This window comes from Cimex lectularius, unplaced genomic scaffold (genome assembly GCF_000648675.2).
Source record: "Cimex lectularius strain Harlan isolate CLEC.00 unplaced genomic scaffold, Clec_2.1 scaffold89, whole genome shotgun sequence".
NCBI classification, from domain to species: Eukaryota; Metazoa; Arthropoda; class Insecta; order Hemiptera; family Cimicidae; genus Cimex; species Cimex lectularius.
In genome coordinates this window covers 681,382-825,560 of record NW_019392722.1, presented here as the reverse complement: position 1 = coordinate 825,560, position 144,179 = coordinate 681,382, and the positions used below count along the sequence as shown (strand labels likewise).

Genomic DNA, 144,179 nt, shown 5'->3' with positions numbered 1-144,179 from the left:
AAAGTGTTATGGTGCCTTGCCTTGATGAACTTGTAATTCGCCATTCCTTATCATTCGTCTTTTATGTATATGCTGTTTATGTATATAAACGAAAACATCATATTGAAACAATTCCTTTAAAGCAAATTAAAAACCACCCAGGAGCGGAGAAATAATTTTATGAAATAAAAACGTATTAAAAAGACATCTCAGCTTTAGAGTGATGCCAAACTTGAACGAATCATTATTTTTCATAATCTTCGGGTAAGATGTAAGATGACATGATTTTTCTACAAATGCCCATTTAGTCAGTCTGCAGTGTCCTGGATATGAAGTTTTTTCCTGCTTTCTTTAATGCATTTTGTTACTTCTTTCTTTTCCAAACTTACTGGAAGGTGCTTGGATTGTTGTACAATGTGTGAATTCCATTGCTTCCTCATTTTCTTCTTTTCATATATTTTTCAGATGTAAGATGTAATATTCGGGGTGAGTAATGTATCGCGCCCTTGAGAGCTAGGTGTTGTACTTATGGCACACAAGTTAGTCCAACTTCTTCAAGAAATTGGATTATTTGGCCCGGTTTCAGAGGTCGAATTTTTCTACGGTACGTCGCCCCTTACACTTCCTACTGCGGGGAAATGTAGCGCGACAGGTTTTTGGTAGGTGCGTTGGTGCCTCCTCTGGTGACCTGTTGAATTACACCAATCTTCTTCAAATGCCTCTTCAGTCAGTCTGCAATGTCCTGGATGTGAAGTTTTATCCTGCTTCCTTTAATGCATTTTGTGCTTCTTTCCTTTCCAAACTTGCTAGAAAGTTCTTGGATTGTTGTTCAATGTATGAATTCCACTGCTTTCTAATTTTCATTTTGTCTTAGATATCCATTGATATTTGCCACTTAAGGGCTCAGGACATATCAGAAGTATAGCAGCCCCATTCTTTGCAAGGGCGTCCGTTTTCTCGTTTCTCTCTACTTCTACATGTCCTGTGGTGGATAGTGACTTTTTTTTACGGGGGTATTTCAACTACAAGGTTGTATGAATCCTCGGGGTGCCGATATTTAAAACAAAAAGCCCATTTGTAAGATGTTGGGTTCGAATGCAAGGCGGTTGGATTATAAACCTCCACACAAATAAAAACACCAAGTTGATGAAGAATGCTATTTATTTCTTTATATACTTATTTAAGGGCAAAATGTATTGCTAGAAAGTTTATGAGTTTAAAATATTTTTAAAAAGCCATTTTTGGTCCAAAAATGGTCGCTACCCCTTAAGGGTAGTATTCATAAAATGAGATAAAACTGTGATCAGACAACGAACGTATTCAAGCAGCAACTTTTAACTTTTATGTCAACTCTTAAAAGGATTAGCTATACTTATATTAATTATACTATTAAACCTTCGACAATAAAGGACATTACCAATAATCAGCTGAAATGATTTTTCAATCGTTTAGTATACAGTTGGATTTTGAATTGTATTCTAGGGCCTGTGGAATGCCTAATCAATTTAATAGCCTATTTATCAAAATTTATTACAGAATTTATGAAAAATTAGCCAAGATAATGAGGTAAAACTGACACGTTAGATAAGCAACGGATTACTGTAGTTCTTCTTCATCTAAGTTTCACCTTCAATCAGCAGCTTTTTGATAGATAAATAATATTTATTTTTATATTTGTAGTAATTTGCAGATTTAAATTGTATATAAAAAATTAATTGATTTTTTAGCCGTTTGTATCGATTGATTTTTTTTCTAAGGTAAAGTCAACGACAAATGAACCGTAGTCGTGACGAGGCTCTTATTTACCATTTCGGCCTAAAATGTGATTCATGTGAAATTAATTCGTTAATTGCTCAGCGGGGTTTCAATTTTTCGAATTTACTTAAGTCATAGCACGTTTGAACTGATAGCACTCGGTTAAAAGTTATGCAGAATGGCAATCATCCGCGTGTCCGTCTCGATGATAATGAAGATCGTCCTTGGAAGTGAAGAAGGCCGAGGTAGGCGGCACTGGTTGACTTCATACTCCCTCAGGCCCTCGGATAACTCAAACCGTCGGCAAAATGGAAAAAAGAAACTCGGCTTTTCCTATGGCAATTCGAAATTGTAAGGAAAGGGTTGATGAGCTAACTTTGAACATGCTTTTGCTTCACTAGTGTCAGATTGACTTCCTCCAGTTGATTACAGTGCCAGAAATGATAAACCGCTCTAATTGGATATTCCATTAGGTCAAAAATTGAGTGGGTGAAGGTAATTCCCAATTTTTTTCAGCCTTTCATCAAACAAATGTCATTTTCATTCATTATTTGTCGACTTATAACTTTGAAATTGACCACATGGAAAAATAATTAATATTTAACAATATATCATGGGAAATTAATTACCAGTAAATCATACCCTAGGGTAAGGCGACCAGTTTGTCATTTTGAGCTATGTAGGAGATGTCGCAAAAAAAGAAAAAGGCACCGACCCAAATAGCTAATTTTCTATCATAAACAAGGTAGAAATCGAGATCAGCACGTGGGTTCAAATCGCCCATTTTTTCATATGCTTCTTTTTTCTTTTTCTTCAAGCGCTCATGTGCTCCCACGTTTGTACGACGTCACACTACCATTATACCCAATGCCCTCGAGCGACCAAAGCAAAATGAAGACAGCAATGTAAAAACACTCGTGTTTAGAGTCCTTGGAATGTTACAGTTATTATTTTTTATATAAATATAATAATTAACTGTTTGGATTTTTGAAAGGATAAATGGTGTAAGCGGAATCCGACAGAGAAGATTAGTTATTGGGGAGGTATAATCAGAATTGCAGAAGGTTAAATAAAGTGGTAATATTGGCCGTTAGGAAACAAATGGGCTTCTCTAAACTGTAATCCCATTTAAAGACAAATTTCAAGTCTGATCATAATCGACTACTAATTTAAACTAAGAAGTTCTTTTGTTTTACCGTCCTGGTATGACAGTCGTTTTTACCTGACGAACTTCAGCACGTCTTCATTGGAGGGTCTGTGTGTTGTTCTGGATAGTCGTGTCCCTCCCCTTACCATCCTTAACATTTATTATATACTCAATTTTTTTTCCGTGTATTTGAAAGACACCTTTAATCATACAGATTTTTCGTTTATAACAGTCTTTATTAACTCGATCAGTTCATCTACTGTTTTATTTTACGCGAGAATATCTCTAAGAAGCTTTTGTTAATATTAGGCTTTTTAGATAAACCAAAGCGTTCGAAAACCTGGCATCCGGGAATCCTTTACAAACAAAACAGTTTTGACGTAATCCTGAAATCCTTCAGAGTCAGAGTGATGTGGAGCAATAAGTTCTCGGAGATAGAGATCCAAGCCGGCGTTCCTCAAGGGAGGCATCCTTACCTATTTATACTGCTAGCCTGCGAATCCACCTATCGCTAATCCTACCCAAGCCACATCTAATCTCCAGGAGGATTTTGTCCCATCGGAAAAAAAACAGCCGTGCCAGGATAGTCAACTATACCTAGACAGCAGGCTGACATTCGGGCATACAGTTTGTGACCCCCCACATTTAAGCGACAAGAACTGAACAGAAGACTTAAAAATCTAAGAAGTCCACAAGGACCAAAATCAAACATCTCTATAATAACAACCACTACAAAACTAAAATTCGACTTATTTGGACATTCGAAACAGAGAAACGAACAGCAAGATCCAATTAATCTAAGTCTTCCAGCCAAACATCCTCAGACGAATTCTACCAGCTCTAATAAAATCTATAACCTCACATCCCTGAAACATTCCCTTGTTCATGATTTCATCCGTTTCAGCTTCTTGAAGTTCCACACCAATTTCTCGTCTCATCCTAATAAGGATTTATATTTTAACGAAAGGTCGCTGAAGTCTTTCCTACTATCTACTAACCTCAGAATCCTCCATTTAAGAAAAAAGACCTACATCCGTCAGCAGTGAGAGTGCTAGTCTAAGCTGGTTTTGTAGATACTTCTGACCGCACAGACCGGGTGAAAATAATCGAGGACAAATTTCTGAGATGTATAAAATGTATTTCCAAATCATACAAATATTTTCTTTTATTGAATGTTTGATGAAAAAGAAATTTAGTTCGTTTGACATCCATCAATTAGAATTATACCATAAAATTTTATTAGCCTGTAAACATTTTGAACTAGTTTATTTGTTTTAATATATATATATATATTACACGGTGAAACCATATTTCCATACACAAACCGAAAATTATAAGAATTAAAAATGCGTTATGAACTGATTTACACTTTTCGTGCTGGGAGAAGAAAGTCCTTCGGGCTTTATGACGCAACACAACACAGCTTCCGATGTTTGACAACAAAATCAAACTTTTCGCCACTTTCGCCAGAATTGAATGTTTAAACGGTTATGTCATAAAATGTCTTCAGGGCCGAAATTCCCCAGATGCTCCAGCAGAGGCAGGCAAAATTAAATTTATCTTAATGAACCACAATCCCGACAGGATGTGTTTTATCTGATTTGAATCAGGTATAAAATAAAAAACCGTACATAAAACCCGGAATCCACGTGCAATAAGCAACATTTAGAACGGTCAGTCCATTGCGTGTATAAAGGAAAAAGGACTTACTTATCCCTCGCACGCCATTTTTCTTTCCAGCTGAACTTATCGTTATTTCCATCCTCGAAAAATTATCGGAAAGGTCTTCTCGCAATAAGTTTATTTTATGGCTGGGAAGGAAGTTAAAATTTTACTTACCGTCCTCACTTTAGCTTTACAACAGGGAAAATAGTGAAACAAGGATTTAAACACAAAAGAGCCCTTGTAAGCTTAGCCTATTACATCGTTAATACCAGCCATAACTTGTCCTTAACTTGATTCATTACTCTAAGTCCTACTATGGTCATGATTTCAAATTGCTGGGAAATTCGTGGCTATACTACGCCGGATCGCCTCGGATAATCCCTCGGTAATTTTTTTTCTGACTAGTTATATCTCAGAAACCCTAATGGTTTGTACTACGCCCAAAGCAAGTCTAGGTGGGCCATAATTGTATCAATAACTGTGAGAAGCTCATACGATTAAAGATCCATACAAGCAATCTTTTCCCGGCAAGAACGTTTTCTATAAAATTTGCAATCAATCAGATTCAACCAATTAAATAAACTCAATGTAATTTATACATGCTAATCCCGATACGATGAAAACTATAAATACACAGTTTCTAATGTTCAGATAAAATCGAAAAACGTTTTTTCCCACGCATTTTGCGTTTAAATTAGCGAGACTAAGCTGGCCCAAATATAGTGAATTAGTCCATCGAGGAAAAGTGTCAACAAGACTACTTATTTTTAACTTTATAAGGATTGTTTTGAATAAATATCTGTTATCAATATTATCAATCTATTTTATTTCACCAGCCGGCCAATTTTCCTCGTTGTATTTGACAATAAAACTTGTCTTTTTTAAAACATTTGAAACATGTTATTTAGTTGTATTAAAATGTGATGTCACAAAATAAAATTTTAAAGTACAAAGTGTAATTTAAAATCAATAAACCTTTGCAGGAGCCTAGGAGAATGTAAATAAGTTGTAAAGGTGTTTCCTATATTTGGTACCAGCTCTACCGACTTGATTGAAACTTTAATAAAATTAATGATAAAATTCCCAAGGATATTTAAATGATCAAAAGCTTTGAGGAAAAGTACGAGGATTCTTTAAGCTTGCAATGTAATAAAATAATCAACAAACAACCGTTCGTTCGTTTGATGATGAAGAAATGTTTGAATTGAATATTACAGGTTAATAAAGAGTTCAAATTAATTAATTATCAACTTATGATATAGTAAGTAAGATGTATAATCGGTCAAGTTTTAAATCGAGTCAGAAAAAATGGCGTAAACAACGTCTACACGGTAGAAAATTCGGCGCTACGATTTTTGGGTGTTGTTTGTTTTAAAATAATTATTTGGATATTTCGCAAGGTTATTTAAGAATTCAAAGGGTTAAAAAGTTAGAAGTAGACTTCTTCGGAGTGTTGAAATTTAATTAACAATAACAAATATTTTAAGCATTTTTGAAAATATTTCTACATTATAATTAAGAACTATTTCGAAAGGTAATAACCAAAGAACAATTAATCTACAATTAAAACGTTCAGTATAAAATGTGTATATATACACGTGTTTGTGTGTTTCTAATTCATTTTGAACATCGATCATCACTTAATAATTTTCCCTAATTCGTCTCACAGATCAGAATTTCCCTATTTGCATCCTATAACGAGAATAAAATTACGCGTTGTCCATGTTATTTAGAAAACAATTTTACTTACATTTGTCGTTTGAATATGAGGGATCGGCAATCACAAGTAGACTGAACAGTCTGATAGCGAACTGCTTCTTCTCCCTCCACGAGACACCCACTGGCGTCCCTTCCAGGCCGAATCCAATGTCAACTTGTCTTCTTGCGGATGGCAAAAGCGGAGATTTGAACGCATCCGAGATTTTGCAACCGGAGAAAAATTTCAGCATAGCTGAAAATGCTGAATAAGCGTGAGTGTTGATTAGTAACTATTTACAACACTGCAGTTTCATGAACAGTTGGTTTTGTCTGTTGCATCATTAATTTCTTGCTTAAGTCGCCCTAGCTAAAATTAGTTTGATTTATACGGCAATTTTGGTTATATTTCTATGAATATTCATTAGGCGTGTGTTCAGTTTTATATATAATTCAATTAATTAAGGTTTTTAAATTGAGATAAAAAAGTCAGTGTCACGAGCGGGATTCGAACCCACGACCTTCGGCCTGATACGCCGCTACTCTACCACTTGAGCTATCGTGACTTCGATACCCTCGGGCACTAACTTCCCATCTCAACCCCACCTTTTGAATTTTCCCTCCTTTTTGCCTTTTTTCAAATGTCGTGTAATCGGATTGGATTCTCGGCGACAAATGAGATGGCCATGGAGAGCTTTAGTGATCTGTACTTCATTTTAATCAATTAAATTCACTATTTTTCGTGGTCCGCTTACCAATTAATAACATTCAATTAATTAAGGTTTTTAAGTTGAGATAAAAAAGTCAGTGTCACGAGCGGTATTCGAATTCGAGGTTTCGAGGGAAAATTCAAAAGGTGGGGTTGAGATGGGAAGTTAGTGCCCGAGGGGATCGAAGTCACGATAGCTCAAGTGGTAGACTAGCGGCGTATCAAGCCGAAGGTCGTGGGTTCGAATTCCGCTCGTGACACTGACTTTTTTATCTCAACTTAAAAACCTTAATTAATTGAATGTTATTAATTGGTCAAGCTGACCACAAAATATAGTGAATTTATATATAATATTAAATATAAATTCTTTTCCAAAATTTTACTCATATCAGACCTAAGGACAACCTAAAACCTCGGAATATACATGGTTTTAACCTGAACGCGTACCATGTCATTTCCTCACTATCCAAGAAGAATTTAGAAATCCCCCGAAAGAACTACCTCTGAAATACAGAAAAATTGAGGTGGTGAGTATGTCGATTCCCTTTTCATAAAAGATGTTAAATTGATTGCTAGGAAATACTTGAAGTCAGTAGAATTAGGTCGCGGACGGGCTCTCTTCGACCTCTCTTTTCACTTAAACGAGAGAGAGAGAGAGAGAGAGAGAGAGAGAGAGAGAGAGAGAGAGAAAGTAAAACAGGTTGCTAGTACATTGAAAATAGAAAACTGAAAGATTACAAGTAAGATAGTATAAGAGTGACTGTGAAGAAGGAAGATATAAAATAAACTGCTCAAATATAAAAAGGGATATTTGTCATTTATTCTTATTCTATTAATTTAAGACATCATCTTGAACCAGAAGTTGGCAATATTACTGTGAGAATGACTCATCGATAGATCGAGTCATCGAGCAAGTGGATATCACAGAGGCAGTTGGCGTTTCTCAGTGATCTTCCGGGCTTTAGCCCGATTCCAAGATACTGGAAGTGTCAAAGGAGGCCCGGTAGTGGATCTCAGCGAACACGATGCTAAGGGAGGACAGATATATTGTTATTGCTGCAAGACGGAACCCTTTTTCATAGTGCCCGTCAAGTCCTAAACGAAGGAAAAGATGTTTGGCAAGGCCTTTATGAACATTTGTGTGAGAAGTTGGCTTCACATCGTAGCCCCTTGAGACGACCTGCAGCAACAGCCCACCACCAGCAACTCAGGAGAATATGGTGCAGCGAGCACCTCACCAGTTGGAATACTCGCGTTTCTGTATAGTGATAGCAGGCGCCGAAGAGTCTACTGAGAACAGAGGGGCGTACAATGCCCCAGTTCGTGCTCCCTTCAGTGCAGTTTGGAGAAGGCGGTGAAATGGCCTCCGCTGGAATTTACACTGGAGGACGAAATGGACTCCATATTGTTGAAGGCAACCTTACCGCGGTCCGTTATGTCCAAGAAATTATATGCATCAGGGATCTTATTTAGCAGGGATTTTCGATTTCTGGTTGACAATGCCGGACTTCATAGAGGCAGAGTTGTTCATCGACGTTTACAAAACCTGGGAATTTTCCATCTGCCCATTCCTCAATTGCCTCCACACCTCAATCCCATTGAGCACATGCGGGATGCGTTGCAGAGAAGGCTTTTCGATCACCATCCGCGGCCAGTTGACCTGCAACAACTGACAACTGCAGGATCTATGGAGTGAAATTCCTTATGAAATTAGTGACAACAGGTGCATAGAGGTTTTAGCTAAAAGAAGACATTATTTACAGTATTGTTTTCAAAAATTATTGTGCCCAATAAACGAAATTATGGAATTAAAACCTCTTATTTTGTTATTTTTCGAAATCCCTTAATTAAATTTTCCTTCAATAAAACCATATTAATTTCTAATAAATTTTAATAGGGGCCTCGGTGGCCCCAACGGTTTAGGCGTTGACAAGGCGCTCATCACTGTAAGGTAAAGGTCCCGGGTTCGAATCCAGGTGGCCCTGCATTCAACCCGAAATACTTGGGATTTTTTTCAAAAACACCGGCACCCCGAGGGTTTATATGACCTCGTAGTTGAAATATAATAAAAGAGAATGAGAGAGAGTGTGTGTATTTAAAGTGATTAATCGTTAAAGTTATAAAGTAAAATTTATATACAAGTGCATAGAATTTTGGGGACGGGCTTTCCATACATTTATTAATAAAACTTGGCATAATTCTTCCTTCTATTCTGTATTATGGTAATATCGACAACAAACACCAAAAAAAATAATTTAAAAAAATTTTTAATCCAATTTATAATAAAATGAAATAAAAATGCTAGGGGAAGTAAATAGTACAAAAATGCCAATAGCTCTTTTTATTTTTGAGCAGTTCAGATAGATATGTAGCTACGTAAATAAAAATAGAAAAGGAGAGAGACAACAATTATGCAGTGATCCTCTATTTTCTTAGAAATAAATTAAGGAACATTTTCCACCTAAGGACGATTATTATTTAATTTCAAATCGGGCCAACCAGGTCCTCTTCTGGTCGATAAATGCTCCAGACTGACGAGTGACGATTTCAAATTGATGGCACGGCTTTCAGAAAGATCATCCAGTTGATGACATAAGAGTATCCTCCAGTATTACGTACAATTCTGCTTGCTATTATTAACTATCCGTGTTAATTTTAGTTAAGTTTAACTTGTTTGACCATTATTTATTACTTACCAGTTGGTTCGTCTCTGGTCATCCTTGTCCGCCTGTTCTCGTCGATTTGTTCTGACTGACAAATTACAAAGTGGTAAAAGGAAAAACTTCAAGCAGTCCTTGTGGTCGATCAATTTACAACAAACCGTTTTAATGTTAAGCTGTTTGGTCATTAATGCACAATTACGTGATTTCCTCTCATCTCCTTTATTTTAATTATTTAAGCCAAACTTTGATTGTAATATTGCTTAGGTCTTAGAAAAGATGCGCCATACAAAGTTTTTTTTTACCCAAAAATTAATATAAAATATAGAACTGTTATGGAAGAGGACAAGAGGAGGGAAAAGAGGCGCCCCTCCGAAACATTAGAAGAGAACCGGCGGCAACACTGGGACGGTTGGCAACGCTGAGGGGTTGGTGTTGACGAGAGGGAAGAACAAAGAAACGGGACTAACGGTAGTACGCACGGAGAACTGCGCAGTTGTGGTTGTTTGGGACAACGGCGTTTTGTATTCTAGCGACTTTAATTAAATTACTTTATATCAAATTCTATTTATTTTTAATAATCCTTACAGAACATTTACACTGCGTGTTTGAACCGATTTTGATGTTCACTTCAACTCAAATTCGTTTCGGCTTTGCGCCATCTTCAGTGAAGAAATCGTAACTAAATCAATACCCACCATTAACATTTGCAATTCTTGTAACCCACAAAATATTGGACTCTCAGCCAACATTTTCATGACAAACTCTTTCATCAACTGGAAACTAGGTAATGCAACATCAGGGATATAAAAAGGGCGAGACTCTTTTCGTTGCTGGAATTTCAACTTGTGTCAAATTCTATATATAGGGGGACTTCCCTCACTGCACATAACTAATTGTTCAAAGAGTGCTATTCGTCTATCGTTCAATTCTAATTTATCAAACAAATAATTTTCTAGTTTAACCAAATCAAAATTAGACATTTTAGGTTTGTCCACTATAAAGTTTAGTAAACATGAAAAAGAAACAATCCAAAAAGTGTTCCTTGTGAGACTCCTTCATCGTGATACCAAGCCATACTCATCAAATTGTTTCCCTGCTTTCAACCCTGACTTCCCATCAGTCATTAGTAGGTTACGTAATTAAATACAAATTTCACAGATCTTTCAGACCATGAGGTGAGAGAGTAGCCAGCTAGTGCTGTTATTTAGTGTTGGAACTATGATAGGGTCAGGATAGGAGGTCGCAAGCCCATCGTCGTTTTAGGCACTTAGCTAAAGGATTATTAAGGAGGAAGTATAGCTTGGAGTGGAAAATGTGGTAACATTCTGATCAGATCCTCCATGAAAGAGATGTCTAGGACTTTGTGAATCCTTAGATTTGTGATGTAGAAGGAGCATTCAGCAAGTTGCTTTGTATTAAAAGGTTTGGATTTGTTGGATGTCGGAGGATTTGGCCAGCCCGACTCGCCTCCAAATCAGTCTTAATTGTAAGTGTTTGGTAAGCAGTTAGTTTGGTATGTCTAAATTGTCCTTATCTTTGGTTAAGTTCTTGTCTTTTTAGTATAATATGTGGGTGGGGGCATAGGTTGTGTACAATACTTTTATTTTATAAAGGATTGGTCCTAGGATACCTCCTTGCAGAACACCAGCTTTGATTGGCATGATGCCTGAAAAATCAATCCAATTCTCATTTTAATCCTGTGATTCAAGATGATATCAATTGTTAAAACAATTTAATAAACATTTAAAGCTTGTGGGAAAGGAGCTGAGAGAAATATGGTTTATTAAATTATTAACTCTCTTTTTTTTTATGTTGCAATAACACCAAGGTTGTTTACTATGATAACAGCCTTTGAAACTTCTACACTCCAACTCATTCCAATCTAGTCTTATTATCATTAATTATGTGTTGCTGTCGGTGAAGAGTAACTCATCAACAGACGATAATGAAATTCTATCTAATTGGATATTGAATCGATCACTGTTCCTAATTGGTAAACTGGTTTGGATGAAAACAGGTGGAAAATTCTTACTGACATCACATTCAATAACACCCATACATTTGTTTACATTAATGTTTTATTTATCCATAGTCATAAAAAAATTGCACGTAGGAAATAAATAAATTTAAAATTAAAACAAAATTTTTATTCAATGGATCCAGTTGTGTAAATAAATAATACAATGTAATAAAAAGTACAATGTGTAGAAAATATAATTAATTTGTTAGAACATATACCCTTGGAACTTGACAAATAAATATCTTATATAATTTTTTTTTTAATATATTATATATTATATGACTACATTTGCCTTTTGTGAAAAATAGTTTTCAAGTTTTATAAAATTATGCTATTTATGAGTATAAGATTTGACTAGTTAATATCACTGTCAGACAATAGATGGAATGCAACTAAATAACCATGCCAAAAATAGCATGTCATTTCAAAAATTTGAATTTTTTTATAATCCAAGTCATCACAACCATTACACACATTGCTTTATACTACATTGTCAAAATTATACTTTAAGTACAGTCTATATTCAAAATACATATTAATCGCCTGAAGTATACTTTTCAACGACTTTCAATTAAGCAACAGAACAGTCTCCTATATTTTATTGATTTTTTCTATCGTGCTCATGTGACAGGGATATAAGGTGATGATACTTTTTGTATGCTGCGACTACAAGGACAAAGTTGATAACATACGTTGAAACGCATATTACGCAGAAATCCTTTAAAATAAATATGAGTATGTATCCAAGGTAGACTGACATCACGTTGCACATGACTGTTACATTGAGAAAGACCCTGCTCATCTTGATTCTGTCAGTAAGAGCTGCCAAAGAAAAAACAAAACAAGCACATATTCAATGAAGGCTAAATGGAAAAGGACAAATCTTATAATTAAACATATAAAAAATAAGGAAATTAAACTGCTAGAAAAATAATTGTTATTTAAATAATTTCACTCTCTTAAAATTTCATTAAATACTTTATAGACAATATAATTTCAATGTAATGTTACCCTATTTGTATGTCTTATTTTATGTATGTTTTATTTACATATTACGTTGTATTAAACCAACTGTCTTAATTGTCTAGAACAGAGTAATAAATATGTAAATAAAAAATGAAATTTGAGAGAATATGTTTATTACCATGAACATTATGGTGTGTTTGTTTTGGAATATCAAGTACCCATAAACACACCAAAGTAGTCTAGATTATTAAGATTTATATACAATTACAGTGTGATTTGGGGGAGGGGGTTAACCATAGCATAACCCAATTGTGTGAATGAATTTATTTGTGTAAGTGGTTAAGTGTGTATGGACACTTTGTGGAATATCAAGTACCCACAGACCTGTTGAACCAATTAGGTTAATGAAGGGAGATCGTCAAGATGAAAATCATTTTGCCAGGCTCCAACCATAGGTTTAGGTTCATAATTTTAGCATAGTTGTAGGGGTGGGGTCTCAGCTCTATATCAAGAAGAAGAGACCCATCAAACTTAGGTTAGATAATAATTTAAATAGAATAAATGTGTATTTGAATTGACTTGGGACAATTTAATCACATATGGAAGGGTTAAAAAATTAAAAAATCAGTTTGTTAAGGGGCCAAATAACATTAAACATGGACAGTTGCTGTAATAAGCTGAACAAGAAAAATGTAGACTGTTCCATATCCAACTGAGACTTGTACTTCTTGTAAAATTGTCTCTGTGTCAACATTCAAGCTTACAAATCAAGACGGGCTGTCCTCGATGATAATCGTTCATGAATTATTAATGACAAATGCAACAATACAATGTGCAGAGAGACAAAAATCAACACATTGTACATTTACAATTTGGCAACTATATATTTATTGCAAAATCCTTTTTCCAGTAAAATAATACAAGGAGAATTTCCAATTGTTTTCCAAATTGCTAATGCTCCTGATGATTTCAAACTAGATAAACAAAAATTTCATATTACAAATATTTTAGAGGCTTAACGATTAAGAAAGAATAATGGAGAAACCAATTAAACCCAGGTGAATCTGTTGTGCCACAGTGTACCTAGTAAAATATAATTTTATTCTAGTCAAATTACACAAAGTATACCTGCACATCTACTAATATAGGACATAAAACCACTTTTAAGCAAGTCTCAACACCTAAAAATGGAAAATAAATAATAGTAGAGTGATTTAGCAATATTGATGTGTCATGTGCAATATGTCTAAGTGCATACAATTTACAATTTTAAACATATTTTCACAGTACATATCTCAATGAAGATCTTCCCGCTGTCAAAACTTTCAATAAAAGTGCCTTAACTAATCTGAATCAGTGTAAAAATATTATTATTTTTGAGGGCAGCTTGAACAATCCAGCTTTCAAGTTGTAATGTTAAATCAAAAATCATACCAAGGAGGAACATTCCAAAATAAGCGAACATCCCGTACAAGCTGTTCGGCTGGTCTAAAATCGAACCCTCTCCAAAAATATCGTTCAGGATGCCGAAACCACGACCGTAACTGTAAATAAAAACATTTTTTATATCTTTTCCACTTTTTAATCTCATAGATTCAGGCAAATACATACTGGGAATTGAATGCCTTGGAACAGCTAATATGTTCACTGATGTCGCACAAAGCGATGTAGTTCTTGTCGTGTTCCACTTTCATTTCAACATAGTACGAATAGAGTGAGACCAGGAAGCCCAAAACGCTGAACAATTTGATGGTGAAGTTCTGCAGCTTCAGCTTGTTGATTGGCATTGTGTTCTTGTTGATTGTGTCAGGTTCTTCAAAAATGTGGCTCAGTTTCTTAGAGCTGTCACATAGAAATGGTTTCTGTTTCTGTTGTCATGTCCTTATCACTGTAAGATAGCAGCATCAGCTGGAACCATTTTCAGAGCTACCTGTTGAGAATGATAGCCAACTATTTGATCCAATAGCTTTTCCACATGATTAACAGAAACATTATAATAATAATAATAATTACAATAAATGCATTTTATTAATATTCATAATACAAAACATCTTTTTTTGGTACAAAGTATTACAAATACGAACTACATGGACTTATGTCCATCCATATGAATGTTGACTCAATTATGTAGGAAAAACAAAATTTAAAATATAAGTTGTATTATCATATTATAATAATATTATATGTACATATTATATGTAAAATAAAAAATAAGATATAAATAGGCTGGTACTGGGTGGTGATTTTTTGATGCACTAGAAATACAAGGCACCACTTGCTTAAATGGACTCTGATGAAATTTTCCTAATTTTCTAATTAAAACTATTTCTTACTAAACACTAAAGAAAGGAATGTTGACAACAAAAACAAAACTTAAAATATATGTTATATTATCATATTATAATCATATTATTTTTGTATAATATATCTAATATAATATTAATATTCGAGTGATTTACAGGAGTTACTGGGTCCCCAGTGTTTCTTTCGAAGAGCACTTTTCCGCTTTCTCAAATTTATTGGAATTTATAATGAGATTTAGGCCTTTTCCCAAATTGTTATACCATTGAATGCCTGCTAATATTTGAATGAGAGTTGTGCGTGCAAGATTTCTTTTTTTCAGAAGTTTTTGAGGCTGCCGGAGCGGAAAAATGAAATGGAAGAAAATACAAATTGCGGGGTAATAAACTGTAATGCCCAAAAAAAAAGTGTTATTGTGTTTTGTTTCTTATTATTGTTGTGTAGAATTAGTTTATGTATCATATTTGAATGGAAGAATAAAAGGATAAGGATGAGCCTATACTCATGCTGAGACTGTTGCTAGTCTGACTCCATTGTTATTATTATTATTATTATTATTATTATTATTATTATTAGCCATACAAGCCTATAGGAAATGTTTAAATTGTGGAACAAAAATTCACAATTCTAATTAAAAAAGAAACAGAAATAAATTTTATATGTAATTTAAAATGGGATTTTTGCATACATTTGGCCTTCCAAATTAAGAATTTTAAAAAGAAAAATTAAAGCTTGGATGGCAATAGGACAAATTAGTTTACGAGTGAATGTTTGGAGTCAGAGCTTTATAGCACTCAGAAGGGATATAGCTAACCTAAGGTAGAAGGTTTGGATGTTATGGATGTGCCTATTTTGGCAGCCCCAATAGGTCTCCAGCAGACAGTTTGAACTCTGAATATGGCTAGATAGAAATCTGGCTGGCAAAGCAAAGCAAAAAAATAATGCTTATTTGGAGATCGTGAGGTGCGGTCTGGTCTGACATAGGTTTTAGAAAAACATTTTCTTTATCAGGCCAACGTTTCGATTGTTTTGAGATCATCTTCAGGGCCTGGGATTTATAAACATTGTTTCAATTTTACAAATACATGTAGGATGTGAAAAAAATGAATTTATACAATGCTAGAAAATTTTAGAATAAAAAAGAATGAATTTATACAATGCTAGAAAATTTTAGATTGAAAAAAAATTCTAGCATTGTATAAATTCATTTTCTTTAATCTAAAATTTTCTAGCATTGTATAAATTCTCTTTCTTTCTTTTTTTTTAATATAAAATTTTCTAGCATTGTATAAATTCATTTTTTTATCTAAAATTTTCTAGCATTGTATAAATTCATTTTTTTTAATCTAAAATTTTCTAGCATTGTATAAATTCTTTTTCTTTCTTTTTTTTAATCTAAAATTTTCTAGCATTGTATAAATTCTTTTTCTTTCTTTTTTTAATATAAAATTTTCTAGCATTGTATAAATTCATTTTTTTATCTAAAATTTTCTAGCATTGTATAAATTCTTTTTCTTTCTTTTTTTTAATATAAAATTTTCTAGCATTGTATAAATTCATTTTTTTTATCTAAAATTTTCTAGCATTGTATAAATTGATTTTTTATCTAAAATTTTCTAGCATTGTATAAATTGATTTTTTATCTAAAATTTTCTAGCATTGTATAAATTCATTTTTTTTAATCTGAAATTTTCTAGCATCGTATAAATTCTTTTTCTTTCTTTTTTTAATCTAAAATTTTCTAGCGTTTTATAAATTCTTTTTTTTAATCTAAAATTTTGTAGCATTGTATAAATTCATTTTTTTCACATCTTACATGTATTTGTAAAATTTAAACAATGTTTATAAATCCCAGGCCCTGAAGATGATCTCAATAAAGATTGAAACGTTGGCATGGTAAAGAAAATGTTTTTCTAAAACCTACATCACACCAGACTGCACCTCACAATCTCCAAATAATCATTGGTTAATGGTCTCTAAACACCACACAACAAAATAATAATAAAAATTTAAATTAAAAAAAACGTCGCTTGGTGGTTCATTTAAGGAGGTGGTGCATTGTCACATTGTTTTTTCCATGTTGAGTCAAAAATCATACCATCCTGTATGTAAAATAAAAACTTAAAATGATCTAACATGTTTTCATTCAATTTTTTTTTTCTAAAACTCATTTTTTACAAATAAAATTCATAGTTCACTGAATTATTATGTAATATGCAAGAAACATGTGCTATTCGTAACTTGCATGAACAGGAGACTACTGTAGCCAAGTTTTTAGGGCATCTGATTCCTTTTTTGCCTGCTGGCAGTTCTGAGTTTGAATCCTGGCACAGCTCATGACTTTTCAGTCGAGGATAGTATAAAAAAGTAGTGTAAAATGGTTTGACCCCTCGTCAACAACACCACAGGGGCAGTTTAGCCTTCCTGTATGATAGCAATTACTTTATTTAACTTTTAGCTTGTATTTTTAATATTGAAATAGGGACCACACATTTTTTTTCTATTAAAAGGAATTCAAATTGATCTACTCAATAATTTAATTAATGCATAAATCAAACTAACAGTTTTATTTATCACCCTGCTTTTTACCTATTCTTGCCAAATTTCTTAAAATCATCATCTGAGGATTATTGCATACAATTCTTTGTATTGTATTTATATCCTTCTATAGTATAATTGAATTAGAATCCAAGGTTTGATACTCCAAAATCTCTTTTTTGGTTCCTATTTTTTATTATTTTTTAATAATTTTTTATAATTCATTTTTTTAACAGTACATTTCAATCTATTTAAATGAGACACAGCAATCAAAATGTCGAAACATTGAAACGTGTCTGACAGACCAAAACATCATCAATAGGCAGACCCAATGACAAACGATCCAGCTATAAGAAGATAACTGTTCTTTGTCTCATTCATGAATATTACACACACAGAAAGATAGAATTTTTGAACCAACTGTAATTTTCTAAAATAATTAAAAATCATAAAAAGAAAACTCTGATGCAGCCTTACTGCTAAATCACCTCCTCAATTGTCTTTTTAGAAAAATAAATCGTTTAAAATTTTAGTCTATGTAATAAGAGTTCATTTTTGAGAAAACAGCGAGAACGGATGGACCTGAGATGAAAAGTCATGAGCAAGGTGCACTTTCGTTGCGTAATTAGTAATTTTCCGCTTCCATACACCTGGATTGACGAATGGACGAACAGCCATCCAAGAAATCTGACCTAGTAGAAAGAGAAGCATTGCAGTTCGATAAATGTTGCAGTCTTTTTGTTAAAAAACTTCAAGATGGAGTACAAAAAGTGAAAAGACTTTAACGGTGTGAATTGGGCAGTTGTTTTGTGTTAATTATCATTTTGTTGTTTAGAAAGTGCTTTTACATACAAAAGTTTTCTCAGAGACGTTTCTAAGATGTTCTTACTGCACCTTAATCACATGCAACTCGAGAAACTTTTACGTGCCGGTTTTAATACTCGGCTGGAGTAAAGTTAACTATTTCCGTGACCAAGGACGGTTCAAAGCTGAAGAAGTTTCCGGAAAGGTAGCTGTAGCATGGAAATAGGACGGAGGTGCATCGGACCGGCAGGAACGATTTGAATGATTGATCAATTTTTCTCAAGCCCGTTCCGATGCAGATCCACTTTCGCCCAAGTGCAAGAGATCAGAGAGGCCGAAATAGTCTGTTTATCAGAAGTGTTTTCCCGTGTTTCTTTGCAAGGAATGATCGGAATTGGTATTGTCGGCAAGCATTCTCACTCGGTAGTATGTCAGCATCTTGTGCTGATTTTTACAAGAAAACAAAAACTTTTTCAACCCAAGAACTTTTTATATCAGAAGAGATCGTCCAGTATGTTTATATTGTTAGGTGAGAATGAATTATGTCAGTTCTCAAATTATACTTTCATAAAGTAAAAGTACAACTTTTCTATTACTTTCAACACCGCCAGTTTGTTTTAATGGTACATTCTCTGAAATGGGACGCGCTTCTTACAAAAAAAAAAAAAAAAAAAAAACAATATTTTTCGAGTATTTTGTTGATAAGCCTTCATGTTTCAGATAATTTTAGTCTATTAATCACTTCTTATGTGTTAAAACGACAGACTGAATAATTCTTGATAAGATTAACTTCATCCTGTTGCTGACTAATGTTCCTACCGGGCACCTTACACATTTTCAATTAACAATGACTACATGCTGTTATACAAATTGTGGAATAATTACACTGGTAGATCATAACTATCGAAGCGAAATTATTAATGACCACTAGCTGTTATTTGTAATATAAACCTAAAACTATTAGCATAAATAATAATAATAATACAACCCAACTCACATCTTACAATAATATAGCTGAAATTTGGTCGTTACCGGTCTTTTGGTATGGCCATCTTCACTGGGTTGGTCTGTCGGGTGCGTTTCGGCATTTCGCCATCTTCAGGGTGTCCGTAAAATAACTGAGAACTCTCTTTCTCTGCAGGGTGATGGACCTGTCGACTATTGTCGACTAATACTTACACAATTATTGGAATACTACTACTACAGGTACAAACGTTACCATTAACTACTAACAAGGACGTGGAACCACAGATTTGAATTAAATTTTTTTGTTATACTAGGTCGAAAAAATCGCTCTTGTCCCAGCGTTCTTGTCTATGGACCCTAGGAGCCGAGAAAAAAATTAATGTATCAGTCGATTTGTTCTTTTAAGTAAGATAAATTGGAAAAACCAAAAATGTTTCAAGTAAAGTAGCCCAAAAAACATTTTTGATGAAAAAGTCAATTGTAAATTCAGATTCATTTTAAACACCCTTTAAAGCCCTTAAATACGAATTTTTATATAAAATAAAAAATAGACATTTTTGGGATAGATCAGCGGAGGACAATTTTTTTTCGATGCTCCACTTAAAAATTCGTAACACCTTCATTAACTCCTACACATACACCTCTGTATTTATCCAATTCGATTCCAACCGTTGTAAAGCTAAGGTTTAAGCTTCTGATATAGTTTCAGCTTTTGTCAACAAAGTTCAAATTTTATGTCATTATAACTGAGAATAATATGGTTGAAATCAACAGAAACTCCTCAAAGTTTTACTTTATAATTACAATTTTAATTTATTTACATAGGCGAGATTTATGCTACTCCGTGTAGTTTATAAGGTTCTAACCCCTATAAATTATTACATGGACCAGTGGAGTCATTTGAAAGTTGTCACACTTTTGTAGGAAATCAAAAAACAATTTGAGACATTTGAAAGGGAGCTTGAGGGAAAAATGTATTTTCCTAAAAATTGTTCTGAGTGGGGGTGCAGAAAACGAATATTAACTCTGTTTCTTGCAACAAAAAAAATCCAACCAATTTTGAAAAAATAATAAAAGGATTCATCTGTGGGATGATAATTCGATCTATTCATTAAAATACAACACACATCTAATTATTTTGTGACCGAACCACTTAGGAAAATAAGTTAAAATATTTTTTTAGCACGTAACAATGCCGATAGTCATTTTTTGCACCCCAAAAATCTCTGAATACATTATTTTTGAAATGATTCCACCGATCCCCAAGAAACCTTTCAGTGGTTTAAAACCACTGCATAATTATTCAGAAATCGTGAGATGCGGTCTGGTGTGATGTAGGTTTCAAAAAAACATTTTCTTTATCGTACCACGTTTCGATCTTTATTGAGATCATCTTCAGGGCTCAAAGTGTTTGTTTTCTGTGTAATTGTGCCATTCTTGCGTGTAGTGTTGAGAGTGCCCTCTCGGGGCACAATTACACAGAAAACAAACTCTTTGAGCACTGAAGATGATCTCAATAAAGATCGAAACGTTGATACGATAAAGAAAATGTTTTTCTGAAACCTACATCACACCACACCGCATCTCACGATTTCCGAATAACGGTCACTAATCACCACACACCTATGCATAATGGCACAAACCTGGCCTCTGTAAATAAATCATGACCGGAGATGTAAAATAAAATGTTTGAGGTGGTTTTGTTGATTTCCTTTTTTTTTAATTATAATGACATAAACTCTACGCGGTATTTTGGCTCAAAAGAAGGGATATGCAGCATTTTAACAGTTGTAATCCAATGGACTTTGGATAAAATCAAATTTCCTTTTTTTTTATCTTTCCACCTTACCAATCCGTCAACCACGGTTTTTTCCTTTCCTCCAACAATTTCTTCATCTTTGAAAAAAGTAATTAAAAAAGCAATTACACCAGTAAAAAGGATATTAAATGGAGTAGGTATTCTGAAATTTGCTGGTCTCTAGGTCTGTAAATAATAGTTTAGAATCACCACAGTAAATTTTTCAACTTGGAACAAATAATTATTTTTCAATGTTCTAGCTACTAAAACGCTTATTTCAATAACGTTTTCTACTGATCACACCTTATTGGAAATTTAAGGTAGTTTTCTATGGTATCGACGGATTTGTCCAAAACCCTTTAGTTTTGGAGTTATCATTGTTTTTGTTTTGTTTTTTTGAAGCAAGGTCGTGAAATCTGAAAAAATCAGAAAAAGAGGAATAACTCCGAAACTGTTGAGACTCGGACCATAGTTAATTAGGACTTTTTGGTTCCATTTTGATTGTACATTCTGCTGGAAAAGTTGTAACACGACTAGCCGAACACCCTGTATATACCCTACAACCACTGTAAAACTGAACAAAACACCAACAAAATAGAAATAATCCTATTTGGTAATTTAAGAAATAATTTGTGCTCACGTCGTGTCAATTGTATTTTGTTTTCAACACACTTGGCACATTTGTTTTCCTCGGGTTTTAATGCTTACCGGCTTTGACCCAGGACTTGTTCACGCGTAAATGCTTACAGAAGCCGAACGTACTTGGATGGAAAAAAAAATCTTTTTATAAGTTTCCGAACAATGCTAATGATCACGCATACAATAAGCTTTCTCATCAGCCCGATCGATCCAAGTGGGAAAGAAAACTAATTGAAAATATCCTTCGAACAGATATGAATTGGCCGGAAACAGGGGTAAATTTTGGCTTTTTTTGGCCTCCTTGAACGAAATAGAATTCTATTAGATATTAAGATAACTTAAATTAACGTGTTATTGTGAAGATGTTCATTTAATCAACCGAAATATTTATACTGCCGTGATGTGTCATTCATTACTGGCTTTTTCGTGTTTCGTTAATTTCTTGAAACTACTTTTCTCCATTCTTTACAACGTTAAAACGGGACAAAACATTTGTTTGCACATTCGCTACATTCAATGTTATTTCCTATTGTTTTTATTTGTTTATCTGTTCCGTTTATATTGTTCGGGATATTAATAGATCGGTTTGACTTTAATGGCTTGTGGGTAAATAGTAAACATTTATCGGCTTAAATTTAAAACTGTGAATACTAGACAAAGGACGAACAGGAAGGATAAACAGTTTATAAGAATAATGGATAATCGCTTGGTGGGGAGTTGGTATTTAGGCTGATTTAGCATCAAAATTTAACGAGAAAATTAAAAATAACAGGAAACATTAAGGAAGAAATCCCCGTAATAAAAGTAAAATTATTTTTTTATGACTTATTAATATGATTTTCTCTACGTTATATTAAAATTATTCTAAACCAAAATTAAAAATAGACTATGATTTAATAATTATTTTCCCTTGATATCTAATTAATAACGAAATATAGGGACGTCGGTGGCCGCATCGGTTTAGGCGTTGACACGGCGTTCATCACTGCAAGGTAAAGGTCCCGGGTTCGAATCCAGCGGCCCTGCTTTCAAACCCGCCATATTTACAAATGGGCTTCTTTTCAATAACACCATGAGGGTTGATATCTGGTCAGATTTATTTTTTCTGTTGTGTTTAGTTAGAGTTTCTGTGATTCTTCATTTTTAATGTATTGAAAACTTCTAAAATTAATTTTAATCAATCTAACCGGATGACGACGTTCATAAGGAGTTGGATGCGTACGAGAATTAAAAATACAAATAAATGAGACAGGCTAAAAAAATAGAAGCAAGCATAAAAATAACAACAAGAAACGTAAATAACAAAAAGAAAGATTTACGAGTAGATTAAAAAAATAATAAAATAAACAGCGAGAAGAAAACCAAGTTACAATAAAAGATAATGTACAAGCAACCAAACAATGAATATGCCTAATAATCAAAGGCAATAAGATATGATGCACAAATGCATAATAACAAAGAAAGCAATAGAAAAAGGAAGAAGCATAATAAAAAAAACAATAAACACAAAATAGAAGTAGCAACAAGTAGGCATGTAAACAATATAAACAGGGGAAAAGAAATAAACTTCAACTCCGGCAACAAAAAAAACATCAATGAAAGCTACACGAAGAAAAAACACAAGATGAAGTACAAATAATAACATAAATAATGTTAATAAGCAACAATAGCAAAAAATCCAATCTGAAGAAGGTGCTCGAGCACTGCAGCGGGTTTCAGGGTCCCCTGTTCCGATTTTTACGGGAAATTGGGGTTTTTTATTGTATATAGTATGTCTCATGTGTTGTGTGTCTATATGTTTGTCTGAGTGCATGTATTTATTAGCGTGAATGGCGAGGGGTGAGGGTGAAATATAACATNAAAAAAAAAAAAAAAAAAAAACTTAATAAAAGCTAAAAGAAGAAGAAATAGCAATTCCTAGTTCATTCTTTTTACAAGAAAAGAAATAATAATGAAAAGCACAAAATTGATAACACTCAATGAAACTGCACAAAGAGGAGCTTATAAAAATAACAAAAAGGCTAATATCCCAAAAATAAAAACAAATAAGGAAGACAAATATAAAAGAAATTAATAACACCAAAATAATCAAGATGTGATAACACCTCGAGATGGTAAAAAAGTAATAAAATCAGAAATGAATAAGAAGAGACAAATAACAATGAAAAAGAAAAGAAAAATGAACAATAATAGCACCACATAAATAAATAACAAGCATTAAAATCAACAAGATTGCACAATGTACACGTATCTGATGCAACAACAGTATAAATAAAGCCACAAAATGTTATAAACATTACAACAAAAAACGCGCTAGTCAATAACCAAAAGTGGATAAAAAAAATTAAAATGATCAACGAGGAGGGAAAAAAGCTTCAATCATACACAAGCACTCAGAACCAAAATAACAGAAACAAAATGACCAACTAGCCAACAAGCAATGAACGCTCCACAAAAAAAAAGATGAAGCACAAAAACTAGAAAACTAATGATAGAAATGCATTCAAAGAAAAGCTGAGAAATGGGATAAAATCTTTAAAAGAAGGATACTAACAAAAGCATCAATAAGATAAAGAATAATGCAATTAATAAAATAAGACGCAACCTACAAAAGTAATAAGTAGATACATAGACAACAGAAACAGGGACCAGAAAGAAGATGTAACGCAGCAACAAGAAAAACAAACAACAATGAAAACTAGAGGAAGTAGAAAAACAAACAATTTAAAGCAAAATTCAAAAGTTAATTATAAAAACGGGCGTCAACAGACTTCAAGTTAAAAAGAGAACACAAAATACAGCTAAAAGAAGAATGAAACTAGCAATAGATTCAAGAAAATAAATAATTAATCTTTAAGTAAGATGTTGGTTGAGAAAAAAAAGTCATTGTCACGAGCGGGAGTCGAACCCACGACCTCCGGCTAAATACGGCCTGCTCTACCACTTGAGCTATCGAAGGTCGTGGGTTCGCATCCCGCTCGTGACACTGACTATTTTATCTCAACCAATACCTTACGTAAAGATTAATTAATTGAAAAGAATTTATTTGGTCAATCGGATCACGAAACCTATTCGATTTAAAAGAAATAATTTTGGAAATGAAAAAGGTGATGACACTCAATTAAAACAACAGCAAGGAGGAGCATTTAAAACCAATCAAAAGATAAATTAACAACGAAATAACCAAGAAGATGAGATAATAACAATGAGAAGATAAACAAGTGACTAATGCAACATAAAGATAATTAACAACAAAAGAACCAAGAAAACTAGCAAAGAACAAAACCTCCTATAAAAGAATAAACAACAAAACCCCAAAAAATCAACCTAACTGCAACAAGACGCGGCAAAAGCAGCGAATGATCAAGAAAAGAACGAAAGAGTCAAAAAATATCAAAGACAATGAGACACGAACAACAAAAACTAAATAAATAACACAACGAGAAGAAAAGAGACAAGCGGGAAGAAGAGTATCAAGAAAAATTGACGTAACGTAGAAAAAGACAAACATATAACAATATCATGTAAAACTGTAATAAAAAAACCAAACAAAAAATAACCAAGAATCTAAATAAATAAATAAATAAATATTTGGAGTTAAACAGGCAACAATAATAAGGAAACAAGCAACAAGCATCGTCGTAAAAACTAAAATAAATAAACATTAAATTGTCAAAAATCCAAATTCAAATACAGGCACTCAAAGAAACAATAATATAATTATTGATGAACTCGAACTTTATTGACCTTTATTGATGATTTGTATTGAAGTATTTATGAAATTGAGAAAATTCCTTTTGTTTTTGACAAATAAAACGAAAACAATATTAGCAGGAATAGGTCAAACTGGGGGGGGGGCATCGGTGGCCGCAACGGTTTAAGCGTTGACACGGCGCTCATCACTGTAAGGTGAAGGTCCCGGGTTCGAATACAGCAGCCCTGCATTCGAACCCGACATATTTACAAATGGGCTTTTTTTTTTTCAAAAACACCGGCTCCCCGAGGGTTGATACGACTTCCGCTGTTGCGAACTCGCGTTAAAAAAATAAAAATAAAAAATAATAAAAAAATAGGTGAAACTATGCCAGCAGAAGTGTCGTGTACGGGAAAAACCTAAACAGTTGACATCCTCATTCATCGAAATATTACGGTTTACTATTGACATTTTCTGGATAATTTTCATTTTCTGGATTCCATTGGACGTGGGAAGAACATTAAAATCCATTGAAATTCTGAGAACAATCACCATACCTTAACATAATTTTAACAATATGCTCGTCGTTGGCAGTGGATCAAAATTAGTAATTTGTTATTTGAGTTACATTGCATGCTGAAAATGTCTCTTTTAACCTCAAATCGTGAAAACGAGCAAAATTGCTAACTGTAAGTCATCACCAAATAATACCCCTCGGTGTACATTCACCACGAGAACTCCAACCGTTCCATGTCTGTCCTTAATTAAACCAAAGACTAATGGTGAAAAAACATAAATAGTTTTCGCGTTGTTTTATTGTGTTTGAAGAGAATGCGAATATCTGGTGGGGAGGGGCGGATATAAAATGAGAAAGTGGGGTGGCACCGGCTGCAGTCGAGTTGGTCGCTTGAGCGGACAGGAGCCATGCACTCCCTCGTTTCATTATTACACGTGCTCGTACTATGTAAGCATGTTTCTCTTTTTTCATTATTTTTTTCTCTTCTTTCGATCATCAATGGTTTGGCTCAAAATAAGATGTAAAACATAAAATAAACGATCTACTGTGGACAATTTTCCGACCAAGGGAAGTCTTAACCAGGGGAGAATTTAAATCCCCTGAAGATCGTTCGCAATTTACCAACATTAATATTAAAAGCACTTCAAATCCTAATTTTAACGAGTTGTACATAGAAATATTGTTAACAACAAATAAATCAAACAGAAAAACGTCTCCTTCGATTTTGATCATCGAAAATCAAAAACAAAGAGGCCAAGGTACAAAGAATACAAAGAAAAACAAGTCAATTTATTGACCCTTTTTTAAAGATTATTTAGATTAAAATATAATATAACATTTCAATCAAACAACATTCATTTGTTTCACAGCCTTACAAGCGAAAATATACTCACTAAGGGTAAAATTTCAAAGTTCACGTAATGAAAAGTTGTTAAAATAAAAGCTGAACATCAATAACAAAATTTATTTAAATGGTTTTATATGGTTAAAACAATATAAAATTTATTTCCAGAAAACACAAAACAACTACAAACACAATAAAAACAAATATTTCTCCAGTTCCGGACAAAATTTCTCGGCGTTTTCTTTCCCCGCCGTTGGTCCGTTCTCCTGTGAAAAATCGACCTTTCTCCAATTTGCTGAACTTTATGGGTTTCTGTGGCAGGTAGAAATTGAAAAAAAAAACAATCGAATTAGAAATACAGAGCTGCGATTGCTCAATTGATTAAAAACCGCAAGCAAGCCCGAAAGTCTCAAAAGTGTTTCTGGCACAAGAACACCACGATAAATATCAATTGTAATAAAATATAACCCAAATGAGATGTGACAAGTTTTTTTAAAAATAATTTACACAAATCGTTACAGAAATTTCAACCGAAAATTAACATACGGCAACAACTGAATTTCGCCCGTTCTGAAATTTTCGGACATCCATGGCTTTAATCATCAAAAGATTTTGATTTCTTTCATCTCGTTAACATTGTTCGAAGAGTTAAGATTATTTTTTGCATTACTATAGAGAATCATAGAATATCCACTAGTAGCCATAACTAGTTTATGTTATAAGCTGTGTCACAGTCGGCGATGATGTCTGATTTTTCCTTTTCATCGCGCTATATCTCTCTCGCTCTCTCTTTTTTTTATCCTCTCTCGCACTATAATAATCTCCTTGAAAATCTCTCCCTCCCTAATATACTTTTTTTACAATATCCTTTATTTCTGGAATTCTGGCTCTCTCTCTCTCTCTCTCTCTCTCTCTCTCTCTCTCTCTCTCTCTCTCTCTCTNCACTCTCTATCTTAGTCTCTTTACTCTTTCCTCTCTCTCCCTTGTTTCTCTTATCCATCTTTTATTCAGTGTACATATATATCCTCTATCTCCACTCACTTTCCTTCTCCCTCTCTCTCACACACACACACACACACACACACACACACACACACACACACACACACCACACCACACCACACCACACCACACCACACCACACCACACCACACCACACCACACCACACCACACCACACCACACCACACCACACCACACACACACCACACAACACACACACACACAAACTCACTCACTCTTCTTCATTTTTTGATCTATAACTAAGAGAGAGTTTTTATGATTATCTCTCTCGCCATCTCCCACTTTAGTCTCTTAAACTCTCTCCGTTTTTCTAACATTCAGTTTTATGTTAACGTTCAGTTTTCTTTATGTTTTTGTCTAACCGTCTTTATGGGTAGACGTCTACTCTCACACTATCTATTTTGCCTTTCTCTCTGTCACTCTTCCTCCCTTACTTTCTCTATAGTTAAATTTTATGACTGTCTGTTTTTCTTCCTCTTTCTCTTTCTATTGGTCTGTTTTTATATTTATCTATCCGATCTATCTATTTAATTATCACTCAATATATTTATCTATTAATCTCTCCTTGCTCTTCATTTACCTCTCATTTTTATATCTATGTATTTTTCTATATTTCTTTCTCTTCTTTTCTTTTTTCTTTATGTATATTTATTTATTTATCTATCTATCTATGTGTCTGTCGTTTTCTATATCTTGTCCTATCTTCCTTCTCCTAAGATTTCAGTCACTTGCGCACTGGTTTTTCTACAAACAGTATTTTTCATCTTCACAATCTCTCACTCAATCATACAATCTCTCTCTATCAGGATGGTAACTTTATCTATTTCCACCACTCTCTATATTTCCCTTGTAACATTTTTACCTTGACAATCTGTCGCTGACTCTTTGTTTTACTCCCAGATAATTTACCTCCTTGACAAAGTCCCTTTCACTCGCTCCCTTACTCTTAGCCGCACTCCCTCATTTTTTTTTATTTACACGCTCTTACTGTTATTATTGTTATTTTTTATCGTTGAAAACAAACGATGGAGTTCACCTGAGCGTGAATGGACGGCGGTTGTCATTCCGGAAGCGGGTCACTTTGCTCCGAATCAATCCTCGATGAAGCGTCACAGTCTTCATCACATCCTTGCAATGGCGTTTAGTCGAGTGTGCGCAACAACGATTCTCACCTCACATGCATGTTGCGGCAAATCTGCCCACAATAAAAACATACACCTTACCGCTTTCAAGGATTCACAGGCAAGATAAGGTTGTCGTGATTGTTTTCGCAAAGGTTCATTGATTCTCAACGATGTCTTGGTCGTTTGTGTTGTTGGATTGCACAATTTCAGTTTATAACTGTCATGATGTTGACCGCAGGAGAGTATTGTAGTTAATTCATTTAAATAGTGAAACCATTCACACTAGGTTAAACCGAATTTTCTGTTAAAACGAAGTTCACCGTAACCAGTTTAGTGATTGATAATGCTACATTTTGGGCTGTTTTGAGAAAAATAAATATTTAGATAATAGTTCTATAATTTTTCTTGTAAAACATACCCATGAAACATTTTTTTAATGAAACCGGTTTCCATTACTGGATCGCAAGGGCGTTGCAGTCTGGTTTTGGTTTTCTTTTTGCGCGAGGGACATGCTGAATGATATCCAAAAGACGTCTTTTGTCTTATTATTTTATTTTTTACTTTATTTTTTTGATTGCCAACGCCCATGAAATGCCAAGGCGCCCATCTGTCCGTACTTAGAATCTTCCTACTCGAACCCGGATATTATTTTCAAAACTGCCGCATCTTATGCGAAAATATCGGAAAATTCATATTTTCAAACCTTCCTGTTCGTCAAGTCTGGTTTTAGTTTTAGAGTTTCGAAATAAAAGAAATCCCCTTATTAGCTAAGGCGTATAGTTCTTTTTGGCGGCATTAATTCGAAGGTTGTTTCAATTAGAAGGAATTAACTGTCCATACCGAACCTGGTAAACCGATTTCAGCTAATAGCTCAAATATATTACAATTATAATAACGAGGGCACGAAGATATTCCTTAGACATGCAATTTTTTTTCAAATGACAAAACGCCTCGTCTGCTGAACGGTTTTAGTAATGTTGAAAATGCATGGTTGTGTTTGCTGTTTAGTACTACGCCCAATGACTCGATGAGACAATAGAAATAGAAAAGTGTTGTTTTTTTATTGTTGCAAAATTAGTTTTCCAATCAGTTTCTTTCTAGAATCTCATAATGAATTCTTATGTTTGTTCTTATGTATGTTTTCGTGTCTCCTTCAAATAATTTCACTCTCACATAAATGAAACCTTGACCTTATTATAATCAACAATAATTAGTACTCTTTGGGTGCATCTTTTTAATAAAAATGTGATCTGTAAAACAACTTTGTCGCCCATTTATCGCAATGGATAATTCAAGTTTCTGTAAACGGAAAACTTCAGTTTTCAATAAATGGATAGTTTATCCCTTAAAGCAAGTATGTAATAGAAATAACATTTTTTATTGTGTCAATCAATCAAGTATCATAATAGATAGCTCTACACTTTATCTACTGAAGCTAAGTGCAATAGAAATCTTTTATCGTGTCAATTATTTAATTATCATATCGTAGTACACAATTTTCTTTAAATGGAGAAATACAGTTATGGATAATTTGTTCATATTTTGCATCAAATCTTTAATATACTTCTTATCATGTCAATCTTTTGTAAATGGAGAACTACAGTTTTCAACAAATGGGCAAGTTTTTCATATATTGAAGCAAATCCTTAATATAAATGCCATCTCTTATCATCTCATGTCTATTTTTAAATATCATAACGGATTACCTAAATTTTTTTAGTGGAAAATTATAGTTTTTCAATAAATGGGTTGGAAAATTGCAGTTTTCAACAAATGGACAGTTTTTTCATATATTGAAGCAAATCCTTAATAAAAATGCCATCTCTTATCATGTCTATTTCTTAAATATCATAATGGATTACCTAAATTTTTTTATTGGAAAATTATAGTTTTTCAACAAATGGGTTGGAAAGTTACAGTTTTCAATAAATGGGTAGATTATCCATTAAAACAAATCTCTAATAGAATTTCGATCCCTTATCGTGTCAATCACTCAAGTATGATAGTGGATTACCTAAGTTTTTGTAAATGGAAAACTGCAGTTTTTCCACAAATGGATAGTTTTGTCACTTGAAGCAAACTTTATACAAATACGATATCTTATTGAGCTATACCCAAGTATCAAATGGATAGCCCAAATTTCTGTAATGGAGAACCAGATTTCAATACTAATCGTAGTAAAGTTTTTTACTTTATAAACAATATTAGAGTAATGTGAATAGACAATACTGCATGGATACTCCGTCAGACGGAAGGTGGTGAGAACAGTAATAATGATGATGATAATATAATAGCAGAATAAAGTAAAATATATAAATAAAATCAAATAATGATTTTATACACCGCAAAATAAAATAAACCTCTCTGATTATAAATTACCCTAAACGGTTGACAAAAGTATAAATTTTTCTGAAATGCAGTTTATTCCCGCATACTCGGTCATCCTAAAAAGGACTCTGAGGATCTTTAACGTCCGCACCTGGCCTATTCGGCCTTATCGGGCGTTTTGATTCTCAAGATGAGAGCTGACGCATCTCCGCATACGACAGAATAGTGTTACTGCCGCAGCATTGGTGTAGAGGCAGCTCAGCCCCGAAGGGCCAAGAAAACCTCGCTCCCCGCTTGTCCATTCCAAATGGCCGGGTCTGCATTGAGCATCAAACTGTATGCCGCGCATGGGTTATTCTTACCTGAGCCGAAATACATCAGCCCGGTCTCCCGCGCGCTTCCTAGATAGAGAAGGCCACTCTATATCCCAGAGTATTGGGGGCTTCCCTAGCGTAGAAACTTCCGGATTCGCTCCAGCCGTGGTTTTGATTCAAGTGGTATATCTAACCACCCCCTAGAGGCGCACCGCCTACGGTAAAAACCTCCTGTCGAGCTCAGCCTACACCTGCCATGCGCATTGGAGGGACGCCATAGGCTTAGCCTAGGTGGTCCGATCCTTCGCTTCCCCAAGGGTACCACACCGGTCATACGCACAACAATGCAAAGTATACTCGAGTAGGAGAAACCGATTCACTACCCGTTCCCATCCGCTATTACTCACGCATCCGAGGGACTATCCAGCATAATCATCGCGTCCTCAACGCCTATACGCTGCCGTCCGAACCACCGTATCCCGTGAGGCCGGGTGTCTAACGGTGGTCAAACGCGTTTCACGAAGGTCACAGGCAGAAGACAGCCTCTTTTCTAAGTTCCCGCCAGGGGCGTCAACACGAACCACCATGATTCCATTCCCAGTGTAACAAGGGCTGAATTTGGAACATTTTGTTACCCCGTGGTACAGATGGTTATGCACCCGCCCCCGTCTTTGCAGACAGGATCTGGTACACTGACCCTCGTGTGCCTCTATTAAGGCACCCGCCGCCCATGCCGACCCGAGGCCTGCTGAAATAACAGAGAAAGGTAACAAAAAAAGGATGAATCTCACATAATAGAATAATAGAGGCGTGTCATGCCTTGGCTCCATACAGAGAGCGTGTAGGCATGCCGCCGGATTTAAGAATAGTTCTTGGGCACGGTAACGAGTTTCAGGGTCCACTGTTCCGTCTTTTGGGGGAATTGGGATTTTTTTATTGTATATAGAAGTTAAATTATGTGTTTTGTGTTTCTGTGTCTTGTATGAGTGAATGTATTTATCGGTGTGAATGGGGAGGGGATGATGGCGAAGTAGCTTCTCCATCGCCTCTCAGGTTGTATGTATGACTTGGGCTGTTGGCGGAAATTTTATAAAAATACCCCATTTGTATTAAGTTTATAAAAGGGAACATGTAGATGGAGGAATAACGCGTACTCACTCTCTCACTTGAGAATGCGATCAATGTATGTTAGGGTGAATGTATTTATTGAATGGGGAGGGGATGATGGTGAAGTAGTATCTCCATCGCCCTTCATGTTGCGTGCGCGCAAACTGGTCTACGGAGGAAAACGTTTAAAGTACATCGACCCCAAATTAGAATAGTTTATTGTATTCAATAAGTAGATGGAGGAATAAGGAGTACTCCATCTATCAAACAGTATGAGTGCGAATAATGTATATGTGTTGCGATAATTTGTTAGAGCTTCGGGGCTGAAATGACCAAGCTGTCGGATATTCCTGTTTAAAAAAATAAAAACATAAATAACTAGTAGAAACTAATATAATGAATTAGTTAAATGCCATAAACACAATAAAAATAGATTAAGTAGAAGAAATAAGGATAAACAAGATTAAAATAAGAAGAGAAATAAGTATACACATAAGAATAAAAAAAGAATTAAAAAATAATAATAACATGGAATAATAGATAAAATAAAACAATGTTATGATTCATCATAATCCTTCCTATACATCCAGGCTGCCCTGGTGTATTCCACCAATGCAGCCCAATTGGATCCATCCAACAAACTTAATAATTCTTTTCTTGAGAAAACTTTACAAGAAGAACAATCTTCTATATTCAGAAAGAATATGGCAAACCGATATAAAATGGAAATGTCCTCCTTTGCTTTCAAGTTACAAAGGCGACATTCTTTTCGTTCAGAAGCTTGGTACGGTTTGTAGATCATGTTAAACAACTCGCCTCTTTTTTTTTCTTTTTTTTATTGACTTCAAAATATTTATAAAGCCATCATTTTTACATCTTATTATGTAATTATTATTATTTCCTAAAGACTAAATATTATACTAATATACACTTTATACATCATTATTTACACAATTACCTTAATATTCCTAATAACACTAAACATTTCACGGTACACAGCTAATTCGGCTGACGATATTAGAGCATTGTATCCATAAGGTGGTTGAAGATTTATTTCTTTGGCATTTGAGAGTCTATCGAACAAATTTCTGCGTTCATTTGTATGTTTCTTGCAGTGCATGATGATGTGTTCGGGATCCTCATATGTTCCGCAGTCCTCACAGTTCGATGACGGGATTAAATTTGTTGAGATATCCCTTGCACGGTCCATGATTTAATCTTAACCTTACTATTATTTTGCAAAATGCGTTAGTTATATAAATTTCTTTGGTGAACCAAGGTTCACGTGCTACCAACGAAAACATATTTTTGTATATGATCTCTTTGTTATTTGACAGGTATTCAATTTACCAATCTATCTGCAACTGTAATCTTAATAAAGCATGAAGATTTTTTATGGGTACTTTTAGAAAATTGCCCGTTCTGGTGGCATCTTTGTCAAGACGATCGACGACATCATTATGTTTGAACCCTGTATGGCCTTTGATCCAGGTGATTACTATTTTATGCCCATTAGACCTGATCATTGCTGCAAGTTCAATGATTGCTATAATGATGTAGTCCGCGATATGCAACCTTTTGTCATTGCTAAGTACACAACTAAGGCAATATGTACAAATGATTACTTTCGGGAATTGCTTGTGGATCGCATACTTCATAGCTTCCCTTATAGCAACCAAATCTGCAGTGTATGTAGATAAATACTGTGGGAGGGAAAACATTTTACTGTAGTTTTGTACAGGATCGTAAAATGCACAACCTACTAGTCCATTTAGGAGTGTAAATAAGATATCCGTCCGGAAATTTCGCATAAAGATCACTCAGATATTTCTGGGTGGTTTTATTCACGTCGGTGTATGTTTTGGAGATGTAAGTAGGTATATAATATTGTCGAATACTTTCAAAGTTTGAGTTAAAATAAGGTGAAGGACATAATGATTCAACTCTTAACTTCACCATCTGATCGATCTAGGATCAAAATTTTCCTTGTTTTTCCAGTCGTTTGCACACTTTAGGTTCGGATTTAGTTCCTACTATAGTGTGTAATGTTGGTACACCATGGCTCTTGTCATAAAATTTTCTCTTATGGATTCTCTAACCGATATAATTAAAGAATGGAGGTTGGTTTTAAGCGCATGAGTGTCACAAAAATCAAAATTAGGGTTAAGGATATCGTTGGAATCATCATGTTGGCGAGCTAGTGCCTTCCATTCAAATGCCCAAAATATCCCTTTTTTTCTACATTTCACACTTCATGATCTTTGTTTGGAAGCCCATGCGATGGTAAACCTACAACTCTCGTGCGAATTTAAAATGAAAACGTATATTTAGTCTAGTTCAGTTCCTAACATTATTATATACATACTTATTCAGAAATCGTGAGATGCGGTCTGGTGTGATGTAGGTTTCAGAAAACGACACGCAAGAATGGCACAATTACACGGAAGACAAACACTTTGAACCCTGAAGATGATCTCAATAAAGATCGAAACGTTGGCACGATAAAGAAAATGTTTTTCTGAAACCTACATCAGACCGCATCTCACGATTTCTGAATAATTATCGATTAACGGTCACTAATCACCACACATTATATACCCATTACAGTTCGTGGTCCAATTGACCAATTAACATTTTTCAATTAATTAATATTTATGAAAGATATTGGTTGAGTTAAAAAAGTCAGCGTCACGAGCGGGATTCGAACCCACGACCTTCGGCTAAATACGCTAAAATCGTGACTTCGATCCGACGATAGCTCAAGTGGTAGAGTAGCGGCGTATTTAACCGAAGGTCGTGAGTTCGAATCCCACTCGTGACGCTGACTTTTTTATCTCAACCAATACCTTTCATAAATATTATTTAATTGACAAATTATTATATACGTTGGAGAGAAACCGGGAAGGTAAAATAATTTCACCAGATTTCAATAAATAAATTGTTAGTTATCCCTTGGAGCAAATAGGGAATAAAAATACAATCTCTTATCCAGTCAATCATCAAGTAACATATTAGATAACCCCGGTTTCTGTAAATGGAAAACCACAATTTTCAATAAATGGATAGTTTATTAAAAATCCCTTATCCCAGTCTATCATTCAAGTATCACAATGAATAACCAAAGTTTCTGTAAGTACATTTTTCAATAAATGGATAGTTTATTCCTTGCCTTCTTTTATAGAGTCAAGTACCACCCGAGTATCAAATGATAGCCCGAGTTTCTGTAAATAAAGAAGTAAATCTGAATTAATACTTTATTCTTCGAAGTGAATCTCTAATAGAAATACAATTGTTAATTGACTCGATAACCCAATTAATTTAATGTATCCAAGGTTTTGCCAATGGAAAACTTAAAACTCGTAAAAGTTTAAAATCTTCTGTTAAAAACACGGTGATTTTAATTATTATCAGGGCGTATAAATTCCAGTTTATAGAAAAAATACAGTTTTCAATAATGTAATCGTTGGAAACATGCCATAAAACCGCAAATAAAATCTCTTAACTCGTCTGCCACTCAGTGCAGTGGTAAATAATAATAAATTTCTGTAAATGGAAATCTTTAACGTTAATTATCCCGAAATATTTTTATGGAAATTTCGACTTTTCCGAAATTCGACAAATACAATACAAGTAAAAACACAGGTGTACATTTTTTAGAGTTTTCCTTAAATAATATTTGTTAAAAAAGTATATTTAACTCGATTCAGTTCTAGTGTGTAACTAAAGCATCGTAGCGTTACGTAAATTCTTTGAGTGAAAATTTATATTCTTTTATGAATTATCGTGTCAACTACTCAATAACTCGTCGTCAATTTCGTTTTTAACAGAAGATTTTAAAGTTTTACGAGTTTTCCTTTCAACAGAAATTTCCACTTCAAAAAAGCAAAGCTTGTCTTTTGACGCAGGTCTGTAATAACAACGCTAAATTCAAACAACTAATACACACAAGTTTCTGTATATAAAAACTTGTAAAGCTAGAACATTTATATGCATTAGGTATTATTTGTTTTTATTACATTAGGTACTCATATATGGAAATTTTATGTAAACGGAAAAGTACATTTTACAAAACATTATGTATTTTGAGCGAAAATGTCTTAATAGAAATTAGATCTATCAAATTCGCCCATTTGTCGTAATGGCTGACCAATTTTCTGTCAATTTTCCAAAAGTTCTCCTATCTCTAATTTGGTGTACTTTACTCGTGTTTTTTCTTATTCATCATTCATCCTTGTAGTTTACGTAACGTATCCTTTTAATACCGAAGGAATTGTATTGTAGATTGCTCACAAATGGGCGACCGCTTGTTTTCTACGTTTCTGCAATGAAATTCCATCCTTTTTACCAAATGGAAAACCGCCGATGGAAATCCTCGTAACTCATCGGATAAACGTGTCTTAACAGCGTGTACTTTGGAATATTAACATGCCATAACAATAACGATGGATGTTGTATAACTGTTTTGCTTTGATGGCGCACTTTTCCAAATTGAAAATTTTATGCTCCAAAACCTTCTCTGGATTAAGCAGTAAAGGTTTTTTACTGATATAACTTGAGTCATTTTCTAAAAAGTTGTCCCACGTAGGTGGGATTTTTTGATTTCATAGTTCCTTTCATAATTATTCCCATTACTTCGCGTTGCCATATTCTTTTTTTAACAGAGGCTTTGAAAACCCGATTGGCAAACCACGGTTCGTATATGTTGAAACCATAAATCTTTTTAGTAATAAACATTTATTATTTAAAAATAACAATAACAATAAAAATTGATGAAATAACAACAATTTTTACAAATTCAAAACAATTTACAATAATCCAGTTTTTTACAGCTTTTATAGCGTTTCCGTGCGGTGGTATTGCACCAATTGATTTTCATGTAGATCCGGTGGTGAAATATTCCTCCTTGCCCTTCATCCTATGATGATGAGACCTGTGATACCGTCGTGTAACGTATTTCGTCCGCAATTTGTGTTGTGCAACAATAACAAAGCTGCATATTTATCGTTTATTCAATAATGGGGCCGTTGTAGATCGCGAGTAGAAAACAAGATTAGGTAACTTATTAATGAATCAGTCATGGTGAAGGCGATGACCGATATCGGTTTTGGACGGATTCAGTTGTTCGCCGTGAACTGGACAAATTGAAGGTTCAACAATTAAGGTTGTCTTGTTGATAAAATTATAGTTAATCGTAATAGTAAAAATTGTCATTGTCTCTCTCTCCTCTCTCTCACTCTCTCGCTCTTGCTATCTATCTATCTTTATCGCTATCGGTATCTCTCTCTTTCTTTCTTACTCTCTCTCTCCCTTCCTTTCTCGTCTCATTTTCTGTCCTTTTTCTTTATATCTCTCTCTCTCTCCTTCAGTCTCTCTCTCACTCCATCTCTCTCTCCCTTTTTCTGACATCTCTCTCTTTCCTTTATCTCTTTCTCTTCCTTATCTCATCTCAACTTCTGCCCGTTTTCTTTATATCTCTCTCTGTACATCCGTCTCCTCCTCTCTCTCTCTCTCTCTCTTTCTCTCTCTCTCTCTCTCTCTCTTTCTCTCTCTCTCTCTCTCTCTTTCTCTCTCTCTCTCTCTCTCTCTTTCTCTCTATCCGTATTCTCTCTTTCTCTCCCTTCCTTTCTCATTTCATTTTCTGTCCTTTTCTTTATATCTCTCTCCTTTTTCTGACTTCATTCTCTCTTTTTTCTCTTTCTCTTCCTTTCTCATCTCAATTTCTGCCCCGTTTTCTTTATATCTCTCTCTGAACATCTGTCTCCTCTTTTTTTCTCTCTCTTTCTCTTTCTATCTATCCATCTCTCTCTCTCTCTCCCTCCCTCCCTCCCTCCCTTTCTCTCTCTCCCTTTCTGCCTTTTTTCTTTATATCTCTCTCTCCCCTCTTTCTCACTCTCTTATTCTTATTAACTTCAATACAGTGTCGTATGTTATTTTGAACAAATTTGTAAGTTCTTTTCAGGATTTGTTTCTTAATTGTTTGATGAGGTGATGAAAATTTAGTTCTATACGTACATATGTAGCCTATAACATTGTTAGTAAATATTGTAATTATATGATTGCTTTCCTTATTGATTTATTACGGTTAAATGAATGTAAACTTTTATTTAGTTATTATTACTGTTTCACATTACCTTAATTTTTTTAATATGATCTAGAAGACATAGATAACATAGATCTAGAAGCGCATGTATTTAAGTTGTAAAATGTTCGTTTTTTGTTGAGTGTAAGAAAGGGCAAAATGACGTATTTCTGCGAGATTTGTAAAAATAAATCGTTTATCAAAACAAATCTCTCTCACTCTTTCTCTTTTTCTCTCTCCCTTCCTCCCTGATCTCACTTTATACTCTTTTTCTTTATATCTCTCTCCCTCTGCATCTTTCTCTCACTTTATCTCGCTCCTCTCTCCCCTCCTCTTTTTCGATCTCCATCTCTATGTCCCTCGTTCTTTGTCTCTCACACACCTGCACTCCCCCTCACCATTCTTTCTTCTCATTTACTTATGGAAATATACCAATTGTTTTGCTGAAATACAATGTTTGCCTTAATAGTAATTGACCTTACTGATGTTAAGGTGATCAGGGGTAATTGCCTTAAAAGACAAAATTTAAGTCGCAATACTGAGAAAATTGCCATAATATTTGTAATTAAATGATTAGCAGAACCATTACTTTACTGTCTTCATTAATGGTCATCAAGAGTCCTATTAAATGTTACTCTTGTTTTGTTTTTGTTTTTTTGTGCTTGGCCAGATGACATCTTCGGTGTACGTATGTTATTCGATTCCAGGGCTCGTTCTTTGTATAATCGCCTTCTGAAATGACAATAGCGAGACGGATCTCTGAATAGTACAGCAAGGGACATCAACCGAGAATAATCGAACTCGAACATGATTAATGACGAAAAGGGGTTGAGGAAAAACACGAGTTGTCGCCTCCAAAGCCAGGGAGAGTATAAATGGGTGTTGACAACGTCGCAAAAATCCGCCATCAAACCATGAAAGGTTCAAAGCTCTTCCATTTAGCCTTTTAGCGTATTCACTTTCCAGTGGCATATAAACAGCTAACAAGCAATTCGCTATGTGTCACCTCGTCATGGGCTTGAATGGTGGAAAATGACAACCGAGAGACTTTCTACCAGGTAGCCTTTAGAATTCATAATCATGCAAAGTTTTAAACGAAAAGCAGAAAGCTCCGGTTTGTGGTATTACACTAATTCTAATTTTCCTCCTACAATCCGAAAAGTTTCATGTTTTAAGTGGTTTTGGATTAAAATGAAAAACCACCATAATAATAGATAAAAGCTTAAAATATTAGGTTTGTTGTCTTGGATTTGTTTGTTTTGCTAATTCGCATGAAACGTTTAAATCTTTATTAGGATTTTCCTTTTAAATCCGAAGTAAATGTGTTGTTGGATTGTTTATTAATGGTTTAGGGTGTGGATGTAATTAGTGTAATCACTCCTAGTGGTGTTTCTAACTTTAAGGTCGAAAAAAAAAACTATCAAGAGCGATTAGTAATAAGTTAGTAATAGCCTTCTTTTTATATTTGTGGACATTGTGTACACAGAAAAAGTTGATTTAGTTAAAATTTCATTGATGCTATTTGACTGGACATTTTATTTTTCCTAAATTTGCGCTGGTCTTTCATCTGTTTTAGAATCAAGATGAAAAAAGTAAAATTAGACATTAAATTTTGCCGAAAACTATGCAAACGCAGCGATACACTGCTTTGGTGCGTCCTCTCCACCCAACTTATAATTCGATCAGCTTGAGTTTCGGACAGCGCTTTGTACTGCTTGATTTTAACAACAATTAACGAACACTTATGGACCTAGATTTTTTAATAAATATACCAAAATAGGGAGGAATATAACCAAATATTTATAGATCGCGAAATACGTCATAAAAGGTGAACCATGTTTACTCGGCTAGAGGAAGTGAAGATTTCAAGAAAGTGTTTGCCCAATTTTTATCCTCTGTGTTTATTTAGATATATGTGGGTGTTTTATGTACAATTGCATCCCTGCTTGAGTAAACAGAATCGGAAAGTTTTCTTAGAACGGATCGTCAGATGTTTGCCTAACATACCGCGGGTATTTACAGAAAGATTCTCTGTTTGCACGGGTTGGGTGAATTTTTTTCAAGCTTTATTCACTTATGAAAAGCTCAAAAGATAAAATTTCATGCACTAAGATACTTTGAACAAAAATTGACGATGTACCTGTAGAAAGAAGCTGTAATATCTTATAGAAAAAAACACAAAAACGTTGGGGGAAAAGCTTAAAAATCCTGAGAAAAAAGTCCACAACCTTATCTGAAAAAAAGTGTGGACTTTTTCTCAAGATTTTTACATCTCTGATCTTTTATATTACAGCTTCTTTCTACAGGTACATCGTCAATTTTTGTTCAAAGTATCTTAGTGCATGAAATTTTATATTTTAAGTTTTTCAGAAACGTATAAAACTTGAAAAAAAATTCACCCAACCCATACAAATAAAGAATCTCACTTATAGAGAGCTCACTTATAAAGCTTATAAAATGAAAAGTACAAACTCATATGTCAGATTTTACGGAGTTAACATACTCTCTTCAAAAAATGTTGAAACTATCTAATTGTCCAAAGGAAAATATTTACCAAAAATTCAACCACCCCACCAACTTTAATAATTGAAAAATTGAAAAGATAATAGCGCAGATTTTACCAGATTATCAAAAAACTTTCTGGGAAGTTTGAAAGAATAAAAAACGATAAAAGCGAAGTATGATGAATTAATAAAAAATGCTCCCAACGAGTGTAGAGGTCGAACATTTAGACAAAATTTAAAAAGTTCAAAAGTCTTACAGATAGAAAAACAAATTATGAAAATGCTCGACCAGCTTCCCTAAATGATTGGAAAATCGCAAATAAATCCCATTGCTCATATTGACAAAATTTACTTAATCTAAAAAATTCAGATATTAGACAATGAAAAAGTTATGTATGAAAATAATCTTGTGCAAAACGCTCAAAAGGCTAATTTTTACCCAATTGAAAATAAATTCTTAAAAAAAGTTCAAACTATAAACAGAAAATAACACGAAAACTCAAATTTTAGTTCAAATGGTCAACTGATTGTCATTTAAATTAAAAAATGTAGATAAAATTTCAACTTTCAATACTTAAAGGAAAGCTTTATAAAAAAGCTCAATCTATTTGTGTTGTAAAATTTTATAATTTTAATATTGCGTGGGTCGCTTCACTGAGGGTAGGATTCTCTGAAGGAATAACCAAGTTACTTAGGAAAAATCTCCATGCCCAGTATGGCGAAAATTAAACAAAAGCTCACACAGAGTGTGAAAGTCATTTAGTCAAACAAATTATAAAAAAATCCCAAAAGCTCAGCCTTACAGATAGAAAAACAAATTATGAAACAGCTCAACCACCTTTCCTTAAAGACTGGAAAATTTGCAAGAAAATAGAACTGCTGATGTTCATACAATTTGCATTACAAAATCAAGAGATCTAGTTTTTAAATAATGAAAAAATTACGTATGAAGAGCACGTGTGCAATAAACCTCGAAGGGATACTACGCTGAGAGGCAAAAGAAATAGCCACCCTTAATATTTTTAATTATCTCTTAGACAATCCTCCATGGATTATCTTACAACATGATTTGGTCCGTTTAAAAGGGTTAGAGGTGAATAAAACACAGAAAAAATATCCCACTTGTTTTACAATTGGTTTTTGTAAATAAATCTTTAAATAGTCAATCTCTTCTTTGTTGATTTTTCTGTACAGCTTCTTTCTAACGTTCCTGCGGTTTGATTTTGTTAAGTTGTACCATTTTTACATTTCAAATTTTTGAGTGATGGTTGGAAGATGGAAGAATCAAGCGAATGTGGCGAAGGTGCATAACATTCCCAGAACAACTGTCCGCAGGGTCTTCCATCGCTACCAAGATAATGGAGGTTACTCAAAAAGGCATGGATCAGGTCGAAATCGTTAGTTATCTTAGTTTTATTGTTTCGAATGTACAATCGACTACCGCTGTTGAGGTCAAGGAACGACATCAACAAGTTAGAAATGTTAAGTAAAGCCTAGCTTTAGAAGCTGGATTACGTGCGAGAAGGCCTGCCACTTGTCCAGCACTTCTGACAAGGTACAGAAAAGCTCGGTTAAGTTTCGCAAGAATTCCCATCAATTGGTCTGCGCAAGATTGGACTAAAATCTTGTTTTCGGATGAGGGAAGGTTTTGTTTGAGGTCTTCTGATGGCCAAAAGGGGGTTTGGAGAAGAACAGGAGAGCGATATATCCCCGCAGCATTTTCACTCCGGAGAAGCTATGGAGGAGGTAGTGTTATGGATTAGGCAGTATTTCTATGGAAGGTCGCACAAACTTAATCTTCATCGCGGATTCTATAACAGCTGCAGGAAACATTGGAGATGTGTCATCAGAAGAAGATACTACTGTTAAATGCAACTAATTGGTGACCGAGGCCCCACAGTGCTAGGATCGTGTGTGACTGTTGGAACGGGGCTTCAATTCAATGTTTGGAGTAGCCAGCATGTAGTCCCGTCATACATATCGAACACATTTAGGTCGAGTTGTCAAGGACGGTCTGATGCTAGAAAATTTGCTAGAATTAAGAATGGCGGTGTAGTAGGAATTTGAAAATATTCAACATCACTATATTCAAAACTCATAAAATAGGTGCCACGTCGAATGGAAGCGGGGATCAACGCAAGAGAAGAAACTCAGAACTGTTCATTGTTATTTCTTCATTGTTTCCATAGCAACATTTTTGGTAAAATTGTTTTACTCAGTTTAATTTTTTTATTTATTTTTTTAATTATTATTTAGCTATGTATATCTTATATTTTTCTTTAAAATCATCCAGTGAAAAATAAAAATTATAACGATTGCGATTTTTAAACAAATGAACAGGAGTGGGGGGCGTCGGTTTAGGCGTTGACACGGCGCTCATCACTGTAAGGTAAAGGTCCCGGGTTCGAATCCAGTGGCGCATTCGAACCCGACATACTTACAAATGGGCTTTTTTTCAAAAACACCGGCACCCTGAGGGTTTACATGACCTCACTGTTGCGAACCCTCGAAAAATAAATAAATAAATAAACGAGGGTGGCCACTTTTTTTGCCTCTCAGTGTATTTACAAAATTGAAAATAACTTCTTAGAACATCTCAAACTTTAGAAAATAACACACTGAAATGAAAACTCAAATTCAAGCTGCAACAAGCTCAACTGATTACATAATTTAAATTTTTAACATTTAGATAATAATTATTCAGAAATCGTGAGATGCGGTCTGGTGTGATGTAGGTTTCAGAAAAACATTTTCTTTATCGTGCCAACGTTTCGATTTTATTGAGATCATCTTCAGTGCTCAAAGTGTTTGTTTTCTGTGTAATTGTGCCCCGAGAGGGCACTCTCAACACGACACGCAAGAATGACACAATTACACAGAAGACAAACACTTTGAGTGAGTAGAAATATTTTGATTGAATATATATTTTAAAAAACATATTTTGCATTGTATAAATTCACTTTTCCACATCCTACATGTATTTGTTAAATGTAAACAGTGTTTGTAAATCCCAGGCCCTGAAGATGATCTCATTAAAGATCGAAACGTTGGCACGATAAAGAAAATGTTTTTCTGAAACCTACATCACACCAGACTGCATCTCACGATTTCTGAATAATTATCGATTAACGGTCACTAATCACCAAACATTTAGATAATAGTTCAACAGCCAATTCTTAAATGGAAGCTTCATGAAAAAGCTCGTTGTCTTGAAAAAAAAAAAAAATTTTTTTTTGCTTGTCCTTTAATTCAGAGTAAGATTTTCAAAATAATGGAAAAAACATTCAGGAAAAACTCCATGTCGTTTCTTAAGCAACGATAAAAGCTTAAGAAATCTTCCGGAGGAATGTTCATTGCCGTTTGATGAGGTAAAGGAGTTTTGAGTAAAAAGCTCATTCATTAGTAATTACAGACTGAAATTTAAAAACCATTTACTGCATCAGAACCATGCAAGGTATATTTATGTAGAAAAATAAGAAAGGTGTTGTAATTTTGCCTTCTATGCTATGCATGCGAGATTATATTTTTTATATAAAGCCCCAATTCTACTGTTAGTGTGACACATGTATAGTATTGATCAGTATGAACTATTTAAACGGTACAATCATAGTTCACATTGGATTATTTATTCGGAACCGAGACGTTTAGCCCTCGTGAATTATTACAAGAGAACTCAAAGTCGGTGTTTTTTCGGGCATAAAATAACAGTCGCACCAGCTTATAGGCAGGATTAACTTCGCATCTCCAGTTTTTAATTATAGATCGATTTTATTGCGTGCCTTCCAACAGAAAATTATCGACGAATCTCAGAGGGGAAAAAAACAGAAACAGCCTTCGCCCGTGTCGTAACAATTTTGATTTATTATGCAAATGGTGGGATAATGTTACGAAGACGTACTGGCCTGTATGAAACTAATCTCGAAGTAATAATGAAAATTCCTATTGTGCCGGTGAGCTTTGTATGAGCTGTCTTTTCAGCCTTTCAAACGGCTATTAAAGCCTTCCTTGAGATGACCTTATTTCTTTTCAACATCCCACCTCACTGGAATTTATTTCGTTGGCAGTTGCTATCGAAATTTATTCCGCTTATAATCCAGACTTATTTTCACTTTTTAGGTGAAAATTACTTTTTCATTGATACATGTATTATTAAAATAGAAAAAGCATGATATTTTTAGGTTTGCATAACATTTTATTAGTTGTGTTCTGCTAATTTGAGCATTAATCAGATGGCACATTAATAACTCTAATAAATAAGTTGTTTCTACTAGCAAGAAATAGTGACCGATTCCATCATAATACAGCTAAAATAACTGCAACTACTTTAAATAATCACTTTAACAAACAAACAAGCTGAGGCTAAAACAATCCGACAAAAATATGTTGACAAAACAAGGCAGACCGTTGGACAACATAATTTAAATAAAGACTAACTAGAATATTTTCATTCAAGTAAAAACATGCTAGAATGTTGGGCATCATTCTTCGAAAATTACTACAAACAACCTAAAATGCCTATTCAAAATTTTAATAACAACAAACGCTTTAATGTTGGGCGTATCTCTAAAGATATAGCTGGCATTTCAGGCTTTATTTTTTTTTAAATCAAAGTCAGAAAGTTTTACTCCATTAATTTAACGATATAGCTATAATCTCTATCTTTATTTTAGCAAATCAAGCTTAAAATTCACATCCTAATTTAAAATTATTCAAAAAGAAGATTTAAGTCTAACAGAACTAGCACGAAACATCTTCATTCCAATAAAATCAAGCTAGAAAGTTTGACGTCATTCTTACAGAAATAGCACAAACGATCAGGCTTTTCTTTCTATAAAAAACATGCTAGAATGTCTGACAGCACTCTGCAAAAAAACAACAATAGTAAGCCAAAATTTTATCTAGATTTTTTTTTATTACAAGGCTCCAATAATTCCATCTATTTTTATTAATATCAGGCTAGAATATCCACACTAATACCAAAAATAAAATTAATCTAGCTAGTTATTCTCTAACAAATCCCTATAATCACAGTTTAAATTTTTATAAATTTATGTTAGAAAGTGTTAAATTAAAAAATCAGAATATTTCGCGTCTTTCTAAACAAAACAAGCTAGAATCTCCGCTTTCATTCTATTAAAATCGTGCTAGATCATCCATCTTAATTTTTTAAACAACACAAAAAATGTGTCCATTCTAATTTTATTATTATCAATTGTAAGATATTTTTATAGGAGTCATTATAGAAAACTATAACGAGAACCTCCTGTAATTTACCGATCAACTTAGAATGCCTAATTCTAGACAAAAATAGCTAGACAATTCTACCTGGTAAGATGCCATATTGCCATATTTAATAAAAACAGACTATAACATACAATCTAATCCTAATAAATAGATAGAGTGTCTATCGCAATTTCAATATTAACAAGGCAACATGAAAAATATCGTTATAAAAAATTCTAGGAAAAATCTATACCACAAACCTTAAAAAATTGACCTAGGATCTAGTTATTTTAATAAAAGCATGCTAAAATGCTTGGCGACATTCTACGAAAATAGCTAGAAATTCCAGCCAATAACTAACAAAAACAAACTACAAATCACAATAAAATTGTTAAGTTAATATAAAAAGACAATTCTTATTTTAAAACATTATAGTAAAAATGCCCAGCATATTCATAAAAAACAAGAAAACCTCATTTTTATTAACATATTTATTTAGAAATCGTGAGATGCGGTCTGGTGTGATGTAGGTTTCAGAAAAACATTTTCTTTATCATGCCAACGTTTCGATCTTTATTGAGATCATCTTCAGGGCCTGGGATTTACAAACATTGTTTACATATTACAATTACATTTTGGATATGGAAAAGTGAATTTATACAATGCAAAATTCACTTTTCTACATCCAAAATGTAATTGTAATATGTAAACAATGTTTGTAAATCCCAGGCCATGAAGATGATCTCAATAAAGATCGAAACGTTGGCACGATAAAGAAAATGTTTTTCTGAAACCTACATCACACCAGACCGCATCTCACGATTTCTAAATAAATATCCATTAACGGTCACTAATCACCACACTTTATTAATATAGCGAGATTCCTAACTTGTCTCGTTAATATAAGCTAGAATCTACCTTCATTATAATGACAACTTGCAAGAATTTTAAGCAGATTCTTGGAAAAAATCTAGGATGTCCAGCCTCGCTTTAATAAATACCATGTCCAGTCTAATTGTAATAAGATTCTGTAACTTGATTATTTTTTAATCAAGCTAAATCTCCAGTCAACTTTTCAAAAACAAGCAAGCGTCATTTAAACAAAAAACTAGCAAGATTCCTTAACTTGATTCTTTTTGTGTTAATCGAGCTAGAAATCGACCTTATTATAAAATGAACTACTATAATAAAAACAAGATAAGAGAATAGAATTATGTTGTACATGTTTCACTGTTTTTTCTTAGATATCACTTAATTTTTCTTTGGAAAAAATTGTTGCTATAACTTTACCTGAAAGATGACGAAAATGTAAAAATAAAAATAAATAACATAGTATTATCCCTTATTTTAAAAGACGTCGTTAACAACTGCCGAGATTATTTCTGTCGCGTTAATTGCACACCTCACAGATGGTGTAAATCATGCCGTTTAAAATTCCCCAAGGTGTTTTATTTATTTATTTTGTTTCGCTAAAAGTAGAGAAAACGGTTTTGCCCTATACCGCGTACTTCTAATAATACCGTGCACTGGGGGGTGGACTTTTTTTATGATGAAGTTGAATCGTGGCTTTTTTGATATCGAAGTCGGCTTTCGTTGATGATCGGTTTGCCTTCAGCGATATTACCCTGTCTTTTATCATTTTCAGAACGAAGGCCATTTTCCACCACATATCAAATTTTTGGCCTAACCAGACTTCATGTTCATTATCTGTGAATAAACGCAATTATTTTCTATTAACGGTAATTAGCCAATCAGCAAGGTGAATGAGTCCTGTTTTTCATCATTTTCGCCTAAATGTTCCATTTGCTTTTCATATCACAGATATCTAGGCGTAGATAGCCACTTCATGCATTAATGTTCTTCTCCAATACGAAAACTTCATTGGGCAACACAAGAAGACGTAACGTCCATAAATGTAGTCAGTTTCACGTAACTGTAAATGAAACATGACTAAAATTGCAGAAAAATTCATCATAAATTAACATAATTAATGAGAAAATTGATTACTAACAAGTGGAAAAACAAGGTAGACATTTCAGTAATATTTTCCAACAATCTTGGACGCAAGAATTCAAAATGATGTGTAAATGAAATGTGCGTTGAACTTCAATTTTGTTTTCCCAAGGAAGTCGAATCGTTTAAATTTCCATTATATTTTACATTACAATTATTACGAATGATCTGTATTAGAATTAGTCGTTGTATATCTGTATCTGGTGATCTTTGTTAAACCCGTGTTTCGTGTTTGTGAAATAATTATCATTATGTCATCGTTTCGATAGCCTTCGGTCTAATCGATTAAAAGGATAATATTCAATAGGAGACAAAACAAAGCAAAAAAGAACGAATTGCATACATCCTGGGCTTTTTGGCTTATTTTATACCATTGGACCATCGGGAGGATCTCATATGAATTAGACCGGAGGTTCTAACGATTGGCTATCAATGACAAGGTTGCAGTCGCTATGTTAAAAACTAAGCAGACCAGTTGCATAAAATTTATCCTCCACGACATAACGAGTGTAATTTTTTTTTTTTTTTTTTGGGGGGGGGGGAATTAGGATCACTGATAAATTGCCAACTCTTCGTATCAATATCGTTCGGAGCATAAAAACAAGTGATTGTCGTGTTATCGAAGCATTTATAAATGTATAAGAGAAAAAAAAGATATCCAGCTATTATATAAAAGGTCAAAGAGAAATCTGTCGAGAAAAAAGGACATATGACTTAAACGAACAAGTAGTGCCTGTGTGTGTGTGTTAGAGTGTTTTAAAAAAATTACGATAGAGTGGAAAGGTGAAATACAGTAGGTAGAGAGAGAGAGAGAGAGAGAGAGAGAGAGAGAGAGAGAGAGAGAGAGAGAGAGAGCCAGGCAGACAAATAGAGTGAATGAGAAGCAGGATAGAGAAAATGGATTAAAAATTAACAGCCAGAAAGACATATGCAAAACAAAAGGAAAGAAGTGAAGGGAGAGGGAAAGAGAAATTGATAGAAAGAAACTACTACATAGTAGAACTACTACATGGATAGTTAGGGAAAGACAGACAGAAAGATAGAAAGAGAGAGAGAGAGAGACAGGCAAATAAAGTGAATGAGAAGGAAGATAGAGAAAATTGGCTGAAAAAGTAACAGCCAGAAAGACATGCAAAACAAAAGGATTTGTTAAATTTTGGGATATTAGAATTAGATTGAGGAAAGTAGTGAAGAGAGAGGGCGAGAGAAATGGAGAGTGAGAAACATACATACATGGATAGATAGGGTAAGACAGACAGAAAGAAAGAAAGAGAGAGCGAGAGAGAGAGAGAGAGAGAGAGAGAGAGAGAGAGAGAGAGAGAGAGAGAGCCAGACAAGCAAATAAAGTGAATTAGAAGGCGGATAGAGAAAATGGAGAAAATTAGATGAAAAATTAACAGCCAAAAGACATGTGCAAAACAAAAGGATTTATTAAAGCTTGGTATATTAGAAATACATTGTGGAAAGTAGTGAAGAGAGAGGGAAAGAGAAATGGATACAGACAAACATACATACATGGATAGTTAGGGAAAGACAGACAGAAAGAAAGAGAGATAGAGAGAGGAAGATAGAGCGAGAGAGAAGGAGGATAGAGCGAGAGAGAAGGAGGATAGAGAAAATGAATAAAAATCATTCAGAGGGAATCAGTCAAAGGAAAAAATTGTTAATTTAAGAGATACCTATTGGACATAGATTGTGGAATAAAGTGGAGAGAGAGGAAAGGGCGAAACGGAGAGATAAGGAGGGAGATAATTAAATAATTAATTAAATAAAAAAAATTAAAAAATTTGTACAGATAAAACTTTTAACTATAGATAAAATATAAATAAATTCATAGATAGATAATGATAGAGGGAGATACCACGAAGGAAAGAAAAAATGGAAAAGAATCGACAAAGACGAAAGCCTTTTCCTCTTTGATATTTTAACTAAAAATTCGTTAATTTTGATGTTATTTTTGGTTTTCAACAGTTGAGAAACAATATTGAACAGTAATTAGTTTTCAATCGCAACAGAGGTCTTAAGGTCCACAGGTTTGTGCGGTCCGTTTGACGTTGAAGAAATAGAATCAACCATGCGCGCCTGTCCAATGAAAACTGGTTTTAACGTTTAGTAATAAATATAAGTCAATAAAAAATTGCTAATGAAATTCAACCAGGAAGAAATCCCTAATCCACGTTTTATTTTAAAAAAAAGTAGATGAACTTGTGAAGTTGCACGGACATGTAGAAGACGTCAATGAAAGTAAAAGTCTGCATACATAATTGATCGTTTTTCCCGCTTTGCCAACAAAATCCATTTTATTTGAATAAAATTTAGGCCTTCTATTTTTAAATAATATGCGTAATAATATTCTAGTGTCCGGTGTCTTAAAAATTTCAAATTTATCTGCATGAAATATGTAAGAAAATCACTTGATTTCAATTTTATTGTCCACGCTTATTTGATTCATCGAGTTCAATGTGTGGTCGAAAAGGACAAGATGGATTTTTAATCCATTATATTTAGTGGTCTATTGACCAAATTACTTACTTCTTTCTATTAATTAATCTTTTTTGTAAGGTTTTAGTTGAAATGGAAAAGCCAGTGCCACGAGCGGGATTCGAACCCACGACCTTCGGCTACGCCGCTGCTCTACCACTTGAGCTAGGTGACTTCGATCCATTCGGACACCAATTCCCCATTTGAAAAATGGCAAAAAGAGGGAAAATTCGAAAGGTCGTAGGTTGAGATCTCTCTAGTAGTAGAGCAGTGGATTGAGCCGAAGGTCGTGGGTTCGAATATTGCTCGTGGCACTGGCTTTTTCATTTCAACTAAAACCTTACAAAAAAAGATTAATTAATAGATTTTAAAGTTTAAATGTTGATATTGTTTAACTACTCGCCTTGAAATTTCTATTAACTCAGGTGTCACCATTTTATGAAGTTTTTCCAGCCAACGACCGTACTACTTTACCTGGAAAAACTCAACAAAATAGTGAAACCTGAGATAATTTTAGGGTTTGCTTGCCTTTGAAGTCATAAAGGTCATATGGCTTTTTAATTAATAAGCTATCAACATATGTCTAAATAAACAAGTGTTTTCTTGTATATTGTCGTTATGATCGTCCAATAATGATCACGACTTTGTATTATCATACTATATGATACATTGACAATTCTTGTAAAACGATTTTTTTTAAGATCGATAAAAATACTTAAGATAAGCAATAAATTTAATATTTGAATAAGAATTACACTGGGTATATCTAATCGTTATAAGCTTATCCTTCCTGTCTCCTTGACCTGTCAGGTTTGATTTCTTTCTTTAAAAAAATTTCAATACAAGTTATCGGCCAAAACGTTTGCCAACTATTCAGTAGAGCCAGGACGAGAATTTAAATTCCTTATCAGAAACAGTTTCTATTTCTTTTATCTCCAAAGCCATCGTGTCCGAGTGTTAAATTCGCACTTGGAATCGCTAAACCATTCCGCAGGGCCTTCATCACGTGCATTCATGAGAGCACCGAATGACAAAATTCGCAATCGGCATTGTACTTGATTCAAGGCTCCGGTCCAAAGTCACTTTGTAAAAAGTTGAAACGCAAAATTCCTTCTCATTACGGCTCTGGCAAGAATGCTAAAAGCGATTATCGGTACCAATCCGGTTTGCTGACAATTCGTGTCATTATCTAGATATTTTTCAGCCTGTAACGACCATGGATGGCGAAGTGATGAACCTTAAGACTGACCACAAGGACGGCTCGGCTAGATGATCCCAGTTGTACAAAAGTTTTCCGCCTTCGCTAGTTCCTGTACCTCATGTACTAAATGTCCAAAATGTGTAGTTTTACACTAATTTGTACCAATTTTAAAAATATACCGATTCTTATTTTCGAAAGTTGAAAGTTAGTCCAACCTCTAAGAAATAACGATTTCAAAATACCACAAGCAGGATTTTTTTTTTAATTTAATATATATAATTATATTTTTTGTTTTAAATACTGAAACTCATTTAGGTTCTTTTTCTCACGTGACAAGATATTCACCTTTTATTCTTTTACCCTCGCCTTTTCAATATTAAACACACATTTAAACGTTTCTTCTTTCTTATTTTAAATTGGAAAACAAGAAAGACCAAATAAATATTTTAAATTTAAAACTTTTACTTTTATTTGCCCTAAACTCATGGATAAATATTGCTTCTTTTCTCACATCACACACTTTTAATTTTATTCTCTAACTCTAACCTTTCAACTCCTTTCAAATATTATATACTAAATCATTTTTCATACATTTTCAAAGAATATTCTGTCATATTTACAAATGTATAAGCAATTAAGAAGTATTTAATAGTTTAAAAACAAAATGTTACTTATATTTACCCAGTATCTCATGGATTAATACTGTCTCTTCTCTCATGTAGCCGCCAATAACGTTTTATTCTTTAACACTAACCTTTCCGGCTTTTTATGTTTCTTCTGCCTTAATTAAATAAAGCTATAAGAAACAATATATAAAATATACAAATAGTTCAAAATCAAAAATTTGGCTTACATTATCCCTGTGTTCAGCGTTTAATTTTGCTTCTTTTCTCACGTCGAACTTATTTTCATTCTTTAAGGTCCTTCCAGCTTTAGTGGTTGTCCTTTACAACTTCAGACTTTTTAAAATGCCTGAAAAATGTTTTTAATGTTTCTTCTGTCTGAAAGAAAAATTTAGAAGTAATAAATTATTTGACTCGTGTTCTGTTTGTAGGTTAATTTAAATTTAGTCTTGTGGCAAGATGCATAAAGTACTATTTTTCAAGATTTTTTATTTATTCATTCAGTCTTGCCTGTAACAAAATACCAGGCTTAAAATAACTTATTATTCGAGCACAATTTGTAATCGTGAGATTTCCTCTTGTGGTCTGCAAGGGGGGGGGGCTCTGTAATTTTTGGTCTTTACCGATCATCTTGATCTTCCTATCCAATGGGATTTTGTTGGGATACTATCAGTTCTTTAAAACTGCTTAGTTTTAACAATCTAATTGATTTATTCTCCATTTGAACATTCCTGATGATTATGTTTTTATTCTAATTTATTTTAGTAATATTTAGAATAAAAACAACTTAAGTCAGCAATATATTACTGACAAAATAATCAGAAATGATCAAACTTAATTAAATTTTATTAATTATACATATCATAATCAATAATAAAATTAATTTTTTTCAGGCCAACTATTATTTCTGCCCTTGGTGTTGGGAACCACTTTTGGTTATGATGAGGATGATGGTAAGCATTGACATTTTATAATGAAATATAAATATATTGTTAATCTTTTAATAAAATTATTAAGAAAGTTGTTAATTTCTGGTACTTATTGAATAAATCATTTGTAAAAAATTATCTATGATCTATGCACCATTACAAATAAATGTTCAACTATATTTTTTTTTCTTTTATGTCAGGACCACACAAGTGGCCAAGATTGTTTAAAGAGTGCGGTGGAAAATACCAATCGCCAATTAACATTGAGCACAAAATGGTAAAGGTGAAAACATTCCGTGCTCTACAATTCCACGGTTTCGACCAGCTACCGTTGAACACTCATATTAAAAACAATGGTCATTCAGGTAATAAAGATGTTTTTCAATTTAAAAAAGAGAGCATAGATTGATGGTTAATTTTTATTAATTACAGTTGAGGTGAGACTTGATACCGACGAGCCAATTCAAATAAGCGGTGGTCCACTTCACAGGAATAGTTACACCCTTGAGCAGATGCATTTTCACTGGGGGCGCAACGATTCAGTCGGAAGTGAGAATACTATCAATGGCCATCCGTAAGGAACAATAGAAACTTGAACTAAGACAACACATTGACTTTATTTTCTAAACTTTCAGATACCCAATGGAAGTGCATTTGGTTTTTTTCAAAACAATATATGGCACATTTGCAAATGCTTTAAAATCTGGAGAAGATGCATTAACAGTTTTAGCTCTGCTTGTTGAGGTATGTAAAATTGTTAGAAATTTGTTTTAAAATCAAATATTAATAGAGAAAACTAAGTATTATTTAACTAAGAGTAAATAAAGACTCAATAATTACTAGAGATTTAAAGGAAAAAATTAAATTTCATGACTAGGTTTCATATTTAATTTAATTTATGATATAAACTGGTTTTAAAATGTTTTCAGAGGTCGGAAAAAAACAACAGAGCTTATGCTGAATTATTCGACCATGTGACAAAGGTGAATGTACCATCGCAGAAGATGGATCTTCCATATCCACTGCCTTTGTACTATCTACTTCCAAATAACACTGAAAATTACTACACCTACCATGGGTCGCTGACAACCCCGCCTTGTCTAGAAGTTGTCACTTGGATTGAATTTACGACACCGATTCCTGTGTCCCATCAACAAGTAAGTTTTAGCGAATATTGTCTGTTTACGCCAAAGTAATTTGTAAAGCAATTACACTGCCGAAGATGTCTTTGGATTTCAGTTAATTATTTTTTATGTGTGGTTTTCAGTTGGAGATGATTCGAAAGCTTTATTCAGATCATGGCCCACTGGCGGAAAACTATAGGCCTGTTCAAGAACTCCACGGACGCACAATTTACTACAACGAAAGAAATTCAAGTCCTCCATTATTAAACATTTATACAAACCTGGTTATTTTTGTAATTAATTGCCTTCTAATCCGTTATATATGATGGAACATAAAATGTAGTTTGAAGATTCAAAGATCTCAAAATTGAAGATATTTGTTTTGTTTTTTTATTAGAAAATTTGATAAGAACAGGTTTTTGTGGCCAAAAAAGTCCATTTTGTTCTAACTTTACTAATACAATTGTGATAACCTGTGATATGTGCTAATATGTAAATTGTATATATTAAAAATATTAATTTCAAAATAAAGTTTTTTTTAATAAATCATTTTTATTTAAATACCAGGCGACATTGCCAAAAAAAAGCAGTCTTTGGTTGTATATACAATCCCCTTGATTCACCAGTAGACTCAAAATGTATCAGCAGCACAAACTTTCATGGGATATTAATGTGCTTAGTCATCTAAGGAAAATTTTCTTAGACTTGATTCTTATCTCTTGAACTTCATTGCCTCCGGATTGGTACTTTATCATAATAAATTTTAATCATAAAGTTTGATACATTTTTTAATCATAATCTTGAAAAATTGATATAATTATTTTCTATTATAAAGGTTCATACATATTAAAAACACTGCTCACATTAAAATAGCAATGGAATTCTGTTTTTAATTAGCAATGATGTCAAAATCAATGAAATTTTTATAACTACAAATAATTTATTCAATAAAAACAATTTATTTGATAACTCGGTTAAAACAGAAAGGTACACAACATACTAAGTTGTGGCCATTTTGTTAGCCCTGAAACAAAATTTTTTTACCAATGGCACTTCTCTTTGTAAAAATAATTAATTTAAAATATAAAAAATAATGAAATATAATTTAAAACTGGTTATAATATTAATAATATGATGAGATGGAAATGCAACGAATCAATTTATGTTATGGCTTTCTCTTTATTAATTTATTTTACTAAAACTCATGATGGTCCATGTTGAAAAAATGGGTCTTTTTTTACTTATTTATTCATTGCAAAATTGTATATATATAAAAGACACAAAAATGTTGTATTTGGTTTTGAATAATAAAACACCTATGAAGATTAAAAAAATGATTTTATCACTGTTTCAAAAAACCATGTGCTAAAAAACAACAATTTTAAATTTTACCTTCCAAGCATGCTATCAAGAAACACAAAACCTCACAAATAAACAAAAAAAAAGAAACAAAATTCAGGAAAATTAAGTGGTTTGGACTTAAGAGCATTTAGGGCGTAATCCTTGCGTCCTAAATGAGATGACGCTTTCGAAATTGCAAAACTAAGCCCACCCATGCTTTCTAACACATCTATTTAAGCTAACGGTAAATTAATAACTAGATACTTACCAAAATGCCTCCCAAGAAAAGTATAACGGGCGCTAAGAAAAGTATCGCTAAGAAAAGCATCAGCGGAAAAAAGAAGAGCATCTCAGGTAAGAAGAAAAGTTCCATTAAAGGTTCAAGGAAGAGTATAAAAGGAGGCAAAGGAAAACGAGGATCAAAAGGAAGAAAGTCCATGGTTGGCGGTTAGTGAACATTTTTGAACTCCTAGATTAATTAATATAATTTTAATGATCATTCTGTAAAATCACTTTAATCACTTTCGAGCAGTTTTAATTTTACAAAACCAACAAAATACATCATTAGACTTAAGTAGCTTCTTTTCCAGTACATATTGATGGAAAATAAGTTTATAGTTTTTCTATTTCAGTTCAGTTGAAACATAATTCTGAAGTATTTTACAAAACAATACTTCGGCCCAAAATAAATAACATTTACCTAGAATTTATGTTTTGTTATATTATTATATTAATAAAAATATATTTAACAATGCAAATCGTAAAACAATGAATTAATACAGCCTATTAAAAATTAGCATCTTCATTGAATTTACAAATTTTCAGATTTGCTTAGTGAACTACCTGAGTATAATGCCGAAAATGTTCGAGATGCAATGCATGAAATGGAAACTGCTGAATCGCCCATTAACTTAACCCTTGGTATATTGAAAAAGATTAGACTCCCACCGATTAACTGGTATAATTACGACCTAAAGGCGCATGCAATGAAATTGTCGAACACTGCTTATTCAGGTTGATTCTAAATACCATAATTATAGTATATATACCATACTGATACCAATATCTAATAATACATTATACTACACTTTTATTTGATTTGTAGCTGTGATTTTATAAGCTTTTTTCTTTTAACTATTGATTTTATTTAAAGATTAAAAGATTTGAGATGACCTATTATCCCACCTTCAAGAAGGAAGAATCATAATATTAATTGTTGAGGTCAAAATATAAGAAAACGTCGTTTAAAAATATTTTCAACGAGATTTTGCTAGTTTTTTGTTTTGTTGTTTGTTTTTGTTTGCCAGTCAAAATGTTTCTTTATTACATATAACATGTGCCATCATCATTTGAAGTCTAACTTCCAAGCTTGTCTGCCTTAAGAAGAGTTTTGTTCTTTTTCTATCAACGTGTATGCTTTTCTAGTTTTTTTAGTTCATCTTGGGGGTTTGTAATCGGGTGGTTTAGGGTGTGAAGTGATTGGCCCTCAACATCTTAGTCCAGTGCATCTGGACATGATTCTCCTCTGGTTCCTTCAAGGGAAGATGTTAGTACTCCTCTAATTCGTGAAATGTCCTACAACCTCAGGTTGTAGCCAGGGGTCCCTTTTTCCTTGGCGGGCTTGGGACTGGGCGTACTAGCAGTGCCTATGCTAATGACAAATGTGTTATTGGAAGATAAGTATCAGTGATAACAGATGCATTCACCTCATTAGAGCTAGTGAGAAAGATGGCACTTGAAATTATTGTCAATGACAACATATAACTCACAGACTAACTAACAGATACAACTATAAGAAAGTTGAAGTATCAAATATCTAAAGATCTGATAAAGACAATAATCGCATAAAACAGGAAGTAACGCAGAGACTCATTGCTGCAAATAAATGCTAAACTAGTGGGCAGCCGCTCAAGACAGAGAGCAATGGAGGAAGATTCTTGAAGCAGCCAGGACCCAGTAATGATAATGGGTGCTAAAGATGATGATGATATACTATCAGGGCATAATCCACTTTATAACTAATTTTGCTATAATCTTTATAGTATAAAATGTGTTATTATTGTCTTGTTATAAGTGAGATGGATGAGTTTCTAAAGGTTTCTTGAGGTACATAAGAGCCCCATCATTGAATAATTAGGTGATTTTTAAATCTTAACTATTTTTAGCTGAGTTTTCTTTTTTGTCCAAATCTTCACTTATGTCTATATAAAGAGTATAACACATATGTAAAAAGTTTTTAGTACTTTATTTTTTCACAGTATACTTTGGTGTTAGTTGCTTAATTGTTTCAGCAATGTAGATAAACATGACAGTCCCTGTTCGTCTCCAGTCAAACTTCATCATTTTTTCAAACATTTCATTCATGGGGTTGAGTAATTACAAAACCATAAAATTTCATAATCTCTGATCATCTTTGACTTGACATTAACATATTTCACAATTTACAATTTTTCAAGCATTTTTAACTCGTTTTTCATACAAAGACTGTTTATTTTTAAAATGAATGTTTTTCTCATTGAGTTGTAATATGCATTAAAACTCATCGTGGTATTTTAGTCGTACTGACTGGCCTTTGGGGAGAGCATTCAAGGCCTTTTATTAATGGTGGACCATTTTTGGACGATTACGAATTTTCACAAATTCATTTTCATTGGGGTCAATCTAACTCTGAAGGTAGCGAGCACACTGTCGATGGTGTTCAGTAAGTAAAAGATTAATTCTGATACTTTGTTAATCACAGCCTGAAAGAACTGTCTAATCTATTATTATTATTTAAGATTTCCATTTGAACTGCATGCTGTGTTTTATCGAAAACTGTATGAATCGCACGAACGAGCCAAAGCCGAAGAGGATGGCATCGCTGTTCTAGTATATTTATTCAAAGTAAGAGCAAGTAAACATTTAACATTTTCTGTATGTATTGTTAAAACCATACAAGTTTTTGTCATAATCTTATCCAGCAGAAGATACGTTATATTGAAAACCTTTAAACAATATAATTAATTTTTTTCAGCTTGCCCAGACAACGAATGTAAAGCTGCAACCTATAACTGATTCTTTGCCTTCAGTCGTAAATGCCTATACAGATGCCTCTATCGACCCAGTCCCTTTGATATCACTTATTAAGAATATTATTGACGATTACATTCTGTATCTTGGAGTTATGAAGTACAAATGTGCACATGGTGTGTTGTGGCTGATCTGCAGGGACACATTTGGAATAACTGAAGCACAGGTGATTTTTTTTCTTTTAAAATTTGTTATGTTGAGAAAACATTTTCCAAATTTTACCACAACTATGTTGAGGATCGTTTATTGCCTTCTTAAATAGTTATTGACAGATTTCGACAAACAGAATGGAAAACATTTATTTTTCTATTTAATTTTTTTTATCACAGCCAAACTTTTGTATAAAATAGAATTCAGTTTCTTTTTATGATGATATGAAATAAGTTAAACAGTAGATATATTAACTATGTATAATTATACATTTAAAAACACATTTAAAAGGCATGAGATGAAAATTCAACTAAATATTAACAGTCAGAATTATTTATAATAATAAATTTCCATAGGCTACTGTGAAAGAGTGATTGGATTTTAACCGATTAATATTAACATGCTCAAAATATAGACATTGTTGATATTACTGAATATAATAGTTTTAATGTCATAATGTAATGACAACTGGACTGGACATAAAACTTAATTTATTCAAAAGAGTACCGTTATGTGAACAGCGGATATTATTGGTTTTTGTTGGTTGGATTTGTTTTTATTTAACTTTCAGCACACGATCAAGTTATTGAAGCTATTTGAAAGTAAATGCTTGAAATAAAGTTTTATATCGTTAATATTAACAATTAGTCCGTGAGTTAAGCATTCCCCCATGGCTAAATTATCCCTGATTGTGCTGTATGTTTTTTTCCTAGAGAATCTTTGTGTCATGTGGTTTGTCTGCAAGTTTGGTTCTATAATGAAGATGGCAAGATAGTGAGACAATGGTACAGACCAATATGTAGTTTGGTATTTTCTGATCATTTTGGCTTGCTTATCCTTGCTTTTGTAGTCTATCTGATGCTTTTTGCCAGTGTCCGTCACCGATTAAAATAGCAATGATAGGCAGACAAAAATTATGGGAAATTCCAAACTAAGGGTTCTTCAGCCCACAGCTATCATGAAGAAATATCACAAAGACCAATGTGATCATGGTTATGTAAAAAGTAGTAATTGAAAGAAAAAAAATGGTTGGATTAACAATATAAAGGATCATATCTTTGAGCAGATATTAATGTATGGAATGTAAATGCTATAAAGACAGTTAAGCCTTTGAAAAGAAAAGAATTATATGTTTAGAAGAATCTGTAAAAGGCTGGAATTCTCAGTTTTCAATTGATTCACCCTGGAGTTCGTTGATCGATTGAATTGAAATTTAATTTTTTTCCCAGAAAAAATGCTAATTCTGGTTGAAATGAGAAGAGTCACTACGCAATAAACCATATGATTCCCTTTTAATGGGTTAGAAAAAACATACAAGAACATTACAGTGATCAGCCATACAGAAGTTGATCTAACATCAAGGCTGTGCAACAAAAAAAAATTGTTAAAAATTACAGTTAAATCTCAACTCGCTGTATTTTTGAAGAAAATGTAAAATGCAAATTAATTAGTATAAACAAAAACCAAAAATCCGAGAACTTTTTCACAGTAAATGATAATTAAAATATTTTATAAAATTTCACGGTAACAGTCTGTGTGCTTGCAGCTACAATTGTCCTTGCTTAATTCAATATAACATTTTAATTTATAATATTCTTATAGTCCATATAAAATACTGCCAATTTTCTTATAGATATAAGGGTGAAAAGACAGAAATAACAATACAAATTATTACCTAGGTACCTACAAAGTACCCAAGGTCTTAGACAAATTCTTTTACATTTTAGATGAAAACTGATCTGAAAGGGTAGCCTAACAAAAACAGTTTTTATTTAATTGTCAAGCTTACAGTGATTATCACCATCATACGTTTATATAAATTTGCGTTAACATAATTAATATGAAAAAAATAATGTGGACAAAGATTGTATCGTCCAAAACACAAGAAATTGTTTTGATTGACCTTTCTCCTCTTTTCCCCTATTGAAAAGCTAATTTACATTCATAAACATTTGTAGATTTAGTAGGTAAAATCAAAGGGATTACAAAAGAAACAAGTTTGCTGGTCACACAGACTTCATTATGGGTTGAGAGTAATTTTAAATAAAAAAAAGAAAACCTGGTCATAAAGTTTAAGTGTGTTAGAAACAAAATAATACAGGATGCACTACTGCCTTCAAACCAACTCTATTATGCTGAAGTGTAACAAAGGCCTGAATTTGTGTTTCTGTGCATTTTAGCTGGATATATTCCGAACCGTGCTGGACAAAAATCATAACCCCATACCAAAGACGAGTTGGGGGGTGGCCCCTTTCAAGGATCGAGTTGTTTTCCTTGCCAACCCAGACGATCCTGAGCCTAAATGTGTAATTCACCCTAATAGCGATGTGTCGTCAAGGGGATCATCAGTCAAGACGTCAAGGAGGCAATCGGCAAAGTCGGATAAGCAGAGGAGACAATCAGCAGGCGGAAGAGCATCCGTTAGGAGACAGTCTGCTAGGAGACAGTCTAGGAGACAGTCCAGGAGACAATCTAAAAAATAACCAAAAATATTTACTTTTCCTGTCTCATAAAGCAATTGATGATTGAATGACTTAAAACTTTGATGTACATGAAGTGTAATTACAACCTAGCTATGTTAAATGCAAATTGTAAAGGTGTAAAGTGATAAAAGATTGTTTAACATAAAAAATTACAACCTAGCTATGTTAAATATTGTAAAGATGTAAGGTAATAAAAGATTGTTAACGTAAAATACTGAATTTATTGAACCAGCATTTTTCACCGGTATCTTTAAATATATATTATCACAAATATTGATTTGATCTTGATTGTGATTTTTACATTACTAAATTTCAAATATGAAATACATATTAAATAGTCTAATATAGCTAAATACTCTAAATTTTAATGATAAAAATTGCTCAACAAATGTAAATGTATTTAGAATTTCATAACACACATGAAAGTAATTGTAAAATAATGATGTAAAAAACATGTATAAACTGTCTGTAAAATGTATTGTAAGCAATAATAAATGTAAGAGAAAGTATTGCATGAGACGGATTTTCATCACACTTTTTTATTTTTTTAATCATATACATTCATTACTTAAACAGAGAAGTTATTCGATGAAATTTTAATAACTTTACAATTTTAACTGAAAGAGAACTATTTAATACATTTATGAAAACTTAATCATTCTCATTTTAGCTTGGAGCATTTCGACTATTGCAAGACAGGTACAATAATCCGATGCCAAAATCATACAGGGACGTCCAAGAACTTCAAAATCGTATTGTGTTTTTATGCTCGCCCTCAAAGAAGTCAACAAATCTGCTGTATCCGTACGTTGAATTGACGAAAAAGGGCGACAAGAAGAGATCAAAGTCGAAAAAGGGGAAAAAGGGTAAAGGTAAAGGCAAAGGAAAGGGTGGAAAGAATAAACGGAAAGGAACTGCAAAAGGCAAAAAAGGTGGAAAGAAATCTTCCAAAAAGAAGTAAAAATGGCAAACAGCAATTTTGAGGAGCTATCATCTTTGCAGTAGCATTTTTGTCTTTTATATATATATTTATATATGTAAGTCTGCATCTGTCTATGCAGCACTTAGTCTTGTCCAATATAGCTCAGAGAAGAGATGTGTTAGACAAACATTGGCTAACCACACAAAAACAGTCAACACAACAATAAAAACACAATAACAACATAAAACACTAGTCTTTTTTTTCTTAAAGTAACTTAATGTAAAATTAATTGCTATTATTCAAATTAAGAAATTTACAATAAATAGCAAGCATTTTATAGTTTTTGATTGGGATAGTAGGGTGAATTTTTTTTATTGATACTGATTTCACCCAATTCATTTAGCAGTCTAACAAAGTTATGAAAAATATATTCATGGAAACTGCAATTTGGTCTATTAAAGAGATTACGAAATACAATAAAACCTTTTTAAAATTGGTTTTAATTAGAAAAAAGTAAGTGCAATAATTCCACTTATGATTTTTCCTTCTTGAAGGTGGGATAATAGGTCATCTCAAAAAAACCACAACCAGTTTTATCCACAACGTTTTGGATTTATTTTAATCCTTCCTTAGGTGAGTTAACGCCTGTACAAAGAACAAATATTTTTTACATTTTTAGATCAACATGGTTATCATTGTTTTTTTCACTATTTCTTTTTTTTTCTTTTTTTATGTAAAGGGCCTCCAGGAACTTTCGTTTTTTACTATTTCGTTCCTTTGTAGCAATACCAACATCATCAAATAAAAATGACCTCCAACAACTGCATGTTGTGCTGAGGCAGTTTCATTGTTTTTACTAGTTTGGACTGTGTATTTGTGTTGATAAATTCTATTTAGGTATTTTTTGGTTTCAACGTAGTATACTTTCTTGCAGTCTTTCTCAATTTTATCTTTTAGCAGTGAGTAGTACTTTTTAACCGCATTACTGTTTCGGAAGGCCAACTTAACTAGAGGGAACTTCCTTTTCAGACACCTTCTCAACTGTTCCGATAATCCTTGGATGTAAGGGAAAGTGACATAGGAAATTTCAGAATCATTTTCATCTTCTAGGTTTTCCGAGTTTTCGTTTGGATTTATCTTCCATAGATCGTTATTGTTTATAAATTAATTTACCATCTTTCTCGGGTACCCATTCTTTTTTAAAATTTCCCAAACCAGTGTTTTGTCTTTATTGGTAACACCTTTCGACGACAAATTGAAAACCCTTCTTAGTAATCCAATCAGCATGATAACTTTGGTTGACCATGAATGGGAGGACATATACCGTATTAGCCGGTTTGATGTCATGGGTTTTGAGTACCAAATCGTACTCAGATTTCCATTAACCTTACGCTATACAACCGTTTTCCTCCAAGTAGTGAAAAAACAATGATAACCATGTTGATCTAAAAATGTAAAAAATATTTGTTCTATGTACAGGCGTTAACTCACGTGAGGAAGGATTAAAATAAATCCGAAACGTTGTGGATAAAAACTGGTTGTGGTTTTTTTGAGATGGCCTATTATCCCACCTTCAAGAAGGAAAAATCATAAGTTAAACTCCTGAGGTCGAAATATAAGAAAATATCATTATTGCAATAATTCCTTGAACACAGGGGGCTTAAAATCCACCTCTCCGTTTGACTTGCAGATGATGGTCAAACTATTTTACACTACTGCTTCATATTATGATCAATTAAAAAGCCATGTGCTATGCCAGGATTTGAACCTAGAACTGCTACTATGGTAATTTGAGTCGGGTACCCTAATCACTCAGCCCCAAGATTTTAGTTAGTATACAGATTGCTATTTTCTTGTTTAAATTGTGATAAAGGAGTAATATACTTGTATAGATAAACTTTTTTTTAACATTTATAGAAGATAAATCTAGATATTTGAGTAACTAGAGTTTTAAACTATTCAGCATTAATAATTTGAATTCTTGCAAATTTTGGTTTATTATGATTGGCTTAAGCAATAAGCAATAATTATTCGGAGATCGTGAGATGCAGTCTGGTGTGACGTAGGTTTTAGAAAAGCATTTTCTTTATCGGGCCAATGTTTTGATCTTTATTGAGATCATCTTCAGGGCCTGGGATTTACAAACATTGTTTAAATTTAACAAATACCTATAGGATGTGGAAAAAACTGAATTTATACTAAAAAGTGAATGATAGATTTTATTATCCAAAATATCGCACAATTTTACTAAGTCCATTTCCCTCTTTTTAAAATCATTTTTCAAACTCAAGAGGATTGTCGCCAGGCAGTTTGAACCCAAGTGATGGATGGGTCCGGTCCTAAGAAAGAAAAGGGCCTAAGAAGAGAGTTAAGTAATAAATTATTTAGTCAACTAACAATGAAAAATGCAGTATCTCTTAAGGAGTGTGGGAATGTTCCAGTTAGAAAAACTGATTCATCGTCCCTTTCCCCGTAACAATATAGGAGTTCAGCTTCAGCTAGAAAGGAAGACTCTTGGTCATTTGAGTGACTCCTTCCAGCTGGTCCTGACCCTGACCGAGTAAGTAATTTCATCTCACTCAAAATTCTGTTAACAAATTTTCCTCACCTACCCCTGTGTTACATTTTTTTATCTAAAAATTTTAATTTTATTCTTCTTTGGGGTCACTGGTGACAAAGATTCCCTTTCTTCGAAAGATGGAATTGACCCTTCTTTATTTTTGATCCCCGAAAAGTGCAATGGCTATAAAAGCCTATTATATTATATTTCCTTAATTCATGACTTCTTTGTCAGAAAGAGAAATGTATTTGTCTTTTCTTAGTTGAAAATATTGAGTTACTTCTTTGATTGTTTTGTACATGGTGAATTCATCCAGTGGTCTTTTTTCCCATACTTTTGTTCAGTTCCGCTTTTATCATGGCATGCCAATTTGCAGTTCGGTCCAGAGTGTGGGGGTCTTCTTCTGTTTTTGTTAGTTTTTCAGCCAGTTCCTTTCATTGTCGCCTTTTGTCCTGGTACCCACATCAGAGTTACCTGATTTTGTTTTCTCTGGAGCTGAAAGTATGTGAGTTATTCCCAGACAAACTTTGAATTGAAGGTGAAGGATTTCAAGGGCTTCAGAGATGTTTCACTGTTTAAGAGTAGTATTCTTTTGCAGTCCTTGGCAATGTTGGGTGTAAGTCTATCTTCAAATTTGAAACCATCTTTAAAAATTGTTTTGCCCTGATGATGACCTCAAAATAGGACGAAAGCATGGCAGATAACAATTGAATTTGTTTTTGATCAAGACCATACTGAGACCAAGATTATTCGTGTGTAAAAATATTGGTCAATACATCTAACTCTTTAAATAAGAATATGTTTATTTGTGCACCTTTTAATATTTTTTAAAAGTCAATTTCTGGTGCACAGAGTTCTAATAGCATGGATCTCAGATTGGAAAATTGATGGTATGGGCCTAAAGCCTTTTGCTAGGTCAAAATTTGATTTCGTTATTTGAGTCTCAAGAACATTGGAAACTAAGTCATAAAAGAGAGATGTTGAATTAAATTATAGAAATAAAGTACAGCATGTAAAAAGAAATATAAGAGCAATAATAATATAATGATAAATGCATTTTATTAATATTCACAATACAAAATCACCTTTTAGGATTACAAAGTATTACAAATACTAATTACATGAACTATGTCCGTCTGTAGGAGTGTTAATTCAGATGTGTTTAAAAAACAAAATTTAAAAATAAAATTAGAAAAGTAAGTTAATTAAAAGTTGAATTCTTCAATTAATATTTTTCTGTAAATATCTGATGAAGGGTTCATGTTTTCAATGAACATATTGCGCAGGGCACGCTTCTGCCTATCCTGAGGTCTATCCACTGAGTAATTAAGTTGCAATAATTCCTAATCTTAAATACTGTAGCCATAAAATACCTCCTATTTTTATGATTCATATAATTATGTCCACCAAGTTGAACATTTAACATTTTATATACAACAATTTGGCTGCACTTCTAGCACTATATAAATTTGCCATAAAACTTTTTTTTGTAGTTGATTTATATAATTACTATCTTTTTCGTAGATAAGGTTCAGGCTGAAATTGAATTTGTAGCATAGCTCATATATTTTCTTGAACCAACCAAATTTCCTAGTTATAATGCAATCTGCTAAATATTTTTTAAGAGGGGATCTGTGTCAATTCTTTATTTACATAGCTAATGTGAAACCAGAAGGTGTAATAAAATAGAGGGAGCCGATCTGTTTCCAAATAACTAAGTAATCAGGTGTACATCTGGAAAGAGAAAACAATCTTTTTATAAAATATATATAAAATATTTTTTCTCTACTTCAGTGTTCCTTGTAGCCCCATGCATGTGCCACATAGCACACAAAAGCTCTGCTCACAGAATCAAACACATCATATTTTACATTTAAAGGAACAAGATCATTTTTATGAGAGTATTCTAGGCAGAACCTATGCCTAGTTTACATACAGTGAGCTTTTCATTGAAATGTAATTTGTACAAGATATGACGGGGTCACCATCAGGCCCAGATATTTGTACCACAACACTACTACTATTTCTTTTTTCCATAAAATCACTTTCATTGCGGTCACCACCCTTTTTTTAAACACCATTATTTGTTACTTTTCTAAGTTAACAGATTCCACAGCTGAAATCATCGTGTAGTTTATTAATCATGTTCTATTATCATCTAGTGTATGCAGCTCACTTGCTAAGAGATCAAACACATCCTATTTTACACTTAAAGGAACACGATTATTTTTTATGAGCGTATTCTAGGCAGAACCTATGCCTAGTTTACATGCTAGCACTGAAATGACATTTGTACAGACATGAAATGTACCCAAATTCCTCTCTCTATGAACTCGTGTAAATCATTTAAATATAGTGAAAAACAGTGGAGAAAGGAGAAGGCCTTGTTTTACCCCACATTTTTTCGGCAAGTAGTTTTGCCCAAACTGCGGATTCTGTTTATAATATTCTGTTTATAATTATTGCCACTAATTTGCTTGAGACACCACAGCTATATAATTTACAAAAAATGACACCCCTGTTTGGCGAAACAAATGCAACATGAAAAAATATGAGAGTATAATTTTGGTTTTATGTGCATACTTATTTTCTCCCATTTAATAGACATGAAGAACCATTTGCAAAATTACAAGTATTTCGAATTTGAGCGGTTCATCTTTACCTTCCTGTTGTATTTGTATATCGTTCAATTCTTTGAATTAACAGAGTGGAAAAATATTTGAGATATAAAACATAAAATATGGAAAAAGAAACCGAATCATAGAAACTACGAGACAATTTATCAACAGATCTATCAAATATTGGATTAGGGTGGCCGAGAATTTTGAATAACGTTCCAGACAAGATTTTTTATGTAAAAATATCGTTGAGCAATTTTTCGAACCTTCTACTTTCTAATATATACTCACGTTAGTCACTTTACTTTTCCACGTGGGTCGCTCTTGAAATATTTCATTGTAAATTGATTCCTGTATATTTTATTCACTTAAAAAGGCCCTTTGTTTCCTCTTAACTAACAATAATAATAGAGAAATAATAATATAACAGCATAAACTTTTCTCAAAGCTGTCGTACATTTGACAGCCACTTGGACCCTAGAGAATGGACACGTTGTCAGGTAAAAATATGACATTTTAAAAATAAATCTTAAAAAGGTTTAAAAGAATATATACCCAAATTTAAAAAAAAGGACATTGGTATTTTCTTGTTTATTTCAAATCATAAGTATTTTTTTACATTATATTAATTACAACATATTTATTTTAATGTAAACCAAATTAAATGAGATCAAAAATGCATGAGTTTTAATCAAAATTATTTAAATATTATGGTTTGAAAGACATTTCAGCAAATAGATCATTTAATGATAGATTATATAACAATTTACTGGTCTTGCCCTTAATAATACATCTTACCTCCTCTGCCCTCACGGAAGCCTTAAGGCCTTTTTCAGATGCAACTAGTTGAACGGACGGGTGTCAAGGAGTGTAACGTGGTAGCAAAATGTTTGGGTATCGCCCCAACCCTTTCACAAGCAGTCAACTTGTCCACCCAGGCGGGTGGCCAGCAGGCACAAGTGCCGCTCACGTTCTCATCCCCACTGGTTGACTCAACTCAAAAGGCACTGCTTGGCATTCGTCCGTCACACCAGTCGTCTAGTTGAGTCAACTGAGTTCACTGTGGAAAACGTTGCAATTGCAAGTTTCAGTGTTGAGTAGTTCATTGAAGATATTCGTATGGGACATGAGGTGTGAGAAGTATAGTGATAGAATTAAAAGAAGCGAAGATTGGAGGGAAGTAGCACAACAGTATTTGAGAGAAAGCACGTTTCCCAATTTATAACAATGGATAAACCCGCACTTTTCTTTATTGGGTTTCCTCCTTTTTTGCTTCTCTTTTTGCAGAAGAGCAAGCACAAGATGTGCTCCTGCTTCCTTGGGTTCTAACAAGTATCTGAAGACAGGTTGATTACACAACTTGCCTGGTGTGAAAATGAGTCTTCACACGGCAGTAAACTGGTTGAGAGTCAACCGGGCAACTTAGTTGAATCAACCAAACCACCTTGTCTGAAAGAGGCCTAAGTCTCTATGCATCAAGTAAACAAGCTACTTGTGAAGAACAAATTACAAAAAACCAAATGTTAATGAGTACTTTATATTATGTAAGTCCGATAGGGCTCATTATTTGTTAATATTTTTAGTTTATTTTTTTAATGATGAATAGAATGCCAACTACAGTTTATGAAGATGTAAACCTTGATCGTATAGCTTGTGCGATTACAGATGATGATGGCAAAACCTCTGTAATCGCACAGGCTACATGAAAAAGGCAGTTGACAGCGAATGAAAATTATTGAAAATTGAATTGCATCACTATCAACTATTATCACCCTAAGAAGATTTTATTTTGAATTTTACAGAATATATTTATTCTAAATATAACTTGATGCCATATAATTTTATCATAATCTTCATGATTAGATTATTAATAAAAGCCTGTGGAATTCAAATAGGTCATTTTTTAAACGTAGTAACAGTGTTGTTTGATATTGTTTATGTTTTTTTGTATTTAGATATATATTTTATTTTATAATGTACTTTTCAACTTTTAATTATTCAAATAAATGTTATTACATTAATTCTTTGAACCTGTCCTACTTAAAGTATTAAAATTATTTTTTAAATTAATCTGGAAATTGATTATTCTTTAAAAGTTTTAGGTAATCGATTATTTTAATTAATTATACTTTTTATTTAAGGCCTTGGTTGAAATGAAAAAGCTAAGGTCCGAGCGGCATTTGAATCCACAACCTTCAGCTCAATATGCCATTGCTCTAACCACTTGATCTGTCGTGATCGATAAAAAGAATAATTAATTAAAACAGTTAGTACAGTCAGTTATGACTACTAAATACATATATGGATTAATGTGATTGTTTTATCACAGCTATGTTGAGGGATATGAGAAACATTTGGCTTCTTAAAGTAACACCAAAGATTAAAAGAAAATTATCATGCTTTACCGCAGCAATGTTAGAACCTAGGTCAGATAATGTGAAATTGGCCATTTGAAAAGTCGTGATTTCTCAAAGCTATGTTGGGGACTATGTGATTGGGTCTAATTTTGTGACGATCATCTTGATTTCTTGAAACACTATACAAGACAAAACTAGACCACAATTTTTGCAAAACCTTTAGGGTCCCGCACTATTAATTTTACATGCTTAGATTGGACTAGTACACAGGAGATCTTAAAAAGTGCACAGATTTACTTACATATTTTCAGACATCCAAGTAGCAATTAAGGCCTTAAACTAGCAAAGGTAGGAGCAGCCCTCACACATTTTGGATAGGAACTGCAAATTGGCCATGTTCCAAAGCTATGAACAAATGGACGGAGAAAGAAATAGCACTGGATGAATTCACCAGGTGCAAAGCAATAACTCATCACAACCTACCTCTCTCTCAGGCAATTAAAAAAAAAAAAAATCAATAAAATATATTATTAAACCGTATATATTATTATGCCAACTCTTATCATCAAAGTCTAAAGAGGCAGAAACATCCTTTCTGACAGCAAAGCATTGCCTAAATAGCGATACTAATACCTAAATAAATAAGCAATGAGGTACCCCAGGAACTGTGACCTTAGGGGTAGTGCAATTTTCGAGGTTTGGAAAGAAGAGTCCATAACACAATAGTTCTTTTAGGTCGTAGTGGAAGAAAGAATGACTAGACACCACTGACCCTGAAAAAGGGAAAAAGGAGATCTGTAGAAATTGATTACGACTTCTTAAAGATTTGGGGAAATAAATTAAACTTGTTGAAAGATGTTGAAGCATGCCTACTGTCGTAAAGCAGTAGAAACGTCCTTTCTGCCTGCAAAGCATTGTCTGAAAGGCGATACTAATACTGAAAGAGATAAATGAAGAGGAAACCTGGTAAGTGCGAAGTTCAAGATTTGGAAATAACTCTAGGTCAACTGGTCACAAAGTAGTCCCCTTTTTTTCCATTGCAACCTATTGTCACCATTGACCCTGAAGAAGGAGAATAAAGGAAATCTCGAGAAATTGATTTTGACTTCTTAAAGATTGGGAAAATAAATGAAACTTCAAAATGTTGAACAAAATGATAAACTGATCATGACATTACATAGATCAAATTAGACTGTCATAGGAAAAATAGCCAAACAGACAAATAGCTTTTAAAGAAAGCTATTTGATGGGGCGTAGGTGGCTGAAATGGTGTTGACATGGCACTTATAGTGATGGGATAAAAACCTTGTGTTCGGCCCTGCATTGAAACACAACATACTTACAAATGGGCTTTTTCCAAAAACACCAACACCCTGAGGGTTGATATGACCTCTGCTGTACCTTCGTAAAAAAAAATTGTTAATTAAAAATAAGTTACATTACTATAACCAGCATCCTGAGAGTTCACACAACCTCGTAGTTGAAATATCTTTGTTAAAAAATAAATAAATAAATTGTGGGAAAAATATTTAGGAAATTGATCATATTTCTTATTCTGTATTACAACATTTGGTTTCTACAGTAAAAAATAGAATTATACAGAAAGTTGATTTATGGGAACTGGTCATGTTTCCTGAAGAATTGAGGAAATTAATTAATAATAAAACAACTTTACTTTTTATGGTGATATAACAAGCCTACAAATGTTACAATCCATTGTGGACAATAATTCTATAATAAGAAATGAAAAACTACCCTATTGCAAGTTTTTGTTGAAGTGTCTATACTGCAATTATAACACATGTTTATAGAAAATCATATTTCAAATTTGTACAACAATTTTTATTTCTGATCAAAAGTTAGGAAGAAATGTTTGAAAATAGAAACACCTATGGCAGTGCTTGTGAGCGCAAGTTTCAGCTCCTGCTTAATAGGCTGGATCAAAGAAAATCTCTCATCAGGAATATTAATTTTTGGAATGTCCGACGAAACTTCAAGTTCTCGCGGCACACTTGCCTTACATTGCTCGGTACAACTGTTCTTAACATTGATATGATTTCCTGTTTTTTATTTCCTCAGTCCAAACTAGGGAATTCGTTCCGAAGTGAGATGGTCCAAACATTCAAATCACTGCAGGTTCCAGTTTTCTTCTTGAGCACAATTTTATTCGGTTGGTGGACGTCGTCCTATTTCAATAGATACAAGTTCATAAAAGTCATCCTTCCAGTGGCCAGTTTGTCACCGATAGCAGTTGTGATCAGCCAGATTGGTTATGTAAAGGAAAGCCTACAAGAATTCTTTTTCATCGCATCTATCGTGTTTTCCTCTGTATTCTACGCTGTATTTCCGATTGTGATGTCCACAGCATTAGACCAGATACGAATACCAGAAAAAATGGCCACAGTAAGAGCATTTCTGTTTTGCCTTTTGCAAAGCTGGCGGATATCCTTTATCCTAACGGACTACAACATGAATGAGGAGCCTTCGAACTTTGCAATCTACAGATTTGTTTTCATATGGTTGAACATGCTTGTCTTGATTGCATTGTCATTTTTAACAAAAGAAATCGTCTGTGAAAGGATTCACACCGGAATAGTTGAGAAATGTGCATTCTTCTCTTTAAAAAGGCTGCTCGGAAAGAGAAAAAAACGAAGCAGTTTGCATGGTCGTCAAACCTCTTCCACACACTACGTTGTCAAAGACGGTACAAAAAGAATGTGCTATATAATTATAATATTTATACTGCATGCAGTTTTTTCAGTGATGTGGAGGATTATTTACACTATGACAGTGCACCAAGCTAAACTGCTTAATGAATTTTGGATGGAATTTGAAGGAAACACTGTCCAGTCCTTGCTCTTCTTTGTTGGAGTGACCGTCTCCGAATTCGTACTGTTGCCGGTTTTCAAATACGCTGGTTTCAATTCAGAACATAAGACAATTTATCTCGGTTATTGCCTCTTGTTCCTCTCAGCGATCAGTGCGATGTTATTCCAATCCCGGCTGCAGAACCGCCTAGACAACTTTCCAAAGAAAGATAACGCTTTTTTGAGGGTGTACAATGGCCTGAACTCAACTGTATTTCTCACGGCAGAAAGACAAAACGCTGCAACGATATTACCACATGACTTGTTGACAATCAGAAACATCATGGGTAATGAATCTCCTGTTCGTCGCACTTTTCGGTTCGAAGGAATGGAAATAAACAGAGTGATGACTTTATCAGCCATACTCGGAGAGTGTTCCTCCATTGTCATTTCAGCCAACGATGTTGGCCAGTTGATGTTCAACGATCCTGTTAACACGAAAGTCATGACCTATGATTCCTGGGCACAAATTTTCCTCGTATCTGCTTTAAATGAAAGTGTCAAAGGTGTTGTTTTTTTCTTCTGTGACAGTGGCAAAAACTACTCCATTGTCTACAAGAGAAAATATGACTTCGTTGGCCTCCTACTGGAAGACGAGCGTTGCCAAATAAAATTCACAACTGGCAAACATACTTTCAATCTATCTAACAGTGCAGTTTTTAGAAAAGGAGGGATTTATTCAGTCTTCATTCTGGATGTGAAGGATCTAGGCATATCAGGAAAAATCTTCACTCTTGTCGAACCTTTCGATATCAGCTCATGCGGGCTGGCACCACAGGTGATTTTCCTCGTCGCTGGATATTCCATAACAGAAATATCCTGGCTCACCATCTTTTTTGTTGAGTCTCCACCCAAGCTAAGAAGTCTCGTGTTCTCCTTGTGGGGCCTCGTCCACTTAACGGGAATTCCATATTTTCAGCCTGATTTGAACTACCTCGTATTAGTCATTGCAATAGACATATGTTCATTGTTTGTTTTTACATTTCTAAATTACAAATACAGATATATACCAGTATTCCAATTCCGATTATCCATCCTGTCCTAAAGAGTTTAACGCTTCACCATCTTGAACGTTAAAAAAAATACATTTACAATCTAAATGCCTCTTGGGTGAAGAGCCATTTATTAACAACAAAAAAAGTATGAATTATGACTAGAAACAACAAAATATCTCTTACATGTTTTATAAAACACATGAAAATGAAATAAATGTGTTTGTATTATTCTCTCAATTTATTTTTTTCACTTTGGATTAAAATATGCATAAAAATCATATATAGTTACATTATTTTGTAAACAACAAAATCATATATGGATTTGGTAGACCTCAAAAATCACCCACACTGGGTGTTGGCAGTCAAGGGTCAGACCTCGGTCTTATCCATCCAGCAACTGAGGTTGGGCTAAAGAGGCTATCTATTGCTAGGTAATTTCAGCATCCAAAGCAATCAGTTCCTAGATCCAGATACATCACTCTTTCTTACTCTTAAATTCATTTTTCCTATTTACATACCCTTTATTTAGTTAGGGTGGTGGAGAACTTGATATTCCTCGATCAACATTTACACCTATTATATAATTAACCTAATTGAGGGTCGATGGGTTACTCAGTCAACACATTCGCATTAGCATATAAGGATGGATGATTAAAAAACGAATAAACATTATTGTACAGAAGGGAACTTTGTTGTCGCCTGTACCGCACTGTATCATTTACACGGCAGACCTCTCCAATTTGGCAAGTGTTTGGGATGATTTATAGCAATGGGGACTATGGCCTGTACTGACACCCTTAGCACGGTTACCACAGAACTTGACAGTTCCTCTGTCAACCCCGTTGTTGTCAGAGTTACCATGAACTAGTGTCTCAGCAAAATGGTGGTTGTCTGGGCATATAGGTTTGGTGGGTAATGAAGACAGCAAAGGCCGAGACATCCCAACCTACAGAACTGGCCTCCCTCTTAACATTACAAATGCAATTACAATATGATTAAAATAAAGTGGCATCTTTGGTGCGATGGATTGAAGCTCTCACTGTTGATAGGTGGCCCTTGTAGGATCTGAATCATAGAAGAGGGATCACCTGATTAAGAATAGTTCATGTGAGGTTGGCACACGGACACTTACTTTTGGGCCAAAGTCTGTGTAAGAGTCCAGCATGTGGAGAAAGGTTGCTCGATGTGTCCCATTTAATTGAAGGGTGCCATTCCTTGGCCCCATTATAGAATGTGTAGGAATACTACCCAATATGGCATTCTTCCTCTTTTCCAATTTTGGAAGAAATAGGGCTGTTTTATTACATATAGTACTGTCCATTTTGTGTATTGAGAGTGAAGTTATTTATAAACATGAATATGTAGTGTGAGAAATATGAGATTGAGTATCCCTAACTTATACATAGAGTTAAAATTTGAGCTACTGATTTTTTTTTTTTTTTTTATTGTAATTATCCCATTAACTGGGGTACTTTTACTACTTACTACTACTTTTACTTTTCCAAACTCTTCCAAAATCCTGTGTGGATATGCTCATTTAATTACAAAATTGGACACATTGAGAATAGCTAGCCTAAAAAGAAGTTAAATTATCAGGTGGATTTTACAAGATGTACACAGGAGTTTAAAAAAAGTTTGCATTTTGTATTATTACATACATGCATTACAACTATGCAAAATGTGCAAGTTACTGGACCCTTAAAGTGAGCCTCTATCCTGTACCAACATATTCATCCCACTCCACAATTGCAAGCTGAGAATGACTTCAATACATACATTGTTGATTAATTTGTTAGTAAATAATAACTCTTTACAACAAATGATGTATTTATTACCCCAACTTTTCAGTATGAGAAATAGAAGCAAGTAAAGATTTTTACAATGATAATTTTAGCCCTTGCAACTTTTTACACTTTATTATACAGTTATTTGATCTAAAATTGTTTAAAAACTGCAAAAGCCAAGTATGCTACAAGTTTAGCGTACATAAATATAAACAAATACTCTTGCATAATTGAATATTGATTTAGATTTGATATGTCTATGGGTTCATTAAGGAAATTTTCCATAGTTATTCTACACTTTGATAATGGCTGATCTAAAAAATTAATTTTAAATAATAGAGATGTAGATGCAAAAAATCGGTGTTATTTGACATACTGTGCCCTTTATGCTATTTATAGCACACTGGTGAGTCCCATTTGTTTTGGGAATTTGAATTTTATTATTAAGTTGTTTTGGTGGTTGTAATTTCTTCTACAATTACATTCAACCCAAAACATTTACATCTTCAGATAAATGTAGCACCACAGTCTTTTAGTAGGTGCGTTGGTCTCTTCTGCTACTTTTTTTTGTCCTAACCAGTCTTCCACATATTCATTAAGTTCGCAGTACTCTATAGGAATCCTGTTAGGATTCAGTCTATTTCTGCTTCCTTTGAGGCATTCTGCTGTTTCTCTCTTCCAAATCTCCCTAGAAAATTTTTGGATTGTTTATGTTTAGTCACTGAATTTTATGGTTTTTTGAAACCATATCTTTTTGTTAAGGTGCTTGTTAGTGTTGATGCTTATACCACAATAGGGTTAAGGACCGTCAGAGGTGTTAGGTGCAGCAGACCCCCTTTTCTTGCAAGGGCATTTGCTTCTTCATTTCCCTTCTGTGGCATAGGAACCCAGATTATCAATGAGTAGCTCAGACAGAAGAATAAAAAGAAAATGAGGGAACAATGGAATTAACTCATTGGACCCAAACAATCCATGAACATTCTAACAAATTTCAGAAGGAAAGAAGAGACAGAATGTATCAAAGGAAGCAGGAAAAAACTGTGAATCCTAACAGGATTCTTAATAGGGCATTGCAAATTTGAAAGAAGATTGGAATCCAAGACAGCCCATGTATTGCAAAGAGGCAGAGGAGACACCAACACACCTATTAACAAACTGTGGTGCTACACTTCCCCGCAGGAGGAAGTTTTGGGATGTACAATGTGTTTGTAGAAGAAATTCATTGACTGAAAACGGGCCTACTAACCAAATTCCTTATAAGGTCCGAAGTATTCGTGTGTCGCATCTATTGGTATGTGTAGTGATTAGCATGGGCACTCTCGACACGACACGCAAGAATGGCACAATTACACAGAAGGCAAACACTTTGAGCCCTGAAGATGATCTCAATAAAGATTGAAACGGCACGATAAAGAAAAGGTTTTTCTGAAACCTACATCACACCAGACAGCATCTCACAATTTCTAAATAAATATTGGTATATATTTCAGTTGTTTTCTAAAGTCCAGTACATTAGGCAAAACGAACTTTTATAAGTTCCTTGATGAAATAGGACACAGCGGTGTACAATAGGCACAAAATGGGAGCTCTTAAAAGGCGTAGTATATTACACCCTTTCTAATACATCTCCATACCTTTAATTTTGTCCTGGGACCTAGGAGAATGTAACATAGTTTTGCGTACTAATTTGTTTAGTTTAGTTTTGCAATTGATCACCATTTTTGAGTTATTGAGATATTTGAGGGTAATTCTTTGATCACTTGCTGGCTGACATGAGAGCGATGTATTTTTGGATTTCAGCTGAAAAAATACTGGTGTATTTGTCCGAGGGCTTTGAATATTTGGTTCTACTCCTTCCCCCGAAAATGACGTTTAAGTTTACATGACGTTACCTGATTGAGTTCTCTTGGAAAGTGGAATCGAAGGCCAAAAGAGGGAGGTAGGCTAGCGGTTCTATATACAAAAGTCCATTGTTTTTTCTGTCAAACTTGACATTAATTTTAAAAAAGTTAAAAGTCATCTCGCATCAAAGATTCTATTCGATTCGTACAATTAAAAAGGAAATATGCAATCGCACTCGCCGTGCCCGATGGCCCAGCAGTACATGCAGATGGAAACGCTCCTCAAGAATGCCCTGGACACAACGACCCTACAGATCACGGGACAGAGCGGAGGAGGCTGCATCAATCAGGGCGAGGCGTACATCACAGACAATGGCACTGTATTTGTCAAGAGTAACGGTAAACCTCAGGTGCGCCACGACTGAAAATATTTCATAAAACAAATTGTATTTGCATATTTTTACTTAAACAATATTATGTTTATATGAAGCAAACTACTTGATGATTCTTCAACACAATATAATTTAAAGAATGTCTGCCCTTTCCATGGATCAATCAAGGTGAGGCTTGCTTCGTTGTCCTTGTTAAGATTAACAGAAAATTAATTATTCTTTTTATGTAAAGTCTTGGTTGAGATAAAAAAAGTCAGTGTCACGAGCGGGATTCGAACCCACGACCTTTGGCTAAATACATTGCTGCTATACCACTTGAGCTATCTTGACTTTGATCCTCTCGGACGCCAACTCTCCATCTCAACCTACAACCGTTCAAATTTTTCCCTCTTTTTGCCATTTTCAACTTATGAAGTGGCCATGGGGAGCTGTTAGTGAAGTTTTACTACGTTTTACTATTAAATTTAGTGGTCTATTGACCAAATTACTTCTTTCAAATAATATTATTTTTCTTATTATTCTTTTTATATAAGGTCTTGGTTGAGACAGTCAAGTGTCACGAGCGAGATATATCGGGATATCTCAACCAAGACCTTACATAAAAAGAATAATTAATTGAAAGAAGTAACTTGGTCAATTGACCACTAAAACATAAATGGATTAATATTTGATAAGTAAAAGAAATATCACTTCATTAACAGCTCCCTTGGCCACTTCATAATTTGCTGAAAATTGAATCCTGATTACACGACATTTAAAAATGGCAAGGAGGGGTAAACATTCGAACGGTTGTGTTGAGATGGAGAGTTGGTGTCCGAGAGGATCGAAGTCACGATAGCTCAAGTGGTAGAGCAGCAGTGTATCTAGCCGAAGGTCGTGAGTTCGAATCCTGCTCGTGACACTGACTATTTTATCTCAATCAAGACCTTAAATAAAAAGAATAATTAATTGAAAGAAGTAACTTGGTCAATTGACCACTAAAACATAAATGGATTAACAGAAAACTTCAGCTGCATTACCATGTAAACATTATTTACGTATTGAAAAGAGAACACTGTATTTGTTTGTTTTAGTTTAAACTTGTCTATATATGTATCTTCTGATAAATCATTCAATACAATAAAATTATCTAGAGTATGACTTCCTTTCCTTGGATCACTCAGAGTGAGGCTTGCATCATTGTCTTTGTCAGAGTAATAAAAAATCTCACCATAAAAAAATTACAGAATAAAAACTGTATTTACGTATTTTATTTTAAGCTTGCCTTCATGTGAGTCCAAAATCTTGGGGTTTGTGTACAAGTCCAAGAGATTTATGCAGGACACATGAGCCGACCAAGTCCCCGGACCTTTTAGGGATGGGGTACGAGTCTACCCAGGCATTTAACCCCTCGGGTCTTGATTGCCCACCCTGCATAATATATANGCACATAACTGGCGCAGTCGGTAGGACACTTTTCGGGTTCGATGAATACGAACTTTACTGTATTAACAGTTAGAAAATCCTAAACCACGTTCATCGGGAACATTCAACTCAAGAACATCAGCGACTACACAGAAATGATTGAAATTTTGTGAGTAAATAAATTGTATTGCATGTTATAAAACTCTTGGTTTCACAATTTAATTTAGCAATTATTTTTATTGTTATTGTAAAATTGTTTAATTTTTTTAAAATAATATTACTATTGTTATTCTTAACACTAACATGGCTAACTTGGCGGAATTAAGATTTATTTTGGATGCCATCCCCAGTTATGATGGCAACCCAAAAACACTAACACAGTTTATTATGAAGGTTGAAGAGGCACAACATATCGTTTCCGAATTAGTACCTCCAATATCAGACCCTCAAAAAACTATATGTTTTATGCATATTAAAGGTAAACTAGTAAATAAGGCCAACGAACATTTAAGAAATTTAAATTTCCAAGATTGGTCAACATTAAAATCACATTTATTAACTGAATTTGGAGACAGGCAGGGTCCAGCTAGTATCCTGGTTGACCTGTTGAAATTAAATGTAAAATCCCCTTTGCGAACATTAAATTAAATTAAGGAAAGGTTTGATTTATTCCGAGCTAAAATACAGCTGGAAGACGGTACAGACAACGAAAAATTATATTTGATAAGATTTCAGGAGCAAGTAGTGGCCACCAATTTTATAAGTAGTCTTAGAGACCCTTTAAGAAATAACCTAGCCACTAGGAATCCTAAAACCTTGTCAGACATTGAAAAGTTAATGTTAAACGACTTCCAGTATATGCAGAGAATAGACCAACAACCGATCCAACAACATAGACAAAATACAAATCAAAAACAAAATTTCAAACCACACGAATTTACACAAAGACCCATTCAATTCAACAAACCATCACAAATTAAACAGAATTTCACTCCATTTTCACAAAGTAACCAAGAAACACCCATGAGCATCTCAACAAGAAACTCTTTTCAAAAATCACGAGTTTTCCAGATGGATGCTAAGGAACAACCACCCAAAAATTCCGTAGATGAATCCTTTAACCTAAGTTAATTGAACCAAAACGCGGATGCTTTATCTAGAGTCCAAATAAATATGGCTATAGTAAAAGGTAAACATCCCAATAATTCCAAGGTTGATGATGAAGAAATATATACCCTGCTAGATGAATTCTATGAAGAATTTCCAGAGCTAAGGGAGGAAAACCTTGCGAATTCAATTTTAGCTTCTCCTGAAAGAGAAATCTTAAATTTGCCTGACACCATAGATAATGATTTCACATTCGTGAACGTAGATGAAGATAATTTAAATGAAAACAGAATCATTATCGACGAAGATTCACAACAAACGAGACACTCAAATTCAGAAGGAAATACAGGATTATCAATCCCAATAACTGAAGGTCCGATCAATCATTGTGTGAATCAAATTCAAATATCTCTTGTGAAATGTAATCCGAAGAAGTCAAAAGTTATTAATCACAAAGAAAAACTAAAATTGTTGTATTCTAAAATTAGGGAACGTAGTAAAACAAATAAAGCTTCTTTAATTGAAAATTTAAATAAAAATAGAGAACTTCTGCCAGAAATCCCTGAAGACGTTTTTGTTAAAAATAAGCAGATACAAACAAAAACAAAAAATAAGTATAAGAAGGAAAAATTAAAATCTGTTGATAAAAATTTAAAAACGGCAGAGATAGTCCCAACTCATTATAACACGGTAGGAAAAATACACTTGTCAAATATTAAAAGACCAAGAAAACTAATGCGAAGCGAAAACGTTGCAGGCCCTTCCTCCTTCTCTTTGGAATCAACGCATCAGGAGCTGATATAATAGATATCTCGCTTAACCCTGGGATAATACCCATAAATCTTGGTCCAGCCAGGTTGGAAACGTCAAAACATACTTTCATTCATTATATTAAATTTGACCTATTGTTTCAACAATTACACAACTTGGATAAAATTTATGATGAAGTATATATCTGTATTAATAATAAGAATATTAGCTATAAAATTAATGTAGAATATGTAACTGATAATGGTAGAAAATTAAGAGACATTGTAACTTATTTAGTATTAATAAATAATACTAGAGGAATAATATTAGAAAAGTTAGAAATAGTTTTTGTAAAAAATACTAACAATATTAGAACTAAAAGAGGTTTGATTAATGGATTAGGATCCATCATAAAATTTATTACAGGTAATCTAGATTCTTACGATGGAGCTCAATTTAATAAAGATATTGAAAATGTACAAGGTAGTCAAATTAATTTTGAGAAACAAATAAATTTGCAATATTCAATAATCAATGAACTCATTGAGGAATTTAATAAATCATTAACAGTAGTTGAAGAAAATACAGCCGAACTAAAATCGAAAATTTTAGCTGTAAATAAAAAATTAAACAATTATATTGAATTAGAGAAATTAAGAGATACAACAAATTTATTGCATATCACTTATGAAATACTATTAAATATAGTAGAGGATATTGAAAACTCATTAACATTTTGTAAACTACAGACTTTACACCCTAGTATTATATCTCCTCACGAATTGTTTAAGGAAATTACTAGAATTTCTACTTATTATGAGGATCAATTACCACTTGAAGTAAGTTTAAGGAACATTTTTGAATTTGAAAATTTAATTAGTGTACAATGTAAAATTGTAAACAATCAAATTATTTATCTTTTACAATTACCATTAGTAAGAAAACAAATGTATGATTTATATAAACTAATTCCAGTACCAACAACACATAACTCTAATTTTGTAACAATTGTTCCAAATGTAAAGTATTTACTGAAACCAAGAGCGAACTCAAATAAACTAAATATTGAACCTTTAGACAATAATTGTAAAAAATTTCAATCAATATCTGTATGCTCAACGCAATTGATTAATCATGAAGAGAACAACTGTGAGAAAGAAATCGTATTAACAGGAGATACAACATCCTGCAAATACACTAGCATCAATTTAGACGACAACTATGTAACCTGGATAGCTGAACTAAATCAATATTTAGCCAGCTTTCTCAAAGAAGAAATCGACACAATAACGAAACATGGGGACACAATATCTAGAAGTCTACACGGAATATTCTTAATAAATACTACATCAAGTAATGTAACATTTCGAAATAAACAGCTTCTTCATTCTTCACATACTTCTGGACATCCAAAGTTCCTCAACGAAGTTAAACTNAAATATATGGTACTGTTTTTCACAAGATCAAAAGAATACTTCAGGTATACCACCATGTCAAAAGTAATCATAAGAAAGAAAACACCTCTTTTTTGTTTATCTTTCAACTTATTGTTTTACATTGAATGAGCTCTCATCAGTATCCCTATCCTCACTATTTTTGTTTGATAGATACAGTTCTGCCTTATGGCATATTTAATTAAGGAACATAACAAGGATAGGCAGACCCAAATGATCAGAAATGTCCAAACTACCATTTTGAAGTGTTCTGTAGATTTGTTGTGAAGGAAAACCTAGGAAATTAACTATCCAAAAGATCCCAAAGCTTAAGCTGTTTCCTTCATACCTTGGTTTTTCCTCTCTGAGGAGTACGAATCTCAGCCTGTATAGAACTAGAGAAGACATGATCTGCTGTTACTTCTTCCTAACTGCACAGGCTTGATTCTGCAGCTCTAAGTATATATGCCTCTGGAGTCTGTAGTATCCAGTCATTCATCCTACTACCATTCTAGTCCTAATACAGCCTAGGTTTATTTGTTTTGCCATTAGTTTCTTTGGTGGTTGTTTAATAAATTATTTATTAATGTTTCACATGTCTGTCCTGGAATACAATCCCATTAGATAGGGAACTTTTTTTAACCCATTGTCTGAAGGATCTATGTTTTTAGCTATTTGGTATGCTGCTAAAAGGCTGGGAACCAAAAGGTGTTCATCGAACTTTCCTTGGTCAATTTATTGGCTTCCTGTTCGTCCCTTTGCTCGAATGCCCTGGTTCCCAAATCAGGGTAATTTTGTTGTTGCCCTCAATGTCTGTCCTGGGATCTGACCTCTGTCCTTGATGCAATTCTGTTCTGTAGTTCTGTAGCCACACCACCCCATATCCATACTCAGTCGTAGAGCCATCTTTAAACCATAATATGTCTGTAGTCGGCATTTCTTTATTCACTGTTAAAATTGAAAAAAAATCTAATAAAAACATCATTTTAGGCAAGGCTGATGTTTGATGGAGAAATGGAGGGTTTGAGAGCCCTGGCTGCAACCAACATTGTCACAGTTCCAAAGCCAATAATTGTATTGGACAATCCAGAAGGAGGGGCCTGTCTAGTCATGGAGTTCATCGAGATGAAAGGTCTCAGAAGTCTTTCATCCAGGCTTGGCGAGGATTTGGCAAAGATGCACATGCAGAACGTTTTATTAGAGAGTCGGTCAAACCGGATCACCGACAAACCGCAGGCTGATTATGTAGCTCAGTTCGGCTTCCACACAACCACTTGTTGTGGCTACATTCCCCAAGAAAATGAATGGAACGAAGATTGGGTGGTAAGGGTTTCTCTTTCAATGCTTCTTTCTTCCCTCTCTTGTTTAATTTTTGATTTAATCTCCTCCAGAATTTTTTCTCTCAAAACCGGTTGGATTACCAATTTAGGCTGCTAGAAAAAGAAGTAGGTTTTCAAATCATTCAGTATGAATAGTCTTTGATTGTTTTTAATTTTTTAAATTTCATTCTATTGTTTTAACAGAAAGGTGACAGGGAAGCTATAGAGATGTGGTCAAGACTTCAGATCATAGTACCAAAATTTTTCAAAGATCAGAAAATTAGACCTTCTCTATTACATGGTGACTTGTGGAGTGGAAATGTTGCTCAAACAAAACGCCATCCTGGTATTTTTTTTTTTTTTTTAATTTATAAATATCTATTTTCACATGAGATGTATTTCAGTCATGTTTGATCCTGCTGCATTTTATGGGCATCATGAATACGACCTAGCCATATCGGGCATGTTTGGAACATTTTCAAAGGGATTCTATGACGCCTATCATAAAATAATACCAAAAACACCAGGATTTGAAGGAAGGCAGAGGCTGTATACTCTTTTTCATTATCTCAACGGCTGGTTAGTATTCTATTTTATAAAAACAGAATTGGTTAATTATTTTGTTTGCTATACAATTTATTAGGAATCATTTTGGTGATGGATACAAGAGGTCTGCCATGGCAGTAATGCAGAGCCTGTTGAAATGATGCAGTACTTTCAAATCATTGCCGGATGTGTGGTAACATCGGCAGCGATTAAATTGAAAACAGACTAAAATAAATAATAAGGCGCAACAGGCTAATATTAAAAAATAGTTTAAGAAAGAAAATCACTTCAATTGGAATTTAACAAAGTGTTGAACAAGTCTCAATTCTCAATTACTTTGTTTAGCTTTGGTGCGATAATTCAAGATTCACCTATATTTGAAAACAGATGAGCTTGTGCTGATTTTGACAGATCAATACATTTATGTCAAGTTAAGTGGCACTATGATTCTTAATATAAACATGGAGTAACTAATTTTGATGGTGCATCTCATTTGCTCAGTTTAATTTTTATATTACTTATATTTTTTTATATATATATTTTTTTTTAAGTGTCAAGATGCACTATAAATATTTCTATTACATAACAAGCATGATTAAAATAAAGCAACGTGGAATGCATTTAAAACACTTTTTTATGTGTATGTAATTAGCATAACAATTATTATCCCTTATAATATATTATAGTTGCTAATTCCCTAAAATCTATTAAAAAGCCGCCTCGTGTAACTGGCTTTAAGTAGAAATAATGTGGTACAAATAAAATTATAAATTTCACTTTCCTAATAGTTTAATTTTATTGCAAAGTTAACTTTTAGAATTTCAAGAGGCCAGTGATTTCAAGACAAATTAAAAAATATTAAACTAACAAAGAAAAGATATATATTCTATTCACAAGATTTATTTCATAAAAAGTTTTTGAACAGGGTCATTTCTAACAGAAAAAATATCATTAACTCTTGTATTTTCACATTGTTATAGCTAGGTGAAAATATCTCTCAAAAACATTATTTCTCTGTATGAAATAAAATAAAGACAACACTGTATTTCTCTGATTGAAAGGATCATCTTAAATTGAAATCAAGTCCATTGTATGACTGCAGAACAAAATAACTTGAAAAATTGAAACAACATGTAGTCGTCAGAAAATATTTTTGTTTTTAAAGAAAAATAACAATTATAGCAAATACTCAGATATTTGTTCAGTAATAGGCTCCAAAATGCTTATAAGACTTTATACATTCTTCGCTTTGACAAAGAGTCGGTAATTTTGAGAAAAGGAGGTCAATAAAATTAATAGGTGAACTCCCTTACAGACATAATTAATCATTGATTATCAACAGCTGATAAATATTTTCTTTCTTATTGTTTGTTTCTTGTTATTGTGAATATTTTTTTATTCACTTTTCAGTTTTTCTCCGAAATTAATTACTTGCTTAGTTCCTCCAGTCTTTCATCATATTTTTGTCATAAAGAGCTGTTGGACTAAAATATTCCCAATTTTCTGCATTTTTTCTGTTGGATGTCCCGTCATAGGGATTTATATAAAATTCTATTTTGTTCATACCAGGCAAATTTTCTAATTTGTTCAGACCTGACAAATTCTAATTTATCCATACCTGACAAATCTTAATTTGTCCATGCCTGTCAAAATTCTAATTATGTTCAAATCTGAAGAATATTCTAGTTTTTCCAAATTTGGAAAGTGTCCTAATTTATGCAATCGTTAAAAAAATCTTAATTTTCTGTTTTTTTTCTATTGGACGTCTCGTCATATGGATTTGCATAAAATTCTATTTTTTTCATACCTGACAAATATTCTAATTTGTCCGTACTTACAGCTATTAATTTGCCTATAATTGACAAAATTTTAATTGTGTTCAAATCTGAAGATTATTCTAGTTTGTACAAATTTAGAACATGTCCTAATTCATACATTTTTGAAAAAAAAAGTGTAATTTTCTGTTGGTTTGTTCTCATCACATGGATCTGCTAAAATTGCTTTTGTTCACGCATGACATATTCTAATTTGTCATACCCTACAAATATTGATTTGCCCAAGTCCGACAAAATTCTAATTGTGTTCACTGAATCTAGAAAATGTCCTCATTCATCCTGTTAGGTAAAAAATTCTCAATTTTCTGCATTTTTTCTGTTGGAGTCTTGTCATTTGGATTTGCATCAAATTATATTTTGTCATACCTCATTAATATTTCAATTTGTCCATACCTGTCAAATATTAAAATCGACTTCAAATCTGAAGAATATTCTAATTCCAAACCTAAAAACTGTTCTAATTGGACAATACTTGACAAAATTATGAATCTTTTTTAAAAAAAGGATTGTACACCGCACTCACTCCATCATTCACCACTTCTAACATTGTGAATTGTCAATGCCTGTGAATAATTGTCTATTACTGTCCACTTTTTGTTATAAACATTGCACTCATTCTATGGAGCATAATCTATTTATCAAGGAGTGTAGCGGTTCTTGTACTTATTTTTTGCTCTTAGACTAGAATAAAATCATTTATTGTCATATTGTACATTGTATGTAGACTCGTTAAAATGCAAATAAATTAATACCATTAAATTATCACAAAAATGTATCATGGCCATGAAGGACTAAAAAATTCATTTAGATCATAATAGGATTTTCCTTATAAATGTATCTTCAAAGCCCATTTAAAACTTGAAAAGATTAAACTATTAATCATTTTGATATTAGCATTTCCTTGAAAATGTATGTTCCCATGTGGGAAACACAAACACATTTATTAGACCATTGACTATTATAACGACCTGATCTAAAATCATTCTTGGAGCAAGAATTATAAGAATGAATTGACAAAATAGTAGGGAAAAGGATTTGATTTTTTTGCATTTGGCAGGTTAGAGTCTATTTTGTTATTTACAAAAAGCTGATGGCAAGAGTGCCTTATTCCTCACCACTCATAATGTGAAATTTTTTTTTTGAGGGGTTCAGAACACCTTAATCATGGCAGTACTATTTACCAAAACACTAGACCATAAGAGAGCAGTGATTTAAAATTAATTGTGTACACGGTTTTATAAATATGTCGGCTCATGGAATTCACCAGTATCCGCATTGAAAAAACAAATCCAAAAATCCCAACTGAGCCGGCTCAACTTTTTTTTTTCTTTTTTTATAGTCAATCCTTGCAGAAGCTACATTGCTCAGGTATTTTGCTAATACTGATTTTTACAGTTGTCTCAATGAAACATTTTGAATAATTCTTCTTCAGCCAATCAGATCCTTAAGGGTAGGGTAAGCTGTCCTAAATTTACTGGAAGTCTACTTGCTGTAAAACTTTATATTATATGATAATTTTTTAACTTTTCTTTTTTCGGTTGTATTATTTTTATATTTCTTAGTTTTCTTTTCAGGAACTAGACAACCATCAAACTCATTTTCATTTGGTGGTTGTCTAGTACCTGAAAAGAAGCCCAAGAAATATAAAAAGTCAACAAAAAGAAAACCAAGAAATTTATATTATATGGAATAATAAAAATATAAAATAAATAAAAAATACAATTGATTTTTTTCTAATAAGAATTTTAAACTATTAGAATCACTTATTTCACAACTTTTATATATGCTGAGCTGTTTAAAACAGATAGAAATCACTTTATGTGATGACATTTTTATCATTAAACCGTATGAATTTAAAACTTAATGAAAAAGTAGTGATGTTACTACAAATGAGTGCACAAAATAAATGTAGGCTTCTTGATATTTTTAACTTGTCGATAGATATGCAATGCAATTAAGAAATTATACGATATCGTTAATACATTTAATCAAAATATTTAAATTTTGATAAATATATGTACATGCTCTTGCATAAGACACAAAATATATAAAGACCATATAAAATGTTTTAGCCTAATGAAAAAGATGTACAGTAGCACTAAAATTTGCTTTTTATGTACAACTTTTTATTACGACACCTACACACACAAATAAATATATAAATTATTTTTTTAATAGATAGATTACTTTTGTGAGGCAGTGTTATTTTAACAACAAACTTTATAAACTGTAGAGTCTGTATTAAAATATAAATAAATATATATGTGTATATAACATAAAGGTACTGTGTGTTAACCAGCATATAATTGTTTTTAAGTATAAGATATTATATATGTTAAAATTGTGATTTTTAGAAAGTAAAATTTGCACGTAAACAACAAGGTTTATGCAATTTGCTTTAAAATTAATTAAATAACGGTGCATAGAACATGTTCAAAGGCTAGAAATATAACTTGCTAAATGTTACACCAACCACAAGTATGTCTTATTAATAAGTAGGTCTGATTTTTTTTTAAATTAGCAAGACTGTTTTGAAACGTCCTATTTCACAAAGTAGTAAAATTAATAATGAGTCTGTTCAGCAAGATTTCCAAAATTTAATTAACAATCCTTACCTTTTTTTAATGTTGTAGCATGTTATCTAGTTTCTGATAAATACTTCACAAAATATTTATGCAATATAAAGTAAAATTGATTGATTCAAAATTAATAAATGAGGAAATGTAGTCTTGGCACCTTGGCAATATTATCAGATAAGTTCTAATATGTAGAGATTTAAAAGCATGATTTTTTTTTCAACTACGAGGTTATATGATCCTTTGGGTGCCGTTGATTTTGAGAAAAAAAAAACATTTGTAATGTCGGGTTGGAATGCGGGGCCATTGGATTCGAACGCGGGACCTTTACCTTACTGTAATAAGTTATCATTAAATAAGAAAAAAAGTTATATTGAAAGTATCTAAATGATAATGAGTTATTAATTATTTCTGTTACCTTAATGTTTTTTTAAAAACGATAATATTTTATTAGAATTATTTATACTCTGTGAAACTTGTTTGGGAACTAAAATATATAGTTTATTTAGAGTTAATTAGCCCGGATTTGTACATTTAAATTATTTTTACAAGCATCTGACTGTTAACATTTATATTTAGTATAGTCATTATGAAGTTAAAAATATTTTTTCCTTTTTTGAATAAATAAATATTAACAATGTGAATATTTATTGTTTAGTTGTTTGTAATGTTAAGGAGAGTTGTGATTTCAATGTGATAATTCTGTGATTCGTGGATTCGGAAAATGTTGGCTTTTATTGTTCTTTTTTGTTTACTTACTATTTTATTGTTACCAACTGTGAAATGTTTAAATAAAATGCATGTAGAAAATATCATTCTTACTTTTCTTTGGCTGAAAACCCACAAAAACTGTCATAGAAGTACCACATCAAGTCATTCTTACTTTTCCTGTTCCAAATTTAAAACATTTTTATTTATTTCAGCTTATTTCAAACCTGGTGAAAAATATAATTTGTCAAATCAATCCTGAATATTCTAATTGACCAAACCTAAAATATGTAATGTTTGTAAAAAACCAAACCCTCACAGCCAACAAAGAGGGATATTTGGTACCAACCACCTCCCTCTCCCAAAATAACTCAGACAGGCGGTAGAGCAGAAAAAAAATGGACATCACACCCTTGCAGTTTGCAATAGAACTTGAGATGAAAAAAAAAGTGCATATATTCTAATTTTGACACAATCAAGGGATATCTAATTGGCCAAAAAAATTATATTTGTTGAAACTAATTGATCAAAAGTTAACAAATATTTGAAATTGCCAAACTCTTCCGAACTATGACAAATATTTCAATATATAATAGTATGGTCTTTATATATATTACATGGTCTTTAGAAGGGAGGGGTAAATTGTGTTAAGGTACATTTACATATGACAGTTATTCGTGATATTTATGTCACACTGAAATCACGGGTAATGTAAACATTGAAATTTTATGCTAGAGATACATATTTCAACCACTAGCTATTTGTGTAGACACTTCTACAATGTAAACACTGGTTAGTTACAAGTTCAATCTGTCGCAAAAGTTGGCCATTATCTACGTTTCTGCCATTGCAATAAGTGTTGTGTAAACATGAGTGATAAAAAAAAGAGGGATTTAAATTAAAAAAAAAAATTAAAATACAATTTCTGTTTAATAGTAGTATGTACTTACCAGCAGCCATTAAAGCATTACCATGTAAAAGATCAAAATTAGTCAGTGAATGTATCCAAAATCTACAAACCCTGGGTGAACACAACAACCTGATGATATCTTGGGTGTCAGGGCACAGGGGAATTTTGGATAACGACAAAGCAGACAGTCTGGCCAGAGGAGGATCTGCAAGGCCATACATAGTCCCCGAACCTATACTTGGGATAACAAGAATAAAAATAGAATCCTCCATCGCAGAATGGATCCAAACAAAACAAAAGAAGTGGATAAACTCACAGTGCTAGACATAGTAAACTTATGGTGAAACAACCCTCACCAAGACTGGCAAAAGCATTGCTTCAATTGGAGAGGGCCAAACTCAGAGAAGAGTAGGATTACTAACCGGTCACTGGCATCTGAGAAAACATCTACACAACATGGGTATATACAATGTCTAAGGAGAAGGATTGAGTCTATTGCACTGAACTAAGTAACTAGGAAGGTACAATAAGCCAGAAGGCTGCAGTGCCAGGGGAGCACAAACTCTGCTTCCTAGTATCCTTTTGTACTATACCATATCATGTACTTACCAGATGCTAAAAAACTCAAAGTTACAGAAAGTAATAGCTTTTCTGAATTTTATAGCTTGCTTTTATAAGAGGACCGATTTTACAAGCAAGCTTTTCAAAATCAGCTTTCACGTTTCATTTTCAAAAATTGGAAAATTGAACTGGATCCTCAATACTGAGCTAACTACTTGCTAGCTAGTAGGCACAGAATTTTTCACGTCTCAAAACCCACTCTCAAACCCATACAAGAACTTTTTTCTTCCTTTTCATCTTTCGAATAATTACACCGACCACAATTGTATGTTTTGAGGCTTTCATCAGGTCAAGATAATTGTAGGTAAACGGGTCATATATTTATTTCATGTTTCACATTTTGAGAACTGTCGTTTACATATTGTAACATAAATTTCTATCAGTGTATAAACAGTCAAAGTGATTTTCTGTCTGACACTCGACAGATATTTCCAAACAAAAGTGTAAGTTGTACCTTAGACAGATTGTTTTTTGTTTTTTTTATTATTATTTTTTTTTAAAGTGAGAAAATTGATGTAGTGCATGAATAATAAGTATGTTGGTGTGTCTATCACTCCTTGTCTTTCATTAAAGCCTAGAGCAGAATTCCTCTATTGAGGAGTGAGGAACTCAGGGAGTGAATCCCTCACTGAAGGTGATGCAATGACGAAATGTGTTTGAATAACTTAAAACCTGCAAATGGGGGCAGACCCAGTAAGTGACCCTATGCCCGTTCAACATGAATTGATCTAAACTTGAAAAATATTTTAATTTGGCCAAACCTGTAAATATTTGGATTTGTCAGTATTTTCTTGCTGATTTTGGTCTTTACACGGGTTATTCTTTCTTATAGAAGTCGGCCGGAGAGAAAGGATTATGTATCTACCCTGCAAGCCTGGGTACTATCAGGGATAAGTGTCAGTTGTTGAATAAAGGGATTAAACATGATTTTTTAATAATATCCAATTTCTCTAGTGAGTACAAATTTATTATTTAAAAAAAAATTGAATTCAGGCATGATTTGGAACATGTAAATAGTTGAAGAATACATACAAAGACAAATTAATTTGGTTGAATGAAGTGCAGTGATGTCCTGTTGGAAATAGTGCATCTGCCAGTACTCGTAGATAGCTGAACTGGATCCTGACGTCCATGTGTACTGGCAGACAAACTTGAGCAAAAGGTACATTCATGCGTACTGATGTCTTGGTGATAAACTAAAGCAAAAGGTATGTTCATGCAAACTGGTGGCCTGTAAACAACCGATGAGAAAAGTGATGTCTTTCTCTTCTTCTAGTCCATTCTTGGATTTAAGAATTTTCTCTTATACTGATTTTATTTATAGAAGCTTCCCATTGAAATAGAAGAATAATATAAAAACTTAAATTACTAATTAGAACAATTAAACTAAATAAAAATATTTACATTGGCATAAACAACACTATTGTTTCAAATCTGAAAAATTATTACAAATAAGGTCGCAAATGAGGGTGAATGATAATTTATGACTTCTCAGCAAACAAACATCTCACAAAATTGATTATATAACACAGCAACCTGTCTCTTGAATGGATCGATGATTAGATAAATAAAATTTTGAATGTGATCAGGTTTTGTCGGGCAAATGGGTTCGCCGTTTTCTCCATAAGCTTTACACTTGAGTACGACAGACCTGATAAAGAAGTTTTTCTCTTTCTCGTATCGCTCAACACTGAGACATAAATAAGATTAATAAAGATACATGAGTATTTAATATGCACTTATTGAAAATTACCTTACAAGATCCTTATACAGGCTTTTTGTAACTTCCAAGTAAGGTGAGAGGGTATCTTCGTACTGACACCACTTCCCTCCGAGCACCAAGTGTTTGAAAAGTTGAAAAATAAACTGATTCCTTTCAGATTGTTTGTATAAATCTTTTGAAGCATCGTGTTTATCAAGAACCATCTGAAAAGTGTACTCAGGAAAAAGCTGAAACATGGACTGTTTCTGTTCATCCTTACGGCTTGTAATGTATTCGAAATGTAAAACCCTTCGAAATCGTCGACTGTTTCTTCGAGGCATGGTATTAGACGCCCGGATAGCACAAGTTTGTTATTTTCTTCCAATCTTTTGAAAAAATCCATAGATGTAACGTTACAGGGTACAGATTCAAATTGAGTTTTTGAGGCTGGAATTCCTTTTTGAAAAATGAAATGTGAAATATATTATAAAACAGCAAACAAAAAATATATATCACATTCTTTACCTAAATTGACCCATGAATTTGTATTATAATCTACTGCTTGTATCACGCTGATGACAGATGGACTTGCAAAAAAGGACTGAAAAATGAAATCTTTTAAAACATTGTGACTTTTATAGAACATGGAGCTACTTACATCGACAAAGTCTTGCATATCATAAATATGAAATGGTTCATTGAAATTGAAATAATTCACTTTCATATGACCTTTCAAAGACCTAAAAACGAGTTGGCTGTTATTTAGATCGGTGACTAAAAGTGCAACCAGCATCTTCATATTAAAAAGAAAATTTTAAAGTACTGTTTAAACCATGATTTACAATATGAATCGATTTAAAAGCAAAAACATTAGCACTGAATGTTGTTCTCCTGATAGCTTAAATTATTTTCTCTTTCTTTACCTCTTATTTAATGGGATAATCTGAATCAATATTCAGATTGATACATTGGAAAATTACTTAAATATTCTGTCATCAAACTACTTGTCATTACATCACAGAAACAAACAAGATTTTGTCTTCCATTGTAATGAAGGTATGTGGTATCTTTTATTCGGACACTGCCGAATGGGACAATAATAAAAAATAATATTCAGCAGATCCTTGCTGCGCAGTGGAAATAATACAAATAAAACAAAATCCGAATTACAACAAAAAATTATATTCCTTTTTAAAAAATAAACAAACAAACTCAAAATCTTCGAAACAAAATATAAAAAAATCTCAATCAAAATAATCATACAAAAAAGAATTAAAATATTTTCTTTTGCCAACCTGTTAACGATAGTTTATATGAAGTAGACTCTACGACTGCCTTCAAGCTACTACACGTTATGGCGAAAGCAGCGCTAGTTTTTCAAACTATTTGTTTGGCAAATGAACTATTTACATTTTTATATAATACAAATCGAAATAACAAATTAATAAAATTTTCTTGACTGAACAATTTAAACAAATAAAAAATAAGATTTTTTTCTAAATAAATTATTGTTTGTTTGAAAATTAATAAGGTTTACTTCATTGTTAATAATAATAATTTAACTTGAAAATTACAACATAACAAAAATATAAACAAAAAGTCAATTAAATAAAAATTGTCGTGATTTTCATGACACCATTATTGTGTTAAAGTGTCGAGAAAATGCCAAAGATTTTTTTTTTTTTTTTTTTTGTCTTGCCCGTTTAGGCATATAGCCATGTCACTCTTATGCCAAAGATTTTTTAGCCACTAATCAGTTCGTTTATAAAAGTGATGACATCTAACTGAATAAATAGCAAATAAAATAAAAACGATTGTAAAAACATCACATTTAATGCTTGAGATATTGAGTAGGGGCAGGAAGAGGAATGCATGAATAAAAGAACAATCATTGTTGGAATCAGGACCTGTGATGGTTGTTTATAAGGAAGTAATGTGGTTGAATAATACCCTAGTATTATTGGGGGACTGGGAGATCAATTTTAAAAAAGTATGTGGTGATGCAACATGGCTTGCTTACAAAAGAAAAGAATGAGACTAAAGGAAAAAATATACAAAGAAGTTTTCAAAGGAACAAAACAACATAGAAATCTAAGAAGGATTTAATAGAAAGAGTTGGTTCTTTACTATATAAAGTGAATGAAATGTCTTTTCAGTTCTCTTTTCGACATAACACCAAGAATATTTATTATTCAAATGACAGTGTGTATGATTTATATTTATTTTGAAAAGATTACAGTTTAAAATCAAATATTATTTTTAAAAAGAATAATTTTAACTCTGTGAGATTTCCTCCTATGGTCAGCAGGGTGATGGACTTGTAATTTGACCCTTGATCATCATAATCTACCTTTGCTCACTTGGTTTGTCAGATGCATTTCAGTTTTTTGCCACCTTCACTGCTGGGTCTTTATTGTCGTATTTTACTCCCAGTAAAGACAGTGAAAGTAGAAATGCATTTGACAGACTAAGCCACTGATGATAGATCAAAATCTCCCTGTAGACCCAGTGAAGAAATCAACTAAGCCCTTTGAGGTCTTGCCATCCATAGTTTGTAACCTGATGGGCCTACACCGGGAAATCGGAAGTTAAATTCAGAGTTAGAGCCAGAAAGATAGAAAGTCAGATACCATGACACTCGTCATCTGAGTCTAGAAACTTCTTTGGAGATACATATTCTTGAAGAGTTCATCATCAGAAGAGGGTCTCCATTGATCCACCATCTTCAAGATACAACCCAGTCCGACAACATTCCTTCCTTGCACGGAGATTGCATGTTGAGCAATAAAACTAATTGAAAGCCATGGGAGCCACGTCTTAAACTGAAGTATTTGTTAAATTAAGAACTTTTCCTTTTTCTATTCAATAAAAACGCTTGAGGAAGATAGCCGAGACAAGAGAGATCTTTGCCTCAATTATGTGGTAGAACAACCCTCATGAAAGCCATGTTGTTCCTGGATTATGAAACTAACCAACTTAGAAAGAAATTTACTAAGTATCAAGGCATCAAATACTTTTATAATGGCAGATGGATATGTAGTTTTTTTTACATCAGAGTGATTGTTTAATTTCCTCATGTGGTCTGTGGAGTGATGAACCTTAATTAATTTGTAAGAAAGTATTGTCAGGGTATAAGGTAAATAAGAAAGAAAGAAAAACACGAGTTCCTTCATCAGGCTTTCCTCATCATCAGCACTTTGAAACTATTACTAATGTTTATATAATTTACAAATATAAACACCTATTACAATACTTGGAATTATGGCCTCAACCACAGTAAATATAAGAGTTTTACTTTGAAGAGTGGATGAGATTTTTTCACCCTGCAGTGGTATTGGATGTTGCCTATGGTGGATCTTTGGCCGCAATGAATCCAACACAGATGGGTTTAAGTTGTTTACGACAAAGCTACAGTTGAGACATGAAGGGTTATTTCTCTGGATATTTCAGGGCTCTTGAATTCTCTGTGGCAATTTAGAAATATCGAGTTTTTCTAGAGTCACATGACGGTAAATTCCTTAGACCAAATTGCTGAGAGCAGAAAACTACATGATTTGGCACTGGTCCGAAGCAATGAGTGAAGACATTGAAATGTCATGTTTATTGAGAAGTGCCAAATTGTTATGCAACATAGATCTGTCCCCGGGTGGTTTTGTAGTTGACCCTTCATGGGTCTAATGTCATGTAGATTAGTTCTTCTGGAACAATCCAAGAGGGATGGCATTTTCTTTGTTTACCAGTCTTTTTCTTTTCCACCTTCGAGTAGCCTGATTTCATAAATGATGAAGAGATGTGTTTTAACTTTTTAAACTCACAAGACTTGGCTAATTTATTCATTTTGTACTAAAATGAAAATAAAGTCGTTGATGTGCCTTGTTCGTTCTCATCGCTTGTTCGAATAGGATTAATTCTTACAGTTGAATTCTACTAAATGTATATTTATTATGGTTGAAGCCATAATGTTGAGTATCAAAGTAGATGTTTATATTTGTAAAACGTTTAAATCAATAGTTTCAAAGTCCTGATGAAGGGGATGAGTTTCTTGTAAGCTTGACAAAGAAATTTAGAGTTTTTCTTTCTTTCAAATTTGCTAACCCCTGATTTTTTTTATGTAGGTATAATTATTACATTAAGGCTGATATCAAACACATCAATATAAGTTGATCCTTAACGTTCACCTTGGTTTGCTCTTCTGGGTTGTTCACTGTCTTCAGTGTGTATGTACCTAAATGATCGGTAAGGATCAAATTATTAGAACAATCACCAGATTTGTATCTAAACAAAATATGTAATAATGTATTTTTCCACAATAAATTTGTATTTATTGTATGATAAAAAAAAATTTACGAGTAAAATTGTTGAAATTTGAAATGAGGAAAACGCCATTTTGTAAAGAAGGCATTTTTTTCCGAGGGTATTACAACTACGACGTTATATGAATCTTCGGTATGCGGATGTTTTTTGGAAAAAAGCCCATTTGTAAGTAAGTCGGGTTGGAATGCAGGGCTGCTGGATTCGAACCCGGGACCTTTACCTTACAGTGATGAGCGCCGTGTTTACGCCTAAACCGTTGCGGCCACCGACGGCCTTAAAGACGGATACAGAAATGTATGCATTTTGTGTTCATTTATTTTGATTATTAAATCAATTAAAAATTATGCTTAAATTTTTTCAATTAATGTTAAAAAATGATTAAAAGTACGAAGCAAACCATTTCATGAGGAGTTCTTGGTTATGCTTATTTTCCAGGGCGTCGCAGGTCTTCCGCCCGACGGCCGTGAATTTGAATTTCCCGCTCGGCATGTCGAAAAATGGGAAAATCGGTCGGAAAATTCTAGTCGAGTGGGGAAAACTGTGAGAACTGTGAAAACGACGACCGGGTCCCCGCAACGGGTGAAAACACAAAACACGGATCCTTATTTGTTTAGCAACGGGGCTAGCAACGGGATTTCTTAAAAACGTGCCAGCTGATTTTGGCACAAATTGGCCAGATATTGACGTAGATGTAGGCCTCTCCGGTGAAAAACAGACCCGCGAGAAAATCCGTGTCCCGCGGCTTGAGCGCTTACCGGGGGGACTTGAGTTCCCGAGTTCCCGCCACTCGTGTGAGTTAATTGCGGGAAAAGGCTCAACCGATCCCGTCAACCAGTGTAACCTCTGCGATTCCTTTCTTTCGGGTGTCATGGCGGCAGATCAGGAGACGTTTCAACAAATTTTGTCATCACTTTTAAGCACTGACAACGATGTCCGGACTGCGGCTGAGGTAAAATTAAAACAGACTCGATGCAATATTATGAGTTAGCGATACGTTTTACGAGGGACCTGGAACTGGAGGATTTTGCCCAATACTGCGCTATCCATGTGTCCGAGCGCGTGGTTGGGACAGTTAGTTTTCATTTTAACTGTCGAATTTCTCTTGATTTCACGGCCGTCGGTCGGTTTTTATTGCCCGTTGATATTTACGATCCCCCCCGGCCGACGTGGGCCGTGCCAGTTCTTCCTCAAAGGCGAGCGATGAGACTTCTAACGAGACGTTTTCTCCCCCTTAGAAAACCTACGGCGAGATGCCCATCGAAGTCCGGGCCGTCTTCCTCCTTCAGACTCTTCAGAATTCCGGCCTGTCCGAAGACATGCGGCAGGTGTCTGCAGTCCTACTCCGCAGGATCTTAACCAGCGACTTCACCAACTTGTTCGCAAAGGTGAGTCATCCCTAATATCATCCTTCTCTTGTCTCCGCAGGTCCTGGAACGGTCTGATGATTCGAGATGCACCAGCTTCTAAAGTTTGAACCGTCAAGACATCACAATTTTTCATGTTTGGCTTGCTTGTTTATTTACGCTTTTTAACAATGTTGAATACTGCATGGGTGATAGAGCTGTAGATCGTCTTGGTCTGTCAGATGTGCTTTGTCATTTCTCAATCTTTTAATGTCGACTAAAAAAAATTCTGTGAGTCAATGTATAATCTATAATTAATTAATCTTTTTCATTTCAACCAATACCTTACATGAAAAGATTAATTAATTAAAAGAAGTAATTTGATCAATTGGACCATGAAATATAAGGGGTAAAATCTATAGTTGATCCAGTCCAGCTCGGCTTTTTGTACGGCAATAGTTTATTTCTGCTATGCTTTTCTGGCTTTAAAATCTTCGAAAGGACAAAAAATACAAATTTTATTATTTATTACAGTGTGGATATTGTTTCGATTCTGTTACACTAACCCCCTGAAAATGGTGAAATGTTAACCAGCCTTAAACCGAACAAGTAAGGCTAGACAGACCAGGATGATCAGAAATGATCAACACTAACTAATTCATTCCAATTAGCATAAATCATGTTTTTTTCCCAATTAAAATGTACACTTTGGTGATGATCATGACCCTAAACAGTTAGGTGTTTGGTCATAAAACACACCAGCCTTCAAACAATGAACCATCGATTGCTAGTTGAAAATTTTTTTATGAATTTTCCATTGACATGCCTTTTTTTATTTAAGCCTATTAATAAATATAAGCTGATAAGTCATCAACTGAACGAGTACGGCCAGACAGCAGAATGATCCAAAATTATTATTTTTTATTTATTTATTTTTTTTTTTTAATAATGATAATTAAATGCTAACTTTGGTGATGTATCATAGTCATAAAACACCAGCATTCAAGGACGAATCATCAAGACAGTCGGATCAAAGTTTTTCAAGTGTTTTCTATTGACATGTTTATTTAAGCCTATTAACTATTATAAAACTTGTTGAGGCCTATTATTTAAGTGTCCTTTCGATTTTAATTAAAAAGTCTTAAGCTGGACAATTTAGCCTAGACAGACCAGGATGATCTAAATGATCAAACTACGTTATAATCTATTTCAATTATCGATGAATCAAGTTTTTTTAAATGTACACTCTGGTATCGTGACCCTGAACAGTTTGGTTTTGTCATAAAACTTCAAAATTGTTCATGAATTTTCCATTCACATGCTTGTTTATTTAAGTCTGTTAACTTATTCTGTTATAATACTTGTTGAGGCTTGACTGTCCATTATTTATTAGTGTTGACGCTGTTTTTGTGCCATTCTGCACCCACCCCCGAACATGGTGAAATGCTGAAAAGTCTTAAACCAAACAAGAGTGCATGGACAGACCAGGATGATCTGAACAGATCACTCTGTATTATAATTCATTTTGCAATGAATCAAGTGTTTTATTAATACATAAATTTTGGTGATGTATCTGTGCTGAACAGTTTGGTGTTAGTCGTGAGACCCACTGGCCTTCAAAGATGAATCGTCAAGACGACCAGGTTCAAAATTTTCCATGCAATGAATTTTTCATGGAGATGCTTGTTTATTTAAACTTAATTAATACTATTATAATTTTTGAATAAAGATTCATGCAGGCCATAATTATTAATTGTTAAGCTTGCAAGGGTGAAGAACCTGTAGATCATCTTGGTCTGTTAAATGCTTTTCAGCATTTCTCAATCTTCAGTCCTTGAAAACTGATAAAATTTCTAAGAGAAATGTACGATACTAGAAGATGCTCTACTTTTTATAAGACTCAGTCGTTCACACACAAAACAATTTATTACAGTGTTAATAACAGTGTTAATGTTTTCATGCTATTCTACACTCACCACTTAAAATGCTAGAAAGTTTTAAACTGAATTAATGTTGCTAGACAGGCTAGGATGATCTGAAATGATCAAATTACATCCATTTCAATTAACAATTAATCAATTTTTTAAATTAAAATTGAAATGGAGATATATAATGGCCCTGCACAGTCAGTTATTTGGTCATGAGCACAGCATCCTTTTGTTAGATGAACCATTTATACCATCGAGTTAAAACAAATGTTATAATTTCTAATTGCATGTTGACGTGTACAAAGAATCAACATGATAGCAAATCTACCAGAATGATTTTATATTTTAATAAGAAATAATTGTAAATAATTGGTAAAATTTGAATATTTTACTTTTTACAATATTATTAGTTATTATTATTATTGAAATTTTGTGGTAAAAAGAGGGAAAATTTTGGCTAAAAAATTTTAGTCGGTTAAGATGAAGAGTTGGTATCTTGAGGACCTAAGTCACGATAGTTCAAGTATTATTAGTTAAAAACAAAAATTTATCTGCTTAAATTAGTAAAGAGGCCTTCACCAGACAGCCCTTCTGAACATAGACAAATGCCAAAATGCATCTGAACTACCATAACAGTGAGTATAGGCAGCCCAAAATTATTAGAAATGACCAAGAATTAGGGTAGCCTTGTAGGTTCTGGGTTCAAATTCCTGCCATATCTCAAGGCTTTTTAATTTATCATAATATATAAAAAAATATTGTTAAAAGGTTTGACATCTCCGAATGTTGTCTGTTAAGGATATACCACACACTTTACTTTAGCTGACTTTACGGTAGCTCAGCTTTATAAATAATAATATTCTGTTATGAGAAAATTTGAAAGACAAAGATGGACCACTACGAGTGCGTTCTTGATTGTCATATGATAATTCCAAAAAACCTTCAGTGTACATAATGTTACATGCGAAATAATTCGCACAGGATTAACAAACTGCAAAATTCTGGAGAATGACTCAAGCAGGGCTATTTCAAGGCTAAAGAATGAAAACTGATTGCTTATGAAGAACAACCATGGTACCAGAGAGTAATTTACTGGCACGACTTAAAAATGAGGTTACAAACAAAAGAATTTGCTAATTTATCGTTATTGTTATTTATATAGAATGTAACTAAATCTAGCTCCAGGTTATTTTAATAACAAAAAATGTTCGATGTTATAATGGTTTTGTGATGGTTACTTTTTATTAGAAATTTCATTGAACTGTTTAAATTTTGATAAACTTCTTACTATGAAATAAGAAAAAAATGTTTATATAAAATTTGCTTTACTTTATAAAATAATAAACAATTACAAATTGTATAGAACACAGATGGCGATTTATCACTGGAATATTTCTACCACAGCAAATTCTTTAGATATTTTCATTATTAAATTTTTTTTTAGTAAACTTAATAGGAGATGTGTAATGAGGTGCATTTTGTTTAGGGGCTAAGATTAAAGTTTAGAAGAAAAAAATCTTGATAAAGTATATCGCACAATTGAAAAATACAAAAGAACTACTATCACTGAATCATGCTTGATCATATCATAGAACGAACATTATCAGTGCGTCACCAATCATACTGACTAGTCATGCCCTAAGTAACGCAATACTGTGAAATACAAATTGTGGACATAATAAAACAAAAAAACAACAAAATAAAAATTCTTATAATTATAGACATATTGATTTGTGAAGTGAAGGCATCATATACATTGAAACCCCTCTTTACCAAACACGCATGAAAAAAGTGTTTTTGTCTGTTATTGAGGGGTGCCGGGTACAGAAGAGGTTTAACTTTTTTTTATTAAGATAAACGTTATGTTTTACATAATACAAAATATTTTATATATTTCAATAAATCTTATAAATAAATAAAAACATATGTTTACATTTAAAAAAAAATCTATCTCAGACTGTTTTATCAACTTAGATAAGACGTTTTATCCTGATGGTGCATTCTTAATTTATTGGCCATGCCATATCATTTTTTGTATAACATCTTTAATTTTTTTTGACACCCTTCTGCCATTTTGATAGTCTACTGCCAACTCGTTTTTACGTGTTTTTGTCCAATCTCATCCCAATCCTTTGAAATAGGTGTAATTTTGATGGAAGCTTTAACACCCATGTTTATTCATTGGGGGGAAAAAAAAGATAAATTGACAAAATAATGAATCACAAGTAATAGATCAACGGACAATATCAGTCTTTTAGAATAAATGTAGAGCCAAAAAATATATTAAAAAAATATAAAAAAATGTTTGAAAAATGAAACCTGTGAAAGACATTATTCATGACTGCTGAATCATTTTGATTCGACGGATGTTAAAGTGCCTTAAAAAAATGTATAAAACACAGTTCTTTATGAGGAGAAAATAAATTTACACATGCAGGTAGGTACATTTCAAAGGTACCTACCTATGATAATACTATAACTTTATGATTAGTAGGTGATGATAATAAGGAAAAGAGAGAGATGACAAATAATAATGAAGAGAACAAAACAGTCTTACCTATAAGAAAAAATTGATAATACAGACTTATAAAAAAAAATAGGATAATAGTGCATAATTATGATTCTTTATATAATAATAAACAGTGAAGTACGCTGAAAAACATTAATATATTATCGTTAATACTCGTACATACAATAAACCTGCAAAATCGATAATTACATTTCCTTACGACAGTTGATAAAAGAACGAAAATTTACTGGACGCAAGGCGGCTAACTACCGACTACAAATGTTTGACAGCAATTGACAGCCTTGACTCGCTGATCCGGAAGATGATTGCGAAGCAATTTAGTTTATTGAAAGATAAGTATACAATCCCCATATAGCCCTCTGCACAACCATAGAACAAAGTTGCTACATTTTTATGGTGAGGGCGGTAGAATACCGCTTGTGCATCTGCATGAGGGTTAAACTCAAGCATATAAAATATTTTAATTTAACATACACAGACAACATGGCTCTTTCTTCTCACTCCAACTCATCAGTTAAGTCGTAAGCCCCTATCTACTAGTCCCCTCAATCTATTAGAAGACTGGTACTGCAAATTGATAATCAAAATTAATGAAATTGTGCCATCCATTACAACTGAATGACGTACCGATACAGACTGCTGACATAGCACGGTACCTGGGATTGTACGTTAATTAAAGACCGACGTGGAATTCACATGCTTGAAACGACAAGACACGAACTGCTATTAAATACTCTTACTGGGACTAATCGGCCAACGGATCTCACCTAAACCTTAACAATAAACTTACCCTTTTTAAAACTCACATTTTTCCAATATGAACCTACATAGTGGAAGTATGGGACTCAAACATTTCAATTCATTCCATATCCAGTCTCTCTAATCCAAAATTCTTAATGCTCCCTTCTACGTCTCCAATAAAACCATTAACACACATCAGAAAATTCCACAATACCCTTTCTGTACACACAAACCCCTCATCCAACATTTTTCCCCACTAACCCTACCTGGAAATCATGGCCATCATCAATGGTGTAGGGATTTGCTTCAATAGTCTAAGTGGGTACGTGTGCACAGTTTGAGGGTGGGTCATCAGTAGGTGGTTTCTCCTATTATGTTTGATTTTATCATACTATGCTATGAATTACCAAATTTAATTATTGTAACTAAAGTCGCAGGTGTAAAACAATAAGAACAATATTTAAAAAACTCCAATTACACTTCAAAATACGCTTCTTGCAACTTTCCTCCCAGTCATTTTATAATAACAATCTTAGATGTCTAAAAAGACAATAGCTCTTGACCTTGATCCCAGAGAGTGAATAAAAGAGTTTATTTTTACATGGAGTGCTATCTCTGTAGCTCCTTATGTATGCTTAGTGGTGTTCTTTGAGTTACTAATTGCGGTAAGCACAGATTATGGCAAGATTAAAAAATCTAAATATATAATTTTGCTTATAAAATAAATGAAAACTGTCAAAATTAAGCGTTCAAATATATCAGATTAAGCATTGCTTCTATTCTGTTTCAGCTTCAACCGACGAACCAAAATGAATTAAAAAGCTGCCTGCTCCACCTGCTTCAGACAGAGTTGTCACTCAGCCTCAGGCAAAAGGTCTGTGAACTGGTCGCAGAACTCGCCAGGAATTTGATCGACGAAGATGGAAACAACTTGTGGCCCGAATTTTTACAATTCCTCTTCCAATGCGCCAATTCGGACAACACCGTTTTGAAAGAATCAGCGTTGAGGATTTTTGCGTATGTTAACGCCGATTGTGACGATTCTAATTTATTTAATGTTTTCTTATAATAAATATTTTCAGCACTATCCCTGGAATATTCGGCAATCAACAGGTTGTCCATCTTGATTTGATCAAACAGATGCTTCAGCAGTCTCTACATTCTACTTACGATGTTAATATTGATTTTTAAATAATAGTTTTATAAATTTATTGAGTTTAAACAAATTAAAATTGATTTTTTTAAAGGTCCGATTCCATGCAGTAAGGGCAGTTTCAGCTTTTATTATGCTTTATGACAAGGATGATCCTATACACAAATTTTTCAAAGATTTGCTTCCGCCAATTTTTCAAGTAACGATTGGTTTAAGTATATATATTATACGCCAAAGGATATTTTAAATTAAACCACTCATAAATTTAGGTTATAGCCGAGAGTGTTGAAAAAAATGAGGATGATACTCTTCTCAAATGTCTTATTGAATTGGCCGAGAGTGCACCAAAATTTTTGAGGCCCCAGTTAACCAACATCATGCAACTTGCCCTCAAGGTTAGCTTTAAAAAAACCCTCAAAATGTGCTAAAATTAAATTGACATTTCCACTTAATAGATTTTGTCAAATGACGATATGGAAAATTCTTGGAAACATCTAGTATTAGAAACAGTTGTCACCCTTTCTGAGGTAGCACCGGCTATGATGAGGAAAGATGCTGCACCCTTCATACCGCTGTTAATCCCACAGATTCTCAAATTAATGGCAGATCTTGAAGACAGCTCCGATTGGAGTTATTCCGACGAAATATTAGAAGATGATAATGACAGGTAGATGTTCGAAATATGATTTGTATAAGTTTCTGATTTTTAATGATTTAATCATTTTCAGCAATTGCATTGTGGCTGAATCGACTTTAGACAGATTGGCTTGTGGGTTAGGAGGGAAAACTATCTTACCGCAAGTCATATCAAATATCCCACCCATGCTAGCAAACCCAGACTGGAAATACCGGCAAGGTGCCCTTATGGCCATCTCAGCAATCGCCGAGGGTTGCTCGAAACAGATGGAACCCATGTTGCCTCAAATACTTGATGGAATTCTAAACTTCCTCTACGACTCGGTATTTTAGTTACCTTTAATTTATTTCAGAATAATGGATAAGTAAACTATTTGTTTTTAATAAATAGCATCATCGAGTCAGGTATGCTGCTTGTAATGCCATTGGACAAATGTCTTCAGATTTCGCACCGACCTTTCAAAAGAAATTTCACGACAAAGTAATTCCAGGATTGTTAATGGTCTTGAACGATGAGAAAAACCCTAGGGTCCAAGCACATGGAGGTTATTATTAATATTATATAATGTATAATTTTTAATATTGTAAAATGATTTAATAATCTTTTTATTTAGCTGCTGCTCTTATCAACTTCAGTGAAGATTGTCCATCACAAATTTTGCTTCTTTATTTAAATCTAATCATGACAAAACTGGAAGTAATTTTGAATGAAAAATTAGAAGAGGTGATTGCACGTTTTTAACAATATGATTTGTTTAATTGGCTGTCTTTTAACAATTCAATTCTTCGATTATAGTTAGTGCTAAGTGGGAAGAAGCTCGTGCTTGAACAAGTCGTATCAACTATCGCCTCAGTCGCCGACACTTCTGGTGAACACTTTGCACCTTATTATGACAGGTTTTGATTTTGTTTTTACCTCTTTTCCTGAAACCTATTATAAAAAATAAATAATCAATTGTACTGTACAGGTTGATGCCTTGTTTGAAGTATATTATTCAGAATGCGAACAAGCCAGAACTCAAATTGCTAAGAGGCAAGACAATTGAGTGCGTCAGTTTAATCGGATTAGCAGTTGGAAGAGAGAAGGTAAGATTTATGTAGAACAGTTCGTATATGTTCTGTCTAAATATTCACAGTAGCTTGTATACTACAAGAGAGTATTAATTATTAGAAAAGGTAAACTTTTAATATTTAAATATAGAATTAAAGTCCTTGTATTTGGTGCATTTGATAAAGAAACAATTTTATTATATTGGGTGTGTGCATGTTTTTCAAATTTTGACTTTTATCCTTATACAGACAATCCATTATTACCTACTATCCGTGTTAGCGCTAGGGTGAAATTATTTGTTTGTTCGTTGTGATCTATGCATATTAGCCATGGTGACGATTCTTATGTGTGTTTTTATTTTGGGGGGGTTGTGGTGAAAAAAAGGCCAGAAGCGACGGTGGGAATCGAACCCACGACCGCGGCGTAAGAGTCTCTCATGCTAACCACTCGGCTACCGCCCCAAAGGGGTAGTTGGTCCTATAAAATAAACTGCAGGTAAAATTCATTTGAGACATTGATTGCTACATATTGGGCATAGAGTGGCAGATAAAATTTACGGTGAAAACTTAGTAACTTAGTGTGTATGTCAACCGTGGTGCCCACCTTTTCGTAATGGAGAGAGACAAATTAAAGACAAGTCTCATTGTGGAACACCTAACGAGATTAAAAGTGATGACTTAGTGGTGTTTGTGACCAGTTGTACTTTGGACTGTTGGTTTCTCATTACAGCCATATTTTATTAGTCTCTTAGTTCAGTTGTCAAACCACTCTGGTGAATGCATAGAATATTTTGTTAAATTGATTGTCTAGTGGATAAAATTTCGTCGTGGTACTCAAATATAGTGGTGTTCGTGTTCTCGAGATCATGGTTTGTCGTCTCACCCATACTTTGAATGAAATGAAAATTGATCGAACTGTTCCTATGGTGTGATATTTTTGTCCCCACTATGATGGAAGAAGGGGTTTGCGTTCCTTTTTTTCCAAACCACCGTTTCTCTCCAGTCCTCTATCCCCTTGGAACCCTCGTTGGTAAAGAAAGGAGCCGACGGAAAATAGGTGAGATTTATTTTGTTTTTGAGAGATTTATCTTATACCTCAGGTGTTTCACTCTCTCTAGAGTCCAAATCATAGAACTGTTGAATGTTTCGGATCCCCGGGCTCTCATACAGGTTGCTCGTCATATTTGAAAGTATAGATTCAATTACAATTGTATAAAACAGCCTAATGATCTAGAAGACAAAACCCATTACTTTTTTATGTATTTATTTTTATTCATTTTATGTTCTACAATTATTCTGTGAACATCCATAGTTCTATGTCAATTGTGTGGTGTTTAGTGACAGTTAGTTACTGATTATTTGGAGATCGTGAGATACAGTCTGGCAGTTCTACGTTTATTTTTGAATTTCAAATCATTTGTGACAATTTGCAATCTCTGATGACAGATGGATTATCCTTCCTTGTTGTACACATTTTAATGAAAATTGATGTGCACAAAATTTTAAAACAAAATATTTCTATATATTTATGTAATCTATCAAATTTAAATATCTTTGACTGTTATGTACTAAATTGATTTTAATTTTATTAATAATTTTGGATTAATATTTGATTTAATTTTTCTGCTTTATGTATATTTAAATTGTTTACGCAGTAAAATAATGCGCCTTGCACAATTTCTCCTACTTAAATCTGATTTTCTTTTCAGTTTATTGGCGATGCTACAGAAATCATGGACTTGTTTCTTAAAACTTACACCGAAGGTCAAGAGTTACCCGATGACGATCCCCAGACATCTTATCTCATCACAGCATGGGCAAGAATGTGTAAAATACTTGGTATGTCCTTTATTTTATATTAGCATGAACATGCTTTAAGTACAACCGCCCAAAAACATCACTAAAAGGTGTCGTGAAAAACGACCCCCATTTGAGCAGTCAGCCCCACATGTTACAATACATTACAAGAAGATTTTTCAGACGAAGATATTACGCATTTCAAACTGTGTGCTACTTGTAAATCGATTTATCAATTGAGAAAAAAAAACTTTTTTTAGGCCATATGCCTATTATAAGTAAATTAAACTAAAATAAAATTTTGAAATTAAATAAATTAAATTCTTAACATAGTTAACAAACAATTGGCCGGAAAAATGAGAAAATTATGTAACATGATTTTCCATCAATTTGCTCCTGCAGGATAAAGCTGGGTGCATACTAGGTCAGTGGGGCGCAGCGTGGCACGGAACCGACCCCAAGAAAAATATATTAATATGAATGCAACCCCACACTAGGTCGGTAGGGCAGCTCAGTGTAGCTCCTAGCCTAGGGCACCAGGGCGGTTGGAAATTGTTGAGCTTGGGTATATTCGGCTGCTCTTAGATGCCATATTTGTAAAGACGAAACCGTGTTGCTTTGTTTACCCTGCTTTTTGGAATAGTAGTAGCATTGTTTCAAAATAAGTTCGAAAAAAAGTTCATTTCCTTAAAATAATGGTGATATTCTCCAAATGTAAGGCGTTTGGTGTTTTTTTCATGTGCCCATGCTTTTCGTTTTCGTTTCTGCCTTTCTTCCTCGTCTTCCAACTCTGCATCCGTAGCCAAAAAAATAATTTCCTCGTCACTACTATTTATTAAGAATACAATTGTCACATGGGAACTCCTGCAAATGCAAAATCAACACCAAACTGTAGTGCTGGTCAGATGGAGGAGGAAAATTCGGCCGAGAAAGGTTCGTACATCATGTGCGGACCTCCACAATTCTGACCCACGCTGTGCCGCTCCTCCCCACTGACCTAGTGTGCGCCCAGTTTTACACCCCTTGAGCCAGTCGTACCGTATGCTGAGCCTTGGAGTTTTCCTCCAGGAATGTTAAGGAAAATGCAGTGGACACCTCCGCTATCTAAAACAGGCAGCACTTCTCAGGAGGTAATTTTCTCAAAGTTGAAATAAAATGAGTTCTACTTCTTTGAGAAGAGAAAGAGTTGACTATGGTTAGATATCGAGAAGAACCAAATCGCTACGACCAGAGAAAAACCAAATACTGCCGAAAAGCGGTCTGTTTCCTAATAATACTCTGATCATTCACCGAGCCAATCAAAGGTTGGAGGGCTTAAACTAAGAAGAACTGATTTGAATTTTTTTATAAAAATTTTTAATTAATTAATTTTGTAATAAGAAAAGGAAATGTCCGTTGATGTCAACAAGTATTATCACGAAGTAACTGTTTTGTTTACCCCAAATTTGAACAGGTTTGCTGACATTCAGTTGTATTACTGAACATTTGATTTCTCCTAGACTTCCCTTTTATTTTAGTTATTCTAGTTATTTAACGTTATATGAATGTTCTTCGATTGATTCACTCAACATAATATTGTGTTAATTATATGAGGAAATGTCAAACGATGATTTCTGTATTCTTGAAACCAGCGTTTAGAGAATCAAGAATCAAAAATTCAGTAACAAGCCGGCTAAAGCATGTTCATACTTCTATAATTTTAGCCGCATGCTCTAAGCAGCCAGTACATGGTGGTCCAACTTGGCGACACGCAAAGTGCCAAATTTATTTTCATCTCAGTATTCAGATTTATTGTCAATTTTTTAATTTTTCAACTTTCAGGCAAACAGTTTGAACAGTATCTCCCCCTGGTAATCGGGCCAGTGATGAGAGCAGCCTCTCTGAAACCAGAGGTAGCTGTCATGGACAATGAAGATATGGGCGAGGTGTCAAACGGCGAAGAGTGGCAGTTTATTTCCCTGGGTGAACAGCAGAATTTCGGAATTCGAACTACAGGTTGGTTTGGTCGAGACCTTACTTGAACTATTTTGAAACTGATTTTTTCCACTTTTCAAGGAATCGAGGATAAGGCTTCAGCGTGCGATATGCTCGTCTGCTACGCAAGAGAGTTAAAAGAAGGATTTGCTCCGTATGCTGAGCCCGTTTGTAAATTGATGGTTAGAATGTTGAAATTTTATTTTCACGATGGTGTGAGAACGGCAGCTGCACAGAGTTTACCTTATCTCTTGGAATGCGCAAAAGTCAAAGGTAATACATTTATTTGAATATTTAAAACTCAAATTAAATGTACATTTCATTCTCAGGTGCAAATTTTCTCAGTGGAATGTGGGAATTTATTTGTCCCGAGTTGTTAAAATCTATAGAAACAGATCCGGAAACCGAAGTGAAACATGAACACATGTATTCAATGGCAAAGGTTGTAAAATAATTTGTATATATGTTGACTTTTTTAAATTATTATATCTGTCACATTGGCTTTTTTTTTTGTTTTAGTGCATCGAGACTCTTGGTAAAGGATGCATGACTAAAGAATGGATGAAAGAACTGATGAGGGTTTTAGATGGGATCATGAAGAATCACTTTGAGAGAGCTGCTGAAAGAATTGTCAAGCGAAAAGATGAAGACTACGATGAGGTTGGTCTCCACTATTTTAATTTTGATCTTTCTTCTTGTAACTAACACTTGTAAAAATGTATTTGTCATAGGTTGTTGAAGAACAGTTGGAAGACGAGGACAATGAAGACAATTACACGTTGGGAAAGGTCGCCGATATATTGCACGCTCTCTTTCTAACGTATAGAGAAGAGTTTTATGAATATTTCGACCTACTCCTCGGCCATTTTGTCAAGATGGTGGTAAGTATACATTTACACCAGTTAGCGGCTGTGAATTTGACACGCTTTTTCCAGGAAACCAACCAGCCTTGGTCCGACAGGCAATGGGGTCTATGTGTTTTTGATGATGTGATCGAATTCGGAGGGCCGGCCTGTGTTAAATACCAACAGTACTTCCTTCGACCCATCATTGAAGGGGTCACAGACAAAAACAGTGCTGTCAGGCAAGCTGCTGCATACGGATGTGGAACCCTTGCGATTAACGGAGGACCGTCTTTTGCAGGTAATTTCTGTTGATAAATCAGAAGCCATGTTAGATTGTCACCAAAATTTTTCACTCTTATAATGCTTCCTTTTCTTTAATTAATGACTTTATATTAAATTAAGGTATTCTTTCCATCCTGACCCGGGCAAAACCTGTAGGAACACAGGCCAAGAGAATCAGAGATAATACTGTAGGTTCACCATATTGCAGAATCCAGTATTACACAATGCAATTTTATTAACTACATTCGATGTGTTTCGCAAATAAATGGGATGGAAAGAAAATTCAAATCTTTTACTAGGACAGTGCAAACAATTTGAGACTGAAAGGAAAAATTGAATGATTTTATTTTATATGACAGATACCTCTCGTGTGCCAGGATTAAAGATGGGTCCACACATAAAAATTTGCGCAGAATACGACACTATTTTTGTACATGTGTCGAAAATGTATGATGGAGATGTTTGCTCAGGGACAGAAAGACAGAGACTGCGTCAAAAAATCGTGGGTTTTCCCATTCACGACCAAGCCAGCGTGCCAATATTCCACCGTTCACACCAGGTTTTCCCATTCATGAACGCGCTGTCTTCATCACGCCGTAGATGTTTGGAGTGGCTTGATAGAGTTTGAACTGGTCGAATATTCGATGCTGCCCAGCAAGCCAGTTCAGTTTTATATATATATAACGCAGGGTGGGTGACCAAGACCCGAGGGGTTAAATAGACCTGGGTAGACTCGTACCCCATCCCTAAAAGGTCCGGGACTTGGTCGGTTCACGTGTCCTGCATAAACCTCTTGGACCTGTTCACAAACCCCAAGATTTTGGACCATTTTATCTTGGGGAGTGATTTGGCAATGTCTTCTCCTTCAAAAGTTTCAAATCTATGCCTGGCATACCTATCACACTCTGCGAGGTAGTGCCATGCCGTTTCTTCTTTTATTTCACAGAAGCGGCAAAAGGGATCTGGTAGAATACCCATTACGGAGAGATGGCTTCTCAGTGGGCAGCGGCCCGTAAGAATACCTATCAGCCTCCTAATTCCCCTCCTTGAGTTAGAGAAAGCCATTTCGATTCTTTTGGTTTGATTTCCTTCACAAACTCCTTCGATTGCCTATGTCCAGGGGACAGATTCCATTCTTTAAGGAATTGTTTCATGTGGGGTAATACCGGTTGTGGCCCGACAAACGCAGTATTTGAGCCTTCTTTGGCCAGGCTATCGCCTCTTCATTGCCATAGTCTCCCTTATGAGCTGGTATCCATATGAGGGTTACCTATTCTCGTGCCTGGTAGTAATCCTATTAATAAGTTCAACAGTTCCCTCCACCAGCCTAGATGTTGATAGCTCTTTTTGTAATGACTTAAGACTGGCCTGACTGTCGGAAAAAATTGTAATGTCTTTTCCCTTGATTTTGTTATCCATAAGTGCTCTGCAGCAAACATTAATGGCTCATATTTCGGCCTGAAAAACGGAGGTGTTATTACCAAGAGGGGAGGAGATGCTGATCCCTAATTTAGGTATATGTATTCCAGCACCGCTTCCCTTGCCTTTAATGAGTGAGCCATCCAAGAGACTCCAAAAACAGTCTAGGCTATGATGGTCATCATCCGCACTATAGTTATATTCACAAGGAGTAACTACCTGAAAGTACTTTTTCCCTGAAGGGGTTTTAACCTTTTTATTGCTAACACTTAATAGTTGGCTGTTGACCTTATTCAATAATTGTAGAATTTTCGAGTGACCTAGGTTGTTTCCCTTCAAGACGCCAGTTCAGTTTTGCTATTGACGTGGTTTTTGGAATGGCGTCACTCCGTTTGAACTGTTGGGAACGATTGTGAATGGCCACCTTTAATGGTCCTGGTGATGTTTTATTTGGACAAAAGGTTGCCCTGCTCGGTAGAAAAGGGTGGAAAAATAAAGCAAATTTGATACCACATTTATGCTATGCTTGAGCTGAAGGGCTCGAACTCCAGATTGTCGCGAAACAACATAATGTGAGTAGGAACCATCTTTTTAAAAAAGGATTGAACTCCACTCTCACTCCATCATTCATAATTTCTATGTTTATTTTTGTGCTTTTCCTTTCTGAAATGAAATAAGTTTAAAAAAAATTTCTATAGGCACATGCGCAGAAGTTCTTCCTCGACTTGCAGAAGTAATCAGTGATGCAGGATCAAGATCCGAAGAAAACATAAGTGCGACAGAAAACGCCATTTCAGCCGTAACAAAAATCTTACAGCATAACAGTAGTAAAATCAACGTCGATGAAATCTTACCACATTGGTAAATGGTCGATTTTATTATATTTTTCTAATGCTTTAAATATAATTGTTTTTTTGTTACAGGTTGTCTTGGCTTCCGGTGTGGGAAGACAGTGATGAAGCACCTTATGTCTATGGATATTTATGCCACCTCATAGAAACCAACAATGCGATAATCTTAGGTCAAAATAACAGTAACATTCCCCGCCTTGCAGACCTTATCACAGAAGCTTTAAACCGAGAGGCCATTTCGCTGGAACATCCCGTAGGTCAAAGGATGGCGAATATACTTGCCCAAATAAGGGTAAGTTAGGTAGGTAATTAATTCAATCTTGAGATTCTTAAAGAGCGAAAATGATTTATTTTGTCACGCTTTGTGTTTTAGGGTAGTGGTGAAATGTTCCAGGCCTGCTGTAATCCATAAACAACAACAGAGCAACAAGGATCGGCTTAAATCAACTTCAAAAAAGCTAATCCGTCAAGTTATTTTGATTTGTATTGTTTATTTTCTGTGATTTTAAAATTATTTTGTTATCCAATTTGATGATGTTATCATTTTCAGTTTTAGAAAATGCTGAATATGTTATCATTTTTGGTTTTAGAAAATGCTCGGTTGTAAAAATAAAAACACAAACTTGGAGAATGTTTTTTGATATCTTTTAGATGACATATTTTTGTATTGAAGTTTACAACCTTTTAATAAATGGTAAAACAGTCGACAATTTAGAAAACACCATTTTATTAATCAACATTAATAGAAACAAACAATAGAAAGAAAGTGGTTATTTGCTGACTGCTTCTTGAATAATCATATAACTTAACTGATTTTTATTCCTTTATTGTAGATTGTACAAATAATATTAAAATATATTTTGTAATGGTTTAACAAATTGAAACTTTAGTACTGGTTAATTATTAACGTTATCAGTTTATTTGATAAAATACAATAAATATAATTTTAGCTTTAGCAATATATCAATTGTAACAGACTTATTATTATTATTATGAAGGTATGTTTAAAATCATATGTGGAATTTTTGTTCCTGCTTGTCCAGTTTTTCTTTTTTGTTTTTGTAAATATAAGTGCTACTTTTCTGTCAGTAGTCATCACAGTTTACAAAGATTTTCTACTTAAGGTTCAAATTTATATAAAATTGATAATTATACCTTCTTTTTTTACCGATAATTGAGAAAATGTAAATAATTTTTTTTTTATATTGGACAAATGCTTTAGTAAAATTAAACCAACTGCTACTATGTACTGTTATGCAACTACTATTTTAATAATAGTAAAAAAGAAGTAAATAATTAAAAATAACTAGTTTTATTATTTTTATTTATATATTTGTAAGTCGGTCATTGCTGATCATCATCGACTGAAGATGGCAAAATTGTTTGAAAGATCAAACGAGCAAAGATGGCCAGATCGGAAATGATCAGCAACGACTAAATTACCGGTTCACCTCACAAAATCTCATAATTAACCTAAAGTAGAAACTTCAGAGCAAATTAAATCTTTCCAAAAACTCATGTTTTTAACGTAGGGACTGCAGTAGCCAAGCGATTAACGTGAGACTAGATCGTAGACCCCATGGTCATGGGTTCGATTCCCACCATCGCATCTAGCCCTTTTTGTCACAATTAATATAAATAAAGCATCATCAAACACACACATCTTCCTTGGCTAATTTGCAAGTTTATAAGGCCATTAAAAAAAAGAAAAAGATTTTATTAAGCGGTGGCGGCCCTGGCTTACAATTGGATTTATGCTCAATGAGTCTTCTTGCAGGGTGAAACGTCATAGAACTGCATTGAGCACTCATTAGAATTCACTAGTTTTCGTGAATTTTCCATCCTTTTTCAAATGTGTAATCTATTTGATTCTCGGCGACAAATGAAATGGCCACGGAGAGCTTTAGTGAAGTATACTTCATTTTAACTCATTAAAATTCACTAGTTTTCGTGGTCTGCTTGACCAGTTAATATCATTCAATTAATTAAGATTTTTAGTTGACATAAAAAAGTCAGTGTCACGAGCGGGATTCAAATCAAATAAATTACACGACATTTGAAAAGGAAAATAGCAAAAAGGAGGGAAAATTCAAAGGTGGGGTTGAGATGGGAAGTTAGTGCCCAAGCGAATCGAAGTCACGATAGCTCAAGTGGTAGATTAGCGGTGTATCAAGCCGAAGGTCTTGGGTTCGAATCCTGCTCGTGCCATTGACTTTGTCTCAACTAAAAACCTTAATTAATTGTACAGTGATGAGTCGCTGTATCAACACTGTTATGGCCACCTAAATGACTACTTATAATTAAATAAATTTCTGCTGTGTTATGCAAATTCAAATAAAATAATTAAAAACTAATGACTTAAAAATAATAAACAATTCTCTAATTTACTTGATTTTCCACTTTATTTTGCTCCATTTTAAATTGTTTAAATAATTTGTTTATTAATAATAAAATAAAATGTTATAAGCACAAAACGGACAACAGATGCACACAGACTGTATTCAGGTCTTGCAACGTTTTTTGGCCCTTTTCGCATCGTCCGGGTTTTCAGTCAGTCACCTAAGAGATGTCTTGAATTAGACATTCACAAAGAAGATAATAAATTGTAACAATTAAATACTTTCTATTCACTAATTTATTATACAAATTTCATAGTTTGTAAACTGAACTTTTATTAATTAGTGAAAAGTTATTATTAAGTAAATTAAAGGATAAAAGATTTTATGAAAACATATTTTACAAGACTGTCAAACATGCATGAATAGAAAAAATTAAGATAGAAAACAATTAATATTCGAACAATTTTCAGATATTTTGTCGTGAGATAATTAAAAGTAGGGCGGTTGATTCTATTTGTAACTTAGCGGAGTCCTGGGTCTCCAAATAGTTTTATTTATTGATTTAAACTGAACAAGTCGTAAGATTGGTGAGGTTTAATGTTGAGATATGTGAGATGATTAACAGGTAGTTAGGTTGTTTTCGATCAAGATCCTAGCTCCTTTTGCAGGTTGTTTTCAATTAGTATCCTTGCTCCTTTTGCTATCATACGTCCTTTCACATTTTTCGTCTACACTGGTGAGTTGAAATATAAAAACCAACCAAACTACAAGTAATTAAAGCAGATAGCATGCATCCTGAAAGATATTTGTGCTTATAAATGAAATATTTAATTTTGAGTGTCTTCCAGCTGCTGAAATTTCCTGACCCCACTTCAATTTACTAATAATGTAAAGTAAAAATAAAGTGGGAATTCATTCAAAGATTTCTAATTTAAAAAATAATAATAATAATAAATAAAATAAAGCGCATTATAAATTAAAAATTTATTGTTCACACTTAATTATAAAAGGAAAAACTGTTTAACATCACCAATACCAAATAATTATTACACAAGAAAATAACAGCATGTTTATCAAACTTGTTACAAGTTCATTCATACATTCAGGCTTGTACAGTGAAGTTCAAGGGACCATATGGCGATTCCATATAGCAAATTGCATTGTGAACCGGTATAGCTATAATACCGGCCAACGTTATCATGACAGAGTCACCGATGGCATTTAAAGATAAGGCAAATTCCCTTTGATAGTCAGGCATCTCAACTGCTATTAACCTGAATGTATTTACATATGCAGCACCTCCTAAGAGACCTTCCCATATGATTAAGGCTAAAATAATTTCTAGATACTTAAAAATACCTAACGTAACTTCAAACATAAATATAAAAACGTTACAAGCTTGTAAAAGCGCCAAAAGCCATATGTAATCAATGTTGACAATGTTCATTGAAGATCTTGAAATGAACACCCCCAATTGGTACATGAAGTTATACCACCTGTACTGCTGGGGAATAGTTAAAAATGTTTTTGGAAATTGCAGCAACTCAAACAGCCCTTGGTTGATAAAATATTCAAACAAATATACAAGACCATAAAACAGAGTGAAACGGATAAGCAAATGTGGCACAAGATTCAATTTATCCCTAAAAGTAAATGTTTCATACGCTTGAAGTTCCACTTTACTCAAATTAATCAATGTACCTTTTTCATTGAGGAATTTTAACTTTCTTTGAAATCTTTCGAGTGAAGGCCGGTTGAGAATGAACCAGAAACAAACAGCCATCAGCAATGGCATAACGAGCATACTCATGATAGCCAGGTTTGGTGTCAGCCCGAGCTGAATCATCAAAGAATAAGAGAACGATCCAAAGAGTCCAGCGGCGCCAGTCCCAGACGCCCATGTCGATAGCACATTTCTTGTGTTAAAAAAGACAGTGTAAGCGATCAAACTACTTTCACCAAGACCAGCAGCGAATGAAACAAAACAGACGCCTGTTATTATGAGTACGTGGTACGAACCTTGAGCAACGAGTAAAAGCCCTGCTGTGTAAGTTGTTACAACAATAATCATTCTAGCGTGTATCCACAATGGTAGAAATGGCACGACAATTTTGACACAAAATGATGGTATTATGCTCGCCAGAAGAATAACTCCTGTACTCATTTCATTGCACAGCCTCTTAAAGTCCTTGTTCTCTTCATGTTTATTTTCTATGTTTCTCAATATATCAAAGGCCGCACTCAGCATAATAACATAACCAAAGTTGTTGGCGAGTCCAAACAGCCAAAATGAAATGAGGTTCCTTATATTTTTTGCGTTGTCCTGCCATATCTCACTCAATGACCTCCCTTTTGGTGCTTCAAAAGAGAACATCCGAAACATATTTCCAGATTTCTAAAAAAAAATTAAAATTTAACCACCGTATTTGTGATCAATTTGATCCAAATAAGAAAATCACAAATTCAACCAGAAAATAATGTGGGTTCAGCAAGTTGGCATGAGGTTGACCGAACTGAATTGACCACACAGTTTAATCAGCTTGAATTTAAAAAATGACCTTTCTCTATAGTACACTTTAGAGCACTACAGCCTCCATTTAGATAGATTGATCGTCGAATTGATCAATTAGTGTTAGTTACTTACATCAAAGCCCAAAGATTATGAAACCTCGGATCTCTGCGATTATTCGATTCTTCTTTATATCTTTTTCTTGTTATTTTTCAAACTGAAAATTAAAAATTCAACGATACAACAAACATGTCACATAGGGGCATAAAATATACTGAATGGTACAATTAAGTATCTATTAAAATAAGATATAATTACCGTATATAGAAAAATCAGCCTATTTTTTTCTCCTGTTTTCAAGGGAACTTTTAGTTAATTCCTGAAAAACAACCTTATTACTTTAAAAAAATTCTTATTAAAGCAGGATTATTTTAAGACATGCAGTTGTTTGGTAATCATTTTACATATGCATTACATGTCACAAAACACCAAGATTAAAACCGATATCTGATTTTACAAAAAATAAAATTTCTCATTATTTTCAAGAAAATAAAACCAACAAGTATTCCTTTTCAAACTCAACTTTGACTCCAACCTTATATTAAGTTAAAGTAATGAAAGAAAAAAGCAAAACAATAATGCATACAAGTATCTATTATTTTGAAATATAAGAACCATACGTCTTGAAGAAAAATTGTCAATAAACTGCTCATGCAATACAGCCATAACAGTAAATCATAACATTACAAGAAAATGCCATATACCATTAGTTTCTAATCGAAACTGAATCGAAAAAACACTTTAGTTAAGGTAATTAATTAACAAGTTAGCTGTGGAAACAAAAAATAAGCCAATTTGGGACTAAATGGATATTTTTAGTTTTAACATTATTTTTTTAACACCTTGGCAGTGTTAATTAAAGACTTACAAAGATTCAACAATAATAAAGTTGATAATTTTGTTAAAGAGATTCAAGAAACAATATAAATTAAAAAATAATGCTTCCTCTTGATTTGTATCGTCTTTTAATACTAATTAAGATAAAACACATCAAGACTCATTTACAAATATTTATTTACAAACTTGTTTTATAAACTATTATTTTAATTTTACATTTTTTTCCATACAGTTTATTTTATTTTACCTGGTAGAAAAAAATCATTCGGTTAACATCAATCACAAAACAAAAATTGAACTTGCCTTTTTTCAAATATAATCCGTCTTCTTCGTCCACTCGTTCTTTCATAGATGACTTGATGATATATACCCTCTGGTATTCACAATATTGTTCGTTTGCTTATCATTCTCCAATGGTGAACATTTTCAGTTTAATGTAGTACAATCGTTTACTGTGTTTGACGATTCGTTGTATATAAACATTAATGGATCATTTTATTATTTGGGGTTAAAGAAGTGCTTAAATTGTTTTTCTTATCACAAAACTTATCAAAATGCTTCCAAGAAAAAAAGGAAAAAATTAATGTTTTTGATAACAGTAAAAATTTTAAAAAAAATTCCTTTACATGTGATAAAAAGACACGTGTTAGTCTTTGTTTTTAAACTTTCACTTCTTATTTTTCTATGTACTTTCTTTTTTAATAAAAAATAATCATTGTGAGATTTCTTTGTGTAGTCTACAAGGTGATGAACAAATTTGGTTGTTATGGATCATTCTGATCTGCCTATTCTCACTGAGTTGATCTATCTGGCGCAAGACAGACACACTGAAGAAGGCGAAATGACCAAAACAATATTGAAGAAACAACAGCTTAACTGTGTTGAAGTATACTATTTTGCTGATCTTTTGGCAAGGAGAATGAAATAATATTTGAGTATCTTTACCTCACATTCTACAAATAGGCTCATGTGTTTCAATGCTCAAATGTCCAATAAACAAGCCTAGCATAATCTGACCATTTGATCAAGTCAGAAGGGCTTATATTTAACCAGAGATGATTTTAAGATTGCAGTGCTCTGTCTATTTCTAAGATTGTTCCTATTAAATAGGAGAAATTAGCCAGTTTAGGAAAATTTGTCGCCTGGTTATTCAACCCATCCCTCTTTGATTTTAAATATCTGCTATCTATTAATAGCAGATTTGTTAATATGTACATGTGCAAATTCTGGCCATATAAAATAATCTTAAGAAATTTACACACTTTTTTATTCACTAATTTCGTGGTCCGCTTGACCAATTAATATATTACAATTAATTAAGGTTTTTAGTTGAGTTGAAAAAAAGTCAATGGCACGAGCGGGATTCGAACCCACGATCTTCGGCTAGATACGCCGCTGCTCTACCACTTTAGCTATCGTGACCTTGATCCACTCGGACACTAACTTCCCATCTCAACCTCACCTTTTGAATTTTCCCTCCTTTTTGCCATTTTTCAAATGTCGTGTAATCGGATTGGATTCTCGACGACAATTTGTAATTGTAATATATTAATTGGTCAAGCAGACCACGAAATTAGTGAATTTAATGATTGAAAATGAAGTATACTTCACTAAAGCTCTCCGTGGCCATTTCATTTGTCGTTGAGGAGGACTTCTAAGACAGAAAAGCATGAAGAACCTTATAAGACTTTTTATCAACAGCCTAATAACCGAGTTCAAGTTTTTTAAGAAAAAATTTCCATATGTAATACAACCTTTTAGTGCTTCATTTAGCTACAAAACACTTGGGAAAGAAGTTGAACTGTATCAGAAGAAAGTATTATTTTTTATTCTTGCTGCTCAAAACTGAAGGAAAAGAAATATAAAACTTGGAGTGGTGTCATCACATCACATTAAAGGTGCTTGTGGTGTTTTCTCTTCTGCTACCTTTCACGATCAAATTTTCCCTTTAGTCAAAAGCGTTTAAACGGTGAGCAAATAGCATCAAGTGGATCCGAAATGATGTCAAGTTTTTCAAAAAATCAAAATTAAATAGGATAACTCAGCTTATTTCTGTATTTCCTCTGCCTGATACTTCGAAATTTAGAGTTCAACCAAAAAATTATGTAAAACAGCACAAAATCACCATTGATTCGGTATTTTCACAGAGTTTCTTTTGTAAAAACAAAAAAGCAAGGTCGGAACATAAAATGAGAATAAGATTACAGATACTGCACAATTATATATTTTTTGTTTTTGTTTTAAAATGTCATAAATTTATGAAATAAATACAAGGTTAAAACATAATTATCAATACTGCTAATAATATTTTGTTACAATATGCGCACATTCGTTCAATTAAACATTGATAGTATGAGAAGGGATTTTTAAGCCTAATTCATCATCAGTTAAATTTAAAGTGGGTGGATGAAAGTGTTTTTTAACTATGTAAATCTTTTTGTTTGATAAACAAATCACATAACAGCAATCTTTGTAAGTCACTGAAAAAAAAGAAAAATAGAAATAACATCCTGAAAATTTAAACCGGAATTATTTATATTATAGTTGTAAAAGTAATGACATTTTTTTAGTTAAAAAAATAATTACTTAATGTTATTATTAGTTAACATAGCTTACATTATAAACTGAGAACTTTATAAGATTATTTTCTTTCTTATTTAAGTTTTGATTGTGTCATTACACCAAATTTAAAATTTAAATAATCTTGCAGTAAAATATCTGTAAATAGCCCCAACCATTCCAATAATTTTAAATTCTTTGTTTTAGTGAGTGATTTCAAAAACAAACATTTATAAAAATTTGATTTAAAAATATCATTACTTTGCCATAAGTACTATTATGATTAAATTAGCAGTGCTGCTTGTATAAAATTCAGTTTTTCAATTGATCTATACTCTCTTTATCTACAAATAATGAATAAAAGAAAGATTTAAGTAATAATTACAATCTAAAGTCTAAACTAAGATATTTCTGGTTGAAAAAGATAAATAAAAAGTTGCAAAACTGTTATGAAAATAAGCACATGATTGATGAACGTGAATGTAAAATAAATACATCGGCAGAGGAAGATCGTTCACCCCTCAATCAATTAATATGGAAACAATGAGAAATTACTGTCACAAATCCTAACAGCAGAAAACATTTATTCAACTTCTCAAAGTGGTAAACTAACACATTTTATAATATTCTAGTACCTAATAATCTGATTGATATAAATCTTACGCTATAAAATTTTGTTCAAGTCTTTAATTAATTTTTCAACAAATTCTTGTACAATTCAATAAGCCATGTCAAGAATGACAGAACCATAAAAGTTATTGCTAGTTTGTGGGGATAATTTTTTTTAACAGAAATTTTTGACATATGTGAAGGTTAAGACCAATGTTTATCAATCACTGATGATCAGGGTCTCAAATCAAGAATTTTTAATATTCCAACTTTGGAAGACTCCACTACTAAGTCAACTAAGAAGAACCGTATCAACAGATAATAAATGTAGTCAGTCAAATATTTAAACGATCAGCCAATCTTACAGTCTGGAATATTATCAATCGAAAATGGAGATAATTGGTGAAAGTATTTAGATATCCACAGAACCAGGTATATTCCTAGCAGAGAGATAGTGATTTTGCTGATATTGTAACCACATCAGTTTTATAAGTTTTTAAGTCATGAGAAGATTTATGACCGATCGACACAAATCTTTCCAAATAAACTAAGAAGTAATTGAACAAATAATTTATAAGAGTTTTCAAATTTCACTTTAAACAGCATATAGACTCAGTATGATACATTTTAGACATAATAAATAGAAGAATGTCCTACTGAAATGATAGCAAATAAAGGAAAAAGCCTACAAACATGCAAAGATATAAATATAAATTAAAAAATAGAATGATTTCAATAAGCTGTGCATAAGCTATTTCTGATATCGCACCTCTGACCATTTTTACACATTTTATGTAAAACAATCAAGCACATATTTTTCACATTTCTCAGAACAACTTTTTACCTCAGTAATAATTTAATAGGTTAGAAGCGAAAGTCTATTTTGTCAATCTTTTCCCAAAATATTCAATTTTATATATTCTATTTATGTTTGTTATTGACAAGCTTTAAATGACAGGGTCATGTAGTCAACATCAATTAAGGCTTGTAATGATTTTTGCCATTATATTACAATGAAGGGCTAATGAAAAAAAAATTGTTAACTTATTCAGATGAAATAAAAAATTACCCAGCAAATTAGAAAAATAAAGTGTATTTGCATACTGATAGGGCTAGACGTGACTTAAGCAACATTAACGTTGCCTAATCTAATCATAAATTTTAATTATTATGCCTAATTATGATTAAGCTATCTCAAAAATATTAACTGAAAGTTTTAATGCACCAGGACAGGACGTAAAGTAATAACAAATATCTTAACCCAGAAAAAAATGAGGAAATGATGGAAAATCTGACAGACAAAAGTCCTGAAGTGAAAACAATCGAACTTCCCATAGCGGACACCACCCAGGAATGAAATTCTGTCCACCTAATAGTCTGCTTATTACAAGGGTTCATATATAGAAAAATTTAAAGGTGTTTTAAGTGAAAGTAAAAAAAAAAAAAATGAATTTAATTCGAACGAATGTACATGTAACATGGACATCCAGTTCAAAAGAGTCGGCCTTGTTACAACCTTAGGTACCACGTTCAATATTGGTCTATTGTGAAATCTCCATTATTACCTAGAGCTCTTAATTTTTTTTAAAGATTATTTCAGGCTTTGGCTTTTACACTCCCAAGAGTAAGAATCTCAACCTGTACAGCCACCAACAGAGGACACGTTCCATTATTTCTTCTTCTTTTTAGCAATATCTACACAGGCTTGTTTTGATGCTCCATGTCTACAAATGTGTACGGAGTCTGCATTGATCAGTCAGCAGTCCTGCTATCGTTTTAGTCCTAATACATCCTAGCTTTAGTAGTTCTGTTGTTAATTACACCGTGAACTTATTCTTAACTGTTTATCTGATGGATCTTCGTCTTTTGGCAATTTAGTATAGATCAAAAGGGTTTAGGTACAAGTGTTCTCATTGAATGTTCCTTGGCCAATTTATCAGCCCTGGTACCAAAGAAGTGTAATTTTGTCGTTGGCCCCAATGCCTCACAGTATCACCCACGGGATTAATGCAGATTGGGGCAATGGGGATTGAGTCAGTGGGGCAATGTGACCCCCCTCCCAGGACAGACTCCTTATTGCAGGAACAACGAGGATGGTACTGAGGGCCTTCAGGAGTTCCCAAGACATTGGCTAATAGAGAAGGGCTCCTAAAGATTCTTTTAAGGCAAAATTTAGTTCTAGAACTTTCACATGTATGTGGTCTTTTAATTTTAGCTTAATTGGTTTAGAATAATATTTAATTTTTATTTGTACAGTTGAATGATTTTGGTTTCTAATTAATTTTGGTGATGGGCGATTCTGGGATAGCTAGTAGATTCTAAAGGTGTTGAGTCTGGGATGTATAATGCATATTCCTTTATTTTATTTTATTTTTATTTTATCTTTAATTTTACTCCACTTTAATTTCCCTAGATATTTTTGGGGACAGATTGATCCACACAAAGTCATTTTCTGACCATACTATTCTAGAACATCACAATATGGTTTTAATGCAATTCAAAACAACTGGACCTTACTGGCAATGAGGCCTTTACTGCTTCCTTCTGTGTACTTTGATATTTTTTATTGGTGCCCAACAAGGACTTTATCAATACCTTCAATCCCATTGAACCAAGGACTTGTGCCCAACCCAGGTGCTTAAAACTATTGTCTGAAGGATCTACTTTTTTGGCAATTTGGTATACCACAAAAGGGTTCAGAGACGATAGGTATCCTGATTAAACCTTTGGCCGATTCGTTTATTTGTTGACCCTCTGCCCTAGTACCCAAACAAATATAATTTTGTTGTTGTTCTCAATGTCTGATGGGGGTCTTGAGGTGATATGAAACAACTCTGGACTTTACTACCATTGAGGTAGCTGCCTTTACTGCCTTCTAGCAGTCCAATTACTTGACTACTTTTCATTGGAAATGCCCAACTAGGACCTTAACAAGACCTTCAATCCTATTGCTCGAGGACTTATTTTTAAACTATTGTCTGATGGATCTGTTTTTTGGCAATTTGGTATGCCGCAAAAGGGTTCAGGGCCGACTGATTGAACTTTCCAATTATCTGCCTCTGCCATATGGGGCCTGGTACCCAAATAAGGGTAATTTTGTTGTTGCAAATGCCTGGCAAGGCCTCAATGCCTCTGGACTTTACTACGATGTATGTAAATGCATGTACACAGATATCCATGCATGGGCATTAATTTTTTCTTCACTTTGACCTTTTCTCATACAGAAAGATTTTTTCACAATCGGTGTATCACAATCGCAATGTGAGAAGTGAGAACTGAGCATGAGAGGGAAACGTCAAAAACATTCGTTCCAGAAGGTTGGGAGTATTCCGGAAACATGTTTGCAAGTAATCCTGAGTTGTTTTTCTTTATGCTGTCTTCTTATAAGAGACTTTTTCATTGGAAAATCTATAAATTTAGGCCCGTGTCCATTTTTTAGAATAATTTTAATTTTAGTAAATGGAATAATGCTGAGGAAAATAGAATTGCCTGGCCGTAAGAGCTGTCCACTTGAGGAAGTTCGATTGTATATTATAATTTTGTCAAATAATTTTGTCTTGTCAAAAGTGTGAAATTAGGGTTTATCAAACAGATTTTTCTTTGTGGTCCCGTAGAAATGTAAGCTTGATTATGTTTAGTATCGTGTGATATGACGATTAAACTATCCTAGTGGCTGAAACAAGTGAAACGAAGCAAATTAGGATCCATGAACAGTGTAAGTCCTAAGTTTTATCTGACAGACTTGAGAGCTATTGAGGCCTCATTGTATGATCTCGGACTAGGTTGTTTCAGCTAAAAAATGTAGACTAGGGTTAGGAAGACAACTTACAAAGGAGGAAAAGAACAGAACACAGAATTGAAGGTAATTTTGGCATTCATGCAAACAGATATTATTTTTAATAAGAGCATAATCTTAAATTGAAAGATTGACAAGTCAGACCGAAGCATGGGCTAAATGAATGATCACGTGTATTAAGCCATGGTGTGCTTTGAAAATTCTTACCAGTCATCCTTTTATACACATCATCATCAGGGCCAAGGCGGTCTGTGAGGGTCACCAGTGTCAAAACTTTATATGCGACTTGTTCAGAGTTTTCTAGATCTCCGCCTGACTAGAAAAAAAGAGTACATAAAAATAAGTGTCGGCACTAAACAATAAAAAACGCGTTCAATATTTACTTACTGATATAATAGCGCCATCCTCGTTTAACACAAGATATCCACAAACATCCGATATTTTATTGAAAGAGAACATATTTTTTTCCACTCAAGACTGCTGCTTCCATTCGTCTTCTAATTTTCAAACAGCAGACAAAAAGAAAATTCAATAAAAATAACTAATAATTAATTAACAACTTGTTTACCTGATAATCTCAACAATAAAGCGACACAAAGGTTAACCACGAACGAGACAAGATACGACACGTGGAGACTGGAGAGTACTTGTCAGCTAAACGAACAAGAAAATAATCGATAAATAAAATTCAAAAACTTTAAAAATGTTTTTAAATAATTTAGGTTTATTTTTACAAATTGCATAAACTTTTCATTAGTTCGTTCAATCTGTAATCGAACCAATAAACCCGGCTTCTTATAAAAAAAAACCTCAATAATCAATCTGTAAATTATAATAAACAAAACGAAAACAGAAGATTTTTTCTAAACAATTTATAATAGTAATAAATAATAAAATATTAGCAAGTAAAATTACAATAAACTTTGAATGGCCCTTAGCATTGCCATGCATATGTATCTGTCTAGATTGTAAACTTCTGGCACTTATTATTTATTTTATCATTTTAAAGTTGATATTTGTTTTTAATAATGTTGAGGTACATAGTTATACTAAAGTATTGTACTTGATATTCACATTTTAAAATGGTTCCCCTTCCACCCTCTCGCTGTATTCTTGTTAGAGAANTTTGCTTTATTGAAAAGTTTTCTAATTTTAGACCATAGACCATTTAGTTCATTATTCCATCTTGGAACATCTTTGTTTGTACCTTTGGTTTTTAATGAACTACCTCCTTCGTAGGCCGTACTGATTGCCTTATTCAACCATTCTGCTAATTGATCTAGTTCCTGTACACTTTTAATGGCAAAGTTTAGCCTTTCTGTCTCTAGCTTATACTTGATAGACCTGCCAGTTAGTGCAGTTAGTGCAAATAAAGGAAAAAGCCTACAAACATGCAAAGAAATAAATATAAATTAAAAAATAGAATGATTTCAATAAGCTGTGCATAAGCTATTTCTGATATCGCACCTCCGACCATTTTTACACATTTTATGTAAAACAATCAAGCACATATTTTTCACATTTCTCAGAACAACTTTTTACCTCAGTAATAATTTAATAGGTTAGAAGCGAAAGTCTATTTTGTCAATCTTTTCCCAAAATATTCAATTTTATATATTCTATTTATGTTTGTTATTGACAAGCTTTAAATGACAGGTTCATGTAGTCAACAGCAATTAAGGCTTGTAATGATTTTTGCCATTATATTACAATGAAGTGCTAATGAAAAAAAAAAATTGTTAACTTATTCAGATGAAATAAAAAATTACCCAACAAATTAGAAAAATAAAGTGTATTTGCATACTGATAGGGCTAGACGTGACTTAAGCAACATTAACGTTGCCTAATCTAATCATAAATTTTAATTAATATGCCTAATTATGATTAAGCTATCTCAAAAATATTAACTGAAAGTTTTAATGCACCAGGACAGGACGTAAAGTAATAACAAATATCTTAACCCAGAAAAAAATGAGGAAATGATGGAAAATCTGACAGACAAAAGTCCTGAAGTGAAAACAATCGAACTTCCCATAGCGGACACCACCCAGGAATGAAATTCTGTCCACCTAATAGTCTGCTTATTACAAGGGTTCATATATAGAAAAATTTAAAGGTGTTTTAAGTGAAAGTAAAAAAAAAAAAAATGAATTTAATTCGAACGAATGTACATGTAACATGGACATCCAGTTCAAAAGAGTCGGCCTTGTTACAACCTTAGGTACCACGTTCAATATTGGTCTATTGTGAAATCTCCATTATTACCTAGAGCTCTTAATTTTTTTTAAAGATTATTTCAGGCTTTGGCTTTTACACTCCCAAGAGTAAGAATCTCAACTTGTACAGCCTCCAACAGAGGACACGTTCCATTATTTCTTCTTCTTTTTAGCAATATCTACACAGGCTTGTTTTGATGCTCCATGTCTACAAATGTGTACGGAGTCTGCATTGATCAGTCAGCAGTCCTGCTATCATTTTAGTCCTAATACATCCTAGCTTTAGTAGTTCTGTTGTTAATTACACCGTGAACTTATTCTTAACCGTTTATCTGATGGATCTTCGTCTTTTGGCAATTTAGTATAGATCAAAAGGGTTTAGGTACAAGTGTTCTCATTGAATGTACCTTGGCCAATTTATCGGCCTCTACATTGCCCCTCAGCCCTGGTACCAAAGAAGTGTAATTTTGTTGTTGGTCCCAATGCCTGACAGTGTCACCCACGGGATTAATGCAGATTGGGGTTGACTCAATGGGGCAATGTGACCCCCTCCCAGGCCAGATTCCTTATTGCAGGAACAACGAGGATGGTACTGAGGGCCTTCAGGTGTTACCGAGACATTGGCTAATAGAGAAGGGCTCCTAAAGATTCTCTTAAGGCAAAATTTAGTTCTAGAACTTTCACAGGTATGTGGTCTTTTAATTTTAGCTTAATTGGTTTAGAATAATATTTAATTTCTATTTGTATAGGTGAATGTTTTTGGTTTCTAATTAATTTTGGTGATGGGCGATTCTGGGATAGCTAGTAGATTCTAAAGGTGTTGGGTCTGGGATGCATAATGCATGTTCCTTTAATTTTTTTTATATTTTTATTTTACTCCACTTTAATTTCCCTAGATATTTTTGGGGACAGATTGATCCATACAAAGTCATTTTCTGACCATACTGTTCTACAGCATCACAATATGGTTTTAATGCAATTCAAAACAACTGGACTTTACTGGCAATGAGGCCTTTACTGCCTCCTTCTGTGTACTTTGATATTTTTTGTTGGTGCCCAACAAGGACCTTATCAATACCTCCAATCCCATTGAACCAAGGACTTATGCTTAAAACTATTGTCTGAAGGATCTACTTTTTTGGCAATTTGGTATGCCATAAAAGGGTTTAGAGACGATAGGTATTGTTTATTTATTTACGGATCGAAATCCACTATAAAAAAGACATTTTACAATAACAAAAAATATAAATCGTATATGTAAAAATACAAATAATATATATAAAAAGAATAAGGACGTATATACATGGTAATAATATAAATGATAAATATAAAAATACAATTAAAGAGTAAAAACTGAACAACAAAAATGAAAAACATAATTACTAACCAAATAAGGCAGAGAAAACAAAATAAAGCTGAGAGACAATTGAAACTACAATAATTAGGTACATATTTAATGAAAATAATGCTCTTTGAAAATGTATAATAAGACTAGAATGCGAGAATTAGTTGAACCAGTAAATGAAATAAATTGTAATAATTTTGTACAGTATGAAATATAAAAGCATTCAACTAAGGTTGTAGGATAAGGTTTTTCACAGATTGCACAGAACTATTGAAGAAGTCAGTGCTATTGCAGATGTTGTTACTCTTGATCATCATTCTGTGTAGAGGAGAAGAGAGCATGTAATTAGAGCTTTGGAATTCAATATAAAATAATTTATAGGTTTTAAGAGAATACGAAGGGACATGTAGCTGTAGTTGAGAGAGGAGATAAGGACTATCAATGAGATGGTTTAATAATTTAAATACAAAAACAATATCAAAGTAATCCCTTCTTAGTGCCAGTTCGAAAAGTTTAAATTCAGAGCGGATTCCAGAGTAGGCAGAATTCGGAGAAAGATTGAGTTTGTAGGAAAGTTTTTGTTGAGGTACATAGTTATACTAAAGTATTGTACTTGATATTCACATTTTAAAATGGTTCCCCTTCCACCCTCTCGCTGTATTCTTGTTAGAGAAATACCAAGAACTGGAGTGACCTTGCATAGTGGTTCTTGTCTGGGGTTGGGAACCCAAACACTACTGGTCTGGAGGTTAATGAAAAGGCCGATGAGGAAGCAAGGCTGAGTCGGCCCTCCCTCCAGATTTAACTACCATGAGCTGGCCATCTGATACTAAAAATACATTAAAAACATGATTAAGAGAAAGTGGAAGCTGAAGTGATAGGCTGAATCAACAGAGAAGTTCTCACGTATCAACAGCACTGTCGATAAGTGGCCTTCAAAGGATCTGACTCGTAGAACAAGGGTCATCATCAACCACCATGTGAGGTTGACAGACACTTTTGGGCCAAAGCCCACTTAAGTGTCAATGTAGAGAAGGGTTGATCAATGTGCCTCACTTAACTGAAGGAGGCCAAGAGAATATGTAGGAATGCCTCCCAATATGAGAGTTATGCTTGAGCACGGCAGGTTTTGGTTTCCTGTTTCGATTTTTGGAGGGAACAGTGGTTTTATTGCATATAGGGCTGATATATGTATTGATTTGTGTCCACTAGTAGGTGTTAACAGTAAATGTATTTATTAGCGTGAATGTTCGTCTATTTGTTGACCCTCTGCCCTAGTAACCAAACAAATGTAATTTTGTTGTTGTCCTCAATGTCTGATGGGGTATTGAGGCGATATGAAACAACTCTGGACATTACTACCATTGAGGTAGCTGCCTTTACTGCCTTCTAGCAGTCCAATTACTTGACTACTTTTCATTGGAAATGCCCAACAAGGACCTTAACAAGTCTTCAATCTAAAAGATAAGTCTTCAATCCTATTGATCGAGGACTTATTTTTAAACTATTGTCTGATGGATCTGTTTTTTGGCAATTTGGTATGCCGCAAAAGGGTTCAGGGCCGACAGGTGACCTCATTGAACATTCCAATTATCTGCCTCTGCCGTATGGGGCCTGGTGGAAAAAAAACCGTATGGACCCAAATAAGGATAATTTTGTTGTTGCAAATGCCTGGCAAGGCCTCAATGCCTCTGGACTTTACTACGATGTATGTAAATGCATGTACACAGATATCCATGCATGGGCATTAATTTTTTCTTCACTTTGACCTTTTCTCATACAGAAAGGATTGAACTGATTGTGTTGGGTGCTGAAATGGCCTAGCTGTTGATATCTCCTGGAGCCCAACCTAAGTGGCTGGTCCGATAAGACCGAGGTCTGACCCCCGGACAGCAACACCCAGGATGGGTAATCCACAAGGCCTGCCAGAAATTTATTGTAAATTACAAAAACTACAATTGCCAATAAGCTCTAGAAATGATAGGCTCTACTCTGTACTTGCATATGCCAATTTGAGCTTATATAAATCATTAATCAATAACTAATAATTAAATAATAGTAAACTTATCTGAATAAAGTAAAATAAATTCTAATTGGCCGTAAACATTACCTTGCATATTTTCTGTCTAGATCGTACACTTCTGGTACTTATTAATAATTTTGTCATTTTATAGTTAATAATTGTTTTTGAAATAACTGGTTGGAAGACACTTTTGAAAGGTGCATAGTTATATGAAAATATTGTACTTGATATTCATATTTAATCATGGTTTATAATAGTACGGTGAATTTCTCAGCACATCCAACAATGGATTTTGTTCTTTTGCTCATTGATGATACATCAAATTTTAAATAGTGTGATATAGTGTGAGTGTATATGTTTGTGCATCCATGGGTTAATATTTTAAAAGAAAATGTAACACATAAAAACAAATCCTTAAAGTTTGAAGGGAGAAAAACCTATCAAAAAACAGTTCAGTGCAAATTGCAATTAAAAATTAACCAACAGCGATAATACTTGCTTATCAGGAAATATAAACTAGGTTGAACATCATCAACCGTATCAAGAAAAAAGTTTGTAATAAATTGCAATTAAAAATTATCTAAAACATCTATAATATTGCTTATCAGAAAATATAAACCAGGTTAAATCTTGAGCAGGGTCCAAAACTCCAAAATCTTTTATAACAAGGTTATCAAATGCATATATCTTTTTAATATTTTTTTAAGTTACTGAGAAGATGTGGATGGATAGAATGCAATAAACCAATTGTTTTCAAACCAACGATTTGAGTAAAAAACACTTATGATTATTATTGCTGTGGGTATTTATTTTTTATTACAATAAAAATTACATTTTTTAAACAATGGATAACACTGTCAGTTAGTAGTTTAATCACTCAAGCACATTCTCTATATTGCACTTATTGTGCTATTATATTTCCATTTCACTTGTTAATATTGATTTTTAATTGTAGAGACAGGAATACCCAAAACCAACGAGATGAAACTCAACAAATGGAATTCTTAATAAACTATGTTAAATTATTAATATTTAACTGTTTTGTATTTTTACTTGAAACGCTTCAGCATTTTATATACAAGGCTCAAAACCTGAGAAGGCCAGGAGGCCCAGCCAGGGTGCAGGCAGATGAAAGGGGGTTTAAAAAGTTTAAAATCTTACAAGAATAGTAATAACAGATCCCATTTTTGAGGATGTGAATAAAAACCATATACAATTACTATAGAAAAGTCCACATTCTCATAGGATCTGAGGCACAACACACCCAAGCCATCTGTAACACCCCGACCATCCCGGGCACAAATCAGTTCTTTCTCTTTTATCTTCTCATTTATTTGGGTGGCACATCAGAAATTGATATTTGCTCATAAAACTAATAAATTTTGTTGTAATCATATCAACTGTATACTGCTAAGACTTTTGCACTAGTTTACTTTTTAACAAGTTATTTTGTTTGGATGAATAAGATTTTATAATTGAACAAAGTGGATATTTTAAGTTTGTAGAAAACATCAATCTGTGAATCACAGGGGTTGCAATGCCTTCTTATGTTTACTGTCTTAATAAAATACACAACCATAAGAAAGTAGCACTGCTAGAAACCATCTAGAAATTAATCAAATTTTACAATTGCCCAGATCAAACTCTTCCAATTTCAATTTGATGAAAATTATTTTACTATAATAGTTAAAATCAAAGAGAAATATAACATTAAATATTTTTTAATTTGTATTAATAAATTTTATTATGTAAATTTAAATAAAAATATATTTCAGGTGGAGCAGTATTCAGTACCCTGATTTATTGGGATGCATGCTTTAGTATTTTTTATGGCATACATTTTAATACATTAATCAGGATTTAATAATTTGACCAATAGTTTAATTTAATAATCTGGCCAATGAACAGGAAGGAGATGTAATATAATATTTCTTTTTTATGGGGGGGGGATACATGAAAAAATGGATCAGGAAGATGGTGGGATTCAAACCCGTGACCAAAGGGTTTACAAGCCAAGAGTTGTCATGCTAACTGTGNTTCCAACTCTGATGAAAATTGCTATACTACAATATTTACAAATCTAAAGTTAGAGGAAGCTACCAAATATGAAAACATTTTGTGATATACAAATATATAAATCGAACTCCCTTAAACCCTGAAATGTCAATAACATTTTCAATACAGCAATAGTATCTTATTTCAGAAACGCATTTGTCAACAATTTGCATTTCTATATTGAACAAATTTAAAATGATGTGGCCATGGCTACTTTTCAGAATTTATCCAATCCTTTTCATAGCTGACAATCATTCAGAGTCTGCAATAGATAACTCCCTCATATCCTACTCAGTTCCTTTCTGCTTCCTTTTATACACTCTGAAGATTCTTTCTTTTAAATTCAAAAAGTCAATTGACAAGAAATTCACAGTCATTTTTTGAATAGCATGTACAACAATTATGTGGTACATAGTACAAAATGACTACAAATTTCTTAACTGATAGAAGAGTTTGGTCAGTGATGCAGCAGCTCTAGGGACATTTGAGTCAGTGGTTTTGCATCTTCATTTTGATTTGGTGGAAATTAAAGCCATATTTGAGGTGATTGTACAAACTTCAGTGAAATAGCAGTTTTTATTTTTGTATCTTTGATCAAATTATTTATTTATAGGTACTGAATAAAATAATTACCATCATCATATCTCGAGGAGAGCTTTAATATAGTAAAGCTTACTCACTGGTTATAGAAGAAATGAAAAGCAGAAATACCACAAGGGAGAATTTTTGTTCTGATGTTATTTACTATTTTCACTCCTGAAATGTCTTTCTAGCACTCACTGCCAGCTTCTATCTGCACAAACTTCACTTGTTTTATAAAACTAAACATAAAAAACTTTAAACTCAACAATATCTGGAAATTAGAGTTGAACCATGTGAAATCATTTCAGTCATTCATTCTGGGCATGACCTTAGGCCAATGAAGCTGAACTTTAAATCATTTTTAACTATCTAAAATAATTTCTGTCTAATAATACACCATAATACCTAATTGGGTGTCATGGATGAGAGGCTAGAACCACTTTAAAATACTTTTTTCCAATTATGGTCAATTAAAATTCCAATGTTTGAATTGAGAACCACTATAGTAGTAATACAAGTCGAAAACCCTAAACTCTTGGGTACAACGAAAATCACAAAATTAATTTAATTTAGAGAACATGTCCATGAGCCAACTAAAGTATACTTCAAATAATTTTGAACTGGTTCTAATAATATTTTTTGATATGTTAATTTCATTAAAAATATATTTCAGGTGGAGAAGAATATAGTGCCCAGAATGGCTGGGTTGCCTGTCTTTGCATTTGTTATGGCATACATTGCTGATAAATTAACTACACATTACCACTGGCCTTCTAGTTATTTTAGAAAGATTTTTGCATCAATCGGTAGTTTAGAGTTTTTATTCTTTTATATATTAAGAATTTAGAATTATTCATCGATGAGTGAATGTTTAATAAAATTTAAGGTTGCTATGGAGCATGTATATGTATATCTTTTACGCTTTATATAAATGGCCCAAACTCAGTAACAATGTTTATACTGGCTACTTACTTTTATGGCACGCTGATCAGTAATGCATATTATAATGCTTTGCTGGATATTTCACCTACATACGTTGGCATTACAGCTGCACTAACTTCAATTCCGTACACGTTCATAGAATGTTTTCTTCTTTGGTATGGTAAAACTTCTATTTCAGTGGTGTGTATATGAAAGTGCAAGGGTCAACTTATATATGTACATATTTATTAACATTTATATCTTTTGTTTTAGAAAACATTCGATGAATTGACTAATATTTTTGAAGGTACCATATTACTCATCATGTTTGGAAATACCATATTCTGCATGGGTACATATGAGAAATATTCATTTGACTTAATCGGCAAAATTCCATGTAATGTTTATATTACATATAATAAAAGTACATGTACAATTTTTTTTTTATTCTAGGGAAAAAAGAGAGTATTCAGTCATACCCTGCTGTGAAAATATGATGAAATTTATTATCATTATGAACGATAATTTAAATTGCCATGTGCATTAATAAACACAAATTTTTCGTGGTTAATCATTCAATTTGTTGAAGTTTATTTTATAAAACAATTGCAGTCCTATTTGTTTACATTGTTTAAATAGTAATAATGGGGACCATTGTGACTTTTATTGTTATTAAAAGCAAAAATAATGTATAAAATTAAAAGAAAAGTTTTTCATTGATGTAATTATAAGAGCAAACAGTGCAATATAATTTCATCTATGTCTATGTCTGTAGATCCTAAGTTATAACTTATTAATGTATAAACACGTTTGAAGTTACAAGAATGCAGTGAGTAAAGGCATTTAACTTTGACAAGTCTAGGAAAGTTCGTCAAGTGCTGAGAAGTATTGTAGGTGGCTGAGGGAGTGTAAAGCATGAATGAAGTAAGTGATAATAATGTAGAATTCAGTCAAATAGTATAGTACTTTCACACTAATTTTTATATGTAATATTAATAAATATATGTATTTTAATTTAACTTTTATTTAGGTTATATTATAAATTTATATATTCCTGCCCTTTTTTGCAAATTAATTATTAAAAGTAAAAAATCCTTAATGGCAGGTTTGCTAAAAAAGGAACCTCTCATAGGCCCAAATCCATCTACTCCCATCTGTCTTTAGAATAAAACAGGATTGGCCGAGCATCCTTTAGTTAGAATTTTCTGTGTCCTTGTCACAATAGAAAGCTTAATCATCTCTTCACAAAAACTTTTCCACAATTTCCTTTTTACTTTTCTCATAGCTTTATTGCATTCAGTTAGGGAGATTTTATTCATCCCATTTACGTGTCAGTTTTGCTTTATTGAAAAGTTTTCTAATTTTAGACCATAGACCATTTAGTTCATTATTCCATCTTGGAACATCTTTGTTTGTACCTTTGGTTTTTAATGAACTACTGCCTCTAGGCTGATTGCCTTAGTCAACTTTTCAGCTAATTGATCTAGTTCCTGTACACTTTTAACTGCAAAGTTTAGCCCTTCTGTCTCTGGCTTATACTTAATAGAGCTGCCAGTTAGTGCTCTTAGGATCTCTAGGTACTGCAATGTTTGATTTATTTGTCTCCACCACAAAGGTTATGATTCTGTGATGGGACATTGATGTTTCTGAGGAAACATCCCACTTTTTATTTTGTTACTAATAAATGTGCTCGCTAGTGCGAGATTTAAGACCTAACTCCTAGAACTATTTGCAAAAGTTGGTTTGTTCCTTCTAATACCCACCACATTATTTGTTAATAAGTAACTGAAGAGATTCACCCCTTTTGTTGATATCGATACTGCCCCGGCTGGTATGATGTGCATTTGCATCATACCCCAATATGAAGTGGATGGTGTTGTTTTTGCAGTGTTGGACAAGCCTACTTATCACGAATGAATTACGAACTCATATATTTACATGATCCACGAAGGCACCACCTTAAAAATGGGTTTCAACAGATGACCAATGTGCTGTATAGAAGACACAGATGACAGAACATATCCTAAGCAAACTGCCATGCAATAGCTAGGAAAAGGCTTTGGCACTGAAAAAACTGTAGATGTTGATACCATACCTCTGTGAGGAATTCTCTACTTCATAAATGAAACAACCTCCAGGGAATCTATTAGCAGAAATCTGCACAATAGAAGAAAGTTTTAGTACTAAGGGGCAACATCCGTATGTCTCCAAATGGAAAAGGAAGAAAAAATTGTCCAAATATCTGTCAAACATAAATAACATTATTACTTTTATTATATACAAAATAATAAATGAAAATTAAAATAATATAATAAATGTAAGTATAATGAGTATAAAAGTATAATAAATGAAAATTCCAAATCTACACTCACTTAAAATGTGCAAGTAAATTTTCCAAAACAAAAGTGATGTTGTACTTTAAAAAATTTTAAGACTTAAAAAAAAACTCTTGAGGACCTATGTCAAACTGCAAATTTAGGCTCAACTGTGTGAAATAATCGATTAACGCCACAGCTCACTTTTGAAAAATAGATCTTTTTCTTTTAAACTTGGCCAAACAAAAATAATATAACTGCCCTTGTATGTTCTATTAATAAAATAAACTTTATGGACCGTTTTCAAAGTTGAACAGTTTGAAAGACATTCCAAGCAATTTTAAGGCGATTTGAAAGTTTTGATCGGGTCGTCAGAGGCAGTGATCAGCTTACTTCCTTTTGATCCGATCCCTTACGTTCCCTGTTTTGTTTTGAAGGAGAAAATCATTTATATCGCAGGTAATCTTCAAATTTATAATCAATCCGTTGTTAATATTTATTTAAAAGAGGATGTTGTATTATTTAAATAAATTCGGTTTACCTTTGGAGTGGTAACCGATGTTGTTAAAGACAAACTGACCGTTCGGTGACATGTGAGTTGGAATGTCGGCCTAACCTTCCAACTCGTGTTGTGTTCTTAAAGAGTGTAAAAATACCAGAGAAAAAAAAATCAATCAGCCTAGAGTTTTGTTTTTTAATAATTTGACCAGCTTAAAAGTTTCTTTTCTCTAATTTCAGGATGGTGCGGATGAATGTTTTGAGCGATGCTCTCAAATCTATTAACAACGCTGAGAAACGAGGAAAGAGGCAAGTCCTCATTCGACCTTGTTCCAAAGTCATTATCAAGTTTTTAACTGTTATGATGAAGAAAGGTGAGTAGACGGCTTAGTTTATGTTTATTGTTTATATTCGTTGCACCTTGTAGTAGGTTTATAGTGAATTCTCTCTTGTCAATGTGAATTTTTTTTACCTGAATGTTTACCCGTCCATGTCAGATCATTCTACAAGGTCCTGTTTTTTTCCCCTTGTATTAGAGAACCACAATTGAATTAAGAAAGTTTTTTACATTTAATTAATATCCGTTCTCATTAACCCATTTAGGATTGTTCTAACTCCTTTTTAACCTTCATGCGGGCGCACAGGCAATAGTCTACTGCCGTCATCATAACAATGTGAGCAACTTTGTTACAAAGTCCGTGTGGGGATTGTATTCTCAACTTACAAAAATTGAAACTAGGTTGAGAGTCATCTTTCGGATCGCCAGTCGTGCCTGTCAACTGTCAAACATTTTTATCTCTTTTTAGTCGATAGTTTACTGCCATGTGCCCGGTAAAGTTTCATTCTTTCATCGGCTGTCAGTGAATTTTGGTGTTTTTTTAGGTTTGTTGTATGCACGAGTATTAGCGATAAAATATAACGTTTTTCAATGCACTGCACCGGTTATTATTATCTAAAGAATTATAATTATGTACTATTATCAAAATTTTCTTATAAATACATATTATCAATTTTTTCTTATATGTAATATTGTTTTTTTGTACACAGTACATGTTTGTACAAGTGTAAATTTATTTCCTTCTCAAAAGGAACTGGGTGTTTTTCATCTTTTTTAAGGCATGTTTCTCTAACATTGAGGATATCTGTAGAATCAAATTATTCAAATGATAATGAATACGTCTTTGACAGATTTAATTTTTTCATCTTTTTTACATAATTTTTTTTTTCAATCTCTAAGACAGGGCAAGTTGCAGTAGGGCTTCTGTTGTGGTCGAAGACCAGATTGAAATGTTGATTGAAGAAAATTCATGTATGACCACACAGGAAATTGCGGAAGAGTGTTGACCATTGAACCATTGTCGCCATCTGGTGCAAATTGGTAAAGTAAAGAAGCTCAACAAGTGGGTATCGAACTAACCGAAGCCCAAAAAAAAATTGTCTCTTCGAAATTTGTACATCTCTTCTGTTGTGTTACCAAAATGATCCATTTCTTGACTGAATCATCACTTGCGTTGAGAAATGGATTCTGTCCAATTACAGGAGGACAAGCATAAAGCTCCAAAACACTTCCCGAAACCAGATCTGCACCCAGAAAAGGTTATGGTGACTGTTGTAGTGAACTGCTGGGGTTGTTCACTATAATTCCCTGAATTACGGTGAAACTATCACACCATAGAAATTTTACCAAGAAATTGCCAAATGTATGGGAGACTGCGATGTCTTTGTTCAGCATTGGTAAACCGTAAGGGGCAGATTCTTCACAAAAACGCCAGGCTACATATTGCAATGCCAACTCTGCGGAAACTTAAGAACTTTACTTCCTTTTTTGTAGTTATTTTGGTCAATTCTTGAGGGGTAAAATTTATAGAGAATGTGATGAAGCTGAAAACACTTTCCAAGACATTTTGTGCTTATTACACGTTAGCAAAGATGTTTAGATTGCGATGGAAAATATTTTGAAAATAATTTCTTTATTTAATAAAATTAAAAATAGTTTTTAGCCTTTTCAAAATCTGCATAATTTTTGCACCAGTGCAATAATAGGAAAAAAGTTGTTCTGATCAAAATCAGGCAAACTGATAGATATTAGTTATGGGGCCCTAAGGCTATTTATTGTTGAGACCTCTGAAAAAGTGATAATTTGTTAGCGCCCGTTCTGGAGAGAATGGAGGACGTTTCCCATCCAATATCCATTAATTTTTCCTTAACTTTGTAATGTGTAAAGTAGCAATGGCCTTATGATAGTCTCGATCAAAATGAATTCAATTGTATAGAATTGTACTTTTCTGTGATGATTTGGACCCACCGAAAATTTAGTAAAACTTAAAAAAGAAAAAATTAAAATTTCATTAGGGGAAAGCCATATTGCCTAGAATACAGGACCTGTTTTTACAAGGGCTGTTTGATTGGACATCTGTTGGACAGGACATCAAGACAAGAGGATATAAATAAACAGTCTTATTAGCATCAATTAAATTGTGCAGTACTCATTTATCCAGACCCAACACTGAAGATGGCCCAAAACGTGCCTGATAAATCAAACCAGTGAGGATATGCAGACCAAAATATCGGAAACTACCACGATCTTTTGTCTGAACAATTTTACCTTGAAATATGATTTTATCATACAATTATAAAGTTCTGTCCGAAATGATAGTTCATTCTTGCTTCTTTTTAGATAAATTTTATATTTGAGAGCTTGCGAATATGTGGTTCCATTGCTTATTCGGAAGAGGTAGTAGTTGAAGGAGGACAAGGTCAGGACTGGCGATTTCCCAATTTTGTCCTTTTTGAAATGGTATTGCTTTGTTTGTTCTTTTGGTAGTCAGTTGTCTTGTTGAAACAATTAATATAAACATTTTTATGAAATGTAATCTTGATAAAGTGAAATTATTAGGTCATTGGTTGAAAGACCCTTAAGACTACAAAATGAAAAGCTTGGACAATTCCCTCCAAAATAAGACAACTGTATTCATGAATTTTGTTTTCCAGGTTATATAGGAGAATTTGAAATTATCGATGATCATAGATCTGGGAAAATTGTTGTCCAACTTAATGGCAGGTTAAACAAATGTGGTGTCATCTCACCAAGATTTGATGTACCTATCACTCACATAGAAAAGTGGACAAATAACCTCCTACCCTCAAGACAGTTTGGGTAAGTTAAAAGTTTTGAGAAGAAATTAGAATTTGAGTTCATTATTTTTTTTCTTTTGCAGGTATGTAGTACTTACAACAAGTGGAGGCATTATGGACCACGAAGAAGCAAGGCGGAAACATCTTGGGGGGAAAATATTAGGATTTTTCTTTTAATAAAAGTGGCGAGATGTAAAATATACTTTTTTCCATTTCGTTAAAGTTGTCATTCTTTATTTGTACTACCTATTATCAATTTGCTTTATTATTTGTACTACCTATTATCAATTTGCTTTATTAAAAAAAAAATCATCACCAATGTGTATTGAAAAATTGCTAGGAGAAATTTTCTTTCAATATTTTTGCTCTCTCATACTTCATCATTATAGACCTCATACCAAGTGTAAGGTGATAAGGAGATTTTTTTTTCAATATTTTACACAATGTTACTATGATGATCAATGGATTTTCATTTTATTTTTATTTGTTTATTTATTTACTTTTTTTTTTGCAGTTAACTTTATCGTACATAAGTCATATACTTCCAGTAAAGTTAACTAAAAAAAAGTATATATTCTGTTAATTGTCATTCTTCAAATTTTTGTAACATGTTTGTAGAAAAGTATATAAATTAAGTAATAATAACAATCAATTAAATAAAAAAAATTTTGTTTTCCAAGAGCACTTTGTACTGGTGCAAGTAAGGACAAATACAATGGGCAATATATTCCAAGTTGTTTCCTTAGAATTCAGCTAGTATTTGTCGGTCAAGGAGCTTTTTCAGTTTATCAATGCCAACGAGGATATTTCAACTATGAGGTTCTATGAATCCTAAGGGTTCCAGTGAAAAAAAGCCTATTTTACATATGTTGGGTTTGAATGCAGGACTGCTAGATTCAATCCCGGGACTTTTATAATGATGAATGTGCAATATTGTTTTCTCTTATCGCTAACTGTCCCTTGTGTTAAGAAATCGGATTTCAGCGATGGCTTCCAACCCAAAAAGAGAATTTATACTCTGGATGAATACACACTTTTTTATTTACCCAAACTTGCTGAAAATAGGGCCATAAAACTGTCGAACTCTGTTTTGAGCGACAAGTCTCATCCATTGGATCATTAATTGTGATTCTTCCCTGAGACCTGACGAAAAGAACACCTCCATAACTAGCAAAATGGAGGAGTTTTCTTTCTGTCGGCTTGAGTCTCCTTCCATAAATTCACTATGGGAAGTGGATGGGGGAAGACAGGCGTTACGACACAATGAAGGTGTTTTCTCTTAGAGCCTGTTTTTCTTCTCGAATTAAATTCTTCTGAATCCCTTACCTTGTACCACCTGCCTTACTCTCTTTTCTATCGGCTGTTTCAAGTTTCTGGGTAGATTTTGGTTGATAGGATGAATCGAATCTTTCTTTCTCCTCCATGAATGCTGTTTCGCCATTTGCCTCACAAAAGTTACTTCTCAATTTATTAAATTACTTCTTTTAAGTTTAAACTTTGGAAAACACCATGGACTAAATTTTTTCTAATTCTACTATTTTTCAGGTTGACAGTGATTGGAAATTGGTTTATTTCGTGGATTGATTTTAGCTCGGCAAAAAATGGTTTCGAGTTAGCCCCGACTAAGATGTATGTCAAGGCCTAATTTTTTTTTTTAACAAATCCCAGCTCATCAATCCATCCAACTCTGAAGCGGGACTATCGTAAAATATACGCCTTTCTCCTATCTCACAGTCCAACTACTTATTTTGTGTTGTAAGAGATTGCTCAGTAACACCTCTGGCTTGGACTCATGATAGTTCAAGTCTAAATCAGAGCTACCCGATCTTTTGCCCCCATTTTGATCTAATGTTCTACTTGATCTTTCCTTTCCCTTTTTGTCTATAATAGGCAGTAGATTTTTATGCTCTGGAATTCTTAATTTTCAGCCATCTGGTGAAGCTGTAAGTGAACAGTAATCTTTAGGGGAAATCAGTACCTGAGACGATAAGCAAGAATAATGAACTGGTTTTCCACACAGATAGTAACATAACTTTTTTTTATCCCTTTCCACCACTCCACTGTACCCTAGGAAGACCCCATACTGGCGGACAAACGCTTTTAAGTTAATCGAATTTATATATCTAAGGGATTTCAAATAAATGGGATAAAATTACCTCCCAACGATCTCCCTTCAGGTGAGACCACTGGTCGGTTTTCGAAGGAACAATATTTTCATTTTAAAACCTAAAACAAAAGATCTTCCCTTGCTGGTTTCCCCTTGCACATTTACATTTTCTTGATTTTCTTTTCTGTAAATTTATATTATCTAAAATTTTCTTACTAAGAAGAGGAAAACAGCCTGGAACCCTAAACCTAAACCTATGTTTAATTATGCAATAAATAAATAAATAACTGTAATAAAACTCTAACAATAACAACAATATTTAGGACTTAGCAGAATAAATAGGGACTT

General features: G+C 33.5%; 10 protein-coding genes across 17 annotated transcripts in view; 6 read left to right on the top strand and 4 right to left on the bottom strand.

Moving 5' to 3' along the window:
- Positions 1-6,345, bottom strand: part of LOC106663643 — a 303,217-nt gene extending 296,872 nt beyond the window's left edge. For both annotated transcript variants that reach the window (XM_014388633.2, XM_014388635.2), the window contains exon 1: positions 6,297-6,345. The gene's annotated coding sequence lies outside the window, so the exon portion shown is untranslated. The remainder of the gene's footprint in view (positions 1-6,296) is intronic.
- Positions 6,346-12,204: 5,859 nt separating this feature from the next.
- LOC106663678 (vitamin K epoxide reductase complex subunit 1-like protein 1) lies at positions 12,205-14,532 on the bottom strand. The gene is made up of 3 exons (XM_014388698.2): positions 14,211-14,532; positions 14,034-14,143; positions 12,205-12,455 (listed from the first exon to the last, which is right to left on the bottom strand). Exons 1-3 carry the CDS (start codon positions 14,384-14,386, stop codon positions 12,232-12,234), a joined length of 510 nt encoding a protein of 169 aa, XP_014244184.1. The 5' UTR covers positions 14,387-14,532; the 3' UTR covers positions 12,205-12,231.
- An 11,672-nt stretch (positions 14,533-26,204) lies between these two features.
- LOC106663677 (putative carbonic anhydrase 3) lies at positions 26,205-55,319 on the top strand. The gene is made up of 7 exons (XM_014388697.2): positions 26,205-26,303; positions 53,613-53,672; positions 53,849-54,013; positions 54,081-54,222; positions 54,284-54,392; positions 54,578-54,805; positions 54,916-55,319. The coding sequence occupies exons 1-7, from the start codon at positions 26,264-26,266 to the stop codon at positions 55,096-55,098; spliced, it is 927 nt and encodes a 308-aa protein (XP_014244183.1). The 5' UTR covers positions 26,205-26,263; the 3' UTR covers positions 55,099-55,319.
- Positions 55,320-56,111: 792 nt separating this feature from the next.
- On the top strand, positions 56,112-62,984 carry LOC106663676 (carbonic anhydrase 1-like). 2 transcript variants are annotated; one of them, XM_014388696.1, is made up of 6 exons: positions 56,112-56,560; positions 56,939-57,127; positions 58,670-58,814; positions 58,891-58,996; positions 59,127-59,348; positions 62,486-62,984. In XM_014388696.1, exons 1-6 carry the CDS (start codon positions 56,386-56,388, stop codon positions 62,774-62,776), a joined length of 1,128 nt encoding a protein of 375 aa, XP_014244182.1. In that variant the 5' UTR covers positions 56,112-56,385; the 3' UTR covers positions 62,777-62,984. The 2 variants fall into 2 exon arrangements, with proteins under 2 accessions (XP_014244182.1, XP_014244181.1); XM_014388695.1 differs by lacking the exon at positions 62,486-62,984 and adding an exon at positions 61,513-62,027.
- Positions 62,985-77,708: 14,724 nt separating this feature from the next.
- Positions 77,709-85,277, top strand: LOC106663775 (ketosamine-3-kinase-like). Its single transcript, XM_014388867.2, has 6 exons — positions 77,709-78,169; positions 83,836-84,168; positions 84,237-84,290; positions 84,369-84,510; positions 84,569-84,743; positions 84,808-85,277. The coding sequence occupies exons 1-6, from the start codon at positions 77,984-77,986 to the stop codon at positions 84,869-84,871; spliced, it is 954 nt and encodes a 317-aa protein (XP_014244353.1). The 5' UTR covers positions 77,709-77,983; the 3' UTR covers positions 84,872-85,277.
- Positions 85,278-92,824: 7,547 nt separating this feature from the next.
- On the bottom strand, positions 92,825-97,986 carry LOC106663668 (uncharacterized protein C11orf70 homolog). Its single transcript, XM_014388677.2, has 6 exons — positions 97,774-97,986; positions 93,721-93,802; positions 93,588-93,663; positions 93,343-93,518; positions 93,114-93,286; positions 92,825-93,050 (listed from the first exon to the last, which is right to left on the bottom strand). The coding sequence occupies exons 1-6, from the start codon at positions 97,863-97,865 to the stop codon at positions 92,852-92,854; spliced, it is 798 nt and encodes a 265-aa protein (XP_014244163.1). The 5' UTR covers positions 97,866-97,986; the 3' UTR covers positions 92,825-92,851.
- Positions 97,987-98,214: 228 nt separating this feature from the next.
- On the top strand, positions 98,215-114,644 carry LOC106663667 (importin-5). Of its 2 annotated transcripts, none has more exons than XM_014388675.2 (22): positions 98,215-98,325; positions 98,612-98,761; positions 104,709-104,935; positions 105,001-105,091; positions 105,166-105,270; positions 105,341-105,466; positions 105,527-105,738; positions 105,800-106,031; positions 106,099-106,252; positions 106,322-106,431; positions 106,504-106,604; positions 106,676-106,793; positions 108,467-108,596; positions 110,376-110,549; positions 110,610-110,801; positions 110,858-110,970; positions 111,048-111,188; positions 111,260-111,409; positions 111,464-111,671; positions 113,773-113,935; positions 113,998-114,226; positions 114,299-114,644. In XM_014388675.2, exons 1-21 carry the CDS (start codon positions 98,245-98,247, stop codon positions 114,224-114,226), a joined length of 3,207 nt encoding a protein of 1,068 aa, XP_014244161.1. In that variant the 5' UTR covers positions 98,215-98,244; the 3' UTR covers positions 114,299-114,644. The 2 variants fall into 2 exon arrangements, with proteins under 2 accessions (XP_014244161.1, XP_014244162.1); XM_014388676.2 differs by having other exon boundaries at positions 113,998-114,230.
- Positions 114,645-117,258: 2,614 nt separating this feature from the next.
- LOC106663674 (battenin-like) lies at positions 117,259-130,918 on the bottom strand. 4 transcript variants are annotated; one of them, XM_014388687.2, is made up of 7 exons: positions 130,820-130,918; positions 127,203-127,288; positions 127,022-127,131; positions 126,842-126,950; positions 119,092-119,152; positions 118,909-118,990; positions 117,259-118,659 (listed from the first exon to the last, which is right to left on the bottom strand). In XM_014388687.2, exon 7 carries the CDS (start codon positions 118,645-118,647, stop codon positions 117,367-117,369), a length of 1,281 nt encoding a protein of 426 aa, XP_014244173.1. In that variant the 5' UTR covers positions 118,648-118,659; positions 118,909-118,990; positions 119,092-119,152; positions 126,842-126,950; positions 127,022-127,131; positions 127,203-127,288; positions 130,820-130,918; the 3' UTR covers positions 117,259-117,366. The 4 variants fall into 4 exon arrangements, with proteins under 4 accessions (XP_014244173.1, XP_014244172.1, XP_014244177.1 ...); XM_014388686.2 differs by lacking the exon at positions 130,820-130,918 and adding an exon at positions 127,709-127,741; XM_014388691.2 differs by lacking the exons at positions 126,842-126,950; positions 127,022-127,131; positions 127,203-127,288; positions 130,820-130,918 and adding an exon at positions 119,974-120,943.
- Positions 130,919-134,664: 3,746 nt separating this feature from the next.
- LOC106673725 lies at positions 134,665-136,355 on the top strand. Of its 2 annotated transcripts, none has more exons than XR_002910246.1 (4): positions 134,665-134,816; positions 134,887-135,661; positions 135,742-135,977; positions 136,050-136,174. XR_002910246.1 is itself a non-coding variant. In XM_014405909.2 (4 exons), exons 1-4 carry the CDS (start codon positions 135,553-135,555, stop codon positions 136,271-136,273), a joined length of 513 nt encoding a protein of 170 aa, XP_014261395.1. In that variant the 5' UTR covers positions 135,509-135,552; the 3' UTR covers positions 136,274-136,355. The 2 variants fall into 2 exon arrangements, 1 of the variants encoding a protein (XP_014261395.1); XM_014405909.2 differs by lacking the exon at positions 134,665-134,816 and adding an exon at positions 136,230-136,355 and having other exon boundaries at positions 135,509-135,661; positions 136,050-136,173.
- A 2,084-nt stretch (positions 136,356-138,439) lies between these two features.
- On the top strand, positions 138,440-141,946 carry LOC106663675 (40S ribosomal protein S15Aa). The gene is made up of 4 exons (XM_014388693.1): positions 138,440-138,550; positions 138,830-138,963; positions 141,581-141,746; positions 141,808-141,946. The coding sequence occupies exons 2-4, from the start codon at positions 138,831-138,833 to the stop codon at positions 141,899-141,901; spliced, it is 393 nt and encodes a 130-aa protein (XP_014244179.1). The 5' UTR covers positions 138,440-138,550; position 138,830; the 3' UTR covers positions 141,902-141,946.
- Positions 141,947-144,179: the final 2,233 nt, after the last annotated feature.

What these genes read in the sequence shown, in the direction of transcription:
- LOC106663678 (XM_014388698.2), bottom strand. Translation starts at nt 14,386, where the DNA reads ATGCCAATCAACAAGCTGAAGCTGCAGAACTTCACCATCAAATTGTTC. An exon ending in TCCAAGGCATTCAATTCCCA is followed by an intron (nt 14,144 to 14,210) that starts GTATGTATTTGC and finishes TTTTATTTACAG; the next exon opens with TTACGGTCGTGGTTTCGGCA. An exon ending in TTTTGGAATGTTCCTCCTTG is followed by an intron (nt 12,456 to 14,033) that starts GTATGATTTTTG and finishes TTTCTTTGGCAG; the next exon opens with CTCTTACTGACAGAATCAAG.
- LOC106663677 (XM_014388697.2), top strand. Translation starts at nt 26,264, where the DNA reads ATGCACTCCCTCGTTTCATTATTACACGTGCTCGTACTAT. An exon ending in ATTACACGTGCTCGTACTAT is followed by an intron (nt 26,304 to 53,612) that starts GTAAGCATGTTT and finishes AATTTTTTTCAG; the next exon opens with GCCAACTATTATTTCTGCCC. An exon ending in TTCCTGTGTCCCATCAACAA is followed by an intron (nt 54,806 to 54,915) that starts GTAAGTTTTAGC and finishes TGTGGTTTTCAG; the next exon opens with TTGGAGATGATTCGAAAGCT.
- LOC106663676 (XM_014388695.1), top strand. Translation starts at nt 56,386, where the DNA reads ATGCCTCCCAAGAAAAGTATAACGGGCGCTAAGAAAAGTATCGCTAAG. An exon ending in CACACTGTCGATGGTGTTCA is followed by an intron (nt 58,815 to 58,890) that starts GTAAGTAAAAGA and finishes TTATTATTTAAG; the next exon opens with ATTTCCATTTGAACTGCATG. An exon ending in TTGGAATAACTGAAGCACAG is followed by an intron (nt 59,349 to 61,512) that starts GTGATTTTTTTT and finishes TGTGCATTTTAG; the next exon opens with CTGGATATATTCCGAACCGT.
- LOC106663775 (XM_014388867.2), top strand. Translation starts at nt 77,984, where the DNA reads ATGCAATCGCACTCGCCGTGCCCGATGGCCCAGCAGTACATGCAGATG. An exon ending in AGAGTAACGGTAAACCTCAG is followed by an intron (nt 78,170 to 83,835) that starts GTGCGCCACGAC and finishes ACATCATTTTAG; the next exon opens with GCAAGGCTGATGTTTGATGG. An exon ending in TTTCATTATCTCAACGGCTG is followed by an intron (nt 84,744 to 84,807) that starts GTTAGTATTCTA and finishes ACAATTTATTAG; the next exon opens with GAATCATTTTGGTGATGGAT.
- LOC106663668 (XM_014388677.2), bottom strand. Translation starts at nt 97,865, where the DNA reads ATGCCGAGCGGGAAATTCAAATTCACGGCCGTCGGGCGGAAGACCTGC. An exon ending in CAAGAACTCCTCATGAAATG is followed by an intron (nt 93,803 to 97,773) that starts GTTTGCTTCGTA and finishes ACTCGTTTTTAG; the next exon opens with GTCTTTGAAAGGTCATATGA. An exon ending in CTGTATAAGGATCTTGTAAG is followed by an intron (nt 93,051 to 93,113) that starts GTAATTTTCAAT and finishes TTTATGTCTCAG; the next exon opens with TGTTGAGCGATACGAGAAAG.
- LOC106663667 (XM_014388675.2), top strand. Translation starts at nt 98,245, where the DNA reads ATGGCGGCAGATCAGGAGACGTTTCAACAAATTTTGTCATCACTTTTA. An exon ending in TCATGCAACTTGCCCTCAAG is followed by an intron (nt 105,467 to 105,526) that starts GTTAGCTTTAAA and finishes TCCACTTAATAG; the next exon opens with ATTTTGTCAAATGACGATAT. An exon ending in GCCATTTTGTCAAGATGGTG is followed by an intron (nt 111,410 to 111,463) that starts GTAAGTATACAT and finishes CGCTTTTTCCAG; the next exon opens with GAAACCAACCAGCCTTGGTC.
- LOC106663674 (XM_014388687.2), bottom strand. Translation starts at nt 118,647, where the DNA reads ATGTTTCGGATGTTCTCTTTTGAAGCACCAAAAGGGAGGTCATTGAGT.
- LOC106673725 (XM_014405909.2), top strand. Translation starts at nt 135,553, where the DNA reads ATGGCTGGGTTGCCTGTCTTTGCATTTGTTATGGCATACATTGCTGAT. An exon ending in AAAGATTTTTGCATCAATCG is followed by an intron (nt 135,662 to 135,741) that starts GTAGTTTAGAGT and finishes ATAAAATTTAAG; the next exon opens with GTTGCTATGGAGCATGTATA. An exon ending in GTAAAACTTCTATTTCAGTG is followed by an intron (nt 135,978 to 136,049) that starts GTGTGTATATGA and finishes CTTTTGTTTTAG; the next exon opens with AAAACATTCGATGAATTGAC.
- LOC106663675 (XM_014388693.1), top strand. Translation starts at nt 138,831, where the DNA reads ATGGTGCGGATGAATGTTTTGAGCGATGCTCTCAAATCTATTAACAAC. An exon ending in AACTGTTATGATGAAGAAAG is followed by an intron (nt 138,964 to 141,580) that starts GTGAGTAGACGG and finishes TTTGTTTTCCAG; the next exon opens with GTTATATAGGAGAATTTGAA. An exon ending in CTACCCTCAAGACAGTTTGG is followed by an intron (nt 141,747 to 141,807) that starts GTAAGTTAAAAG and finishes TTTCTTTTGCAG; the next exon opens with GTATGTAGTACTTACAACAA.